The following is a 117,150-nucleotide window of genomic DNA, read 5'->3' as shown; positions in this document are numbered from 1 at the left end:
CCCACACACTTAGAAAATTATTTCTTCCTCTATTAATGAACAGGAATAAAGAAAATGAAAGGCTCTGCTACTACTGCTACTACTCAGAACACTGCAGTGGATGGACAGCCTCAGAGCAGCTCCCAAAACTTCATTTAATTTAAGCTACAGAGGCCTAAGCCATAGATGACTCCAAATAACTTGGAGTTTAGCTTTTAAAGAAGCTAAAACCAGGATATCCTGATTATTGAACACGTTGGGTGTCTCAGAGACCAAAGATTTGGGGCTGCTGCTGCACTGTCTGGATGGTTAATTGGGTTGACACAGATTATTTCCTCTAGATTGTTGAAATTAGAGATAGAAAGCAATGAAAAGTTCTGTCCATCAATACAAGCTGGGCACTCCTACAGGGCAAGGAGGCAAAGGCTGTGGTAAAACAGCTACAGAAAGGAATGGAGAAATGGGAAAAAACAAGAAAGAAATCCTGCAGCTGTGGCAAGTGAAATCCTGGAATGCTGAGAACAAATTGATGACACAAAATTGCATGGAAAAAAGTAAAGCCAAGCAAGGCAGCCAGAACAACACCCAGAAGAAATAAGGCAGAGAAATAAGCAGAAAGGGATGTGTGGCTGTAAGATGAAAAGGTGGAATTATTTTTTACCATCTCAAAAGTCTTAGGAAAGGAAAATAATGATCTCACCTAGGAAAGTGTGTTGGCTTGACTGGAAAGGCATCAGCTGAGCCCACTGCAGACTTTGCTTTTGTTGTTTATTGCACTGAGAGGTTTAAATTCAGCAGCAGAGATGGGATCCATAGAAATGTGGGTTCCTCACTTCCTCTGCCTGGCTTGTACAAGACTCAAATGCTCCATTTAAGCTTGGGAAGGAGCAAACACTGAAAGGAAATAGAACAATTATTGAGGGGAAGGTCTGAAAAAAGAACAAGAGGTGCTTGGCTGGATTAAGAGTCTGAAGGAGAGGCTAAAAGCTGCATTTCTGGCTAAGAAGAGGAAAGGATTGGCATTAGAAATGGCTCAGGTATCATCTGTCCCTGAGTGCTGGCTTTAGATGAGAGGAGCCATAAAAGAGCAGGATGTGTAACAGGTGGCAAAAATACAACATGCCTTTTTTTTTGGGCTCTGTCTGGAGGAAAATTCATTGATTTCAGGTGCTGGGGTGTGCTGCTGCTGACAGAGGCAGGTGAGGTGCAGCACTTTACCACCCCAGCTGCAGCTCTGAGGGGTCACCAGGCAATTTTTTCTTTCCCAGGGGTGTAAAAGCAGCAAGAATTAAGCACGACTGGGCCAGCAGCACACCACGAGAGGGCAGGGCATAGCTGGAAATTCAGCTGCAGCTGGAAATCCAGTGCCACAGCCAGAGGCAGCTCCTTGTCCTGCATCACAGGACATCTGCAGGGTGGAAAAAGGGGGAAAAGGAGGGACATGGCTGCTAGTATGTATCTGGTGGGCAAAAACCTCAAAGATTTCACCAGAACTGCAGCAAGTGATGGAGAGAAATTGGTTTTCATGCTATGGAACATAAACACACACATAACACAATATAACTCATAACTTATGCAAAACTTAGCTGGGAGAGTTAAACAGAAGGGCTGAAACACACTCAGCAGTGTCATTTACACACAGTATAGAATCATGGAATTGTTCATGTTGGAAAAAACCTTTCAGGTCATCAAATCCCCCCTCACAGCATTGATGCTCCTCACACAGAGCCAGTGGCATCATAATCCCACTTCTTTCTCCTGCATGAGCCAACCAGGCCTGGGGAACTTAAACTCACTCTGATCCACAGTGCTGAATGCAAACCCCTTCTCAAACTTCACTGCCATTTTGAAGGTGCCAAATAAAAATCCCAATTCCTTGCTGTGAGGGGCAAACATAAGCCCAGCTCCTCTGAGTTTATAATTTCAGTGGGATATTCAGTTATCCTTTATCAGGATTTGTCAGGAAAAGGACCCATGAACAGTTGGTCCCCACTGAAAATTCCTCCTGGGACAGTGGCACACTCAGCAGCCAGCTCAGTGTTCATGGAATCATTAACAGCATTTCCTCAGTGCTCTGGTTCCTCATGGTGATATTACCAAACCAAGCACTGCTGGAGCATTTTTTGCTTCAGTAGTACTATTAATCCATGAAAAAAAAGTTTCTTGGACTGAAAAAAAAAATTAAATAACACCTACCAAACTGGCAAATGTGAGTCAGTCCTTGGCACTGCTGTGTCATACAGCCTGGGTGAATCCTGGAACATTTATTCCCAGTCCAAAGCCAAATGAGCAGGAAATCTGGCCCATCCCAATGGTTAATATGTGCCTTCTAAAACTGGATTTAAAAAGACTTCACTTCTGCAGGTGGTGCTGCAGAGCAGTTCTTCCATTCTAACCATGCCTGAGCTTTTGTGCTGCTGCATTTGAGAACTGAATTTATACATTTTCATAGGGCTGCTCTCAATAGTTTCCCTTTCTTCTGTACAGAAGTGAATATTACCTAATGAACACCCCAGCAGGTACCTCTTGCTCTGGAATTACAGGCTGGGGGGCGAAGGAAGCACAGCAGGAGCTTTGAAACAGAACAATTCAGCAAGAAATCAAAGCCCTGAGCTTCTGAAGCCAGGAGGTTCAAAGCACTTGGACGAGCAGAAGTGAATGGTTGTGAGCATGATGAAACCTCAGGAGGCAGGAGCTGTAGGTGGCCAGCACTGCAGGAGGCAGGGTTTGCTGAAGTTAACAGCTGCCAGAGGCAGCAAATTGGGAATTTTAACACTTATAGTGAAGAATTTATGTGCTGGAGAGCTGAAGAACTCAGGGCAGAGAGGGGTGAAAGGCTCCAGGTTCAGCCCTGGTGAGGGTGAGCTGATTCATTTTAGAGAAACTGAGGCACGTGCCAGATTTGGTCCTTCAGCTGCAGAGAGGACCAGCTAACAAGAGATGTTTGCTTCAAAAATCTATTACTGCTCCAAGGACTACTTTTTTTTGAGATCCACATTTACTTCATTTCTCATGTCTTCTGTATTTTCTTTACTTCCAGGATTGCTGCATCAAGGATTTTCCCACAGACAACAATAAACCCAGCTCGTGGTTGTTGTCACCAAACCAGAAGGAAATTATGATCTTGCAGTTATGCCCTGCTGTCTTGGGATTCAGAAGGCCTTAGGGACCTTGTCATCCCCATATCCTCCTCAAACCTCAAGGAAGCCTCTAACAACAGCCCTGGGCTCACCTTGCCTTCCCCTCAAGGCTGGCAAACCTCAGGAGGCAAAACAGCCATGCTGGCTTGGCTTTACACCTAAACTGGGAGTAAAATAGCACCAGAAGTTCCTTGTCTCATGAGATACACCAGGAAAAAAAAACCCAAAAACAGAAGGTAACCTAGGTAATCCAACCTACCCACACACGGCTCCAGAAGAGAAGACTGAAGGTCAGTGGAGAGAATTTGGTCATGTTTGCAGCCAGGCATGGGGAGACATTCCTCTGCTGCAAGGAACCAGCCCAGTGGTTGCTTTCTGGTTGCTTTAAAAGGACAAGGCAAATGGGGATATGTGGAATGTAACTGATTGGAATAAGGAGATTGAACAATACCCTGAGATTGTTTTGGTACATGGAGCTGTTCACAAAGCTTTGTGAGGGTATCCAAAAACTGGTTGTCATGAAGTCCAAGAACCAAGAAAATACTGAATTTTTTTCTTATAAAAATATTTTCTATACTTTGAAATATGCACATTGTTAAGAATGCACATTGTTATTTAGCCCCATCCAGGCCTGGGTTTCCTAACATATTTATCCTGCTTTTCCCTGGAGCAACCAATTTCCACACACATGCTGCAGATTTTCTGCTTTGCCATTGAACCCATTTCCCAGAATAAGCTGGGCTGGTTCCTGGCTGTCCTTGAAGCATTTCCACACCAGCCCAGATTTAATGAGCAGATGCAACACAAAGGGCTCAGGTTTGCAGGTCAGGGAGATGCAAACACTTGCAGAATGCCAAAGTTTTTTCATGGAATGACAAAAAGTGGAAGGGACCTCAAAAACCACCAAGTTCCAATCCCCCACCATGATCAGGGCCACTGCCCATGTAACACATGGATTTTAAAACCCATCAGGAAGAATACTGAAGTATAAGATTTTTTTCCCCCTGAATTACAATCCCTCAAAGTTACTCCATGTTAAGGATAAGGAAAATGCACACATTGACATGCAAAGCCCTGACAATATTATTCCAGAAAAGCATCTGTAGGTGAGTCACAATAGGAAATGCAGATGCCCAAAATGTACATGCAGTGCTGTTCATTGCAGTTTAGAAATCATTTTACATGTTTAAAGTCAATTTGAATATGACTGTGAGGGGCAGCAGCAGCAATTCCCAGCATCTACAATTTTGTTTTTGTATTTTGTTGAATATATTTGGGAGAAGAATTGCCTTCCCTTGCTCCAGCATGAAAATGAAATGAAATGAAATTCACCCTTGCACAGCAGAGCAGAAGCCTGGGTGCCACAAGCCTCATGTTGGACAGGAGATGGTGCCACCACATTCTCATCAGCAGGGACATCCATCCCTCCTGCAGACACAGCCAGGTGTGCACTGCAGGGAATGTGGGACAGCTGGAGAGGGTGGGACAATGCCAAAGTCACCCGTGGAGAGCACAACACAAGTTCTCCAAAGCACTGGGCTTCCTCTGGGTGCTTTTTTTGGTGAAAAGACACTTTCTTTCTTCTCCACAAACCCTGCTTTGCAGGAGCAGCCAGTCCCAGCTGTTTTCTCCAGTGTTTGTTCCACCCAGGGCAGGTCACAGCTCAGCAGGTCCTGGGCAAACAGGAGTGCATCCAACACACCTGCTGGGAACCAGCTGCAGGCTGGGAAGGAGCTTGGCCACTGCTGGAGGAGCATTCCTCACACCAGGAATTTGCTCTGACCAGCAAATCCAAGCTCCAGGCGTGGGCTGCTGTCTTGGCTGTGTGAGTCAGAAGGGTAGAGTGGCCTAGTTCTAGTAAAAGAGGCACTTTGGGGTGAAATGTTCAATCTTCTCATCCCTGGAAGAAAATGTCTCATCAAAATTTTATACAGCCTTGGGATTTTGGTGTTTCATCAACAAGGCCTTTCCAGATGCATAAATAAGAAAAGACTGGAATATCACAAATTGCTGGTCCAGAGGAAAAATGAAAAGTAGATTAAAAAGGGAAAAAAAAAATTCAAGCATTTACTCAAAATTTATGAACATTTATATACACATTTGGGAGTTTATCCAACAGCAATACTGTGGCTCTTGCAGGAAATAAAAGTAACTGGGAATTTCCTACATCACTCCTTCTTTCTCCCTGGGGTATTTCACCTTTGAGCTGAGCTCCTGAATGTGTTTCTGGGATAAGTGGTGCAGGGTGTGGGGGATAGGTCACCTCAGATGGGGTTTTAGGGACCCTCCTAAATAGAGCATCCATTTATATGGCAACCTTGCATTTCATGGGGTGGGAGTTGATGACCCAAGTGGTCTTTTCTAATTTCTTATTTAATAAAATTAGTGAAAGAAATGTTTGCTGTTCTGGGGCTCTTTTTAATTGCCAGGATGAAGCTCTCATATAATTAAGAGAAGATTTTAATTGGCCATAAAAATGTAAAAAAAGGTTTGATCTCTTTGTACTCACCATACATCTCCCTAGTGAAAATAACATTTTCTCTTTACAAGAGCAATAGACAAAAATTACTGTTGATAGTGAGGTGTTTTCAGTCTATCTATACAGAAAGCCCAGTTTTGCAATGCCCCATCCTTAGAACTGTCCCAGGCCAGGTTGGAAGGGGTCCTGAGCACCTGGTCTAGTGGGTGGTTTGCCTGCCCATGGCAGGAGTTGGAACAACATGAGCTTTGCTGCCCACACAACCCAAGCCATTCTGTGATTCCATAAAAAAAAGTAATTTTCCAAAACTATAAACTTTTAAGAAAATTACAAGCTTTTAAGAAAAGAAAGATTTGGGCAGCTAAAGTACTCTAGGGTGCCTCAAACGCTGCATTTATTCCTGTGCATTATTTCCCATCCTTCCCAAATATCCTTGAAATTATTCAGAATCCTCTGTTTCTCATGGCCCTGCAGTGCTGCTTGTTGGGCTAACACAGGCTGGTAGAGAGGAATTAACAAGTGCAGGGTGGTTACCCCACCCCAGAAGACAAGAATAACCCAGGCTGCTCTTAATAGAGCCCTTGGGGTGGATTAGAGTGAAATGACCCTGAACAATCAGTGTTTGTAAATATACACATGGAGAGTTTTCAATAGAAAAATTGGGTTGCACAGGAAAACAGGCATGGAGCTGTTTGGGTTGTTGTTATCCATAGGAATATGACAATATAAAAGCATAAAAACATCACTTAAAAAAAAATGTAGAAGAAGGGAGGGAGGGGAACAGAAAGATCTCCCCACCTGTAAGCCTTGTGATGAGACTTGTTGCAATTTTGATGAGTGCTGGTCAAAGCCACAGTTGCAGTCTGGATCCGTGGGGTGGTGGGAGAAATCCCAAAAAAGCAGGAGGCAGAAAGCCCCAGCACCATTTACATCACTCAGGTTTAATGGGAATGCCCAGGTACCTCCCATGGGGCAGGGAGATTCAACTGGATGATGGAATGCTGTGGATCAGACACTTCAGGAGCCTTTGACACCTTCTGAGGTGATACAGCTGGTACCACATCAGGGTAGCTGAGTCAGCTGTGGCCCATCAGAGAGGGCAACATGTGTGGATTTACCACAGCTGAGGACAAAGAAGCAGTTCCTGCCTGCCAGGGTTCTCCTCTTTCCTGATCTCCATCACCAGCTCTGGTCTGACATGGGCTGAGCTCTGTATCATTCTACAGAGGATGGGATTCAGCCAAAGCATCCCTAGGACATTCATTCTGTACAGTACTAAAAAATGTCAGTTTTACTGAGCCCTCCTGCACAAGGTTCTTGGACCATGGTGTCTACAAGGCAAAAGATCTCTAAAAACCATTTGATCACATAAGAAATTCTGTATTTTCAGATAATTCCAGTTTAATTAAATGAAAAAAAATTGTATAAAACATGTGAACTGCTGCTAATGCCGTGTATTGAAAAATGCAAAGTCCAAACCCACGAAATATGAGATTAATTAAAATAAAACATTAGTGCTTTTTCTGAAACTTGCATTTCCCTGTTTCCTACTTCATTTTCATGTTTGCCTTCCCAGCCACATAGGCTAGAAATGAAGCTCTTTTTAAAAGAAAGTTGAGACTCTTACACATTAAATAAGTTCAGCTGAAGGAGCCCTAAAGAAAATATTCATTAGCAGGTGAGCTGTAATCAAACCTCCCATGGCTGGCACAGGCTGCTCTCTGGGCTGGCTCCTGGGAGTGCTGGGGGTCTCCTGGTGCCTGGCTGATCTCCAGCCCTCTGCCAGGTCAAGGCAAGTGAACAAACTTCTGGAAAGCCAAACCTCTGGAAGCCCAGGCAGTGAACAAACTCCATGGACTGGCCTCATTATTGCCTCCTTATTTACCCCATTATTGCTGTATGTGATTTGGTTACTCAGGTAGAGTTCCTCAAAGCCAAGCATTTGCATTCATCTGTCATCACAAGATTCTGCTCAGGCTTTGACCCTAAAGCCACACATTTCTGTGCTTTTACCACGACAAACACCATTTAAATAAAAAATGCCCTTTCTGTTCTAACACCTGAGACTCTCAGGAAATACCAAATCTATGCTGAGCTAAAGGAGGAGGAAGTGCCAACACTGGAAAATAGAGCAGGCCTTGAATCAATTAGCACCACATGGTTTTATTTAATGCATTTATTATGGTTTCTACTCAAAAGCCAGCCCTTGCCCAGTTACATAAAGCTATCATTTTCTGGATGGCAGGACTGGAACTGTCTTTATAAAATCTGATATTATTTTGGTTCATTATTCCAAGAAAAGTTACTCTTTACTTTGCTAAGCTCAAGGAAGCAGAAAGAGGCTGACACAGTTTGGAAGAAAACAGGCATGAATTTTGTAAAGCAGTGATGGTATGGGTGAAGGGAAATGTACAGAGAGACCCTGTCACAGTTCCAGGTGCCATCATGTTGAGTTGGACACTATTCATGGAGAAAATGGGACAAATACACAAATCAAGTTAATTTATTAATCCATTAATTACACAATCCATTAAACCCCAAACTTTAATTTTTATCACTGCTCCTTCCCAGTCCCTCATGGCAACCTCCTGGAGAGTGGTGGAGCTGGTGAGGGACGTGCTGAGAGTCTGGGAGGGAAATCCTGAGTTATCTACCTATCTACCAATTACAGTCTTAAACTCAGAGGAAAATTTTGTTACATATTAATTTTCTACAGATTTTTTTTAAAAGTGATATATAAAGCCAGTGAGCATCAGCCTTTGACAATTTTATCCAAATTTTGTAAGTTTTAAATATGCTTTTGATCCACTCTGAAAGTGGAATCATGTAAATCCTGAGTTATCTACCTTGGCATGGTGGAGCTGATATCAATGTACAGCCACAGATTTGTGTCAGCTGGAGATCCAGCCTTGGGGATGTTCCCATATCCTAAGAATATTATAGAGCTCATTGTGTTCCTGCCCTTCTCTTCCTATTTCTTCCAACTCTTCCTTAGTTTTCCCAACCTTTCTTGCCACTTCTCCTCCCCTTTAACACAAATTCCCATAATCAGTTATATCCTACTTGTTTTGGGCTTTGTACTGTAGATACAATCTCAGAATACACATTTCCATTTATTTTCTATCCAAAATGCCATATACTTCTCTAAATTTTGACTTATGTGGAGAATAAAAGGAATAAAGTCAGATGGTTAGAAATTTTGAAATTAGGTCTAAAAATTAAATGAAGAGTACACATATTAAAAAAAAAAAGGAAGAAATCAACATTTGAACACATCCTCCTGAAATCTCCTGTCTCCTTGCTCTGCTTCATGGTTGAACTGTCAAAACCCTCCACAAAATGATCTGTGGATCTACTCTCTTTGCAGAGCTGACATTTTACAGCTGGAAACAAGCACAGAGACAGGGGTTGTGTAGCTGTTGAATATAGGACCAGTTTCACTGATTCCCAAGGTGTTACCTGAGCAATATGTGACTTTTTGATATGGTTTCTTTAAGGAAAAAATGAAAATTCAAATTAAAATCTGAACTGAAATCTCTATTTTAATGAAAAACACTTTCAAGGCCTGACCTCATTCTGCCTCATTCCTGACAATGCTATAGACTGAGACCTTATAACTGAGAAATTGTTTATTTAAATCACCACAAAATCACAAATAACTGCAAATAAAGCACTTGAAGTTTCCAACTGTTCAGGATCAGAACCACCACCACAGCCTGAGTTTTGAGTCCATGGTTTCACTCCAAGATAGTTAAACAGAACATGAGTTAGTTAAACAGAACAGTGGGGTTTTGAGGATATTTTCTTTGGGAATTCCTGCAGTAGTTACTGTGGAATAGCACATAACATAATCACAACCTTCCAAGTGCTAATTGCTCTAAAAAGCAGGATAAAGATTATACTCCTGACATGCAGCCAACTTGGAAATTATCCTCTTATTAAAGCTCTAACCTGAGAAGAAAAAACCTGTGACTCAGGACTCATGAGAACATTAAAAAATACAGTAGGATCTTTTCTACTTTTTGTTCTCTCTTTCCTTCAGGGATAACAATAATAGCAAAAACAGCAACACAGGTTCTACCATTTTTAAAAGTGAGTATGTTTCCTTGGTTGTATCATAATGACTTTGCTTACATTGCCTGGACTCAACATGGCACCTTATAATGAGCTTTTTTATTAGTGTTTAAGGTTAATTACATTTTTTTTTTCCAACCAGAAAATTGGACTAATTTTACTTGTTTTTGATGAAAACCCAGATGAAATCTATGGCACCTACGTCACTGACTGCAGCACTGTAACACCACAGGATGCTGTGTCACACCATGGGCTGTTCTCCACAGACAGCAGCATCTTCTGCTGGGCACCTCAGAGACTGCAGGGGTCAAACTGAGGAAGGCTTTGGTTCCTTTTTTGGGGGAACCAACCAGGACCAGGATTCAAACATGTACAGATTGAGGAATGCCACTGAAACCTCTCTGCTGGGCTGAACTTCTTCATTTTTATTTACTTCACTTAAAGAACATATCTGGATGTGCTTTTTGTTCCTGGGATAACCTCTGCAAAGCCTAGACTGACTGCAAGCAACAAACCATATTTTATTAATGTACCATGGGTTATTACCAAGAAATGGTAGCAAATTCAGAAAAATCTGTTCTTATTTAAATAAAATAAACGAGCCGGGTTTGAGATTTGCAAAAGCTTTAAAATAATATTTCAGTCTCTGAATGTGCATTTTTTCATGCTGATAGATATGAGGAATAACCTTATGGAAGTTGCTGGAGAAAAATGAACATAGGGGAAGAACTAAGGAAAGTAATCTGAAGCAGAAACTACAGCCTCATGGCAAGGGAAAAAAGGAAGTGTCTGTTGTTTCCTGTAAGTGAAATTTATCTGTTATGCTGACATTTTGAGGCTGTAGTTGGAGGTCCTTTGAGAATAAATATTATTACAAAAAGAAAAAGAAATGGTAGGGTCCTGACAACACAAGTTGTCAGCAATTTGATTCATTGCCTCAAGTAATTCTTGCATGTAAACAGAAGCCCCCCAAACCCACTCCCACACACTGCTGAAAATGTTCTGTGTTTTGTTTTGTCAGCTGGATGAAAAGCCATGCCACAGTTTGTTTAAAGAAAAAGCTTTTTATTTCACAGAACATACTCCTCAGGAAGCCACCAGAGACCAGCCTGTCGAGCAGAAAGTACAACAAACAGATCCAGGGTAATCCTTACCCTGAGAATACCAGGGTAAGCAAAATACATTTTCTAACATAAAAAAATCTCTGCCTTCCTTGGACATATTGTGTGATGAAGCCACCATGGATTTACCTTCTAAAATATGAACTTTCATGAAAAGAAAGTTTAATTACTGTTTAATTACTGTTTATCCTCTTGAGTGTGTTCTGGGGGTGTTATTGATTCTCTGTGTTTTTGTATCCACACTAAGAGTGGTGGAATTCAGGGATATTCCCTCACAAGGAGAAGCATCGTGGTGCTCCTTGAAGACCCATGAGAAGGGACTTGTTCATCACAGCCAGCAGCTGATTGAAGACAAAACATGGGAGTTATGGAATAGTTTGGGATGGAAGAGACCTTAAAGCTCATCCAGTGTCTGCCATGGTGGGGACATCTTCCACTGCTCCAGGGTGCTCCAAGCCCTGTCCAACCTGGCCCTGGGCATTGCCAGGGATCCAGGGGCAGCCACAGCTGCTCTGGGCACCCTATTCCATTGAAAAACCTGTGCCATTAATGTACTGGTGACATTTTCCTGGTCAATTGTGAAATCTTTGCTTTTAAATGCTCCCCACACCACATATTTGTGTTCCCATCCTGGTTGGGATCGGCCAGACTCATTTCAGACTCATCTTTTACTGCTCAGTGGGGAGGGTAAAGAAAAATCAAAGCAGCCAGAAAGTTCCAGCTCCTCCAAGAGAACAGTAAATAGGACACCCCAACTTGAATTACCCTGTTGGATCCTGGGAACATTTTGAATACTTCTGGCTTGGTGTTGTCCCAAAAAAGTCGAAATTGTTCAGACACATTAATTGAAAAAAAATAGAGAACAATCCATTTCATTTCTAACTGGAGCAGATCAAAAAACACTCTCACATCTATTTTTCTTGTCCAAGTCCCAGACAACATCCCTCAACTTTGTGTTCTTGGTTTTGTGAGACTGAAATCAGACAAAGAGTGAAAAGCAGCCAAACATGGAATAAACATTTTTCAGGGAAGGCGACTTTGAGAGTCAATCCATGATTACTTCCTGAATTACAATCTTCTTAAACAAGAGGAAAATCTTGTTCCATAGTAATTTTCTACAAAATTTTTTTAAAAGTGATATATAAAGTCAGTGAACATCAGCCTTTGACAATTTTATTCAAATTTTGTAATTTTTAAATATGCTTTTGATCCACTCTGAAAGTGGAATCATGTGAATAATCTCTTATTCAATTAAAATATTATTTTTATTAAAAATGGGTGTTTCCATTTATGTTTTTTTCTCTCTTTTTGCAATTGGCTCAAAGCCTGTAAAGGCAACTCTGCTTGTGGGCTGCATGGGCTTTTTCCCAAGATAGAATTCTGCTACCTTATCATTCCAGTAAAGAACTTACATTAGAATATAAGGCACAGACAGGCAAAAAGAACTTGATTTTAATGTTTCTGAAGACAAAAAAGTAATTCAGATGACAAGTCATTCAGGCTAAAGAACAATGACCAGACTGAGAGGAAAAGTTTCTCCTCTGGGTAAAAGCCCAAGTTGGTGAGGATTTGCATTCAGCAGTTTCAAAGCACACTCATTTTGGTTGGGTTTTTTTTGCATAAAAGTCTGAAAGTTCTGCAGAGAGACTGAAGTCAGCATAGGGACTTTGGACAGGGGCCTGGAGTGACAGGGCACAGGGAATGGCTTCCCACTGGCAGAGGGAGGGTTAGATGGGATATGGGAAGAAATTCTTCCTTGGGAGGGTGGGTAGGCCCTGGCACAGGTGCCCAGGGCAGCTGTGGCTGCCCCTGGATCCCTGGCAGTGCCCAAGGCCAGGCTGGACAGGGCTTGGAGTAACCTGGAGCAGTGGAAGATGTCCCCGCCATGGCAGAGGTTGAAACTAAATGAGCTTTAAGGTCCCTTCCAACCCCAAACCCCTTTGTGATTATATAATTCTACATAATAATATAGATCATATAATTCTATATAATTCCCACCTTCCCACCACAAGTTTCAGCAAGATCCCAGCATTTCTCCCAAACCACATCAAAGCATCTTTCAACCCAACAATGTCAGCACACAGCAGAGCCCTCTCCTCCATCAGTGCCACTTCCACAAAGCTCCTGTGCTGGGACAAGCCATGGGACAACCTGCTTGCTTTTATTCTGCACTTTTGTGACACTCAGGGGGACAAAAATGAGCAAGCCAAAAGTCTGGGAATTCCTCTGAGTGCACATGGGGAAATCATCAGGTCTCAGATCAGCACCTCAATCCCTCGGCATGGGAGAGGCATTTCCTGGAATTCCATGACATTTCCTGGCATTTCCTGGAATTTCCTGGCATTCCATGGCATTTCTTGACATTTCCTGGCAGTTCTTGGCTTTTCATGGCACAGCTGGCTGATAGTGATGACCAGAGCAGCACAAGGTTGACAATGGATATGAAGAACTGTTCCCTGCACATTTCAAAACCTGTGCCACTTAGACAAAAATTGCTATTTTCTTTCACACTGACTGATTCCAGGTGTCCCTGGGGCCTGCTGGGTCCCCAAATTGGTGAGCTCATGATACTTTTAATAATCAGAATTTATTTCCATGTGGCTTGGCTGACAGACAGACTGACAGGATTTACCTTCAGGGCAGAAATTGCTCTGTAACTGTAACACAGCATGAGGGATTGATGTGCAGAGGTGCTGGTTCTGTCTGCAGGGGCAGCACTGCTCTGTCCCAGGGCAGGATGAGAGGTGGGCTGAGAATCTGAGCTAGACACAAACCCAGTGTTTCTATTTTTTTGGGGGTTTTTCCCCAGGAAGCAAGATCTCTCAGCTGGAGGGTTTTGCTGGAAGGTGACCAGCACAACGTATGGGGTTATTCAATTTATTTCTTTTGGGTTTTATATTTTGGGTGCTTTAAATCAACTGGACCAGATTTCTGCCCTGCACAGCCATGGTAGTGCAGCTGCCATGACATGGCTCAGCAGTGACAGCCACTTTGGGGGTCGTGCCAGCATCCTTTGGGGGTCTTCAAGCCACCAAAGACATCTGGGGGATCAGGGGAACCCTTAGCCTGGCCTCTGGGCCCCCATTTCAGACCTCACAAGAAGGGGGCTCAGGAACACCCATTGCAAGGTGTGAGGGACTGTTGGAACCCTGGATGCTGAGAATTTCAGACTTTCTGTGCTGGCAGGCACTGACCCCAAGAGAACACTGCATTGACCTGAGGCCGTGGAGAAGGCTTCCAGAATGGAATGACAGAACTGGGATTGTGGGTGTGGAGTTTGAATAGAAGTTAATAGAAGTTGAGTAGAAGTGCAATATCACATGGTGGAAAATTTAGAGTTTAAGGTTTTAGAATACAGTAATATATATAAAGTAAGATGGAGGCTTTAGGGTGGAGGTTGGTCCTTCTTCTTCTCCTTCTTCTTGACCTTCTTCTCCATGGGTTTGGGTGGTTTTGTGTCATTGGATAAAAAAGTCCCCATTGCAGGCATGGGTGGTTGGTTATTGGGTTAAAAGTAAAAAAAAATTAGCTGCCATTTGTTAATTGGACAGTTTATCCTTAAAAGGCCTCGTAGAGAGAGATGGGGCTCCATTTTTAGTTTGTTGGAGTGAAGTGCTGTAGAACTCAGGGTTTGTGAGACTGTGACATAGATAACAACTAACAAACATCTGAGTCCAAATAAGAAATACCATCTCACACATTTAATCCTGACCTTGGCAAAAAAGAAGTTAAGACTCCACAAGGGACACTGCTGTTTTCTCCATCCCTCCTGCCTTTGTACACAGCCCTGCCTGCTGGAAGCAGAAAATTTCCTTTCCAGTTTGCTCCTTCTAATTTCCACCATTTTCAGCATGAGGGTTTTAGTGTTAATTTAATTTTTACTTCAGCCTCTCTGTTTTCTTCTTATCCCTTGAACTCCCTAAGCTTTTCATCCTAGCAGGGCTGTTGGATGCTTTGTTTCTGCTGGTAAATCTAAATTATATTCCCTAACCCCATTTGTATGGAAGATTAGTAGCAAAGCATGCTGAGGAGAGGGGGTAAGTCAATCAATGAATTAACCTCCTGGTTGAATGCCACAACATGTAACAGGACAAATGCATCATGGTTTAGAAATGCAAATTTCAACAAGGGGGATTAGTGCAGTTTATAATGACCCAGAATGTTTGCCTTTAAAAAATGATGCCCCAGAAGGATTCAGCCTCTGGAGCTCCAGCAATGTGCCTGCCACATGAAAAATGTGCTCCCACTGAGGAGTGCAGACTCCAGGCTCAGTATTGATTGAAATTTATCAGCATGTTTCACAGGCAGCAGAGGGTTTATTTAGTGCAGATAACTGGCTGAAAACAATATTTAGTTGCTTCCCAGGGCTGAGCAGAGAGGTGTGTGGGCAAAATTGTGCATGGGGAAAAACCAAATCTTTCTTTCCAAGTCATAGAGAAGGGAGATCACTCCTGAGCCTGAAGGAGCAGCTCTGGCACAGGAGATGTGATTTGTGACATTGGGAATGTGGAATTGGGAAATCAGCCATGGGACAGCTGGAGTCTGGGAATCTCTGCAGTTCTGCATCTGGGGGAGAGGAGTTGCTGATACCTGGAGCACCTGGAGGAGCTTCTTGCTCCTTACTGAGGGAAAAGCATCCTGTTCCTGTCCTGGCACTCCTGAAAAAGGGACAGCTTAAGAGAATGATGAGTGAGGATCCAATACTTGCTGTAAATGTCCCCATTGCCCTGGATTGGCCAGCTGGGGCCAGGAACTCTTCCTGAGGACACACAATTCCTCGTTTTCCATCATGGATTGTCTCCTGGCATCCCCTTTGGCAGGCTCACACTTTTCCTTTAGCTGTGCTTAAACTGTCCCACAGGTCAATGAAACAAGAAATTAGGTTGAGGGAAAACCTCCAGCTTGCAGGAAAACTCCTCTGGATTTTACTATTCATTGACTGGCACAGACTTATTTCTATTTTAAAATGGAAATTTCGTCAGTTAAATATTTCTGCAATTCAGAAAACATAGACTAAACTAAATGGAAATAAAGCACTTTATTAGAAAAGCTGCACTCAAGTTCTGCTTTAGAATGTGTGTCCCTGTCTTATGTATGAGAAAAACTTCAACCATCTATGGATATATCAGAGGCAAAATGTGGCAGAAAATACAAGACTCATGGTTTAGATTTACACTGAGCTGCAGCATCTGGTGATTTAATCTAAATTAATCTTTTGGAAAAACAGAGCAGAAGGAACAATGACTTTTCTATATTTTCAAAATAATTTCATTAATCAATTAATAATACAATCAAGATTATCTCAGTAATTTAACAGCTATTTATTTCCAATACTTACAATACAGAAAATAAAAATCTGGCATCTTTCTAAAGTCATATTTTCTTGTAGCAAATGCATCTGTAGTTCATACAGACTAAAGGAGTAGACTAAACAGATTAAAAACACAGAATAAAAAGTTCAGCTTGTTATTTAACCACTTCATAATAAAGGTTCTTGCTGCTCATATGACATCACTGTTAAGTATAAAATGTGTTTTAAATTGGGACCTTTCTCCTCACCTGGGAAGTGCTACAGCATGAGGACACTGAACTGAACTCTGCAGAGACACCCAGGTTTTGTACTCCACTCTGTTTTGCAGATGGACCCTGAAGAAAGAATTTCTCACTTAAAGGGAGACTAATTATATGACCTTTGCTTTTTGAGGATCCATCTGGAGAATTTTAATCACTCCGACAGCATGAATGGTTCAAGTCAGCTCTACTTACAATCAATTACAGCACATAAGCAGTTTTATCATTTGCACAAGCCAGAAAAGAGGCACCTTGTTGGAAAAAATGCTGTTTACATTCATACTGTAATTCACTTCAGATTTATCTTTTCCCTGATTGCAGTCAGGAGGTCAGAATACCAGCTCTGATCAATTTATAGTAGCAGGGACAATGTTTGGACAAGCTGGGATTGAGAAGCAATGCAACACATCTTCTAGATCATGAAGAAAGGCTTCTATTGACTTTTGAAAAAAAACAAAAAAACAAAACCAACCAACATTTAGTGGGATATGAAGCAGTGTGCTCTTTTGGAAACTCCCAGAGATGCTTAGTAAAATCATCCTGGAACATCCTCAGAATTTCTGTGCCTTTGGACAGAGAAACACAGCCAGGTGGGAAAGGCAGAGAAGGAGATGGAATGCATGAAAGAGAGGCAGTGAGTGGAGAAAGTGAGTTGGGATTGCAATAGAAAAGGAATGAAAGGCATCAGTGCAAGTGTTCTGAAATGCTTGTGCTTCCTCAGCTCTGGGGAGGTTTTATATGTGCATTTCTCACAGTCATTAACTGCCATCAGGCTCTGGAGAAGAGCTCTGCATGTTTTTCCATGAACTTGACAGCTGAAGAGCCCAGTAAGATCACTTCTACCCTTTCAAAATGCAAATTAGATCAGAGATAACTTGATTATCTCTGCAACTTGCAAAGATGCTTTCAGTGCAAACAAGAGGCTCTCAATCTTCACTTTGTTAGGCAGAACAAATGTAAAGTTTCTCATTAGAAGGCATCTCTTCTAGGCTTTAAATTATGTATTGCTTTTTAAAAGTTCTGCTTCATTTCCTTTTCTTTGCAAAACTTACATTTTGCTATGGAACATCACATTTTACTGCCAATTCCCATTAAAGTTAGGGCATCAAACAACCACTGAAGACCCTGGCTGAAGAGTTTACAGGTTGTACCAGTGATTGTCACTGTTCTTGTCAATCATCTTTATCTTCTGACACCTCACATTTGATAATATCCAGCAGCCTTAGCCACATGGGCTGAGATTCACTGAATTTTAATGTTAAACTTATTAAAAGATATCGCTGCTGCTCAGCAAAGGGTTAGTGTGGGATTTCTGTGCCACTGCTCTGTCAGTAAAGTTGTTTCTTATTAAAACACTGCAAGTGAGGATGTGTAGAAGGCAAAGAGCCTTTAACAGCACCAGAAATGCAAAGAAGATGTGTATTTAGTTCTGGAGCAGTTCAGTAATTTTCCCTAAAATACTAACTCAGCCTCCTTGTATTTATAAAGATGAATAGATTTCACTGCTCATTATCAGAGAAGAAAATACTGACTCAGTACTGACTCACAGATAAGAAAACATTGCAAAAGGACAAATCAAATTGTTGGCATTGTTGGGGGTTTCAGACATAGAAACTCTTGCCTTGCTATTGCACTAATGATAAATATCAGTTTTAGGAAGCACAAGGCAGCTCTGTATCTCCAGACTGAATATTGCAATATGAAATTGAGCTCAGCTCAGAAATGAGAGTTATCTCACCTTTGGGGCATGGCAGATCCTTAAACCTGGGCTCATGTGGTGTCTTTGCTTCCCAGAGGAATCCAAGAGCAAGGGGAATGTATTTCATGACTCCTCTTGGACCACAGGTCATGAATCAAACCAATGGCTCATCCTTGAGATTTCAGTAGAAGATCTCATATATATGCATATTACCAGCTGGTTTTTGTCAGAGGTCCTTTGTTATGTTCTTTAATATTATCAGTTCAGCCACAGGAAAAAAATATTAGGAAAACATTTGGGAGATTTGATTTCAAGACTTGGTTTTTACCCCAGTAGCTGAAGCTGAACAAAACCATTTCCCTTAATTGCAAATTCACATCAAGAGATTTCATCACACTTTGAACAAACTGACCCAGAACCTGACAAAGAATCTCTATCTCTCCATGATTTCTCTGTTTTCTGCTGAGAACATGAGAGGCAGGACACAGATACCTACAGATGGTCCCTGAAAATTCATGTGGAGGTGTTCTAAAAGATTATTTCTTCACCTGGCTGCTTTCCCCTTTGCTGTAAGAACTTTCCATGGCACATTACAAAGCTTTTTCCAGCTCTGCTATGACATTGGTGACCTGTAGTGGCTGGGGAGCCTGAACATCTTGGCCCCTATGGAGTCTGTGGGGTGGAAGTCTCTGGGAATACCTGGTGCCAGGTACCTGCGTAAATATGGAGACACCAGCAGCAAAATTGTGGATACTGACAGCCTGGTCAGAGAGAGAAAAAGTCAAATAAACTTTCCCAGGAATTGTTCTGAGAGAAAGAATTAAAACAATCTTGCAGCTGGTGTTTTGAACAGTTGTTTTCTCATAAAATGTTTTACCAAAGGGTGTTTCTTTAATTAGCCAATCATGTGAGGTGTCTTGATTAAAGGAACAGTCAGGTCCACCTGTGTCAGGACAGTATATATATATATATATATATATATATATATATATATATATATATATAAAAGAGGGAATGGGCTACTAATAAAATTATTATTAGCCTCCTGAAGAGATCTGGAGTGTGTCACTCATTCATCCATTCCTGACTCAACAGTGACAAAAATTGGGTGGGATATTCCCTGGTACAGAGCACCAAACCTGTTCAGATTTCAGGAGATGAGCACTTCCCCTTCCTGAACCAGCAACTTTGATTTGATCAGCTTCTGCATTCAAACCTGAAACCAAAAATTCCTGTGATGGGTTTAGGGAAATCTATAGTAGGAATAAAAAATAGAAACACACTGCTGATGTGAAATGCATAATGGTTTTATTTCCAGAGACAGACTCTGCTATCAGATGACAACAGCCATGAGTGAAGCCAGGAGGTGGTTAAAAGCAGCATTTATGGGATAAACATCACCCAGGCCTTCTGCCCCTGCTGCTGATCATGTGGGAAACACGCTGGTAGGGCTGGGGGCCTTACAGAATTTTTAGTTCTCTATTTCTGTGTGGGGGAAAATTAGATATTTTTCTGTTGTGACAGCTGTAGAAAACGCTTAGATGTACTCTTTAATTTCCTCCATCGATCAGCTCAGATTGTTTTTAAATGGGGATCTTAGGGGAGCCATATGCTCAGAGACATTCTCAGTACATTGCTCAGTCAAACCCAACTGCACTTGCTCCTTAGCAGGCTAATTTTTCACTGTGATGCTGATTTCTGATGGAGCTCCCCAGCAGTTGGTGGCCTGTTCATTGTGCAAGGGCCACTTCAGTGAACTCCAAGCTCATCTGGCAGAAGAGCTCTTCCCACTCTCTTCTAATTGCTGCAGACCTCTCCGAGGATGCACACAGGTTTGTGAGCAGTGACAATGCACACAGGTTTTCTGCTGCTGAGCAGATCAAAGCAGAAGATTGTTGTGAGGTGCTGTATTCATTACCTGAAGGAGTCTTTCCTTTGTCACAAGACTCATAAACGAGGCTGGATCTGCCTTTTGCTCCCAGAGGGACAATGGGTCCTTCTCACCCCTCTGAGCACTCAGCAAAGTCTGTGAGCTCCCCCCCACCTTCCCCTTTATTCTGTAAGGTTTTCTCAGTGGGATTCAAGCTTTGCAGAATTCAGAATCTGAAGAAGATCCTGCCTCAGATCCCTTTGTGTGTGAAGGGATGCACCTTTTTTTTTTTTTTTCCAAAAGGAGCAGTTGGCTCTGAGAAGTTGCTGGCACTGAAATGCCCACAGCTGTCATGAGAGATAAATACTCACAAATGCCCTTTTTTCTTTTTTTTTTTCCCTGCCCAGCCTTTTATTGCTCATGAAGGAGGCCCTGGAAACAAAAGGAGGGTTAATTGAGCTAAAATGATTAAAATTAGATAAGGATGAAGTTTTTTACAGTGAAGGTGGTGAGGCTCTGGAACAGCTTCCTCATCCCTGGAAATGTTTGGGTTGGATGGGGCTCTGAACAGCCTAGTCTCGTGGAAGGAGAGTGAAAACAAGATAATCATTCAGGTTCCTTCCAGTGCAAACCACTCTGTGATTCCATGACCTGTTCACTTTCAGGGATGTGAAGTTGGACCCTGTTCCCTGGGCTTTTTTTCCATGAAAAGGAACAGGTTTCTGCATGAGGCTCAGCCCAGTACCTGGGGGCTAAAAGGTGGCATCACCTCCAAGGAAGAGGAGAAAGAATAGTTCTCAAGGCTGATGGAAATGCCAGCGCTGGGCATTGCATAAATATCACCTGCTGCTTTCTGGGTTTGTAAATCAAGACTGGATCCATTCTGAGTAAGAGATAAAATGTTATAAAGTGCTGTACCTGGAAGGAAAAAAGGCCAGAACTCTGCTTCTTTTGCTGTCTGCAGCCTGTAGTAACAGCCCCCAGCATGGGAGATATTTTATAGAACAACATCTGGTTACAGAGTGCAAACAAACCAACAATTTACACAGGGGCATGTGAAAAGGTTTGGCATATGGTATTTATTTATGAAATTCAAAGAGCTGCCTGTATTCAGTTTACATTCAAATATTCCCTATGTCCCACAAAGAGACCCCATGTGTAGGCTGAAATAATTTCACTGTATTCACTCATGATGCTGAGCTAAGTAACCTCTAATTGGCAGACTCAGATTATACAGACATGAATCACAATTTTCCCCATAGAATAGATGGATACAGCAATGTTTTCTACAATAAATATCAGCAACAAATTCAGAACTGAGAAAAAAAAATTTCACTCGATAAAATGTGAAAATTCTGTGGACAGCATTTGCATCAAAACAAATTTCTAGAATACCAACATAAAAAATGCAAGAATTAAAATCATATTGACCACCCAATCCTCAACTTTTAACATTTCTCACTGGGGAATAAGAAGCTGTACATTTGGAACGGATTGTTATGATAATCCATTTTGATCTACTACATAATACAGGCTAGAAGGAGTACTTTATTAGGGTATTTCTACAGCAAAATTCACTTTTAAAGACATTTCACTTCTCTATCACATCTGTCAGCAGCTGAGCTGTTCCAATAAAGTTTAGCCTTGCTGTTTAAATTCACAGCTCATTTCTGTTCTGCTTTTAATTTGTTTTATCAACTGGTTTCAGCTACTAGGGCTGACAATTCCATCATTTGCTGAGCCAAAAGAGCCCTCTGCTGTTGGAGACGTTCTTCCACCCAGGGGACTTCTAACCCACAGCCAAGAGTCCAGTTGTACAGTGCAGAAAAACAAGTTTTTAAGCTTTTGGAAGGCAGAATTTCTTATGCTGGCAACCTTCTCATAGCTGTGTTCTGAAACATTTCTAAAAGCTGCCAAGAGGTGTGTGGGCTGGCACTGCAAACACTGGCATTTCAGCCGTGGTGGGATTCAAAAATACTTTCTCCTCCATCCCCCTTCCTCAGACTTTTAAAATCTCAGATTTCACCTGGAACTTGTTGTTCTTCAAACCAATATTGAGAAAAATGGCTCAAGTTGAGATGTTGTGTTTGGTGAGAACCAGGCAGACACAAGGTGTGGATTTGACACTCAGAGAGAAGGTCAGTTCTGTGGTGTGTTGGCTCTGTTTTGGACTTTGTGTCACAGCATCGCCATTCAGAGCAGGAGAAGGCCACAAAGTTTTTAAAATGTACAATTTCAGTGCCTGCAAATCCCACCAAAGCTAGAACCAGTACAAAGGCTGAAGCTTTCTGATTGATTTTCACAGCTCTTATCAAAAATGTGAGAACGGACCTTTAACAACAGCTCTGCTACTGCAAAGTGGAAGCAATGTGCTGGTTGAAACTTCAGGTTTCTGTGATGCCTTGTGAAGGCTGCCCTAGAACAGAGGCTGGACAGAGCTAAAGAATGAAGCAGGGATTGATTCCAAGGATCTCCTCCATGGATGCACCTTGGGCAGCACCAGAGCCCAGCCAGGGCTGCACCCAAGACGACCCAAAATGGCCCCAAAATGCACGGCCGGGCACGGGGTCTCTCCCTGGGATCAGCTCTGCTCCATTTGCACCTTGCAGTTCATTGTCCCAGCCCAGCTTTAGCCCAGGCACTCCCACCCTGCTTGTTTTTCTCTCTCCAGCCCACGGGGTTTGTGCTCTTGGGCTGAGATTTGGCTCATTTGTCTTTGGTGCCCAGCTGGAGCAGGAATTGTTTTGTCTCCCTGCTCTGTGCACAGAGCTCACCATCCATCCCCTGATATGAAACCCAGACCCACACCCCAAAGCAGCACAGAATCTGAGAAATAGAAAAGTTAAAACCTGAGGCATCATCTCTTCTATGAACATTAGCTGTGAGGGTGTTTTCTGCTCTGGCTGCTGCTCCCCTCACCCTGATGGACCTGGATCCCCATGGGCTTTTCCTGGGGCTGCTGAATCCTGCAGAGCAATCCATGGGGAAGAAACAAGGATCCTTCCTGGCACAGGGAGTGTCCCTTGACTAGCACAGGCATTTAGGGGCACGTCAAGAAAGAAAAGGAAGGAGTGGACAGGGCAAGCTGGCTGCAGACACATCATTAAAGACAGACCTTGGAGAGTAAATTCACTTTGTGAAAGCCAGGACTGGGTCATCTATTCCAGCCAGAATTAAATGCTGATTTTGTCTGCACCACATTTACAGCAATTTTCAGCTGCATGTGCTCCAGTCTGGCAGGATCAGCTCAAACCAGCAGGCCCAGAGCACTCAGCTGTGGCAGCAGTGATGAGGCTCAGTGTGAGCCACCTTGGGCCTGGAGAAATGAGCAGGGATGGTCCTGCCAGCTGCTTTTTTAATTAATTATAATGAACATATCTGTGCAACCTCTTGTAAACGGATCCATGGAAATGGAGACATCTTCAAGACATCTTCAAGATGCTGAAAGTAAATAGGCTCCCCTGAGACAGAGGCTGACCTTGGCTCTGCCACTGCCACCAGGGGCACTGCAGAAATCTCTTTAGAGATCTCTAAAAATCTTTAAATTTTTAAAGAGATTTCTAAACCTCTAAGAAAAAATTCTATAAGGGGACTCTGCTTTGGAGGGCCTCCTGCACTAATTGATGCCCAGTTGATCTGAACCTGATCACCAGACCCCTCTCACCTTTTCCTGATGTTCACAGGAGATTCCAGAGTCATAATCTCTTGGCCCAAATCATCGCAGCATGTTGATTGCAGCCATGTAATTAATTTCACTAGTGCTCTGGACATTGTTACCAAATCCCAGTTTGATTCTCTAATTAGCCTGTTTTGTTAATTAATTAGGTTTTTATATCCATACTGTGAGGGTGCTTTCTCTAATAAACTTTTGTTTCGATTGGCCTGGCTGGTTGGATTTTGATGGAGAATATGGAGGCTACAGAGATTTAAAATTACTGCTACAGATTTCCTCTCCCATATTCTGAATTTTATGAAATACAGATTATTGATGCTCTGGGTGAGGGACAGTCCATAGCTTGAACTTGATTTGTTAACAGCCAATACAGAATTTATGTGGGCAGACACATCATAAGCAGCCCAGTCACCATAAAACATTATTAATTTTAAATTTTATTGCAATGGGTTATTATGTAGTGTATATTATAGTTTTTGTTTGGATTTTGAGACGGATTTTAGCTCCATATTTGAACACAGCTACTTTTTGGTGTCTGTACAATGATGCCCATGGATTTTAGGGAAAATCAGGATCAGTGAGGCAAACGCCCCTGGCAATCTCCCAATCACCCCTGCCCAGATGGTCAACCCACAACAACATAGAGAAGAAAGAAGAGTAATAAAAAGGAAATAGTAGATCACAAAATGAAGGAAATGATGGAAACCCAGAGGCCCTCAAAGCAAACAGGGAATCACTCTCCTGCAGCTCCTCTCCCAAGAAAATGGGCTCATTCACTGCCTGTCTGGGGGATACAGGAACATTTGTCTGGGCACCTAAAAATTCCATTTACAGCTTAAATTAACCCATCCTCCCTGGGCTTGTCACAGGATACATGCTGGGGGGATCTGGGGACTCAAACAGGTCTGGGCAGGAGGGATGGCTTTTAGAATTAATATCAATACAAACCAGAAGCAAGAAACTCCCTGAGAGAGCCTCCACCTGTCCCACCCTCCTCCTAATTTAGGGTCATTATTTATACTGAGCTCATTTGCATGTTATACTTAAAGGTCAGCTTGGCTGCTGCTGCTGTTTATTTGGTATTATGACCTGCATTTATTTCGAGATGAAACAGGAGCAATTTGAGCTAATCTGTTCTGACCACTATCATGCAAATAGCAGTGGTAATCATTAACTGCCCAGAGCCACACAGAGAGAAGAGTTAATTAATTGTAGGCACACACACGTATCAACCTTTTATTTAAAAAAGCTGCATGGTGACATCAGCCTTTGAGAATGTCAACAGACATTTTAAAAAGTTTCTGCTGTTTTTGTCCAAGAGCATTCAGCTCCCCAGAGCTTCTGGAAAGGGAGTTAAATATCCAATTATAACAATTTTTACCATCCAGATCATGAGCCTATTCTTCAGAATTAGCCTGAATTAATGAAAAGTGTGGAGAAAGGAGAAGTTACACATCATTACCAGCTGCGTGTTTTTCTGGACAAACCCAAATCCCCCACCTCAGTTTTAAACCCTCATTAGAAGCATTTGCAGAGGAGTTCAGGCTGCTCCACACCCACCAGCACAGCTCCTGCTGCATTTCTTCCTGGTGCTTCCTGGGCAATCCCTTTGACATCCCAAAGGACACAGGGGGTCATGGCCAGCACCACCAAAAAGCCAGTGCTGACATAGCCAGCTAAGAGAAGTCCACAAATCCTCTTGAGGGACCAGCCCTAAATTCAGGAAGTGTGGAGCTTTTTTGATCAGTAACTAATCTTCTACCTTTCTTTAAAAACATAGCCACCTATCACACCTGCAATATGCAGAAATTGATATTTAGAGTATAACTCACATTTTTGCACACCAGATTTCTCTATTAGGGAAACGTAATTTCAGTGAAAAGTATTAACAGTCTTTTTTTTGCCTCATTTTTATGGAAAGTAATTTTTATTTGAATCAACTACAAACATAACTGGCATTTTAGGTGTTCTTTTTTTTCCCTTTTGTTGCAAAGGAAAACAAGAATTATGATCTATCACCGTTTAACCAGGAAATTTGCAGAGATGAGACCTCAAAAGCTGCCTTAGCAGGAAGGAGACTCTTACAATCCCTTTTGTAAATGTGCTTGTAAAACTTATTGAGAGTTTACAGGTTGTAGGTTCTTCAAGAAATTACAAAACAGAGTGAGTGCAGGTGACACTATTGGAAAGATGGCAAGAATTTTCCTATCTTCTTCTCATTAGGATGATGGAGCACCATTTATAATCAACTTATTAATGATGACTCAATATAAATTTAAAAAACCCAACAAAACCACAATTACCTGTGTTCAGTATACAAATGCACATGAAAGAACAAGTGGATAATGCTGACAGGTCTCCTCAGCTGCATGAAAATGGAGAATAAATGGAGGAAGCGAGTTATAGAAAGTTTAAGCAACATGGGCAGAGTTCTGAGCAACACTCAGAGCTCTGCTATTCCTCAGGTTTCTGTGCTCGTGGTTGGACCTTGTGTTGTTGCAGTGCAAAGAAAGGAAAATATGCAAGGAGCTCTCCTGTGCCTGGGGGAAAGGGTGTAACTTATGGAAAAAGGAAAGTTTTCCTCTCTCTTGAGTCCTAAATCTGATGTTTAAAGAGTGCAGTATTGCTGCTTATCTGTTGAAAGATGAACTCCCATTTTTGGTTCTCCGGAACGAATAGTTTCTAATAGTTTCTAGAAGCACAACACTGTCCACTCTGAAGAGACCCTGATCACAACTGTGCCATTTTAAACCCTTCTTTGTAGCACAGATATTTATTTTCTGCGAAGGAACTGAAAGAGACTGACAGAGCAAGCAGAAATGTCTGTCTGTAAAGGCAGTGTTGCCTCAATAGATGGATGTTTGGGCTGATAATGAAACCTCCTGGGTTTGCAGAAAACCTCCTATTTTTGTAGAAAAGCAGCTATTGGAAAAGCTGGCACCGAGGACACCAACACTGTAACAAATGGTGTTGGTGTTCTCAAAACGATGGCTCAGGCATGGAGGCCCAAGCTACAAAACAACTGGGTTGTCTGGAAGGGAATGGAGACAGAAATCCAGGGAATCACTGATTGGGGTGGCCTGAAGGAAGCTCTTTGGGGCTGCTGGAGGCCCGAGCTGGCCGCAGGCCCCGGCACGGCGGGGCAGGGCCCGGCACCGCGCTGCCACCGTGAGGAGCGGCGCTCTGTAAACAGCGCCTCATTAGAGCTCTCTGAAAGGAAAATCCCTGGGAATCAGAGCTGGGAGAGACGTTTCAGAACTGGGAGAGATGTTTTAGAGCTGGGAGCGATGTTTCAGAGCTGGGAGAGATGTTTCAGAGCTGGGAGAGATGTTTTAGAGCTGGGAGAGATGTTTGCAGCCAGCAGATTTCATGTTCCCTGCAGGGCACGGGAGGGATGAGGTTGGGGCTGGGTTTGAAGCCTGGCTCGTGGTGCTGTCTCTTGATTCCTCTAGTTTTCACTCTTTATTTTTTTTTTATTCTGTGCTGCTTTGGTGTGTGGGTCTGGGTTTCATATCAGGGGATGGATGGTGAGCTCTCTGCACAGAGCAGGGGGACAAAATAATTCCTTCTCCAACTGGGGACCAAGGACAAATGATCCAAATCTCAGCCCAAGAGCACAAACCCTGTGGGCTGGAGAGAGAAAAACAAGAAGGGGACTTCATGGGCTAAAGCTGGGATGGGACAATGAACTGCAAGATGTAAATGGAGCAGAACTTAGAGAAAAATGTGAGATCTTGTGACCAAGCCCTCTTTGGCTTCCATCGTGGACCCATCTGGGCAGAGCCATGACTGTGACTCTGGTACTGCCAGGGTGTGGCCTATGAAGGCTCTTCAATAAATATCCCTTTATTCCCCTTAACTCCATCTAGCCTCTGTTCCAGCTGCTCAAGGCAGCACTCTGCTGTGGCTGAGGCAGGTGAGCGAAGGCCAGGCCATTCCTGCAGCAGGAAGGGCAGAAATGCTAAAAAGAATTGAAATACAGGAAGTTGAAATCTTAGAAATTGCAAGGATTTTTTTTTTCCCCCAGTTTAATGTTTTTCTGTGGGATTTGGCTGTCTGTCTGGAATTTACTGTGTCTTGCTTTGCCTTTTGCTACCCTTTGCTTGTTTTTTTGTTACCCTACCTTTTGCTTGTTTTAAACTTCAGGTATTTTCCAGGGTACTTTAAACATTGCCTTTCAAGTATTTTTTTTTTTCTTTTGTGGCAGTCTTAGACAAGTAGGCAGGAGGAATTTGCACATGATTGGGCAAAATAACAAGAAATAAATATTTTCCACTGCAATTACAAGGTTGGTCTCCTCCTGTAAATTATTTATGGAAAAATACACTTAATGCTATTACCCAGATTTTCCAAGATAAAGGAAGATGAAGCTAAGGTTGCTGCACTGTAATCCATTAGTCTGGTATGTGTGATGGATCACAGTCAGAAGCAAACCACGTAGAAAATAGCTGTAAGTGATCCTCCAGCTGGACTTTAGGAGCTTATTTTCCACTACCAAGGTGTGGAGGCTTCTGGTAGAGCAGAAGAAAACTTTCTAGGCACATAACATCCTTTCCTCCCTGCTGTGTCATTGGGAGGGAAGTTTCCTTCTCCCTTTGCACTTGGGGTAAATATATGTGATTTAAACCAAACGTGCCTCTGAAGCTCCATTCCAAGTGGTGATGTGCTGCCTACATGTCTGGAAGAGAAGGAAGAGATTTTGGCATTCACTCAGGAAGAGCTTTTGGCATTCTGCCCTCCTGCCCAGCCTGTCAGCCTTGGGAGGGCTGTGCAAATCACACACCAGAGATGTTGGTGCAGTACTTAAAGGAGGCTTATAAAAAAGAGAAAAAGTGACTTTTTACAAGGAAAGGCCAAAGGGGGAACAGTTTCAAACTGACAGAGGGAAGATTTAGATGAGATGTAAGGAAGGAATTGTTCCCTGTGAGGGTGGGCAGGCCCTGGCACAGGGTGCCCAGAGCAGCTGTGGCTGCCCCTGGATCCCTGGCAGTGCCCAAGGCCAGGTTGGACATTGGGGCTTGGAGCACCATGGGATAGTGGAAGGTGTCCCTGCCATGGCAGGGGATGGAATGAGATGATTTTTGAGGTCCCTTCCAACCCAAACCATTCCACAGAATCTATGATTCTTCTCTAGGGACTCAATGCCTAGGGCTGCTCATTGCTCTGAGTTCAGTTTTCTTTCATATCTCCAGTTCCCCTGTCCTAATTGAGTACCTTTGGCTCCCTTCCACATCCTCAAATTGTCATTTTTGCAAGACAATTCCTGTGCTTGGCTTGGTCTGCAGCTGTCTGTGTGTTGAGAAATCAGCTAGCTAAAGAAAACAGAAAATTGTTAAATTCACCAACATAGTTTTCCATCCCTGGGGTTATTAACTTGGCTGTGTTTTTACTATTCAGCCAATTTTCATAACATGTGAAGGGAATTTATTTGCCATCTTGATTTTTCCATTCAGTTCAAATGAAATCCATCAGGAATTGCAGCATCACTAGAGATGAGGGCACTGCAGATGGACAGACTTCTGGGGAAATGAGCAGACAGACAGCTTGGTGACAGGGCAACACAATGGGACAGGCATTTCCACAGAAACTACTAAATCAATTATCTTCCATGGGGCTTGAGGGAGAAAAAAAAGAAAAAATGATGCTTCTGTAACAGTTGGGATTTGCTGGAGGTGATCCAGATGTATAGGAAGGGTGTGGCATTTTTGTTAAGACCAGTTTTCAAGGGACTGTTCGCAAGTGACTTCTAAAATTTATAAAAGATTTTGGCCTCATGTGACTGTAATCTCATCTAAAATACATGAAAAGTACCCTTAAAACCTAAAGCTGTCACTGAGCATTAAATAACCAAAATTTGTGAGCCCATGATGGAGTACTCTGGAGGAAGGGGAGCCAAGTTTTCATTTTTCCTCATTTGCCAGCAGAGGCCTTTGGTAATGCTCCCTGCAAATGCCTCTTGTGAGGCTCCAGGTCTTGTGAGTTTCTGCTGGGATTTTGTCTGAAGTGAATAAAACACAGATGGAGAATGCATTTGAAAATGGTTATATTTAGAAAACACATCCTATTTATTACAGCTCCAAGCCACCTGTGAAACGAGATGGGGAAGATAATTATGGGATGGTGTTGGCCTGCACAAACACCAGGCCAACCTCAGGCTCAGCTCTGCAGATGTTTGTTCAGGATACAGAAGGACAGGGTTGACTGAAGAGGTGTTTAAAAGATGGTTCATTGCAAAATCAGTCTCATGGAAGGGTGAGACTGTAAGGTTGTTACATCCAAAGCCATCACATTAGAAGCCATACATTATCATTCCAGTTACTATGTCTTTTATAAATTTCTTATCCAATCAGCTACTTCCACAAAGCTCGATAGCATCTTCACAACCAATTGCTAATTGCTGTGTTTTACACACTTACCACAGTGTGTCTTTTTCCATCCAAGCATATAACTCTACAGAAACTTATTGTTGTATCCTCTACTTTTTATCTACTCTATAACAAGTTCTATTGTTAAGCTCTAAAATCTACTATCTTGCTTAACATATTTGTTCACTTATATGAGGACTATATCTAATTGCTTAAAGCATATTTCTGCTCAAACTACAAATCTTTATTCTTATTTTGTGTCTGTTTCACTATTCTATTCTAAAGCTTCAAGTCTACGATCTTAGGTCAAACCCTGTATCTGTCTCTATCTCTGAGCTCGTATGCTCAAGGCCTTGGGAGCTCTCAGTGCTTGCATTTCCCACAGATGTCCCATTCCCCAGGCTGCCAGCCTTGCAGGAGTTCTGCTGATCTCATTCCCAAACCACTGCAGATCTGAAATCTCCCATGATGTGGAGCCCTGAGCCTGTGGTCCCTCAGAAACAGAGAGGAACCATAAAGCAGGACACAACCCCAAGTGTGGGGGAGGTCTCCTTAGCAATGTTTGTGTAGAAATCTGGGAAAGTGGCACTGGGAGCCTCCTTGACTCCATCCTCCCAACCATGTGGAGGAGAACCTTGGCCCTTGCTCAGCCTCTGGGCTCAGCCTCTCCCCTGAAACACTATGCTGAATATCATGAAATATCAGTAAGAGGAGGCTCTTCCCAGGGTAAATGTGTAGGAACCATGGGAAGGAGAGAAAGAGAAGATCATAAGCAATAAAAACACATAACAGCATCTCTAAAATGCCAGGAAAACGCTGAAATTGCTTCCTGCCAGTTTTGTTATCAATTATGGCAATAAAATAAGGAATAAGAACCTCCCTTATCTAGGTGCTGATCAAAGGAACCTGCAGATCTTCTTCCTTTTAGTCACAAGTGGTTTCCTTCCAAAAATATTATCATTATTTCTGAGATAAAACCATTTAAGTCCTGATGGATGGTTCTGGAAATTACTCCCCACTCTGCTGACAAGCTTATCTGGCCTCAAGTGAGACCGAGGTGTTTTGCTTGGACTGAGTTTGCCATAACCAGTAGGAAGCAAACAAAACCATATCTGAATTGCACTATGGTGTGCATTTGGCTAAATTTCAGTACTTCTAATACCGAATTCAGTAACCTAAATGATAATGACACTCTTTAGGGTAACATTTTTGGACTCAATAGTATCCCTAGCTGGGCTGATCTCATTAATGAATGGGATATATAACCCCACTGTGAGAAATATACTCTGTCTTAGAGATCTTATAGTTTAAACATATAAAGAAGGTTTAGAAAGGGATATGCTGATATCACATAAATCTCTTTCAACCTAAGCTGTTCTATGATTTTTGGAAACAAAATTACTTTGGGTAAATTTTAAAATGCAAGGGAATTTTTATATCCTCCTTTTTTTGGCAAAATTAGTGTGAAGTCTTGTGTGGAAAAATATACTAGTGCTTTTTTAACAGTGAAAACTTATAATTTATGTTATGCCACCTATTAACAAGAATCTGCATAGCATCAAAACTTCACTGTGCCTTTAAATTCTATAATTTCACCTCTCAAATTGCCTTGTCCAGCATGCTGGCACAAGCCCTTTTTTAATGGCTACAAGTTAAGTTCAAACAAGTTTATTACACAGCTGTGAAATTATATTGGCATACCCAGTAATGTAAGTCTGACATGAATCTCTGTGTGACAAGTGAAAACCCATTTCATTGCTTCCTTTCACATTAATTCTTGCATTTTCACTGTTTTCATAAGTGAGTGAACTGTGGAAGGTACCTTCAGTATTCTGTCAAAAATATGTGATTATGAAGATAAAATTAGATCTTCAAATATTGTCTTTAAACATCACTAAATTAATCAGTCTGGGGTTGGAATTAAGCTATCCAGAGACATTGTTATCATATGAAAATGCTGCATTACATTAAATATTTCTTCACCCAAAGTAATCCTAGCCATGAATACTCCTTGTACCTGAAAGGAATAATTCCTGGCTCTTCTTTCTTTAAAACACAATCTTTAAATACAGAATTTTAAGGACTACTCTCTGATGATGCATTTGCCAGCCCCATCACATTGAGCATAACAAATATTTCTACACTTATCTGCCATCTTCACTTCCCACTGGACTTTCATCCATGACTTCTCAGGCTACACTTAGGCTGTAGATATTGAAGGAATCCCAGGAAAAAATGACCTTTCAGACAAACTCCACACTGCATTTCCCTGCTGCTGCCTGGGATGTGTTAAACATGCTGCTCACACTCCACATGGCACATGTGCAGCAATTTCAGTCCAGGAAATACCAGACTGAAATGTGAGAGTCGTTACTTTTTGGGATTCAGCTGTTGGCAGGTAGATGATGTCCATGGGGACTTGCTGGAAGTGGCTGTTTTCATCCAAGTGAACCAAAAAGGGACGTTCCAGACAGGCTGGGAGCACAGCAGGGGAATTTCATCCCATTTTCTCCAACTGTTCCATATAAGCACTGTCATCCACTCATCTCTGTTGTCTCAGTGCTGTCTCGGTTTTACAGTTGAAATAAAATTTACACATTCCACTTGCCCATTTTTGGACAATGCAGACAGCTCTAAACCATTGACCAGGGCAGAACTACAGGCATTCCAATGCTGATGAATCAACAAAATACTAATAGTATTAGAAAAAAATAAAATATTAGTTCTCCTTTTTGTAGTGTTAGCATTTTCTAATCCCAAGGCTGCCCCTCCAGTCCCTGTTCTAGTGATAATCCTGCTGGCTTTGGTCCAGCAGTGGCTGCCAAATGCCAGGGCAATGGGTTGTTAACACAAAACCTACAGATATTCTGGGGCATGAAGAAATAATAAAAAACCCAAAAATCTATTATTGTATTTGCAAAAAATGCCAGAAATTCCTTTTCTGGCTTTGTTTATGTCACTGGTTAACTTTGCCTTTCTTAAAATTCTGTTTTTTCTCATGTGTTCAGCACAGAAGGAAAAAGTAAAGAAAACTCTGGAAAAGTGTAGGTAGAGAATTTTCATTTCTCCAGCAGAATGGGGCTGATGCAGATGGATCTGATGTAAATATCCCCAAATAATGATGATGGTGGGTGCAGCCTCTGCTTGGCATTCACAGCATTTGTACCATGAACTGATCCATCACTTTGAGGTGCTCAAAACAGGAAAATCCCACAATTCCATTTCTGGCTTGGAAAAGGGTTCATATAGTGAAAATGATATCACAGCACAGGGAAGTATAAGAGAACAAGGAACTTTTGTTTCCATGGCAATCTGAGATCCTTCTCCAGACACAAGCACAGAGGCAATATGCTGAATGATTATCTGAAGGTCATGTTGTTCTTAGGAGAAAAAGTTAGGGAGAATGAACTGGGATAAATTCCCCAGCCAGGATGCACACTGCATTTCTAACCAGCTCAAATAAACAACTGCTGAAGGAAATAATTGCCTTCATTAATGGCATCAGTTTATTTGAAAATCTGTTTGCCCAAAGGGAACAGCAGCCTGCTCAGGAGGATATTTTGGACTATTATTTGATATGTTCAGAGACAAATGTTGAGATTCTGGGTATATTTGGCATCCTTCACCTGGTAAAATAATGATATTACCTTTAAAGTTAAATGTGTCTTAAAACTAAGCAAAATGCCTCCATGTAAGAGCTTGTTTATGTTTCCAGTCATTTTTTTCTGTGGGAAGAAGAACTTTTTTAAGGATATGCCTTATCAACAAGTGCAAGCAGGGCTTTAAATGCCAGGATACTCAGGGTGAGCAGAACCTCAGTACCTGTCTCTGTTACACGTGTAAGAAACAGGCATCAAAGAGCCACATAAATGTTCAGTGCAGTTTCCTTTGTATTTCCCAGTGTAATTTTTAGGTTTCCATTTCCCTCTGAGATGGTTTGACCTTGTTGACAGCAGGGGTAAATGCTTTATGCAGCAAAGAAAATGACTTTAGAAAGTGTAATTCTCTTCTCTTGCCCCATTTTGTGCTTCATGATTTACTACAGAGCTGAAGTACAAAGGAACAGAAACTTCACTGGTGTTCAGGAGGAAAGTTATTTTTAGAGTCATTTTGTTGCCAAAGCATATAGAAACCTTATGTGCTACCTCAGAAAGTTACCCTGGAATGGCAAGGAAAACAGAGATGCCTGGTTTTTTGTCTTTTTTTTTTTTTTTCCAGCCACGAAGCTTTGCTCCAACTAAAAACTGATTTTCCAAATGAGAAATTGCAGGAGTCACTGAGCTGTTTGAGTTAAACCTAAATGTGTGGTCACTGATTGTGGGGTATAAATACAAATCAAGATCCTCAGCAAGGACTGTGCTTACAGGTACAACTTTACTTTCTCCACAGTGAAAAGCATTCCTGAATCTTCACTTTCTAGAGTCATTTAGATTGGAAAAGATCTCAAAGATCATTAAGCCTATCCATTAAACTGCTAATCCCACACATGTCCCCAAATGCCACATCCACAAAGCTTTTAAATCATTCCAGGGACGGGGACTCCACCACTGCTCTGGGCAGCTCCAATGCTTGATCACCTTTTCCATGATGAAACCTGCCCTAATATCCACTCTAAACCTCCCCTGGCAGGGCCAAGGAAGAGCTGGGGGTGCCTCTTATTCCAGAGGTGTTGTTGAAATTAGCCGAGCTTAGAGAACAAACCATCATCTTCCAAATAAATCCTTCTTGGGAGCAGAGGGGGAAACCCTGCTCATTCCACAGCATGTTGTGTCTCACTGCAGCAGGACAAACATTTAAAGCAAAGTGTGGAATGACTTCTACACTCTCATTGTTTCAGGGAGGGAGGATGATGCTAGTTACAGTTGTTTGCTACAAAAATCTCAGTTTGCTTTATCTCCTTCCACATCAATGGCAGGTTTTTATAAGCTATTGTGATACTTCCCAGGCAAAAGAAAAGAAACAGCCCTTAGGCCCAAAACATCTGAGCCCTCAGTGATCTTAATACTTCTGGGCTACTCTTAGAAGAAAAACCTCCTTTCCTGTAAGTTGTTTCTAGGATGCAGACAGATAAAAATATTTTATGGTGAAGTAGATGAAACTTGTGCCTAGAGACAGAGTTTGTGTGGTCTCAGCTGGCTGAATTCATGCACATCCCAAAAAGAGAGGTGGGTGTGGAAGGGGAAGCAGTGAATCCATATCCACACCCACAGAAAGTATTAAAACCCTGAAAGAGAAATACAGGGGAGCTGGTTATTTGCACAGGTTGATACCCAGGAATAGGTATTGATGATGTAATCTTTCTGAAGGGTAATTAGAGACAGAGAGGAAAGAGGGAGTTATTTGTGGTGACTGCAGGAGGAGGAGCAGCAATGGGTTTAGTGCTGCCTCATGTCCTGCAAAGTTCTTCCCAGTGGAATGAAAAATTTCTCCAAATCACATTCCTCAGGTCTTTAATTAAAGTACACTCAACTTTGTATTTTGTGAAAATGCTTCTCGTTATCCTTGAAAATGTAAATCCTTGTCTCTCTGTCCATCTTTAAACACCACAGCAAGTTAAATCATGATCTGCAGCTAAAACTCCTTTAGTTACCAAACAGCCAACTCCTTATTGACGTCATGGAAAAGTTTATTTTTCTACTACTTCTTTAGGTATGTGAATATTCATAATGTTTTCAGAAGACTGGCTGTGCTGCAAATGGCAGCAAAATTAAACACATTTTCTGGAGCTTGTGCTCCACCCTCAGAAATTAGGACCAAGGAGGGAGAGAACTCTGGAATGGGAAAATGAAGTCAGAATATTTGTGAAATCACTAAGAGGGGATTTCCAGGATATTCTACCACACTGCTCCTACAGGCAGAGGTGACAAAGCCATCTATTACAGATAAAATGGCCTGAAAGTTTGATGGGAAACAGCTTTTCATCAAATAAAGTTTATTTATGTATATATACAAAACTCAGCAAAACAGTGAAAAAGAAAAGTATATTTTATTCCAGTTTGAAAAACCAAAAATTCCTATATTTAAAATAGAAAGGTGCATAGTTTTCAGATTTAAAGGAAAAAAAAGTAAAAGTTCAGTATAAAAGTACATCTGCATTTTTATAAAAGGCAGGACAACAGACACAACAGAATCACTACATTCCTTTTGGGATAGCAACTAAGAAAGCAAGGATGAATATTGCATATATGGGACAGGATCACCCACAGCCTGGAAACCAAATATATCAAAAGATACAGGTACCAAGACATGAAATGATGCTTATTATGGTATTAAAAGGATGAGAAACACACCAAAAATGTGAGCACAAAGCCAGAATGAAGACTGAGGTAACAGATGTAATGCTTTCTCCCAGCTGACGGGACCGTGGCAAGAAATACAATATACATGATGAAAATATAAGCTGGTATTTTCAACACAGGAGTAAGAATTCATATTCCGTGTGAGCCAACTGTTGCACATTTCCTTCAGCACTGAAGGTTATTTTAGAGGTATGAAAAAGATGAAAGATAAGATTTTGCTCTCAGACAAATTGATTTCATTAACGACACTGGCTTGCATGTGTGTAGCACAAAACATCCTGGTCTGCCGGGAAGATGTTTCAGGGGGAACAAATATCAGGATTATCCCAAAAAGAGCAAGAAAAAGGGCCACAGATGAATCATGCTCTTCCTGGTTTTCAGCTGGGCAGAACCCAGGAAGCTGCCAAGTACCCCAGGAGAAGCCTATTATAACTTGGCACATGATATGGGTTGAGCTCTATTAGTTATAAACATAGTTATTTAATATAGATATTAGTTATAGAAATAGCTGTATTAGTTATAGATAACTTGCTGGAAGTTGCTATAAAATAATAAGCTTATTATTTTAAGATTAAATAATAAGCTTATTATTTTCTTTGGAAAAGTGGACAGAAAACAGCACAGAACTTTTCCTGTGACTCTTTCCATATTTCTGCTCATTAATCCTGAATCAGATTTTTTTCCTTTCCAATTAGGAAGTGGAAAAATGCAACATATAAGTGTATCTGAAGCTATATGATTCAAAGTATATTATTTAAACAATAAACTAAGTTACTATAAACTAATATAACCGTATATACATAAACTATGCTAACTATATATATAATTATATATATATAAAGATATATATAAACTAAAATATAAAGATCTATGGACTAAGACATATAGTAATTTTGTTGTCATATGGATGTAAACTAATATAAAGAAGGGGGCTGAGATTGATGCTTGCTGGAGACAGATCCTACTTTGTAAAAGTTAAAAGGGGGGGGAAAAGCACCACTAAAAATGGAATAACTTTCGTGGAATGAGGACTATTTGCCACTGTCCCGCATCCCCCGCGTCCCCCTGCGTGCCCAGGGTGGCAGTGCCAGCAGATGACCCCTGCCAGGCTGGGGCTCTGCGTGCCCACCCCCATCTCTCGGGGGAGGGAAACGCTTTGGCCACGGGCTGGGAGGAGAAGGCTGCCTGCCAAGCTGCCTTTCCTTGGAATAAGCGCTCTCTTGGATGAGCGGCGCGCAGGAGGAGCGAGGAGTCCGGGCACGGAGCGGGAACTGCCGCGGAACTCGGGCTGGGACACAGCGGCACCGAGAGCGGCGGGGCTGGGCACAGAGCGACCAGCGGGCATCCCAGCTGCGGGGCGAGTGTCCGTGTGTCCGAGTGTCTGACTGTCCGAGTGCCCGTGTGTCCGAGTGTCTGACTGTCCGAGTGTCCGTGTGTCCGAGTGTCCGAGCGTGCGTGTGTCCGAGTGTCCGAGCGTGCGTGTGTCCGAGTGCCCGTGTGTCCGTGTGCCCGTGTGTCCGAGTGCCCGTGTGTCCGTGTGTCCGAGTGTCCGAGCGTGCGTGTGTCCGTGTGTCCGTGTGTCCGTGTGTCCGAGTGCCCGTGTGTCCGAGTGTCCGAGTGCCCGTGTGTCCGAGTGCCCGAGTGTCCGAGTGCCCGTGTGTCCGTGTGTCCGTGTGTCCGAGTGTCCGAGTGCCCGAGTGCCCGTGTGTCCGTGTGCCCGTGTGTCCGAGTGCCCGTGTGTCCGAGTGCCCGAGTGCCCGCGTGTCCGAGTGTCCGAGTGCCCGAGTGCCCGTGTGTCCGTGTGCCCGAGTGCCCGAGTGTCCGAGTGCCCGAGTGTCCGTGTGTCCGTGTGTCCGAGTGCCCGTGTGTCCGTGTGTCCGGCGGTGCCGCTCTGTCCCCTCCCCGCAGCCCCGGCCCGGCTGGGGCTCCATCCCCCGCCGCTCCCGGAGCGCTGTTCCAGCTGCCCAAACTCTCTCTGCCCTCTCTCCAAATAAAGTTCCGGGACTCCTGCGAGAGCCAGCGATGATCGCCCGCGGCCGCTCCGGACTCTGCCTCGCTCTCTGCACCTTTGGGCTGGCGCTGCTGGGGGATGTGTCCCGGGCTGTCCCCATGGACGATCAGGATTATTACCTGCAGGAAATTACCAACAGGGATCATTATTACTCCTTTCCATATCCCGGGGAAGAGTTCTTTCCTTTCACGGAGCAACCCGGAGAGGGAGGATCTATCCGTGCTGCAGAGACAGAGGAGCACCCAGAGTTTAAACCGAGCAGGAAGGAGTTAAAACAGAAGAAAAACAACAAAAAAGGAAAACCCATTCTTGAAACCCCACCAGGTAACTTTCCACCTTCTCCTCCAGAGTTTGGAGCCTGCTGAATTTCACGCAGTCACTTTTAGCACTAATGAATATCCAGTTAATGGCAGTCTTGGTAATAATAACAATAATTGAGGTTGTGGTGGTGATGATGACAGCACATTAAATTTTAATATCCCACAGAACAGAACTTTTACATACTTTGAAACAATCTCTACTTGAAAGGGAAAGAGTTAAAGAGTCGGAATGTGGTAATTCTGCTGTACTCTGGCTAGTCTGTGGACTTTTCCTTCTTAATTATTCTTAATTACACTTGGCAACTGGCTTGCTGTGAAAGCTGCTGTTCTATAAGCAAAAGAACAGAGACAGATCTCATAGTAAAAGGTGATTATAGATAGTGACATCTCACCTTATCCCTTGTCACTTTCATCTGAGACTTCTGAATTAATTTTACTTCTAAACCTGTGAATTTCTCTGAGATTTCACTTATAAGCCCTCCAGAGATATAAACAGAGATCTTCCTGGAAAAGACTAAGCCCTAACAAGCTCCATTTAATTATCATCCAGTTAAGTAAAGAAATTAAACAGCAACAAAAATGCCTTATAATGAAATGGCCACCCTTAATTCCATTTCCTAAAGTTTGCAGAAACTTGATCAGCTTTCACCACCCACTTGTTCCCATTAACACCTGATTGCATCACCCCAAAAGAGTAATCCCTTCCTGTGTCCCCTGACTGTCCGGTAGGAATTCTACTGGTTTGGGATACTTAGGGCTGAGTTTGGTCCATGAAGTTGAGAATTGTAAAATTTGGGGCCAAATCTCATTCCCCTACAGCTGAACTTCCCTTGACTTCAGGAGGAAACTTCATGTTAATGACTGGGGCATATGGCACAAAATCTGTGCTTTAGAGCCATCAGTACAGCAAAACAGAGGATCAGGGGTTGCAGGGTGGCTTTAACTTTGTCCAGTGATATCCAGCAGGTAACAAACAAAATATTTGAAATTTAATGTTAGCAGTAATAGAAATGAATTAGCATTTGTGCAGCAAAAATATGGGATTTTATACTAATGAATAGTGATAAGAAAATGTAATTTCTAACATCTGACATTTCTAGAACCATTTGTGGGGCAGGCAGTGTGGCTTGTCAGGGTAACTCCAGGCAGAAGTTAAGGGTGGTGGCAGATGCACCTTGTCTGGGGAGCAGAGGACATGAGACATCCATGTCCCTGTCCCTTCAGGGTCCAGCAGCTTCCCAAGGGGATAACACTGCCATCTCAAGTTCATTATCTCAGTATGGTCATTGCAGTCTTCATGAGATCATCTCAGAATGTTCTTGTTCCAATGTGTCCTTTGTTTGGTTTTTTTAATTAAGGAAAAAGGCTCTGATTTCCACCTCCACAGACTGAATCAGGTGGATTGGCAGGACCAGGGGGAACCATTTTCCAGTGCCAGAGGGCAGGGTTGGATGGGATAGTGGGAAGGAATTGTTCCTTGGGAGGGTGAGAGGCCCTGGCACAGGGTGCCCAGAGCAGCTGGGGCTGCCCCTGGATCCCTGGCACTGCCCAAAACCAGGTTGGACAGGACTTGGAGCAGCCTGGGACAGTGGAATGTACTGGATGATGTTTTAAGATCCTTTCCAACCCAAACCATTCCATAAATTCATGACCATGGGAAAGACTTGGATATTAAACTCTGTAATTAGGGTTTTGATTCCTCATTGTGGTGGAGACAATCGAGATGTCTCTCCTGTGGTGGGATGTTCTGTGGTTCATCTCTGCTTTTACCTTCCCTGTTGGCTTTTTCCCAATTTTCCCCCCACTTGGGGATTCACACTTGCTCCAAACATGACAGTGATGAGAAGAGAATCCAATCCATGAGGGCAAAGTTTATTTATCTTTACAGACTGGCATCTTCCTCATTCCCCACCTACTGGACTGAGCACAGGGGGAGAGGCTCGTGGTGCACCACCAAAAGCAGCTGGGAATGGTCCAATCCCTCCTTCTGCAGCAAGTTTGGGCTCTTTGGACAAAGCTGAGCTTCCAAATTTCACCAGCCATGTGCAATAAGAGGTTTCAAAGCCTCTGAGCTTTTAAAAAAACAGCCAAAGGTACAAGCAGCACGTGATCTCCTCCACCAAACTCCTTCTCCTTGATTCAGGACATGGGTGATTGATATCAACTCAGCAAATTGGACTTATTTTTATATTCAGTGGATTTCCCTGGGAGCAGCTGAACCATTTTAACTGCAAGAGGCATCACAATTCCTGAGGAGAATGGTCACCACTTGCTACAGATGGGAGTGAAAACAGGAGGGTTCCAGCAGGAGGTGTCAGGCAGTTTGAGCTGCAGTGTTAAAAGTCCTGGCTATGATATTTAAAATTTCTCTTTTCTCCTCACCCAGAGGCAGGAAAGGGCAAGGTCCTGCCAGGGCAGTGACTGTGATCTTTGGTGCCATGTCCCCATGTCACCAGGGATCAGCTTGGAATGAAGATCTGACAATCTGGCCCTCACAGAGATGCTGAAGTACTAACACATACCTACATTTACTCACACCTGGATGTTAAGAGGCCAGCTAGAAGTAATTATAGCAGCTGTCACAGAGATATCAATAATAATAACCAGAAATCTGGCTGAGTAGGAATGTGTCTTCTGATTATATGTACACAACTGTGTCCATGCATCTCTCCAGAGGTGGAATTAATTTATTGGACGCGTAGTAAATACCAAAATTTGGGGTTTGGGAGGCTCACTGGCAGCCAGGACATGTGGGATTAATTAGTTGTAACAAACAATAGCCTGGCTGGGAGCTGGGATAGGGAAGGAGGAGCAATGGGAATGTGTGATGTGCCCTTTGGCTGAGCAGCTGGTCCTGATCAACCCCAGCTTTGAATCAAAATGGAAATCAACTGGAGCAGCTCAAGGACATGGCACTAGACAGATGACACACACTCCATTCATTTCAGCTAATTACTGAAGGTGGCCAGAATATAGATATTTTCAGTCTGTGAAATATTAATGTAGAAAGAAATCCAATTGATGCCAGTGGGTTTGCAATTTTGGTTTAAAATATTGGAATTTTGGTTTAAGTTTTTTTAAAATTTGGTTTAAAACATTAGAATCAATATTTGCTAATAGTCAATTCAGGTAAGAGTTGAAAGTATCAATCTGCCTCTTTGCCCTTTAAATGCCTCATAAATTAAGAGGTACTAGGTCATCCTTGGAAGGCAAACAGTTGGATTGACAGGTTTTGTGTAAATAAACAGATTTCCATTTTCTAATTCTGTCCTTGTTTGTGTAGGCCTCTGTCCAAAGCCCATTCAAATCAGTGGAAAGAGTCTTGTTAACATCAATGTTTTTCTTTTATGAGGTTTTTAATAGAGTTTGGTATATGGTGCCTCATCTACCATCTGTGGGGCAGATCCCTTTAGAGTCTGGGGGTCTGACTACAGGCAAAAATTCACCATAAAGAGATTTATAGGGCTGAGGTGCCCAATAACCTCCTCAGTGTAGCCCAAATCTGCCACAGTGAGGTTTGTAATTATTTTGATTTGATCTACAAAACTTAAACTTGGAGATCTTGTGGAGCCATACCTCAATTCTGAATGTATTTAGAAGCTAAAGGAGTGATGTTTATTTGTATGGCAGTGCTCAGAGTGGGGCTTAGAGCACGTTTGTTCTGTATTTCACAGATCTCCCAGTGTTTGATCTCTGCACAACCCAACTTTTGTCTGTGTTTAGCTGAAATCAGGATTTCCTTTGTCTCATTTGGTGCTTTCCCCAGGCTTGATGAAACTCCTCAGATGCATCAGTGTTTACTTAATATTTGTTTATTTTTCTGCAATCTTGCCACCTGTTCAATAATGCAATTCTAAAGGGGTTTGGTTTGTTATTTCTTTTTAATTCCTGTAGTGCACAGGATGGGCCAGGTCTTTCCTGGGACATGTGTGTGAGGAGGAGTCAGCAAGGGAAGGCAAGGAGAGGATAAAATGGACAGTGAAGGCAAACATGGAAATAATCCAGCAGAGAGAATGTGAATTTATAAAAATAGACCAATATTACTTTAATTGAGATGTTTATCAAGATAATGAAAGCTTGGAGAGAGATCAGGGAGTGAATGAGAAGGGAAAGCTGAATGACAGGGATGTTATTCAGGAAAAGCTGGAGATATTTTGGTGTGAAATGGGGGCGAAGATCTGAGGAGTGTGTGAAGTTAAAAACATGACAGGTTTGGGGTGTTACTGGCATCTGTGTGGTGATTTTGTTCACTAGAAAGAAGAAATGACAGAGTGACACAGAAGGCATTGAACTGACAGCTGAAAGCACTTGAGACCTGGTCACCAAGATACAGCAGCACAGAATTCCTCATGTGCCAGGGAACCACCAGTGCTGCTCTTTTCCAGTCCTTTGGTGTCACCTCTCTTAAACCTTCCTTCCCTGAGCAGCCCAAAGTGGAGCTCTCCTGTGACCTAGAACACTGATTTTAATTTTAAAGCTTTTGTTTAAACATCTCACAATAGGAACTTCTAAGAATGGACTTCCTGGCCCTAGGTGGGTATCCCATGAATTTTAATATGACCTGTATTGCATCCTAATTGCCATATGTGACAAGCAATGTGGCTTTTAATGAGTTCTCTTTCATCTCCCAGCCTCTATTTTCTCCTCAGCACTTCTAAAATATGCAGAATAATGTAATGTTCACTATTCCATTTAAGAGCCCATCCTTTAAAGAATGTCACAACAAAAGAGGACAAGGGATGACTAAGAATGAATAATAAGCAATACCCTCAAAATTGGCCAAATCTTTTTGATTAGCATCTTTCCTTACCCATGGCTTCAATGAATAATGCAACATGAGAAAGAAAAAAAAAATGGGAATAAACACATTTGATTATGCCAGAGAAAACCACTTTCAAAGATAATTCTTCAGCAGCCTTCTCTGAATTCAACCTCATGTTTAAGGTGAGAAAAATGTCTTTTTAAAAACACATCTTTAAAAGGGGGGTGATTTCACTGAATAGATTTTAATATCTCAACCTGAGCCTAGAGCTGTTCCTGAAATGCCAGCAATTATGAGACACTCATTAGCTGAATTCAGTCTTGGGGTTTAATGTAATTATCTGTTCAGTGAGCAGGCTAGACAGGTCAATCCCATGGCTCACAACCAAATTTCACTTATTTCTTTTGGGTTTGGAATGAAGGTTTCTGTGAGCTTCAAATCTGTCAGAAAGATGAAGTGGTGGAAGTAGAAGCTGTGGTGCAGAAGAAGTAATTTCCTGAATTTTCTATATCTGAGCTGGGATTTTAAAGTCTTGCCCAATTCACTGTGTAAAAAACAAGCTACCAAAAGACTGGTGGTCAGAGTTGGGATTTAAGTGTCATATTCACACAGCTGTTGCTTGTGATTTTAGTCTTGTTTTGCAAAGGATGGTCCAGATTTGGTCTTCTTGTTGAACCTCTGGTGAGGTGATGTCTGGTGGGATTATTTGGTCTATGGAAATAGAAATCTGTGCCTTTAACACTGGGAGCTCCAGGAAACAAGTAAAGCTCTGATGTAGTCAAAACTACTTGCCTTTTAAAATGCACTTTTAAATTCAGTGCCTGGGGGATGAAATGAGGATGTTCAGAGGAAACTGGCCAGCCCAAAGACAGGTCTCCACCACTGCTGCTGTCTGATTATTTTCCTGATGCGGATTCCTGAGCCACAAATTCCTGTATTGTTCAGGGTCAAGCCTTGCTTCTCTGGAGCCTTCTTCTGGCTGTTTCAGCTTCAAAAGGTGTTTGGTGGGGTATTTGCATATCCAGTCAAGCAATGAGAAACACCTTCATCAAAGCATTAGTAAAACACACTGCAGAGTTAATTCATTGCTTCTGATGCAGCCACATTTGTAATTTCCTTGTGGCACAGCAAAAGGAGCATTTATGATTCCATTCCCCCGTGGATTTGACATCCCAGTGTGAGCAAGAACAGGCTATTCTGATGTCTGCTGTGTGCTGGAAGGGATGGAGCACTATCAGATTGGAGCAAGGCTTTTTATTCCTCATGCACGTGCCAGGCAGTGCTAAATCAACTTGACAGGTGTAAAGGGAAAACTGTTCCTCTTTTCTACCCTTAGCTAAAAATGGCAACGAAAAAAAGGTGGGAGAAACAAGAATAATGAAGAGATGCCAGATGGTGACTCAGGGAGTCAGAGTGCCTGTGAAGGCATCAGAGGGAGCCTGTGTGGGTCACTTAAGGCATCTTCAGAGCACTCTGGTTTAGCTGTTAATCCCTGCAGCCCTGCTCTAATTGAATTACAAAGGATGCTCTGGTGAGTGTGCTGATAGATATCTAAAGTCCTCTTTTGGACAAAAAATGCTTCCCTCCTGGTGGGGAACATCCATTTATTATGGCTTAAATGGAGACAAGGAAAGACAAGGGCTTCATTCCTTGTTTGCTCAGTGATTTACATCATTTTTGTGAACAAAAAAAAGGTTTTAAAGTGATTTTCTGATTCTGGAGGGGTGTTTAAAGGAGCTGTCTTATAAACGGGAATCAGCCCCGATACACTGTGAGGGATATTTTATAACAATACATTTCAAAGAATTACATGAGATAATACTACTTTGTCAGGGGTGGACAAACTCATTTTACCCTTGGCTTAGGAAGAGTGAATCACTTTCTGTTCTGACACATGAATCCCCCCAAACCTGCCCTGCCTGGGCTCTGTGGGGCTGCCTTGCTGGGATTTGACATTGCAGAAAAGTGAAAAAAAGCTGGCAAGCTTCAGAGGACCACAGTGACTTCCATGGCTGGAGCTGAGCTGATTTAGGAGTGAAAGTACCCAGATGTGGGATGAATCTTCTGTTTCTTTGTGGTTATTTATCTGTAACTGTACAGGTCTGTAAATAAGAGTAAATACTGGAGCTTTGCTCCTGCCTTCACACAAGCATTAGAAGGATGCTGTAATTGCAAAAGTGCTGCTGCATCTAACATGCCAAGCAAGGAACACAGTAAAGTTGTGTACATTAGTTAGACAAAGGTCACAGTTACATGTCTTTTTACTCTCTGCTACACAGTGTATCTGCTCTGTAGCTTCTAGCTACTGACATAGAAAATATGACTTTCAAAGTGGATAGTGGAAGTGATTAATGGAGGTTTTTTAATAGGGGGTTAATTACTGACAGATTTATTTTAGGGTTTACTTTTTTTTTAATGAATTGCCAGACGGACTTCTGCTGTGACTGTACATCAGCCTGGGGCTGCTGGTGAATTATTTAAGGTGTGTACCTGGCAAAACTCTTCTCCTACAATCAACGTGATTCCCAAAGACCACGTCCAACTGAGATCTTCCATGAAGTTGATAGTAAAGAATTATGTGTATATCTATGGTTAAAAACTTTAAAAATATGGGAATTTTGAAAGTTCTACAGTGGGACTCAGCTGGCTAAAGCACTAGAGTCCTCTGTTCATGTTGATTCTTTCTTTTGGACCTCGGCAGCTCATCCAGACAGTGGATGACCTGGTAGACCTTCCTAAATCTGATTTTCTTGCTTAGATTATGGAGCTTGAGAGCTTCCTGTAGATGATTTCTTCCTTACTCCCCCATGTATCACAAATTTAATGGATTTTTTGTTGCTTCCCCTCATTTTGGCTCTACAGGATCAATCCTTCTGGCTGGGACCTAGAAGAAATCCTGAGGGTGAAGCCCAAAATGTTCCTGCTTGTCTTCCAGGAGGTCTGCAGTCCCCACTGTCCCCAGATTTGCTTTTTAGCTGTTTTCTCATTTGAACTTTGGAAAGCAAAGCAGCCTCCCATTTCAAGGGGGTTGTGTTTGAGAGGGGGAGCACAGAGCCAGGCTGAGCCTCCCCTTCCTTCTCCACATCCAGGACTGAGGGGAAATGCCAAGCCCATCAACCATCCTGGCGTGCTGGGACAAGGTGTTGCTTGCAGTGGGAGCAAACTGAAACCCATCCCTCTTTCCCAGAAAACAGGGTATTTTTATGTTCTCCCCTTCACAGTGGTTTATGGTGACAGGTTTATGGCTCCTCACGACTTTCAGGGTGCTCCTAAAACATCTGTCAAAGGAAGGGAACAGTTCAGAGTATTTTGGAAGAGCTGATCTCAGACCTGGCTGTCAGCACTCCCTGCACCATGGGTACAACCACCCCTTAGGCCAGATTTGCCTCTTTTTCCCCTCCCCAAGATTATTTTTCATAGTGTAACGAATTTTCCTCATGTACAAGACAGAGGATGTCTGAAAAAGAGGGACCAAATCTCAACCTTCCCAGAAATGCTTCGCTGACTGATAACAGAAACTGCAATTTCAGCCAAACAGCCTTTCCTATGGATTGCCTCAAAGTAGAACTTTACCCCTTGACAATGTGATTTTTCTCCTATTTTTTTCCCCCTTAATTGCTTAGGTACTGAAAAACACTGTTAAAGGTTGGACTTGATGATCTTGGAGGTCTCTTCCAACCAGAATGATTCTGTGATTCTGAGTTACAGAAGGCATTTCAGAGCCAGTTAGAATTGTGTTTGTCATCACAGGCTGGATGGGCAGTACCCTATCCCAGAGGACAGACCCAGCTTTATCCCAGAGTGTGCAGACTGCACTGTCTTTAAATTCCAACTGAAAATTCCAATGAGCTCTGCCAAAAGTAAATCTGGCCTATACATGGTCTGTATAGATGGCTGCTGGGGAGGCTGGAATTTCCCATGGTAAATCTGGAGTGGATTTGGATTTGTTACAGCATGGGGCTGACCCAAGGACATGGGGATGTGTCCCAGCCTTCAGTGCATGTCCCTGGAGCAGGAGGCTTTCCCCAGGTCAGGCCAGAGCTCTTATGCTGCTGGGGAACAGAGGGATGAGGAGAGGAGTAGCCAGGCCCAGCACACACCCCAGCTAAAACAAAGAAAAAAGTGTCTGACAGCTCTCCTGGGGGATATTTTGTTCCTCAGGCTCCTCTGGATAATTCAGGATCCCAGCAGAGGACTGCAGTCCAGAACTCCTGCAGGCTCCCCAGATGAGTAGCTCAGACCTAGACCAGTTCCTTGGCCTTTCATTAGCAACATGGAAGTGCCAAAAAGGGACCCCAAAAACCTTGGTTCCACCTGGTAGTGGAAGAAAGGATTGGGGAATCACACACAGAATCAGAAATGTGAGTGGTCTCTGAGTGTTCTTCCAAAGACCTTTGGAAATGCTGACAAAGTGAGTCCAGGGGCTGCAGAAGCCAAGAGATGGATGAAAGGAGCCCCAAAGAAACTGGATAAATTCCAAACTTGCAGGAATGAGGGGTCTGAGGCTGGTAGCATTGGAATCCAAAATCCTCCAGACACATTGATTTGTTCCATACTCCACATATGTACTTGGCTTTTTTGGTGCTTGGATGCAAGTCAAATGGCAATCAGACATGTAGACCCCCTGCTGTCTTACAAGAGAAATAAAATGGGAAACTTTTAAAAATATGGTAAAAAAGTGCCAGTATGGAGTTAGTGCAGATAAAATGCCACAGAACTCTCTGAAAAAGTGGACAGAAAATAGCACAGAACTTTTCCTCTGCGACTCTTTCCATATTTCTGCTCATTAATCCTGAATCAGATTTTTTTCCTTTCCAATTAGGAAGTGGAAAAACGAGGAGTTTTATGCTCAGGGAAGCTTGCCTTGAAGCTTTCCCTATCCCATGGCTTTTCAAGTGCAGAATACCTGTACTTTACAAATACTTTTGGCTCCTGTGGATGGGAAGGAGGCTGGACTCTCCAAGGCAGCACTGGAGTTAATAAGTCCCAGATCATGACCTGAACTTTTCACATTAACACCTTGATGCTTTGCAGTGCAGATGAATCTCTTGGTGACAATGTGGGCATTTTTCTCCAGGGAAAGGATGTCAAACCTCACTGGGCAACTGATAAAAATTAGATTTTATCTGAATGCACTCCTGAGCATTCCTCCTTGGGTCCACAGTCTGGGAAATGCATTGCCTTCATATTTTAGGATTTGGATTTTTAGGCTTTTTCTTTTATTTTTGGATTTTTGGGCTTTCAGCTGGAGCAGGCAGAGATGAATGCAGTCAGTTTTGTACTCACTAATAACTCATATTCTAATTCATTTGGAGCTCCTGACACAGTTTGCTTTGAACCAGTGAGGTCTCCAATGTGCTATATGTGGAGCCTGTGATTCTGAGCCTTTGCTGGACCACGGCTGAATTGTTAAACAAAGCAGAAAAGATGTTTGGACAGAATGAATTTTGGGAACCGTAGGAAGCTGGAATAGGGAGAAAGGGAGCTCAGAACATTTGGGCTGGAGAGGTGCCCACCCTTGGAGATATTTGTCTGAACCTTGCTTGAACTGCTTTATCTCCTTTGCTCCTTAGCTTGGAGCTGGAGCTTCACACCAACTCCCCAGCTGCAGCTCCAAACCTTCCCTGCAATCCTCCCAGAGATCCCCAAAAGCAATGTCTTACTCAATTCAAGCATTTCTCTTTCTGCAGACAGGAAACTCAGAGCCTTGAGAAAATGCTGAGTGTTCAGAATTTAAAAGGTAATAACCAAGCTTTTAAATCCACAGATTCCTGGTGCTTGCTTGGGCTTGAGGCATTTTAAAACTTTATTTATTTCCATATGCTGACTTTTCCATGATTGGTTTGAAGGCAGGTAGAGAGGGGGAAGTTGAATAGGGAGACTGGTGTGTCCAAATGTCATCTTCACAATGGACACATGAAAGCTAAAAAGTCACCTGAGAGCTGAAATCCTTGGGAAGATGAGCAAAAACTCAGGGAATCACCTGCTGAAATGTGGGAAAGGGAGAGCTTGGCTGCACAGGGGGCTTTCTGAGCTCCTTAAGAGTCCTGCCTTCCTCTAAAATTACTTTGGGGAGGAACTGATTCCCTTTGCCAGTTGGGCTCTGTCCTTGGGTTTTCCACGTTCTCCAGTGGGATTCCTGTGCTGCCCTGGGGTTTGTGTCCCCTGAGTGAGCCCAAATGCCAATTACAGACCTCCTCTTCCCAAGGAAAGCCTCTCTCCTGCACCCCTACCATTCCATTCCTCTTTTTTATTATTTCTGGGGTTTGGTTTGGGGTGTGGTGGTTTTGGTTGTTGGTTTTGTTTGTTTTTTATTTTTAATAACTGAGGGTACTCACTCTTCAATCCAGGCCTGGATTTGATTTTCTCAGATCTCAGAGATTCAGATATTTTTGGAAATGTTGCTTCTTGATGCCTTGAACTCTTAAATCCTCTGCTCTCAGGGTACTTCTCAAGGGTGCAACAGCTTGGACATAGTGGGCTTTAAAGGAAACAAGAAAGCTCTGTTATAGGAGTTCCTAAATCTTTTGTTTTTCTGAACTTCTGGATATATCCAAAGAACCTCTGGTTATTTTCTATGTGCACCTGGCCGAGTTTTTATTCCTCCATTGAAGCAGTTTTCCACTGTTTGGGATTTAAATGTATAAGTAACTTCTAAGTATATTTTAGTGCTGTCTTAGAGTTGTGTATCAAAGAATATTCAAGAATTCAAAGAGTTCTGTGTATTCAAAGAACATGCAGTCTATCAAAGGAATAATCAGTTAAATAAAAAACAGTAATTAAGTGAAGAGCAGAAAACCCAACCAAACTTATATTTTTTGCTTTTTACTCTGCCCTAGAACTTACAAATTGATTCCTTTTTAAGGGTTGGGAAGGAGTACAAAGGTTGAGTTCAGGTTTATTGTAACCACACAATTTTCCTCTGGAAGTTGCTCTGAGAGAGCAACTTTTGCTCTGCCTGAGCAACAGCTTCAGGCACTATGAAAACTTCTATGCCTTATGAGAAGTGTTTGGGTCTATTAATTTCTCTTTTTATTTCCTATGAAATAATAACAACAGATGTGATGCTAGAAGAAAAAAAAAAACCTGTGCATAAATGTCTAAACTTGCTAGAGCAGCCACACCAGGTCTTCATAAAACTCAGACCTTACATTTTATAAAAGGTTTTAAAAGCAAGCTGGATTGGCTTGAGGTATTTCCTGTCACAGGCTCCTTATATAGGTGGAGTATTTATCCCAGATGTGCAGCCTGGCAGAGGGCTGGGCAGGGAGGGAGGGCAGGGGGACAGCCCTGAGGGACCCTGGGGCTGGGGCAGAGCCTCCCTGCGATGTCTGGAGGAGAAGGGGAGGCCATGCCAAAGGTGAGCCTTGGACTGGCAATCCCAGCCCATCTTTGAGGGTGTTGCTTGTGCATGGAGCTGTGTTTGCAGCCCTGTGTTCAAACTTTCATGTCAGCACTGAGCAACAGCACGTTGTTGGGAAATCAAAATCCAAAGCATGGAAGGATTCCATCCATCCAAAGGATGAGTTTTTCCCTAGGCAGCAGAGGAGGGCTGATGATCAGGTCAGAAGGATGATCCTCACCCAGGTCTCACTGCAGACACAGGCTGCTGCTAGTGTGCACTCTGTTGAGTGCACAAATACAATTTGAGTATTTTTAACTTTAATAATAAAAGTATGAAAGGTGACATCTCAGCTCTCAGCTGACTAATGAGTCTCGGCTGCCTAAAGCACAGCTCGTGCTGCTCTGGAGGTTCCTGGCTTGCATCAGGAGCTAAGTCAGACAGCTAAAGGGGTAAAAACCACCCTGGGAAACCCAAAACAAGAGCCAAGTGATTCTATCCACATCCATGATTTACTCCTGTTTGAGCTACATCATCGAAGGAAGTTCATGTGTGTGTTTCAGTGTCATTTTCAGCTCATTTTCTGCCTTGTTGAGAAGTGAAAAAATGTAGTATTGTCTGTGCTGGAGTTGAACTGGATTAAAATTTGAATAACATTAAGTGGAAGTGACTAGGAAGCTGCTAGTCCTTCTCAAGTGTAAATTTAGCACTTGGGAGTGGAGGTGACTGTAGCAGTGGAGATCAAATTTAATGGCTCGTCACTACTAATGAGAACTTTACAGTTTCTCAGGTTTTTCCTGCTCCATGTGTGTGGGGAGAGTGAGAAGGTGAAAGCTGGGTGATATCAGAGTAGTACCATTAATCCCAGTGGAATTAGGTGTTTCCAAAGAATTTCTGAAGCTGTTCTTGTGTGTTTCAGCCCCAGGTGAGCAATTCTGATTCCTAGAGTGGAGCATGTACAGCCCCTTTCCTGTGTCTTCCCACTTGTATAATTCCTTTGGGTCACCTCAATTCTTAGGGCTTTTTTTTTCCCCAAAAGCATGGCTGTGTTGCAAAATCCTCAAAGAACAGCCAGAATGCTCAGTAAATGTGTATTTCTAGGACCAGGAGTTATGGATGCTTTCCAGTTTATTTATGTTTAAGGAATTTCATGACTATGCTGTCCCTCTGTCCAGTGAATGTTCTATACCAACTATGGATATATTGCATATATTTACTGCTGCATAAAATTCCTGCTACAGCTCTCATGGAGGGAGAGGGGAAAAATTGCACCACAAGCCTGTTTTATACTCATACTTTTATATTTGCCCTATTTTTGGTAAATGCACTCAAACTGGATTGCTAATATGGTTAAACTTGAGCACTTGTAAGATGTCTCATTTATAGAGCCAGGGTTGTATCTTAAGATCAGAGTTATTTCTGTCTTGGTTTTAGACTTGTTAATAGTATTCCAAGTTTTAGTGTTTATTTTTGATGGCTGCAATTAATGCTCTGAGTGTAGAATCCTTGCTCTTGCAGTACACCTCAGTGACCTGGTATTTTTAGCTATTTCTGGCATGAAGATGTGTTTTTAATGGTCATTTTTGTCCTGTGCCCAGCCATTGTGCAAGTGGTCTGTCTCGGTTTTGTTCTCCCCCCTTTTTTTTGGCTAAGTCTGTTTGTTTGGCTCTGGAAAAAAAAGAATGGTTCTCATTTTTGATGGCTGTACTCAGTTTTGTGGCTTTAGCTGGAATCACAGAAACTCTTCACCCTGTGCTTCAGAAAAAAACATCAGAGAAGGCATTTTAAAATTAATAGCACAGAATTCAGCCTTTGTCAAAGCTCATAATAAAAAGTTTAAAGCTGATATGACATTTTTCAGGCTGGGCTCTTCTGATCACTAAAGAAAATATGTTTTCTTGAGAGTGATTAAATTAGATACTTTTTCTGTAGAGAGAGAGGAGATCTTTGCAGATATGGGTACAAATGGGAGGGCACTTTGTGCCACATCACAAATCCCATCCTGTGCCAGGCTGGTGGCAGTAGAAGGCAGCTCAGGGAAAGAATTTGATGTCTGGAGTTTAGATGAACCTCTTGAGTCTGAAGGCTTGGCCACAAAACTCCCAGGCACTCTGGAAACTCCTGCCTCCAGCTGTGCCAGCAATAATAGAAAGCTCTTCCTGCTAAATGTTTCATTGCATCTGCAGCCAGCCACAACCTGGGCTTGTGAGAGAGCAAAAATGTGAAAAGTTAATGAGAGAAAATGAAAAAGTGCATTTTCAGAATCTCATTTGGTTTCATGTCAGACCTGACCTAAACAACCCAGAGAATTCTTCCTTTATTCTTTATTTCTTTTTAAATCTTCTGGAGCAATCACAAGTGGAGCTTGCACTGCTGTGATAAACATTTCCTCCTGACAGGAGTCCCTGATGTTGAAGACCTCAATGCAGCATTTGGTGCTTGTCCTGGAAAAATATACAGCTTTAGTGCAACATTAGCCAATAATTAATGTAGTGTTAGGGTAGGAAATGTTGGCATCTCCTTAATTCTTTATTTGATCTTTGGCCTGGGACTGTAATTCAGAATTTTAACTTCTGTGCAGGGGATTTGTTGTAAGTGCACTTTGCTTGTTTGCTCTCACAGTGCTCTGGGAATGGGTTTTCCAGAAAAAGTAAATAAAAGAAAAAGGTCTTTGAGGAACTTCAAGCTGCCTCAAGATGCTGCTTCAGATGATCTGGGGTGTAGGGTGGCTGGTGGCCTGAATTCAGGCCTGAAAAGGAACTTGTTATTGTTGTTAGCAACACTTAGATATGAGCAGAGTCAGAAAAGCACTCAGACTGGAGCCCATGGACATTTTTCCAGGGAAAAGCTGGGCCACAGCAACTGTGGAGGGTGAGTCATGAACATCTGTGGGAATTTCACACTTCCATGATCACATCATCAAAACAGCAACATTTAGAGACCAAATTTGCACCCCTCCATGCCCTCATAAATAAATAGAAATTATTTATGTAATATATATAACAAATCATTTAGAAAATGGAAAACTTTATTCTGTCGAACTCAGCCCCTACAAAGGCTGTCCATCACAGGAATGTAATCAAAAGATATTTTCAGCAAGGTGAAGGTAAAAGCAGAAATTTGCTTTTCCTGTTATTTTACCTTGCAGGTGCATTGCAGTATTAAAGTGCTTTGCCTGCCTGTGACCTGAGCAGAACTTTAGCCACAGAAATTAGACTGCCTGAGCTCCCATTAAAAGTTTCTGCTTTTGGAAGATGAATTATCAACCACACTTTTCATAGGAAAACTTCTACATTTAGCTGCTAGGGCAGAATTTATGATATTGGCCTCATTAAGACATTTTTGTGCAAGACCATCAAGACCTAAGAACAGTATGAATGGTATAATGAACATTAAAGTCTTAATTCCCACAAAATACACACTTATTTTTGTGCTTAATCTGCCTGTATCTGTAGGTAAATTCACAGTTTTGCCTCCTAATTGCATGTTGAAGTGCTTTGTTTAAACAAGATTTAAATCCTGTATCTCCCCGGGGATAGGAGATTGTCAGACTGCACAGAGCTGATACTTCTCCATTTCCAGATCCCAGTATCTCTGCTCAGGAGGAGTTAGACCAGCACAGACTTGTAGGAATTGAGGAGGATTTCAGGTATGGCTTTTATGATCTGGGCTGAAGAGGAAACATGATGCTTCTCTCTGCCCTTCCATTTGAAAAGCTGAACATGTTCCAAAATTGATGGGGAATTCTCTTTAAGTAAAAGAATTGTTTGTCTGCTTTGCCTCTGAAAGAGGAGGACAGAATGATTTCCTAAATGCATCTTTATTAGATACCAGAGCCATAAAGGCAGTCTGGACTTTTCTTATTTAGACCAGAAGGAAATAAAATAAATGAGGAATTTAGGCAGCAGAGATGAGCACAAGTGTTTTCCTTGCCTGCTCATGCAGCTGTGTGATGCAGAACAGCTGAAATTGCAGCACAGCAGCTGTAATGGTCCTGCAGGAGTGAAGGAAACCATGCTGGCTCTGCAAAAGGTGGGTTTTGACCAGAGCTTCAATGGCAGATCCTGCAGCAACAGGACAAAGCCATCATGAGGATAAAACTGCTTTCAAATATCCCCCACACTGAGATTGCAAAGTGAGCCCCTGCTGGCTTGAGCAGGGAGCTCAGCTGCACATCCAGGTGTTGTTCCTGCTGTAGGCCAACCTGGAATAAGAGGTGAATTCCCATTTCAAGAGATGAGGTGGAGACTGAGCTGATTCCTGAGGGTTTCTCCTGCTGATTTTCAGGGCCAGGGATTTCCCCCAGTGCCCAGGTAGCAGAGCTGCCTTGGTGCCCTGCTGGGACTCCTGGGGGAAGAAGAATTGGCAATAAAGGACACTGGGATGTGGCCATTCAGCATTGCTGCAGGAAACCTCCCAAGAACACACTTCCACAGACAAATGCTATTAACTCTGAATCCAAGCCCTGTCTCTTTTTACTGGAATGAGTTCATTTGATCCAGACATCTTATTAATGCTCCTTTCTAAAGTGAACCCCTATCCATGGCTGCAAATCACACACAAAATCATGCTTGAATATGGGCTGGGAGGGAAAAAAATGTCACAACAGCCTCTTCCCTGCACCTTCAAGTTCAGGTTTGCTTTTTGTCCCTCTAAACCAGAAATGCTGTAGGTGCATTTATTTATTGCAGGATGTGTGTTTCTATGTCTCAAAGCCACAGTTGAGTTCCCTGTGTTTTATAATGATTAAATTTTCAGCTGGTTAATGAAACAACCAAATAATTGGGTCATTTCCAGCTGAATCCTTTATGCAATAGATTCCCACAATCTCTGGTCATTCCTGCTGTCCAATTTCTGTGGCTTCCCCAAGGTTTTGTTCAAACTGGCACAGAGAGTACAAAATCATTAAGACAGCCCTCCTGATTGGGTGGCAATTTTCATTGTTTTCTGAAATATTTCTTCAAGTTAAATAAAATGCATTAAAGCAATACTTTAAAAAGTAAAGTTTTTATGAATGCCATAAATCAGTTTCTTTTCCTGTATGTTTTTCAAAACTAGGCTGTCCTGGTTATCTCCAGTAGCTTTAAGAAGCAGGGGGCACACACCCCAACAAAATCATTTATCCAAAATTAAATTCTCAGTATGACTCAGATTTTTATTTCTTTTTCAGTAGTGATATGGCAACTTCAAGTGGATTTTGTTGTATTTTAATGGGTAAATTTGAGGTAATCAGAAGAGGCTATATTGAAAAATTTGTCTTCTGTACATTACAAATTGTTGTTTTGGGCTACATGCTCCTCTTTTCATCTCTTTACTGATGTTGAAATTCATATGAATATGGAAAAATTTCTATTCCTAAAGTGTTAATATTCAAACATTATGCCTATAAATAGAAAACATAATTTTATTTTAAATAAAAATCAAGTGTTTTCCCATGGGGAAAACTGCATGAATCCCAACATCTAAAATAAATAAATATCTAAAGGTCTTTTAATGCAAATCCTGCTGCTCTGCTCCCAGTTTGGGATGCCCACTGGAGAAAGAGGAACCAACAGTGGAAGAAAGTATTTTCATTTATTTTTCAGTCAAGTATTGAAGAAAAATATTCAGTTTTTTTCTTACTAAGATAAAAGAAAAAAAAAAGAGATTTGTTTAGTTAGTGGAGTTATAGCTTAGTCTAGAGAAAGGTGTTCTTCTATCAATTTATATGGATAACTGTAAAAAATACATTTATTGGATGTAATAAATGTACAGGGTACTGTTGAATTGATGGTAAAGATCTTTATGATTTCACCTGGAATATGGTAAGGCTTGAGCAGGTTGGGAAGGGAGAGTGTTGGGAACATTGCAGGGTTATTACCAGTTGCCTGTTCTGCCTGTTGTAGTCCCTGCCTGCTCACACAGCCCCATCTTGGTTTCATTAACAGCTCCTGCTAAATTGAGCATTTCCTAATCCTGGCCTGGTAATCTGATGTATCCACAGACAAAACAAGTAATTCATCCTAGAAAAATAAAGAGCAGTCAAGCCCCTTTCTCTGAGATCTGTATGAACATTTATTAGTAAGCTTCAGTTCCTCTAGAAACAGAGGTAAACACCAAAACACTCTGGGAATTTTTCAGCCTGGAAATATCCATCTTGGAGCCTAAATCCACAGGCAAACCAGGAATTCTGCTGCTTTATAGTGAATTAATAACATTTCACTCTGAATAAAACTAAACCCGCTTCTCATACCTCCCTGGGCAGGTGAATGTCACTGAACTGCTCTGCCAGGCAGCTGCCAGGCTCAAAAAATAAATAGTGCATTTCCTGCAGGTTGCATCAAAATGGGGTTTTGCACAGCCAAGGGCAGTGGTGGGGAGATGTGGATTCTTTGCTTCTTTTCCTGCCAAGGTCGGGATTAAATGTGTGAGAGGGTATTTCTTGTTGGGACTCAGGTGTTTGGTAGGTCTTATCTCTGTCAAAGTCTCACAAACCCTGAGCTCTGCAGCACTTCACTGATAAACTAAAAATGGAGCTGTGTGTCTCTCTCTACCAGGCCCTTTAAGGATAAACTGTCCAATTAAGAAATGACACCTAAATTATTTTTCTTTTTAACCCAATACCCAACCACCCATGCCTGCAATGGGGACTTTTTATCCAATGACACAAAACCACCCAAACCCATGGAGAAGGAGGTGGAGAAGAAGGAGCAGCCTCCACCCTAAAACCTCCATCTTGCTTTACATATATTACTATATTCTAAACCCTGAAACTCTGAGTTTCCCACCCTGTTATATCACACACTTCTATCCAAACTCCTCACCCACAATCCCAGTTCTTTCATTCCATTTTGGAAGCTTCTCCACAGCCTCAGGTCCTGGAGTGTTCTCTCTGGGTCAGTGCCTGGCAGCACAGAAAGTCTGGAATTCTCAGCAGCCAGGGCTCCAACAGATTGGGACTGTCCCTGTGCACCCCATGGAGCAGGGAAGTGACACCTGGGGCAGCTCCAGGAGCCTTTGCTGTGGTTTGGCAGCAGAGAACAGGATGTGAAACATGGAGACTTTTCACCTTTTATTTTATAACTCCCAGCAGCACCTGTAGATCTTCCCTTGGCTTTGGTAGGAGCAGCATAAACACTAATAAATGATATTTTATGAACTGAACATGCAAAGCCAGCTTGCTTTTATTTTTCAGCTCACCTTTATTTTCAGCTCAGACCTGGCACAGGTAGTTCTGGTAACTTCTGGGGAATTTGAGATTGTTCACAGAGGAATATACACCCAAGTGCCAAAGCATTCTCAGGATTGCATCATGAGGTTGGTTTCCAAACCTGTCTTGAGGACCAGACTTGTTAAAAAAGGCAGGCAGTTCCCAACAATGTAATTCACTCCCAGTAGAGATCTGTCAGAGCCTGAGACTTCTTCCACTTGGAGTATGATGAAAGATGCAACACTTTATAAGGAAATGAAATTAAAACAATCAGACAATCAACCCAAAATCCTCCCAGCTATTCCTTCCTCTGCCTTTCATTACACATCCTGTTTCTTCTCTGTTTTGGATAATTGAATTGAAAGCTCTTTGAAATGAGGAGCTGTCTGCATTTCAGCTCTTATGCAACCCTGAGATCACTGTTGGTACTTCAGAAAATAGATTCATTTTTACTTTATGTCTTTACTACTTCTGAAGGAGACATTTGGCCTTGGATTTGTGTGAGAACTTCCTCAGGATGACCAAAGAAACAGCAGCATCAATTGACAGCCTGTCACATTTTTCCTGAGGGATTTTAGTTTGTTGTGAACTGAGGAGGAATCTGGGAAATCTCTCACATTGCCTCTTTGTGCCTAATAATGCAAAACTGCACCTGAAAGTTAAATACAGGCTGAAAGTTAAATACAGCCAGGTGCATTCCCACTGCCCAGGGCAGAGTCCCCATCCCTGGAGGGCTTTAACAGAGGTGTGCATGTGGCACTTGGGGACAATAGTGGTGAACATTTCAGTGCTGAGGGAATGGTTGGACTTGGTGATTTTTGAGGGCTTTCCCAACATAAATGATTTTTGCATACTTTGATAACTGCATGACATTTTGGTGAGTGATTAAAAAGCCAAATATTTGTCTGATAATCACAGAACAGATTTTCCCCAACCTCTTTATCCTCCAAAGCCAGAGCTCCAAGCATTGCTTTGCTGAAGTAATGGCATTTGCTTTTCTGTCCTCAAGGATGTGCAGAATTTGGGGCTTAGAGAGATGGTCCTTGGGTCAAAATTGCTCTGTTTGTGTTTAATCACCACCTCTGCAGAGCTCAGCTCTCTCTGGGCTCCCAGACCTCTGGAACAGATGCTGTTGTGCAATGGGAGGAACTCTGAGTGAAGTTTCCAGAAGAGATTTTAATTAGAAACATAATTTCATACAGTAGCTTGGAATGAGTACAGGGAAGGGGAAAAAAAAAAAAGCCAAGCAAGAGATGAAAAAGAAAACACCAAAAAGAAAAATAAAAAGGGCGTTTTACTGGTGAAAAGCACTTGACAGGAAATGCTGTGCATATCTGTGAAAAACTGAAGCACAGAGCAAGCAGCAATAACTATCTGAGCCCCTGCAAAGGGTGTAAATCTGCATTGCCTCATTGATTTTCTGAGAGCTGCCATTCCTCATTGCAGCTCTGCTCCTCCATCCCAGCGAGGACCCAGCCAGCCTGGCACTGCCAAAATCCAGAAACTCTGCATACTTGTTTGTTTTGGGTCGTTTTGTTGGTTTGTTTGTTTCTTTTTTTTTTTTTTTTTTCTTCCTGTTTAATTAAAATTTAATCGATCTTTTGTTTTGTAGATTGCCCTCCACTTGGTCTGGAGACATTAAAAATTACTGACTTCCAGCTCCATGCCTCCACAGCCAAGCGCTACGGCCTCGGGGCCCACCGAGGGAGGCTCAATATTCAGGTAACAGCAATTCCTTTCCCGAGTGGGAGAATGGCTCCAGGTCCTGCTGCAGAGTCAAGAGAAGCACTGGACACTTATTGGTCCTGACTGCTTTGTCAGCTCATGTAATTCAAATGAAGGGGAAGCACTGGGGCTGTGGGAGGGAGGGAGTTTGATGGATAACCTTTGGGTTCCTGGGCTAGCTGGGGAAGTCTCCAGGTTTGGTGTGCAGATCCAGACTCTGAGCAAGCAAAGGTGGAGGCAGCTCCCTTCCCTGCTCCCTTCCCTGCTCCCTTCACAACCAGCCTGCGAGGAAGCTCTCATAGCAAGTTGCTTTTTCCTTTGTTGTCTGCCTGTGGTTAATGACAGTGGTTAATTGAAAGTGTGGTTTCAAGTGAAAGCCTTTCCCTAAGGCAGTTTTTTTCTCAGAAGCAGCGATTATACCATCCAAAAAATGCTTCACTTCAGAGCTCTCTAACATACAATCCTGTTTAGCATCTTTTGTTTCAGATTAAAAGTGTGTTTGGTGCTTTGCAGGACCAAATGCCACTGTCCCATTTCTCTTGTTTCTGTTTCCCACTTTATTATTAGGGCTGTTCTCTGAATTACAGCCTGTCCAGACTAAAAATGTCACTTTGCATGATAAAGCAGAACACTTAAAGTCATAAACAGGATATCAGCACTGAGACAACAACGAAAGATCTCTGAAGTTTATTTAATTTATCTTTCATTTTAGACCCCTCCATTTGTGTTTCTCCCCAGCTGAAGGGGTTTGATCCTTAGGCTGGGACTAGGAGGGATGAGCTCTAATCAGCAGTGCCACATTCCCTATGGTTCACTCTGGAAGAGGGATTGATTTTAACCAATCAATCTTTGCTTTTTCAACCAATTTTTAACCACCGTGCCTCTGCACAAAAATCTCTCTGAGGAAAATGCCTGCATAGCCCTCCTAATTTTTTTTTCAGTGCTTTTTTTAATGTATTAGAGTTGGTCAGAAAGCTGAGGAAACCACTTTGGAAAAGGCAGCTGGAAAAGGGGCAGCCAGCCCAGAGTGGGAATGGGCCCTTCCTCTCCTATCCAGGTCCATCCAGGCCCTTCCTGTCCAGTCCAGGTCCATGGGGTTGTGTGCAAGGTGAGCTCTCACCTGCAGCCTTCCCATTTATTGTCTTTAGAGAGCCCACTGAGGGAGTTTGCTTCTTTACTTGATATTTTCTGCCAGGAAAAAAACCCCTCATGATCACAACAATGGAATGCAGATGATATTCAGGGGGTTCTAGAGGAGTGCTTGGTTATTTTATTACAGTCTTGTTTATATAATGCCATAAAACCAAGGACTGTGATGCAAACCTCTGAGTTCTCTCTTGGTTCTGGCTACTTATTTCTCATGCTGCTGTTGAAGTTCAATTTATTGAAACACAAGACCACACTGGTTAAACCAGGAGTCCATCCAGTCCTGTCATCACCAGTAGTGTGTTAAAATAAATAGAGAGGCGATAAGTAAATATATTATATATATATAATAAATAGAGTGTTGGCAATGGTTGATGTTTCCTCTATTTATAATCTCCAAGAGAGAAGAGACTTCTCTCTCTCCAGAGAAGCCAAGGGCACAGTCTTTTACTGGGAAGCAAAGCAGAAGAAAAATGCCACTCAGCTCTTCCTGAAATTTCCCAAAGCTTGGATTAGACCAATTTTTTTTACCCCTACTGAAAATATAGATATAGCAATTCCCTAAACCCCCTCACCACATAGGGTTACCACCACTGTTAAAAAAATTGGGCTTGCCTTTATTTTTTATTTTTTTTTAACAGTTTTCTTTGGGCTTAGTTAAAAATGAATAGCACTAAAACTTTCCTAAACCTGGAACTGCAGGTCCCTGTCACTGGGGTTTCAGTGCATGAGGATTTCTGAATTTCACTCATATTTAGAGGGAATTTGCTGCAGGGGGCTGATGTGCCAGGTGGGTGATGAGGTCCCTGGTGGTTTCTCTTTGCTGCTCAGCACAGGAGGTTGCAGTGAGCTGGGAAAGGCAAAAGGCACTGGGCTTGAAGCTGCTGTGTTTTCCTGCTGTTCAGAGCTGTACTTGAAGGAAGTCACTTGGCCAGCTCAGAGACACTGCTGTGCCACTGGAATTCTGTGAGCATGTTATGCTGTGGGGATGGTGACAAGCAGTTTTATGGGCTGCTGCCCCTGTCCAGTGATCTGGATTTCACCACGGAGCTGTCACAATGTTCTTGGGACTGTGGTGCTCCCCCCCAGAATAATACAAAATCCTCTCTCTGCCCAACCTCATCATCTGATGCAAAGTCAGCTGAGAAGCTCAGGGCTCTCCCCAGGTAACTGGCACTGCCTCAGTTCTCTGAGAATTTGCAGAATAATTAAGTTTTCCCAAAGCTTGTCAGGGTTTGTTTTGGTTATTTCATTTTTCCTGTTTAGATTATCTGAAGCACATGAAATTAATCAGTTGGTTTGTGCTTTATTCCAGAGAAGGACAGGCTCAGAATTGGGTGAGATTTTGCAGGATCTGCTCCTCTTGTGCCCTTGAATTGTGTGGGCCCTGATTTTCCTCCCAGTCCTGCCTGAAAGTGGGGATCAGGGTGGGATTTCTCAAGGGCACGAGCCACATTAGTAGAGCCCCATATTTTGGAGATCTAGCTGCACTAGTGGCACAACCAGGAGTAATTTAACATCATCAAGAGAAATCATGGCATTAAATAATATTCATTGAGGCTTTCTGCCTTCGGGGATAAAATTCATTCATATTTAGTGTCACTTACATGATAATTGGGAGTGGTTGAAATGAGTATAATTTGTCAAATTATGTTTCTTTCCCTTCCTCATTTTCCTGGTTGGAGAAATCCAAACCCTGAAGATTACCCAGGGAAAGCAGTCCCATGTCTGCAAGCACAGGCATTTGTGTCTAAAGGAGACCTCCCTGTGCCTGAAGGGGCTCCAGGAGAGCTGGAGAGGGACTGGGGACAGGCATGGAGGGACAGGACACTGGGAATGGCTCCCACTGCCAGAGGGCAGGGATGGATGGGATGTTGGGAATTGTGAATTGTTCCCTGTGGAGCTGGGCAGGGACTGGAATGGATTTTCCAGAGAAGCTGTGGATAGCCCTGGATCCCTGGCAGTGCCCAAGGCCAGCCTGGACAGGGCTTGGAGCACCCTGGGATGGTGGAAGGTGTCCCTGCCATGGCAGGGGTGGCACTGGATGGCATTTAAGGTCCCTCCCAATCCCAACCCATTCCATGGTTCCATGATTGTCATTCCAGGTCTTTGTTTCCTTTGAAAAGCTGCATTATCAAATCACAAGGAATTATTGAAGATTTACTTGCAGCCTGTGTGTTTCAGTTCTTCCCTACTGGCAGTGGTTGCTATAAATACCTGTGATGAGTAATGCTCTTTTTTTTTTCCCCCTTCCAAACTTCCTTGACTATGGTAAAATAATTTTTTTGATCATCCTGCTGGGAATGGAAAAGAATTTAAGCAGAGGTGGTTTGATATTTGGTGTATTTTTACTCCTTCTCCAGCTGATTTGTGGCAGAAGACTGGAGTTTCTTTCTTTATTTGAATACATTTTGGTAGTATCATCTTTCTCCTCATTATAGAATAAGGCTTTTAGAACACTGATATTGTGAGCAAGTTTTTATTCTGCCTTGCACACGTCTAATTTGGAAGGGAAACACGAATTAAAATGCAAAGTCATATTATTTGTAAAGGAATTTATAACCTTCATATTATTTTCTGGATACCTAATAAGCAGCTCATTTGGTTTAGCTGAATTACATCTTTCAGCTTGCACACTTGGGAATAACTGATTTGTGAGTGACAGAAAAAAGTCTCTTTTCCTCTGTCCAAAAGGGTTTTTTTTTCCTCATAAGACACTGTATATTGAGAAATATTTTTGCATTTGGCTGCAAGTGAAACACAAACTTGGAGCTGTCTTGGAGTTATAGACTTGGAGTTATTCTTGAATATTCTGTGAAGGGAAAAAGATTTAGCCCTGGCTTCCAGTTTTCATCAGCTGCTTCAGTCTCCTGCTTATGAAGATAATTTAAGTACCCATGGCATAACTTGAATCTGCTTTTTCCAGTAATTCAATATGGATTTTTAAAATTCAAGTAAACACTTTACTGAGGAAAGATCTTGATCTGTTTTATTTGATAGAATACTTGCTGATAACTGTACCCATCTCTCAGGAATGATCATTTTCCCAAAGAAATTTAATAGGAATTCTAATTACTAAATACTTGATTGAGTCTGTAAGTTTTTATTTTATAGAAACAGATTTTGAAGTGGCCGTAGGGAAATAAAGCATCTTCAGAAAAAAAAATATAGGCTTGAAGCTTGAGAAAAGAAATTGTAGCATAAATTTCTTGAGTTTTTTTTCCTTCAGAAACATTTCTAAAAATAACTTCTCATTGATTAAACTCCTCTTTTTCACATAGCATGTTGTGCTGATTAGACACACACACCTGCTTCTTTTTACCCAGTAAAAACCTTTTTTTTTTTAGCTTCAGAGAAGCTGATATCAGAAAATAAGAGAGCAGGGAGAAGTATCAGCATGGGGTTTCATCTTCTTCCTCTTCTTCTTTCTCCTCTTCTTTTTATTTTAGTTTTTGTGGTATCTTTGCCCCTATTTAAGGCTATTTAAGCTGTGGATAACTAAAACTCCCCATATTTTATAAGCAATTTAAGCTGAAATTTATTTAAACCCAGCTGAAACCATGGATACTCAAGAATATAATTTAGGTGGGAGGGTTTTTTATTTTAAAAAGCACTTTTTCCATATATTTCCCTCTACTTTCCACCTCTCATGGCAATCTGGAGGAGAGGTTTATTCCCTGATGAGCATCACACCAAGGGAAATATCATCAGCTTAAAAAGGACCAGGGGCTGGGAGACAGGGGCACTTGTTCTGCAGGAGCTGCTGGAATTTCCAGTGTGAAGGGATTAGCAGGATGCTGGTTCAAGGTGCTCTGCAGATCTTAACACTTCCTGGCAAGGTCTTAAAGCCTCAGGCTACTTCAAATTCCATCTTACTTTAAAATGCATTGAAACCTTTCCTTGCCAAGGGTTATAACTCAGCTCAGTGACCATGTTTGTATTCTCATGTTTTCCCATTGTTCTGCTCTCCCTGAAGAATTTATCTCCCATTGTTAACAGGCTTTTTTCTCTTTGGTTTTTTTTTTTTTCCTTTGACTTTTATAGAAACTTCTCCTTAAAATATCACAGCGAATGCATTGAAGTAGGGGGCTTAATTTAATTTTGGTAGCTGTAGGAAAACAAGTAATTTTTAAGCTGCCTTATCTCAGACCTGAAAATGAGAAAATGAGAAGTTTTAGGAATTGAATCAGTGTCTTGTGTTTTGGAGCACTTCCCTCAGATGCCACACTGGGAAAAGGGATTAACCACAGCATCCTCTCTGAGGTAGAGCCACCCATTTGGGTAGAAAAAGTCTGTAAACCTCTTCATTTTCATTTGGGAAATATTTAATGATCTCCATTCCTGGCATTGCATGGATGGCAATGATAAATCCACATAAACCACAGATGAAATACCACAAAAATGCAAGTAGACTCAGAGGAGCACATGGCAAAGCTGCTGTGCTCTTTCTGGCAGTGTCCAGCTTGGTGCCAAACATTTCCTGGGCTTTAGAAGGAAAATAAATCTCTGAAAGCTTCAGATGCCATGTTTCATCAAATTCTAGTTCAGATTTATTTGGAAAACAGCTTACCCAAAATACCTTCAGCTTTCTTTGAAAGTGCTGGGAAGGCTGTTTGTGGTGGGTTTCCCAGCAGAAATTGGGATACACATTGGTGCTCAAGTTGGGGAGCAGCCAGACATTCCTGAATTTTTAACCTTTGCCACCCTGGCTATGAAAATTAATAATTCTGGTTCTGGTGGGAAGTGGTGCTGCTGTTTCCTTATGCCCTGCACTCTGCTTTGCTGCTTCCAGGGAAAATGAGGTTTTTCTAATCACTGACCATTATTTACATGGCTGGAGCTGGCTTTTTAGGACTTTCCAAACTCTGCAGACCATGTGGATAATTTGTTCTGGATAAAGGCTGTGCCTCTGGATCTGTGGCTCTATCAGGCCACAAGAACAGACTGAAGCTCTGTTTATCTTTTCTGACTGAAATTCAAACATTCTTAGTTTTCAAAGGGACTTCCCAGAATTTCCTGCCCTGCCTTGAGTAAGGAAATATTTTGGTGAGGGCCTCAAGGGTCTTGAAGTGAGTGGCATGAATGATGTGTTCCTTTCTTTTTTCCCATGAAAAACTTTCAGTTTCTTAGCTCTGATTTATGGTCAGCTTTGCCTTCTTTTCAGGCAGGTGTTAACGAAAATGATTTTTATGATGGTGCTTGGTGTGCAGGAAGAAATGACCCCTACCAGTGGATTGAAGTAGATGCTCGAAGGCTGACAAAATTCACTGGAGTCATCACCCAGGGAAGAAACTCCCTCTGGTCGTAAGTACAGCCTGACTTTTCTCCATGGGACTCTGAGCTCTCAGACCAAGGAATTCATGTCCTAAAGTGCTTTGGTTCTTCAAGAAAAAAATAAGAAACACATTGGAAATGCTGTGAGACATTAGGTCATTGAATGGGGCCACAGTCATTATTTATAAGGCAAAGTCACTATATATTTTTCTTACTAAAAATATAATAAATATAATATAATAGAAATATACATTTTATATATATAAAGGGCAAAGTCATTATATATAAAAATAAATATATAAAAAATAATATAATGTATATATTTACATATATATATAAGGCAAAGTCATTATATATAAAAAGAAATAGATATAAAATAATATAATGTATATGTGTGTGTGTATATATATATATATATATATATATATATATATATATATATATAAGGCAAAGTCATTATATAGGGCATAAAATAGAAGTTTAAGGGTAGCAAACTTCTCTAGTCATGATCTACATCATTTACACTCACCTTGTCATATTTGCTTGTGTTAAACTTCCACATTCTTTCCCAATATTTAACTTGATTAGCTCAGGTTATAGTTTAGGGGACCTTTTTAATTCAGTTTCAAATAACCATGCCTCAACCTGGGATGTCTTAATCCCTAGGTAATCACCAAGTAATTGCTGTCATTCCAAAACAATATGATTTTTATGTGAGCAGATATGAGCAGATAAACATTATAGTACCATATTTATTTATTTATTTATTTATTTATTTATAAATTATATATATTTGTAAATATTTTTATTTAAAATATTACTTAATTACATATCTGCATATAATTATGCAAATATATATATATTTATATTGTGTATATATAAAAATATACTATTTTTGAGGTTTCTAGCAACTGCTTGTGCTAGAGAATGTCTCATGGCACTGAGAAATAAGTGTTTTGCCCAGATTTGTCTGCATTTACTCCTCTATGACTGTTGTGGAGTATATAGGAGGGGAGGATTTGGGGATTTTTCCTGCTCTTTACAAAGTTTGTTTGGCTTTTTAATTTGTCACTGAGTCTCACAGATTTGTGTGAGCAGATGATTACACTTGTGCTGCTGGACCTTTTGCACAAGTGTGCAGGAGATGCACAACCACTCTGAGAGATCCATTCTGCCAGAACTTTCTCTTAGAAAATGAATGTGACATGTAATTGAAGGTAAACCAGAAAAAAATGCCACTGTATCTTAGAAAAATCTTATTTTCCTTTCAACAGTTGAATTTTCTGTGGGTTTTTTTTTTTGTTTTGTTTTGTTTAATTTCTCTTAACGTGCTTGTGGGAGTAGGTGCTTATTTGGCAATAAGGTTTCTATATTTATTCTGTGGTAGGTAGGTAATTACTGTAGCAAAGCCTTGCTCTTTTCTTTATTCATCCTCTTGACATTGCTGTTCCTCTCAACGCCAGAGCTGCACTGCTTCATCCTGTCATGCTTCTATTTTTAGTTCAGCACTGTTAGGAGTTTACAGCAGATTTGACACTCTATTTATGGCTGGAATTCACAGTCATCTTGGGGTTTTGGGGTTTTTTTTGAACCATAGAAACACCAAATCACAGAAAGGTTTGGGTTGGAACGGACCTTAAAGATCATTGAGGTCCAACTCCCCTGCCATGGGCTGGGAATTTTGGTTTTGCCTCTTTCCCCATAAAAAAATGGTGGGCAGAGCCCTGAGGGTGTGCAGGAAGAGCAGGATTGGTGCTGGCAGAGCAGGTTAGGCTCCTTCTGGATTACTGCTGAGATTTGAGGAGATCCAGGCTCATTTCTGCCTGCCAGGAGCAAAGATGGTTTCACCAGGACCAGCTGTGCTGTGGGGCAGGTTAAATCTCCTGAAAACACCTCCTGGAGGACTGAGCTGTGCCCCATGGAAGGAGCAGGGCAGTGGGGAGAAACAGTCCCAGAAAGGGACAGGAAAAGAGAGGAGTGGGACTTGTTTTGGAGTGGGCAGGTTCCCTTGTGCCTGTTTGGCTCAGAAATCAAAGGACACTCATCAGCTTCCTTCCCTGACCCTCAGCTGCTGACAGGGATGGGATCCAAAGGGATCGTTTGTGATGGGAAAGTTTGTACCAAAAGATGCCCTTCTGTTACCTGAGGCACCTTCCCAGCTTTATGAGGCTGTGTGACAAGAAGAGAGTGCTTTCATGACTGATGGAAACATATGCTGGGGAGTAATCTCATTGTAGGTATGAGAGCCAAAAAAACACCTCTCTGATCTGTGTTGTATTAGAAGTGAAAACCTGCCAAGCAGGGGAACCGAGGTAAGATTTTTATTTAGTCCAAAGCCTTGGAGACTTTCCCAGCTTTATATTTTAAAAATAAAAAATCAAGGCACTGAAGGAGAGCAGGCTTATGTTAGATATTAGGAAGAAATTCTTCCCTGTGAGGGTGGAGAGGCTCTGGCACAGGGTGGCCAGAGAAGCTGTGGCTGCCCCTGGATCCCTGGAGATCCAAGGGCAGGTTGGACACTGGGGCTTGGAGCACCTGGGACAGTGGGAGGTGTCCCTGCCATGGCTGGGCTGGAACAGGATGGGCTTTAAGGTCTCTTCCAACCTAAAGCATTCTGTGATTCCATGCACTGGGATAAAGAACCACTAAACCAACTCTCTTTACTGAACCAGAGTCTTTAACACAATGAAAAAGCTGTGCTTCACAGGAAGATGTGCCTAGATCAGATTTGTACCTGTCCTGGTCCCTGTTCTTTCCTGCTGCTGACCTAATGAGGACATTTAAAATGCCAGGGGAGGGCAGGCAAGGACACCCTGCTGAATCCTCTCTCCTGCATCTTTGCCCTTCACTGCAAAGCTGCAGCACTTGAGCTCCCAGCAGTCTGGCCTGTGCTCTCCTGTGTGAGATGCTGCAGCCAGAGCTCTTTTTCTGCTGCTGGACTCATCCTTTCCCTCCTTTGGGGCAGCTCTGGCCCCTGGAGCCTGGTTTTGCTCATGACCACTGTGATCAGACACGATCTGCTCACATGCAGCTTTGCTCACTGGGGTTTTTTTGGGCTTTCTGTGCAATGATGAACTGCAGGTTACACTGCAAAAAATGCAAAAAAGCACCAAAATGCTTGGGGGTTTCCATTGCCTGTGCACTGGAGGAGCTGCTTCTGCTCAGCCCTTCCTCTCCTGCTATTCCCTGTCTGTCCCTGGTGGGTTGTGGCTCCCCTTGTCCATGCCAGGAGACAGGAGAGCCTTGAGGAGGAAGAGGAGTTGCAGAAGCAGCTCTGGGAAACACAGATGACCTGATGGGAGAGAAGGAAACCGAGCCTGGTTCTAGTGAATACTTGGATTGTTTCATCATTTCCTTTTTGAGGAAAAGCACTTCTGAGACAAATTTTTTGCTTGGCTGTGAATTCTGTGAGTCAAATGTTTCTCCTCTCTTTTGTAAGCCTGAAACAAGCAAAAACAGGCTTTGAACAAAAAATCCTGGATTTGAGGAGTCCTTCCTTTTACCAGTCAATGCAAGCACGTGAGCTCAAGGGCTGCTGCTGTTCAGGCACCTCATCCTTCCTGGGAAACCTGAAATCATGGAAAAGTGTTCTTTGGCCACCATAAATGGGCAGATCTGCTTAGATCATCCAGAAGATGAATTCCACAGAAAAAGTGGGGCCCAGCTGTGAGAACCAGGACTTCTTTTTACACTGAAGATATCCAAAAATCAGGAGTGCCACAAGTGCTGGCTAATAGGACTAAAATCCAAAGCCTTGAAAGTGAGCAGGATATCTGTTGCTTTGGGGCAGAAATAATATATGTAATAATAATATGTGACTCTTAATAATAAGTAATTATTAAGTAATAATAATATATGTATAATAATAAATGTTATAATAATATATATAATTCTTCATATGGCTGCCAATACATCTTCCAGTTTTAGGAACCAAATATCTTTAAAGAACTCTTCAAGGCTGTAGAGTGGGACCCTGGAAGCATCACTGTGGAATTGTGCCAGGGATTTAAAGCAGTGGTGTTGTAGTTTAAAATATGCACTCTCTTGACAGAGGGAAAGAAACTATTCATCACTCTTAGCAGTTTGGCAGGAATTTGAAAAACAGAGTAAACTTTTTTCCCACAAACCAAACTCTCTTCTGATAATTCAGCATCATCTTTTGTATCAAGAGAAAACCCACATGTCAAAATAGAGTCAGTGTGTGCTGACAGTAATACAAAGCTTCAGGCTGTGTGAATGCAGAGGATGTTTTGGTTTTCAGGAGAGGATGTAATGTTGCAGTGAGTGAGATGTATTTTCTAAAAATTGACCTTTCAGTCATGGTAAATTGTGAGCTATCACCCCATGCCATGGAATGACAAAATGACAATAAGGAAAAGCATGGATGAAATGATCTGTGCAGAAAATTGGAGTTCTGCAGCAAAATTAGGGAAATTTTTAGAGAAAAATCAAAATAGACTTACTTTCAAGCATGTTTTCTTTAAGACCTTTCAGCTTCATAAAAATATTGAAGATTTGTTGCTTTTATGAAAGATATTTGTATTTAGGAAAAAAAATGTAGGGAGAACATCTTAATTTTTCAAGCCTGATTTGGGTAGAAGTTATTCCCTGTGTCTTCCAAAATTGCAATAGCTCTTGAAAGGTTTGAGGAGACACCAAATCAGTGGTGCTGCTGGCTGGAGGGAATGCCTTTCTTGTGTTGCCTGATTCTAAACTGACACCCCTCTAAGCTGGTCACTTATTTTCACTAGTGCTGAAGAAACATTTCAGCCAGAAGCTGGTGTAGACACCATGGCACACTCCCTGCTGTGGCACTCCTCTGCTTTCCCTGTGCTGCTCTGCAGGGACAGCAAACAAGAAATACCCAGCAGATTGGATTTTGTGTCTGATCATGCTTTTGCTGCAGACAAGATCCTTGTGATTGAACAGGGGAATGATTTTGCAATTTTTTTGGTAGTGCACCCTCGACCTCAGCCTTCCCTGTGTGCAGTGTGGCTCTTCATGATGCCCCAGCCTCTCTTTTGACAAACTGTCCTGAGGGAACTCTAGCTCTGTAACAAGCTGGGTGCCTTCCAGAGATGCAGCTGAGGATAAATTTAGGTCAGTGCAATTTGCCTGCTTGCTTCTAATTTTGGTGCTACAGCATTCTGCTCTTCAGTCACAAAATGAATGTGCTGCCCCACATTCCACCTCATTGCTGCACTCTCTGGCAGTTTCTCAGAAGCTCAGATTTGTTTTCTAGGCAGTGTCTGTGGCAAGGGGGTAACTTCCTTGCTTGCAAGGCAGTAAAAATCAGAGTCACAGAATCATTAAGGTTGGAAAATGCCTCCAAGATCATCAAGTCCAGCACTGCCAGGGTCTCTTCAGCTATTCCTGGTGCTAAGGTCATGGTCTCAGTAGTAACTCTGGCTTCCTGAAGAGGTAATCACATGAGCATCTTCAGTCTTCCAGCAATAGCAGAAGAAAGAGCAGTGATAATCCTTCCAGTGACACTGGGGTAGCATTGAGGGAAGTGGAGTGGACATTCACAGGTATTTTGAGCTGCTGCCACAATCTGAGAGAGCAGAATTTTGCACTGTACACCTGAAGGGTCAAAATTCAGCAGTGCAATGCTGCTTGTGAGAGCAGAGAAGAATAAACCCCAAACCCTGCCCTGCTCACAAGTACAACAGACGAAGCTGGCTCTGACTTTCAGAGCAGCTCCTCCTGTCCCCTGACAGAGGCTGTGAAAACACACCCTGGTGAAACTTCAACAAGTTCAGGGGAAATGTCTCGATGTTTTATCCAGATCATGGAACAAAACAAGCAGCTGCTGTGTGCAGACTTGAGTAATTCTGGTGCATTAAATCAGTGCAAACTGTTATTTGCCCTGACTGGGTGACAGGACTGCAGAGATGATTACAGCTTTCCCAAAGTCAGCCTCATGGGGTGAATTGTTCCAAATCCATAGAAATCATATCAAGTGTATTGATGTGAGTTACAAAACAACCTGAACTCATTGCAGGAAAAGCTCCCTTGAGATAATAATGTCAGCAGTTCCATGTTATACTAATGTTTATGATGGGTTTACCTAATGAGTTAGATTTTCTCTTGGCGTGGCTGGGTGAATCCTTCTCATGGGCTTTCATGAGCCAGCCTTTGGCAGCTGCACCTCCAGGGCTCTCCATCTCTTTGTTTAATTTCACTCCCTGTGCCCTGTTGATTTTCCAGCTCAGTTCTTGCCCCCTGCCCACATTTTGTCACAGCCTTGGTCACCCTGGTGAGCCCTCCCCAGAGCTGCCTTGGTGAGCAGCTGGGGTGATCCTGTGTGGCTGGGGTGCTGGCAGCACACCCAGGGACAGAGTGATGCTTTCACAAGTTTGTTTGACAGCAATGTCAGAGCTGATGCTGTTCTGTTGTGGCTCTGATTTGTCACGGGGATCCTCTGCCCAACCTCTGTCCCTCAGGGGCAGGGAGCAGGTCACTGCCACCCCAGGGCAGTGGTCACTGCACTCTCAGAGGGTGCTGAGGAGGGGACAGAAGCTGCCCTGCACAGTGGGGATGCTCAGAAGAGGGAGGAAAGCTTTGTAACCTCTGTGGAAGGGACTTGAAATGAAATGAGGCGAATCCTTTTGGAAAAGGAGACTTCCAGTGAATTTGGGCATCTGCTGCAGCTGATTACTCACCCTTACTCATCACTGCCTGGGTTTGTGTCTTTGGCACGTGCATGATGACTTGGAGCAGTGAGAATGTGGGGTGGGGGTCGTGTTGGGGTCATCAGGCTCCTTGTCCTCCCATTTTTGCCCTTCCCAAACCAGTGTCCCTTGCACTGAGTGGCACTTGGCCACCTTGCTTACACCCTGGTACACCAAGGGTGAGAGCCTTTAGCATTGCAGTGAATATTCTCTCAGCTGTGGACACAAATGGCAGTGTTTGTTTGCTGGTTACTCTCAGGGCTTTCCATTTTCCTGTATTTTAACATTCATGAAGTGATGCATTGCCTGGAAAGTCTGGATTTCTCTCCTCAAACACACGACTGATTTACAAAGGTGAGATAGGCACAAAAAAGAATGGAAAATTAAGAATGCCATAAAAAGAGGGTCAGAAGAAAAGGCAGCACAGCTTGGTTTCTTTCAGCAGATACAGAGGATCTGCTGCAGAAAGAATTTCAAACTCGTGCAGATCTCATTGCAAAGAGTGGCCAAAAATGAGGGGTTTTAAGACCAAAATGTTTGGGGCAGAGGATGTCTCTGACCCTGGCACCCACAGGCATTACTGGCTGAATGTACAGCAGCAAAAAGAAACCTCCACAGCTGGCACCAGATTTTCTGGAATGTCATAAAATTCATGTGAAAACCTGGCTGTAAGTTGCAGATGTTGGGTTGGAAAGGTATTTGCAACCCCAACTTCTGTTTATTGAGTAAAGCTTTGAAAAATCTGTGCTGAATTCAGTTCAAGCAAGTGAAATTCTGGCTCTGAGCTTTTCTTCATTGGGCCTCCAAAGAGATGGATTTCACAGCAGTACATTCATTTCAGTCAGCTAGAAACAATTTTAAAAATTAAACATTCAAAGATTTCAATTATTAAAAAAATACCCTTGCTGGCTAGTCCATCTTCATCTCCTAAATCATATTTATTTTAATTAGTTTGCAAAACTTGCTGGGCTACCTGTGGTTTGCCTGGGCACTTTTTGACTTGGCTGATTTGGAAGCTGTTTGGCAGTGGGTGATTTAAAATTTTATCAGCATAAATATTATTAGAGAATATTAATATTAATGGTTTTACATTTAATTGCATGAGAGTACAAATTGATTTTTTAAGTAGAAAGCCATTTAATTGCTAGCATGCTGATTCTGTTGCATGAGTATCATTTAGTATAAGGCTTGTCCAGCATTTTTTGGTATAGAGATTTTGCTACATCAAGTATTTTGGTGTGTCAGTTTATTTATTATTGCTGGGTACACATTTGGTTGCCTGAATGAGTCTGTTTTATATTAATTTTAGGGGTTCTATTGCAGATAAATCAGGTTGGCCTGACAGCAGAAGAAGAAAATGCTCAGTTGGAGCCAGGTCTGTTGTTCATGGGAGCTCTGATGGTGTCTGGTGGTCTCATTCCAAGAATGTCAGAGAATCACGGGATGGTTTGGGTTAGAGGGGGCATTAAAATTCATCCTGCTCCAATCCCCCTGCCACAGGCACCTCCCACTGTCCCAGGGTGCTCCAAGCCCCATCAGCCTGGCCTTGGACACTGCCAGGGATCCAGGGGCAGCCACAGCTGCTCTGGGAAATCCATTCTCACAGGCAACAATTCCCAATTCCCAATCTCCCATCCAGCCCTGCCCTCTGGCACTGGGAGCCATTCCCTGGGTCCTGTCCCTCCATCCCTTGTCCCCAGTCCCTCTCCAGCTCTCCTGGAGCCCCTTTAGCCCTGGAAGTTGCTCTAAGGTCCAGTCCAGAGCCTACTGCAGGCTGGACACCCCCAGTCCTCTCCTTTCCAGACTGGAAGGTGCTCCATCCCTCCAATCTTCCTTGTGGTCCATCTCTGCCACTCTGGGCTTGAGCTTCTGCTCACCAGCACCTCAAACCACCTGGGCTTTCCTCCGTGTGGAGAAGCACCCTCAGAGATGAGGATCAGAGTGGTAGGTTTATTTCACTTGGTGCTGGTCAGCTTTCCATGATTCAGAAGCTTGGCATTAAAATGTGACCTGCAGCAGGAGCTGCTCAAAGAGAATAAACCCAAACAATCCCAATTCCCAGCTGATCCACTGCCTGCTGGAGTCTGGGCAGGAAAAACCTGGCATCCCTCCACTGCTTCCCATTCTCCTGAGCTGGGATTCAGCCTTGGGTCCAACACACAGAGAGAAAAGTCAGGAAATTGTATCAGGGCAGGCACAGCTGGGAGATGTGTTGTTGTTCTGGTGCTGCCCATGATCTTTTTGCTCAGTAGCTGATGCCGTGGTTAGATAAGGAAAAGCTGATTTTTGGGACAGGAACCTGCCAAAGCTACAGGAGATCTGCTTTTAATTCTCTGCTTTGATTCAGGTTTACTCTCTCTGTCCCTGGGCAAGTTATTTAATCCCTCAGCTTTTCTTTTTTGGATGAAAATGGAGAAGCAGGACATTTCCATGCATCACAAAAGACTGAATTTGGAATTGAAGGTGTTCAAATAAGCTTTGTCTAAGGCCAGTGCATTACAGATGAAAATCAAGTAATTAGTAATAATTCAAAAATCCACCCTATTAAGTGAATTTGAATCATATTTTGATTTTTGCATTTACTGTGTCTGAAAGGAATTGATTAATATTGTCAGTGGATGCTGAGATTTTTCAGATAGGCTCTGTCTGAAGAGATAAGGCTGCTATAAATTTTAAAAGGGATTATTTAAAAGGGATGGACCTGCATCCAAAGGATCCCTCTCAAATCTGTACCTCATGATCTTTTTCCAGCATGGAGGAAGTTTGTGAGGCAGAAGTGGCACTTTGTGGCAGAGGGTGATCAGCTGGGGTAACCTCAAACACTCCTGGATTGTCACACAATGGATTCTGGATTGCCTTGCCCTGTGCCAGGAAAGAGCTCCATAATTAATGCCCTTTTTTGTGAATGCTGGCCTAGGACTTCCCCAGATCCTGTCTCCTCAGCTCTATAAACCCAGCAAAAATCTGTATTTTTCTCTTAGGAGTGCAGTGGTAGGTCCTGAGAGGTTTTATAGGGTGAAACCAGAAGAGCTTCTCTGAAACAACAGCAGGGACATCCTGAGTCTTGGAAAACATGACAGCTTTATTTCAGCCTTCCTTAGGCAGCTTTATTGTTCAGTGCTGATGGGCTCCAAGGAGATTGGATGTGACAGAAATCCCTGTCTGCAAATCCCAAAGGAGATGGATCTTGGTGTCACCAGGTGATCACACAGACAGAATTCCCCAATACTTCTCCTAGTGCAAGGCTTGGCTTTAGCTGCCCTGTTCCTCTGATGGATTGCCACAAAAAAGCTTTAGATTTCTGTGCCTACATGAATAAATGAGGTGTTTCTGGAACTCCTGGATCCTGGGAAATGCTGTTCTTGGAGCATCCAGCTGCTTCCTGGGGTCAGCAGCCCTCCTGTGCCACACACAGGTGGGAAAACTGCAGCTCTTGGGAGGGTTTAGTGAGTTCTTGTCTGGTCTGGAGCTGTAGAAGTGTCTGGGGTTTGATGACACTCAGTCAAATCCCTGAGCATTAGGCTTTGTGGCTTTTCTCCAGGTCCTCTGACCACAAGAACACACAGAGCTCCCCTTCCCCAGCATGGGGGATGTGGCTTTTAGGGAGAAGGTGCCATTTCCCAGGGGAGTCTGAAGTTACAGGAGCCTCCTTAAGATTATCAGAAGCTGTTTTTATTGTGGCACTGGGGGAAAAAGGGGGGAAGGATTTAAGCCCCTGGAGGCAGCTTTGCATGCAGTGAGAGAAGGATCTGATCTGCTGTGATGTTTTTATTCTGCTTTTTCCTCCCAGGCAGACACAATGGGCAATGTATGGTGTGTGCCTTCATACATTGCACTGATTTACCTCCTCCCTGACCCTCTGAGGTCCTTCTATTCCTGCCAGTGTCCAAGACTGGATGCAGTCCATTAGGATTTTAATTGCATTCTGCCCCTCCATAGCACGTTGCTGGTTGCCACTCAAGATGGAAAATGTGCAGGACTACTTGTATATGTTTTCCTTTGGGAGAAGTTTGAACTTTTGTAATGGTAGGGAGTGAGAAAATCAAAATATGTTAAATGAAAGTCCCAGCTGAGAAATGTTACTGTGACAGCAACATTTTCTCATGCCAGTAAAGCAAGCTTGTTCTTTTAAAACATTCTGTATGTGCCATGATTTTCTTACAAAAGTCTGCCCGTGGTTGTTGTGGTTTCATTTGACTTTAGTACCCTGTTTGAATTTCTTCTGCAAATGTTGAGCCATGAATATGGATGTGTTGTGTTTGCCTTCCTAACCTGATCTGTGCAGTTGAAGTGAAAAAAGTTCTGTAACACTTCAGAAGCAATGATGTTATTTGGTTTGTGGTGTTGCCTCTTTTGGTCCTTTAGCCTGATTTTGAGAGATGACCAAGAACAGTAAAAAGAAACAATTATGCAAAGCTCATGCAAAACCCCCCAAAAAATGTGCAAGGAAATAAAAAAACCAGCAAAAAAGACCAGTATAATTTTATGTGCATTGAATATGTACAGTGCCACCAGCACCCTCCTTCAAACCCAGGAGTTTTGCTCTCAAGCTTATCTTTTTCCAGTAATTCAGAAAAAACTATTTTCCTCTTTTTAGAGTTTTGCTGTTGGCTATTTTCTAAAATGGTTTGGGCTGGAAGGGATCTTGAAGCTCATCCCATTCCACCCCTGCCATGCCAGGGACACCTTCCACTGTCCCAGGCTGCTCCCAGCCCCCGTGTCCAACCTGGCCTTGGGCACTGCCAGAGGTCTGGGCACCCTGTGCCAGGGCCTCACCACCTTCACAGCCAAGAATTTCTTCCCAATATCTGATCCAAACCTGCTTTCTTTCATCACCCCTGTCCTGGCACTCCATGTCCTTGTCACAAGTCCCTCTCCTTCCCTCTTGTCAGCTCCTTTATTTGACAGAAGTAAATCAGCCTTTCTTCAACTTAAGAACACAGAGAAGCTGAGGGAAGAAAGTTCTTTGCAAAAGTCAGGAGAAACTTATCCAGCATGCTGAAGTCACTGTTTATTTTGTTGTGTGTCATTTATCATTTTACAGCCAAATTTTAGAGACGCCAGCACGGCACTTCTCAGCTCTGCAGTAAATCTCCTACCCCAGGAGCCCTTCCACTGAAAGGCAGACAATTAGGATTTCCAGAGTGCTGTTAACTTGTTACAGTTGTTTACCAAATACTAAAGTTGTGTGCATTACAAGTGATAGATGTACCCTTCTTTTCATTGCCATAACAAAAAGTTGTCTGCTTGGCAATAGTCAAGATTTTTCCATTTAATCTAACATGAATGGCAAAGTCTATTCACTGAAGGAGGCTGGTGAAAGAGTTGCAAAGGACTGGTTTAGTGTCTAAAACAGAGCTGGGTTTGTTCAGTTGGCTTTTTTGGTTTTTTTTTTTCAAAATCTTATTTTTTAACTTTTAGGGGCATTAGCATAGAATGCCCAGAAGTAATTTTCCAAATCCTACTAAATATTTACTTCATCTTTGTTTTCAGATGTGTAAGCAAACTCAGTTGTCTGTTTTGTACAAGGCTTGGTGAGCTGGGGCTGATGGTTTTACCCTTGTTCCATCCTTGTCCCTTTTTGGTCTTCATTAAAAGCCTGACTCTGTAGTGAGCACATAAAGGCTGGTTTGTCCCTAAACACAGGCACAGTGGGTTCAGTGTGGAGTGTGTGTTCATAGGTAGTTTGCTATTATTAGTTGATTTTAAAAGAAAAAAACCAAAACAAATCAAAGTTGTATTTGTACAGGAGCAGTACAAGGGGAAGTCCTTAGGTGTGTCTGTCCTTCCAGGCACTCCTGATCTCCAATTTTTTATGCTCTGCTGCTTCTCCAACACCTGCCCCAAAGTCCCCTTTTCTTCTCTCCAGTGCCAAGAGCTTTCCTAGCCCTGGTTTCACTCCCAGCCATGGGACTGTAGCTTAGCTGAGACCCTGTGCTGAAGAAGAGCAGCTCCAGAGCCCTGCTGGTTGCACATAAATATGGAATTTAATCATCCTGGACTGACTTCACAGTACAAATGTTCCTCCAAGCCACAACTCTCCTCCAAGTCCCTGCCCACTGAAACCAGGTGTTGGGGGAAAAAAGCAAATCACTGCTGCTCTTTCTGAGTAACAAAGGTGGGAGGAGAGTTGGGCATTGCCTTCTCCAGCCTTCTCCAGCCCTGTACACACATTTCCACAGGTGATGCCCAAGCACTGTGAACTCCACAGCTTTAATCCAGAATACAGGAAGCAGCATTTTACATTTGCTCATACTCTTCTTTAGCTGGATCCAGATGAGACATAACTGAAGTATTTGACTTTTTTAGATGACAGAGGATTTTGCTGTAAATCAGATGACATTAGAAAAATCAGCCTTTTGGGGATTGATCAGGATATTGTAGCAGTGCAGTAGTCCTGTGATCAATTGTCTCTCTGTCCCTGTCTCTTGCTAATAAATACAAGAATTACTGCAGGCACCAGTTATTCTTCTATTGAAAGAAATGGAAATTTTGCTGGTTGAAATTCACAGATGTTTCATCCTTGAGGATTTATTACTTTTTTCCCATCCTCTCTGATAATAAGAGCAGAACTAATAAATGTTCTGCAGCTGAAAAGATGATCTTTGAACACTGCATAAATCTGTTCTAGATAAGCCATTTATCCCAAACTCTGCATATAAAAGGAGAGGAGAGCAGCAAGTCTCTCACCCCCTGGAATCCCAGAATATTATCTCACCAGGATTTTGCTTCTATGTGCCAAGCTTTTTGAATAGTGTGTTGAATCCAGATTGGCATGACTGTGCCAAATGGGATTTCCACTGCTAGCAGCCTTATAAGCTTGATTATATTAAATAATATGCAGTCATTCTAAGTTCTGGAAAGTAACTTATTTATTCTCTTTTTCAAGGAGTAACTGGGTGACCTCTTACCGAGTGCTGGTGAGCAATGACAGCCACGCGTGGACTGCTGTCAGGAACGAATCTGGAGATGTGGTGAGTAGAACAAAACACATTTTTTGAGGAACAGCAGAGGTGGGAAAGCAGGGGCTGGCCACAGATTAGTCAGTGGCAGTATCTCTCATGGATTTTAAGAGCAAATCCCAAGGTACAGAGTCAGATTTGCCCAGGGGGAGTGGGGGGATTGCCATCCTCGAAGAGCAGTTCTGGCCCGAGCCACCATCAGCCTGGACCTGAAAGGTGATTTTACATTTTACATTTACATTCTCTTACCAAAACCACTCTGAGACAGTTTGAAGCACTGATGTTGCCCTTTCTTTCCCCCTGTTTGGCCTGGCCAGATTTTTGAAGGGAACAGAGAGAAGGAGATCCCAGTGCTGAACCTGCTGCCGGTGCCGCTGGTGGCGCGTTACATCCGCATCAACCCGCGCTCCTGGTTCCAGGAGGGCAGCATCTGCATGAGGCTGGAAATCCTGGGCTGCCCCTTGCCAGGTGAGAGCCTTTGGTAGTTCATGCTGGCATGGCTGCCATGGCGTGGCAAGACTCAAAAATTGCATTTCCTTTGGGTAGCTTTGCTTTTGGTATAATATTTGTCTTTAGTGAGTAGGGTTATGCAGAAAGAAATAGAAATGTCTGCCCAAGCCCACAGAGAGTGTCAGGATAACTTTGATATGCAAGCCATAGTATCTGTAAGTGCCTTTCTTAAAAAAACAAGATTGCTTGGGTGATCTAACAGTTTTCTAGGACAATTTGTATGTAAATTCTCATGATCCCTTTCTCTCCCCTAAAAGTGCATCTAAACAGGAAAAAAAGCAAAAATGTCAGTATTTGAAAAGGTGATTTTTATTGAGTGCAGCAGTTTTTTACCCTGGATTCTTACTGGCTTTCCACCCATCCAGGGCCAGATTCTGCCTGGCAGCGCTGGCTTTTGTTACCCTTCAGCTTCATGGGTCTGTGTCAGTGGGTAAAGCTGGGAACACATCCCCACTTTCAGCACTGTCCTGCTGAGTGCTCTTCCAGCTTTTCACAGATCTTGGATTCACATGGAAACAGCATCAGAGCATCCCCCTGGTAGTCATTTATTGAGTTAATTGCCCGCAGTGGCTGATTCAGTATATTCCTGAAAGAAAATACCAGAATCATTCATTGAGAAACACAATGGGAATGGGGTGTGTTCATTCAAAATGTAATTGGACTGAAGAACTAATAGGTTTTGATAAGTGCTGACCCATCTTTTTAGCTCAGAAAGAGCTGGCATTTCTTTCTCCTTGCTCATTTTGCGCATCGCACGCGAGGTGCCCGGGACAAAGCTGTTCCCCAGGTTCCAGAGGCCTTTCCACGCACGTTTTCTTTCTCTAGGATGGGACAGGTCTTTGCAGCTCCCTCTAAGTGGATTCCTTACCCTTTATTGGTGTCATTTTGCTCATTCCAAGTTAAATATCTGGATGGTTTGGCCGTGGGAGCAGTGACTTTGACAGTGCTGCTCTAACACTCTGTATTGACTGTGGGACTGGAAATCAAAGGCTCTTCTTCTCTGACAGGGTTTTTTTCCATCAAAATGACCAATTTTCCTAAATTCACCAAAATCAGGAGGTGGAGCTCTGTTAGTTCACACACTTCTAGCCTTCCCAAAACCTGGGGCATAGTGAAATACCCCAACAACTAAAGGAGGGTGGAAGGAAAGAAACCCATTTTTCACAACTCTGAATTTCTTTTCATGTCTTCTAGACTTGTGATTTTAGGGTTTATGCCTTCATTATTCCCTGAATATATTAAAACATTTGCATTCAGTCTGTGCTCTGTATCAGCTTTCCATCAAGCAGGCTCACAAGGGAGGGTAATAAAGGAAAAAGGAGAAAGGATAAAAGGAAAAGAAAAAACCTGAATAAGATTGATATTCTAGGTTAGCACTGTTGGAATGAGATGGAAATGGTTAAAGACAGCTAGAACCATTCCTGTGGGTAAGACTCTGTCCATAAATCCTGCTGCATGTGCTAGATTCACTAAAAATTGGATAAATCATGATAAAACATTATTTGGACAACTGGAACAGAGAAGTTACTGCTCATCTAAGCAGTATTATATAAGATAATTGCAATTTTTATCAGTGAAATGCTTATATCTTATCCATAACATACCTTGGTTTTGTATCTTAGGCTAGTGTGGACAAAAAACCTTTTCTAGATTGTTAAAGCAGCTTTAAAAAAAAAGAAAGAAAGAAAAAAGCTGTGTTGTCCAATTATGCCAGTGCTAACTTTGGGCAGAAAGAATTTGCTGTTTCACCAAGAGAAAGACATTTCTCCGTGGAGGAAAGATGTCAGAAAATCCTTCCTGTAACAAAAATCAGTGCTGCCATGTCTCAAAAAAGAGGGCAAAAAGAGGACAAAATCCAAAAACATGTAATTCCCTCTCCACTTCCCAAAAATGCTGGTGTTTGCATAGAGGGAGGCTGACACACACAGTCTTCTGCCTCAGAGGGATGGATGTGCTTTCCTTGCCTTCTCTTCCTCAAACCTAAGGAAGGTCAAAATGAAATTATATCTAATCAAAAGCACCCAGAGATTGGAGAGAGAAAATTAGTTGAGTTCTTCATGCATTTATTTATATTGTAGAGTATTCAAGGCAAGAGACAATTACTTTAACGGAATAAATTTGTGATGGAATTTAATTTTTAATAGTTCTTATATAGGAAACTATCACTGGTACCATGATCATGCTGTAAAAAAGAATTTTAACAGCTCTGTAATGGAGTACTGTGTTTTGCAGTGGTTTCAGTCTTATTTTTACTGCTTCTCTCTAAGTGCCAGGCTACCTGGTCAAGTCTAAAGTTCTGTTCATTTTTTGATAAAAATGTGACTTTTTACAAGTATCTTTCATTATAAATGTCCATGTCAACAGCAGCTCTAAATCCAGCATCTAATTTTGAGAATAAAAGGAGAAAAGAATCAGTTTATAGTTGAAAAATATTATTTCATTGCTGATTTCATGGGTGATGTTAATGCTCATGAGCAATGCTCATGAGGCTGCCATGAAATAGATCATGTGGAAAAAAACTTAGAATCACCTGATGTGGCTGCCAGTGGATTTATTTCAAGATTACACATGTGCTGTCTGTGAGATGTTCAATTTAGTGAAGACAAGTCAAATTCACTCAAATTACACGGAAATTAAAAAAAAAACCCACAGTCATTTGTGAAACAGCACACTGGGGTTTTTAAGGCAGTCTAAGGGATTTAAACCAGAATATTCTTTTTATTAAAAACTTCTCTGAATCCCTTGGATTGCCTTCATTATGCCTTGCATTTGGAGCAGAACTTCTGAGAAGCTGAAACCTGCTGGAAGCATCAGGGCCTCACTGGCTGAGGTGCTGTAGAGCTGTACTAGGAGAAAATGCCCTTTTTTCATCAACTGCCAAGCAGTTGGTTCTTTCTGGTACTTTTTCTGGGCAGTTTTCAGAGTCTTCATACTGCAAAGTTGTTGGGCATTAACCCACTTGGAGTTTTGGGGTCCCCAGCACAGGAAGGGATGCCTTGAGAAGGCTGACCTAGGACAGAGACTAAACACAGCTGAAAAATAAAGCAGGGATTGATTCCAAGGATCTCCTCCATGGATGCACCTTGGGCAGCACCAGAGCCCAGCCAGGGCTGCCCCCAAGATGACCCAAAATGGCCCCAAAATGCACGGCCGGGCACGGGGTCTCTCCCTGGGATCAGCTCTGCTCCATTTGCACCTTGCAGTTCATTGTCCCAGCCCAGCTTTAGCCCAGGCACTCCCACCCTGCTTGTTTTTCTCTCTCCAGCCCACGGGGTTTGTGCTCCTGGGCTGAGATTTGGCTCATTTGTCCTTGGTGCCCAGCTGGAGCAGGAATTGTTTTGTCTCCCTGCTCTGTGCACAGAGCTCACCATCCCATAATATGAACCCAAACCCACACACTAAAGCAGCACAGAATGTGACAGATAGAAAAGCCAAATCTGAGGCATCAGAAGGATGTGGAGCTGTTGGAGACCTCAGAGGTGATCACAGGGATGGAGCAGCTCTGCCATGAGGAAAAGCTGAGAGATCTGGGATTGTTCATCCTGGAGAGGAGAAGTCTTGGGGTGATGTAACTGTGGCCTTCCAGTGCCTGAGGGAAGCTACAAAAAAGATGGAGAGAGAGACTTTGGACAAAAGCCTGGTGTGACAGGACAAGGGAATGGCTTCCTACTGGCAGAGGGCAGGGATAGGTGGGATATTGGGAAGGAATCCTTCCCTGGGAGGGTGGGAGGCAGGATCCCTGGCAGTGCCCAAGGCCAGGCTGGACAGGGCTTGGAGCAGCCTGGGACAGTGGAAGGTGTCCCTGCCATGGCAGGGCTGGCACTGGTTGGGATTTAAGGTCCCTTCCAAACCAGGCCATTCTGAGCTCCTATGAATCTGTGATTTAACAGCTTTAGTCACTTGTCCATCTTTACCAGAGTAGAAGGATGAAGGGCACAAGGTGCCTCTCCCAGCAAACTTCATTACCTGTACTGGTGATGTACAGACAGATTAGTGGTAGAAAAAAGGTAATATATCCCTCTGTATAAATGTGAGTGCCACAGTTTTGCAGGATCTTTTCTCCATGGAAGAAAGAGAGACTTTCTCAGAATTTCTATGAATAAATCAGTATATTTCTCTTATAACTCTTCTGTGGTTTGAGTTTTTCAGTCTCTTATTCTCAGTTTTATTAAAAAAATTTTTTTTTGCCAAAGTGGACCCATCCAGCTGTGTGCAAGCTTTGTTTGCCTTTCTACATTTTAGCTTTTACTGTTCTGATCTGTATTCCTGCTGCAGCAGAAATCCAGCTATCCAAGCAGGCTGCAGCAGAGCCTGGCAAAGTATGAGTGTTAACTCCCCAGGGAACTGTCAAATTGAGCTCTGTTGTTGAGGAAGGGCCAGAGATACCATCATTTTCACTGCAGTTTTTTTAAGTTTCCACCAACTCTACAGCATTCACAGTCATTCCCATGATATTAGTGTTTGATGTATGGAAAAAGAGCCAGGCTTTGAAAGGCATGGGATTAAAGTATCAGGGCAAAAAAATCGGTTGCTGTATATTTTGGCTCGTGGGGATACAGAAAACTTTCAACATCCTGGCAGTTTTGTGACATTTATTTTTATATTTTTACAATGTGGAGGTAGTTTTTTCAATGATGAAGATGTTCTGTGGGGCATTGAACACATTGTCTCTTTTGAGAAGAAGTGGGGGTTTTCTTCATGGTTTCCATTTCTCATCAGTATATCACTGAGTAATTTCTACAAATTAACAGAGGTTTTGATGAGATGAGACTTTTTTGGACATTTTTCTTTCATATTTGTAGAGCAGCCTTCAACTGACCCTCCAGCATCTCTGCTGTAGATTAGGAAATGGAAGTGGAGGCAAGGATGGGTCATGATCTGTGAAGCTTTATAGGACTTGCATGTTTCATTTCATAAATAACTTAAATAGTGCAAAAAAACCCCAAAACTTTAGAATTTTAGGGGAATATTTAGTGGTTTTGATGCCAGAAATCTGAAACTTAGAAATCTTATGAACTATTTTGCACTGTTGTGAGTTTTCCATAATTTCAGTAAGGCTTCGTTGCTGTGGGATGGTAACTACATTTTTCCTACCAGAATTGTTCTTTTTCTCCCCCCTAAAAAAGTCACAGCTGACAGGTGATATTGTTTAAAACCATTTTTTCCCCTAGAGGCAATGTCTTTTTGTGTTGCAATAAGGATGACATTTAGACTTTTTCATATTTCGCTTTTCCCCCAATAATTTTAAACCAATGAAGATGATTTTGTGTGAAGGGAAACAATTTCTCATAGAAGCCTGACAGCCACTGGCTTGACAAATGATTACTCAGAATTCCAGACATCCCAGATGTGGCAAGTTAAGGAATGTGTCTGATGTTTTCCAAATAGACTTGTTTGTCTCTGAAAATAAATCATCATAGATTAGGCTAGAAGCACATCTATCAGGAACTTCAAAGCTGAGCCATAACAGTCTTGGCCTGTTTGTTTTGGGGTTTTTTTTCCAGGTAAAGGGCCTGGAATGCCAAGGAGACAAAAGATTCTTTTCTAACCACACATCCTCCTTTGATGCTTCAAAACTAACCAACTACAAATAATATCCATAAACAAGTGAATATGTGAATTTTTAGTAAGAAACACCTCTGACTTCCACAGGAACTCCTCTGGAAGATAATTAGGAATGCTTAATATGCCAAATGATTCATTTCCATGTTTTGCAATCAGTGCATGGACTTGGAAAATACTCATCAGAAAACTAAAATTCCTTGCAACAGTAAATTAATCAAGTGGACACAAAGCATTTACTGTGGCTTTTTCCTCTAATTTGATTTTTCTTCCACTCTTTTATCTTGCATCTGACTCATCATTTCCCAATGACTTTTTCCCTCCTCTGCAGCCTAAGGCTGCCCTTCTGCTTTTCTGAAGTTTGGATTTTTTGTGCAGAGGAGCTGTCAGGAAAGCTGGTGCCTCCTTGCTTTTGTTTGGATCTGTATCAATTGATTTGTCCAGTGATTAGAAATATTTCAAATTAATTGTTTCTCTGAATTTTGCTTTTGAAAACCTGTTTTAGATGCACACAGGATAATGGAATTCAGATTTCCACGTTCCTTACATGCATTGTGCCAAAGCACCTCTATATTTGAAATTCCTAAGCATGAGAAAACTCCTTTTCTTCTTTTCTCAGACCCAAACAATTATTACCACAGAAGAAATGAAATGACAACCACTGATAATCTGGACTTTAAGCATCACAACTACAAGGAGATGAGGCAGGTAGGCAAAGAGGATGGTGTGTGATGGAGGGTGGGTGGGTGCAGGCTTTTCAGCCCTGTGGAATCTGAATCCCACAAAAAGTAAAATATTATTTTCATTTTAAACTCTGTCTGCAATATGGTTTTAAAATATTTTCTCTGTTTTAATCTATTAAAAGAAGCAGTCCAATAAAGTCCCAAAGTCTTAATTTGTACATAAATGAACCTGAAAGAGTTGACACTAAGTGACAGAGGAACTATTTTCATTTAATGTGCCACTCTTTTCCTTCCATATGTATTTGAGTGGTGAATGAAACAGTGATTTCTCCTTCTAGATTCGACTCTGATTTAGCCATCAGTTTGCTCATCTATTTCTGTGGGTTTGAATAATCAGAATAAACTCTAGAGTCCAATTCCATACTCACAGTTGTGAAAATCAGCAGAAATTCACCAGAAACACCAGGAAAAAAACCCTCTTCTAGTATAATTTTAAACCTACCAGCGTTGTTAATCTTGTTCCTTTAATTTCAAACAAGTTCTTGGCTTTGTTATTGTTTTTAATCTCGCTTCACATCACCACAGACACAAGTGTGGGTTGTCCTGAAGAAATATTTCTGCCCACTTTCCCTTCAAATATAAAGATAATATGTTTGGACTTGATGTGTGTGAATCACTTGCTCTGTGCTGGATTTTCAGTGTATTTATACTGCATGAATCACCACGGGGTTTTATTGAGCAATTGTGTACTGAGTCACACGTTTATTTTGGTAGAGATTTCATGGCCTATATTTCTTAGCACAAAGATTAGACGAGTAGGAACTCAATTGGCATAATTACTGTCAAGAACAATAAAATAAAATGTATTTGTGTTGTCATTGCAGGAAGACAGGTTGGTCAGGTTGGAAATATCTTGGGGAAAAAACCACAGCTTTAAACCAGAATGTTTTTGCACTCTTCACACAAAAGGAAAATCTGTGACTGTGGCTGAGAATTGTCAACTGTGTGCTCTCCCAATTTCTGTTTTCTTCTGTGTCAAAATAATTAATTTTTTTAGAGCTCGTTGGATTTTAATTGCTGATGGTCAGAATATTATGGGCTGCATTGCAGCAGGTCTTATATACCCAAAACTATTCTCAAAACTTCAGTGCAAAATGGAATAATAACTGCCAGAGTCAACTTCTTATTAAAGCAAACAAACAGCCAACAACAACAATCAAAACCATCCCCAACCCCCCAAATATGCATTATTGTCACTTTTCATGGCTACTTCACCACCAACCTTCCTAGAAAAATGCTGGGTTTTGATTTATTATCAACACTGAAGGAGGAGGAGATGGGGTTCCCTGGGCCACATTTTAGAAGCATCACATTACATTGCAATAAGTCAAGTATTTGTGAGAGGGAGGGATTTTCTCAGGGTCTGGTTATTTTAATAGAACTCTCTGGTTAGGAAGATGAAATTTGCAGCTCTAGTTTTCTCCTTGTAAAAGAGCATTCAATATTCTTCTTCCAGTCAATGTTTTGTGTGCAGGATTGTTTCACAGCCCAAAATATTTCTCATTTGTTCATTTCTGTGCATGTATTTGTACATATTCAAGTGATACAGGAAGCTGTTACATGTGTGATGTGGGTATTTGAGTACAACCTTGTCTTTGAGACAACAAACCCAGATCATAGGTGAAATATTGTGCCATTTGCAGGAAATGAGAATGAGGAGATCAAATATGAAAGATGTTGATTTTCAGCATTGTATTTCCATTAACTCCACTGCATTACATGTTACCAAAAGAGTCTCAGTAAATGTTACTGCAAAGGCCCTAATGCAGGAAAATTTCTTTGACTCAGAAAATAATCACATGTTTGCACTTAAAGAGATGATGGGGAGTTTGCTGAGGCCAATACAAATATTTCCACTGAATGTAACAGACTTTGAACTTGGTTCTGGGCATTTTTCTCACTATTAATGAGCATTTCCTTATACCTTCACCCACTGTTCTAAATGGATGTTCCTGGTGTCCTGTGAGCACTGGAGAGCCAGGAAACTTCTGCACGTGGAAGTTTCAGAGTCAGGGGTTTCAGAGGAGCCCTGAGACACAGGCTCACATTGCCCATTTCCCTCCTGCATGGAGGCAGGGAACCATCAGCCAGCTCAGTTTGCTTCAATTTGAAGAAAGTGTGAGGAGAGGAATTAGTAAACACAGGTCTGAGTCAGTAACATTATTTCTACAGCAGGGTTTAACCTTTAGCTAAAATAGAACTGCTTTTAATGCAATATCTCTGCTTGCTGGCAGAGTGGAAAGCTTCATATTTCTATTGAAATGTGGCAACCTGCAAAATAAATGCATTTCTGTGCACTGACACCCTGGGTCACCTCAAGTCCCTCATCTACAGCACCTCACAGAGTGTGGTTGTTTTAATTACTCTCCATTATTTTAATTACTCTCCATGGAACAATATTTTTTAAATGACATGGCAGAGCTATAAATTCACAAACTAAACATAAAGTTTTTACAAATAAGAGGTAATCAGAGAAGCAAATGAAGAGTTTGTGCCACATCCAATTTAGAATGAACCAATTCCTGGTGGATCTATTTTGATGCTGCATTGTCTAAGTATATTCTTTTTTTTTCTCTTTTTTTTTTTTTTGTTGGCAGCTGATGAAAACTGTGAATAAAATGTGCCCAAACATCACAAGAATTTACAATATTGGAAAAAGCAACCAAGGACTGAAGCTGTATGCAGTAGAGATTTCTGACAACCCAGGAGAACACGAAGTTGGTTAGGATTTTAATCTTAACTAAATCTGTTGAAGGGGTGTTGGGATTTGGCTTTTTTCCCCCTCCTCTTCCTCCATATCTGCACTAATTATCACTAATGGAGTTATATTTATGGCAGCAAAGATTTCAAATGTATGTGGGAGGAACCTCAGTGCTGAATTTCTAAATTGGGAAGGGGAGGGTGAGCACAAATAGAGGACATTTTGAATGTGGGATCAAATTCTTTAATGATCATTCTCCACAGTAATAAAATAAAAGTGAACTTTAATACTGGGGGATGGATTTTAGTTATAGGATTGATGTAGCTATGGATAGAAATTTACCTTAATGCATTGCAAGCAGGGGCAGGTCAAATCTCCAAATAATTTTTTACTCATGAGGTCTGAGGTTCAATTTCCTACCATGATATAATTATTCAGCATAGAAACAAATTTAGTCTTTGGTCCTTCTCACAGTGATAGTGCTTGGGACAGCTGTTGGAAAAAAGGAATTTTGTGCTTTGCTGTGTCCATGAATAATATCCTTAGACTGGTTATTAGGAAAATTCTCTTCTAGCAAAGGATTTTTCATGTGACTTTTAGACCTTCTAAACTGTTAAAATCTACCTCTAACAAGCTGAAGTTGTGAGTATAATTAAAGATCTGTTTAATCAAATATGGGTTTTAGAGGTTTTACTCAATGGCTTTAGATATCACTAATACATAAGCCAGTTCTAAAACAGCAACAAAAAGCAATTTATTTCTCCAAAGTGACATCTTCACCTCTCATCTGTGCAGCTGAGACATTTCTCCTCACTCCTTAAGTGAAATGCTGCTGATTGACATCGAAGCTGTTTGATAGAGATTTGATTTGCTGCTCTGACTACAACTCTGCTCTGTGTTTTTTTTCCACAGGGGAGCCAGAATTCCACTACATTGCAGGAGCTCATGGGAATGAAGTGCTTGGACGAGAGCTAATCCTTCTGCTCATGCAGTTCATGTGCCAGGAATACCTGGCTGGGAACCCGCGCATTGTGCACCTCATCCAGGACACCAGAATCCACCTGCTGCCCTCAGTGAACCCTGATGGATATGACAAGGCCTATAAAGCGGTAATTAGGATTTTGAACACATCAAGGAGTTCTTTTCTTTCCAGCAGATGGATCAAAAATGCTCCTCTTGTCTTTGTTTTCTTCAAAGATCACGTTTTGCGAGCGATCGAAATTTAAAAACGAAAAGATGGGCACATCAAAGTAAACACAAACCATCCTGGGAAAAAGCTGAAAGAAAGAGTATTTGATGTGATGTTGGCTAACAGAAAAATGTACATGAAAGGAGGGTTACAAAGACTGCCAGAGCAAACCATCCTGAGGTGTACAGAGCCATGGGAACACCATTATGGAAAATGGAAAATCCATGCAATCTGTTTCTCACGAGAAACCAAGCTCAGCACGTGAAAATTTGCATTCCTCCTCAGCAGAAATTTAATAATGTGCCTTTAAGGAGAGCACGATGTGTTGGGCATCGTAATAATTCAGTCTGGATGAAGACAGACACCAGGAAAAATTGTAGGGGCTGGTCAAATGCACTGGAAAATCTTCCAGAGCAGTCTGCAGAAGACTGGAACAGGAAAGTCAAAATCATAGTCATTTGTGGAAATGTCTGCTGTCTACATTGAGAGATATATTTTGGCCAACCTCAAGTAAATTTTCATGGGTTTTCCATCACCTCATTCAAGATTTCATACAATTTTTTTTAAAAAAATCAACGATTTAATTCAGTTAATTAAATAATTAATCTTCCATTTCTCTGTATAGAATAACCTCTGGCACATTCCCAAACATTCTGCAGGGGCTCGCAGGTTTCTGGATTCTAAATGAACATTAATTTTTAATTTTCTTTTTCTTTTCTATTTTTTTTTTTAATCTAAGGGTTCAGAACTGGGGGGCTGGTCTCTAGGACGATGGACTCAGGACGGCATTGACATCAACAATAACTTCCCTGACCTAAACTCTCTGCTCTGGGAGTCAGAAGATCAGAAGAAGAGTAAAAGAAAAGTTCCAAACCATCACATCCCGATCCCTGACTGGTACCTGTCCGAAAATGCCACTGTGAGTAAGGCCAGGAGCGGGGACACAAAGGCTGGGATGTGCTGAGAGAGAGAGATTTACATTTCTCAAAAAATGAATAACCTGGGAGTGAAGTTCCACACCTGATCTAAGTCAATAATTCCCTTTATGTCAGTGGAAATAAAAATGCACCCCAAAAGCACTGTTTTCCCCCAGGATTTAGGGGCAGGTCTTGAGGAATAAACTGTTTCCTAGAGGATTTTCTTTTCCATCAGCTATTTCAAGAACCTGAAGGGCTCCAAACCCAAGTTTTAGGCAGCAAGGTAGACAAGGAGAAGCACAGCATGAGCTCAGCCATGTGGATCAGGTTTCTCCCAAGTTTTGTGGCATAGATGAGCTCTTTGAAATCTCATTCTCAGATTTGTCCTGAGATTTTCTTATTAGCTCTTACTTGAAATGCATTCTTACCTTGAATCATCAGGCATAGGCAAACCCAGTGCTGTGGCTTATGTTAAAGTTGTTGATTGGATTGTAGTGCCAGAAATTTAACTTATTTTGGCCTGACCTTTGAATTAGAATGGCAGCTATTAATAGCAGCTTTACTGTGGCAGTTTTTAGTACTTTAGAATCACACAATCATGGAATAGTTACAGTTTAAAGGGACCTCTGGAGACAATCCAAGGCAGGGTCACCTGGAGCAGGTGACACAGGAACACATCCAGGTGGGTTTGGAATGCTTCCAGAGAGGGAGACTCCATGACCTCCCTGTGCAGCTGTTCCAGTGCTCTGCCACCCTCGTGGAAAAGTTCATCCTCATCTAGAGGTGAAAATTCCTGTGTTTTAATTTATGGCCATTATTTCTATATTTCCAATCCCTTATTTTGGAAACAAAGAGGGGGACCAGTGTCACCGTCTGACACCTCTGTCAGTTCCTGCTCTCAGCCTCACTGGACATAGATGTTCCCGTTCCATAAATTACTGATGCGAAGGTTCTGTTCGCTCTTGAGGGATGTCTGTGACCTCCCAAGGATGGCTGACAAGCACCCTAATTTAAAGAAGGCCTTCTCCTTGCCCACACCCCTTCTGATGGCCCCTCACTCTCAGGCACTCCTGATCCTGCTCCCCCTTTGAAGCAGCATGATCAGATTTCCACGCTGAACCAGACCTGCCGTCACTTCCTCTCCCAGGTGGCCGTGGAGACGCGGGCAATCATCGCCTGGATGGAAAAAATCCCTTTTGTGCTGGGTGGCAACTTGCAGGGGGGAGAGCTGGTGGTGGCCTATCCCTACGACATGGTGAGGTCCATGTGGAAAACCCAGGACTACACGCCCACCCCCGACGACCACGTGTTCCGCTGGCTGGCCTACTCGTACGCCTCCACGCACCGCCTGATGACGGATGCCAGGAGGAGAGCCTGCCACACCGAGGACTTCCAGAAGGAGGATGGCACTGTCAACGGAGCCTCGTGGCACACCGTGGCTGGAAGTAAGTGGTAGAAGCTCCAATTAGTGTTCCCTTGCTAATTAAGGTAAAGCCAGCGCTGCCTGGTGTGCCTTGGGGCAGCGGTGGTGGTAAAATGTGTGTTCTAGGAGGAATACTTCCAGGTGTCATTGCTGTCATTAATACCCAGTGACTGCTTCTTTTGCAGCCAAGTTCTCCAAAAATGCACATGCAGAGTATTAGCTTTAAGAGCTCTGTGCACTCATGACAGTTTGTCAGGAAGAAACCATCCCAGTCCAAAGCCCCACACAAGGTGACAAGAAGAAAACTGCTGCCAAGCACCACAGCCAGTGTCAGAGCTGAAGCAAGGGCTTCAGGGAGAGATTCCAGTGGCTCTCAGATAAGGAAATTCTGATTTCAGCCTCCTGCTGGCTGAACTCAGCCTCAGATCAGCCCTCACTACATTCACTGGGAGCTGCAATTAAATGCCATAAAAAGCTACTGTTGGTCTGCTACCATCCTATTTCTAAAACACCTGGATGTCCTTACACTTAAATTTTGCATGGGCTCCCCAGGCACTCTAGCTGCCAGGATAAATCACAGCCTGCATCAATCTCCACACACCCAAGCCTGTCACCCTGTTAAGGAGCACAGAGGGGAAGCCACAGCCTGTGGTGTGGCCAAAACCTTGATTTCCAGGAAAGCCCAATTAGAAGCCCATTTCTAGCAGCATTAGGAACATTTGCCTTTGCTCAAAATCCTCATGTTTTTCCAAGTGCATCAGTCAAGCAACATACTCCCTGAAATTAGGAAATGAGACTGGCATCTGGCACCAGTGGGCTGAGAACAGGAACAGCACTGATGGCAAACAGATGCAGGCCAGTGTCTCTGAAACCCAGGTTTAGCTGAACCTGGCTCGTGTTTGGAACTTGCAGGTACTTCCACTGCACAAACATTTTGGGATTTTGGATGTGGCTTTTAGGGCTTTTATGTTGGCCCATGTGGAGTTAGTGCTGGCCAGTCTTTAAAGGCAACTGGTGAGAATTAGCTTTTCAAGTATTTTTTCAGGAGGTTAAAAAGTGTTGGGTGTGTTTGGGGGGAAACCTTGAACTCTGAGGTCTGACAGTCCATTCCCGTGCATTTCTGCAGATTCTGAAACATTCTCTGAGAGCTGACTTGACCACTTAATTATCTAATTTATGAATTTAATTTTCCTAAGTGCTACAAGAAACATCATTATGAATCAATCCAGAAAAGATGACATTGGCCTTGTCACTAACAGCTGTCACACTGAGTTCCATTAAGTAAAGATGGGCAATATAGATGCTGAATATTACCCTGATTTCTTAAGACCAATTACATTTTGGATTTGTTTCATCTGATTTGCTTTATTTCTTGATGATGTTTTAATTATGATTTATGTCCTGCTCTTATGGTAAGACCTCTAAAAAAGTGCTTGCAGAAGCTCTCCCACCCATCCTCTTGTGTGAGTGGCATCTCCTCATTGTACCACACCTTGAAACTGCCCCTCTCCTCATCCTTCTGCTTCCTTGCAGTGGTCCTGCACAGAAACTTCTCACTGCTTATGCCATGGGAAAGTTTAGATGGCATTAGATTAATTTCATTTAGAAAATATTCAATATTTATTTAAATGTTAAATAAATCTTTAATATTTATTTCATTTAGAAATATTAGATTTCATTTCAGTCCCTAGAGAAGCATGTGCACCACAGATACCCAGCACCTCCTCATGCCTTTAAAACCCAGCCATGATATTTCCTTCATATTATTTAGACTGCAGTGAATGCAAGCTCTTTAGCAATTTTACATATAAAGTTTCTGCACTGGATGAACTGCACAGAGGCAAAAAGGGATTGATATAATTTTATTTCCTGTGTTTTTGAGGCTGGATTTGCATGTTCAGGCACTAGGAAAGAGTCACTCTTGGCAACACAAAGCCATTTTCTTAAATACATGTATTAAAACTGAGCAATTAGTGTGTATGGCAAAACATTTCACAGCAGATTAATCAGGATGTTATACAGTATGTGAGGGGAAAATAATTGTGGCTGTTTCTCAAGTGGAGGGGATGCACATTTATGTAGAGTAGCATATGCCACTGGCTGATGTTTAGGTTTTCCCCATCAACAAAAGTGAAAAGTTTAACATCTGTATTATATAATCCTCCTGCTCTGCTTCCAGAAGGCACTGAGGGCTCATTAAATACTTGACTACTGCTCTGTGCTAATTGGACAGGAACAGGGATTTTGGTTTAACTCTTCTTGGTCAGAAGCACTCGGTGAATGCAACTCCAGCTAATCTTTGCTATTTAAAACATAACAATTAATGATCATTAACAAACATATTTTAAAATATCTTCTTATTAGAAGTGCAGGTTGAACAAGAAATGAAGCTCACAGAATTTCTTCCTCTAGGGTTCATGTTCTGTATCTCGTTATCTGTGTGAGAGTGGAGAACTAATAAGGAGGAAAAATAATGGTGAGAAACAGGAGAGAAACCTGGAGAATGGAAATGTTGGAGCTCTGTATATAAAGACAGCCCTCCTTAGTGCTCCAGCCCTTTGCAAAGGTTACAGTGGGCTCTGCAATGCAGAATTAAACTGCAGCTCCTCAGAGACTGGAGGCACTGGGCTTCCTGGGCTGTGATTAGGACATATTTCTGATGGAAATCCCTATTGCAGAGCAGCAGTGCAGATCCCAGTCTTCTGCAGCACCATGACAGGGAGAAAAGAGACCCTTTCATTTCTTACCAACTACAGACACCACGTCTAACATAAAATAACTGTAACTTGATTTTGCTGGCTTTTCTATCTGTTAGATTACTCAGGGAGGAAAACAGACTGAGGAACTATTTCCCCAACTGCTCTGATAAATCACTTTTACATAACAGCCCCTGTGAGCACACAGCTCTGTGTCCTGGCAATTCGGGGTTCTATCAAATGGGAATTCTGTGAATTGGGTGAACAGCTGCCCCTCCCTGCCACCCTACACAGACAATTCCATTTCTACCCAGGGCACTCATAAGGGAGAGCTGCTCTGTAGGCAATGTCCAAGATTAGGATTGCTTAGTGCTTTCTTAAAAAAGCACAAATTTTTCTTGTAGAGAGAGACCTTTCTCCAGGCTGTGTCCCCATTTCTCCATCAACAGAATCCCAGAAGGGTTTGGGTTGGAAGGGACCTTAAAGCCCATGAAGTTCTACCCCTGCTTGGAGCAACTTTTCACTCTCCCAGATTGCTCCAAGCCCTGCTGTCTTGGTTTGAAAAGCCAGGTGTCTGCTAAGGAAGGCAGGAGCCTCCCATGAAATAGAAAATGCAAACCCCCTCCCTCTGAATTATTGTAAGTTTGAAATTAAAGGGTTCTCAGGCAAAGATATGGGAATAGAAATAACAGTTCTTTATTAGGGAAGAAAATAAAAATAAAATTTAAAATGCAGTAATACAAAACAACCTGCCAGAGTCAGAACATGCCCTGACCCCCTGTGTGTCAGGGTGGTGGCACAGTCCCATCCCAGGGGGGCTCAGGGTGGTGGCACAGTCCCATCCCAGGGGGGCTCAGGGTGGTGGCACAGTCCCATCCCAGGGGGGCTCAGGGCGGTGGCACAGTCCCATCCCAGGGGGGCTCAGCCCTCCTGCAGTGCCAGCTGTGGTTCTGCTGGAGCAGGGATCCTGCACAAGGGGGGAGTTTTCCTCTGGAGCTCCAGGGCTGCTGGAGATGGGCCTGCTCTCCCTCTGGGAATGCAGGGCAGGAGAAAGCTGCTCCTCTGGGAATGCAGTGGGCAAAGGCTGCTGTGCTGTTCCCAGCACCTCAGATTGGATCCAGGTAGGAATGCTTGGCTCCTCCCCTGGGCGGAGCATCTCCCCATGGGATGGTGGAATTTGATCAGCCATGCAGGGACACTCAGTGGCCATGGACAGCAGAGATCTCCTGGAGGGAGGATGGGCTGTGGGAGAGATAAAGAAAACTGCCCAGTGAACAGAGAGAACTGCCCCACCTCTGACAGATGGCAATAGAATACACACCCCCAGCCACAGCTTGCAACCCAGGACACCTGCCCAACCTGGCCTTGAGCACTCTGGTGCTTTGTCACAGAATATTTGGCATTTCTAAAACCCTTTTTCCCTTCCAAATCTGCGGGCTAAGCCAGCTGTATGAATACCCATCTTGTGTATACAGAAGTTACATGAATTTGCATAAAACTCAGATCTGATCAATAGATTAAAAAGGCCATGAAATTGTTCCCTTTTCCCCCCAATATTGGCAGGCATCAATGACTTCAGCTACCTGCACACAAACTGCTTTGAGCTCTCCATCTATGTTGGCTGTGACAAATATCCCCACGAGAGCGAGCTGCCAGAGGAGTGGGAAAACAACCGCGAGTCCCTGATTGTTTTTATGGAACAGGTATTCACCTGGCATTTCTTGTTTGGATTGAGATGTTTATTAGTTCTATTTGTATTAGTTTTTGTATTTAAATATTTATTTATAGGATTTAAATTACATTAACCATATATAATAGTATTAATAATTATATGTTGTAAGGATATATAATAATATAATATCATATCATATCATATCATATCATATCATATCATATCATATCATATCATATCATATCATATATTAATGATATATAATGTTATATTATAATTTATAGTGTTATGTTATCATATTAATATATTTTTATATTTATTTATATTAGTTTTATAAGTTGTGAGTTTTATAGTATTTTATTAATCAATAAAAAATGCAGTTGTATTTTTTATAAGGTTTTTTAGGGATAAATTGTCTAATTAAGGAATGATACTGAAATTATTTTTGTTTTCAACTTGATTTATTACTTGTGTTTTGTATTGTGCACTTTTTTATTTAATTATATAATACTACTTAAATTTATGAAGAAGAAGGATTAGTTTCTATTTTAAAACTTTTATTTTATTTTATATATATTGTTTTATTCTAAAACTTTAAACTTTAAGTTTTGTATTATGTGGTATTATACACTTTTATTTAAACTACACACTTATAATTTTAGTTTTATTATTTAATTTTGGAAGTTTTTTATGGTTTTAGGTTAAATGTATTGGTTTTTGGGGGTCAGTGCCTGATAGTACAGAAAATCTAAAATTCTTAGCTACTAGGGTTCCAACACCAACTGTTTTTATTGCATGACTAATTTTGTGGTTATTGGTATTTTTGATAGACACAGCACTTCAGCCAGGCTGGTTTGACTTCAGGGAATAAAGTAATGAAGCTTCTGAAAGTGTGATCTGGGTCCTGAGCTTGCCAGAAAGGGCTGCTGAAAAAAGAGCCCAATATTGTGTCTGTTGCTTCATCTGTTCTTCTAATCTGTATCTTGAATTTGATGCCTCAGGAATCCTAACAAAATTCACAAACTGATTCACAAGTTAATGCCTGAAGGGCTGCTACAGGGTTAATGATGATGTTCCACAATGTTGTGAGACACAAAGAAGGAATATAAACATATAATTCACTTATGGAATGAAAGATTCACTGTAAGTTCCTAGGAATATTACTGTTCATTGCTGTGCAATATTTACTTGTTTTTTTTATTCTCTTCCCAGGTCCATCGTGGCATCAAAGGCATTGTGAAAGATGTGCATGGGAAGGGGATCCCAAATGCTGTTATTTCAGTGGAAGGAGTTAACCATGACATTCGCACAGGTGAAAAAAAAAAACAAATAAAAATACAAAACATCAGTGCACAAGAACAGATCTGTGGTTTAAAAACAAATCCCCTGAACCATGTTCCTAAGAACCACCCCCACATGTGTTTTGAATGCTAATTTTATGGGGTTTTATCTCTTTCCTGGTGTTCTGTGCTCTTCATTTGCTGCCACTTCCATGTGCTTTGCCACTGAGGTACAGAGTGAGGCAGATTTGGACACAAAAACTGATTTCAGGCCATGGAATATCATAGAGCTTTGTGACTTCCAAATCTTTAATGTTTGCCACAAGAGGTGATCTGAGCCAATAATGAATCTTGGAATATCTAACTTAGTTTATGATTAATTTCAGTGCTACTGTGTCTCCATTGTGACAGAAAACATTGAATGACAGTTACTTAATTAGGCAATAATGATTCTGCCTTAAATATTTCAAAATGGGACCACTGGGAAATGACAGTGGGAATTAAAGTAATCAGCTGTTTTTTTCTGTCTTGGAAGCCTTGGCAGTGCTGAAAGTCTGCCATAAAGTGGGGGTTGTGTTACTCTGTTAACAAAATTAATGTACTGCTCTGAGTTAATGCAATATGTGATTAATCTCCAGCTCTCTGTACTCTGGATTGTCATATGAAAAAAAAAAAAATAAAAGTGCAATGAATGTGCAAGATCCCAAAATCCACCTTGTAACACTCAGGGAATCTTGCAGCTATTTACATCTTGACTCATTGCTGAGCCTCTATGGCTCAAGGCCATCTGTTAGTAAAAATAAAAGTACTTATTTCATTCCCTTTAATTTTTCTTTTTAATGAGACATTTAAGCTCACACTCTGGAATCACGTGGAGATGGGAACATAAAAGTTCTATCTTGTTTCATATTATCCAGATAACAATACACGTCTCATTAGTCCCTGAAACTAGAGGATTTATGCTGGAGCCAAAAAGCTAAAATGACATGTATAACTCCAGAGAAAGAAGGCAAATTGTCAGCAGTCTTCTTTCATTTGTACCTTTTAAAATGAAAAATGTGCCCATTTAAACCTCTGAGTCGCCTTGATGTAAAAATAGGCCAAGCAGGAGAAGAATTATGGCCAGGATCTCTATTCACAAAAGTTTTGTTTCAAGTGAGCAGAGCTCTGCTCTTTCACTGCTGCATTAACGTGGTCAGCTGCCCTGTAGAGCCAGACTGAAGCTGCCTGTGAAAGCCCTGTAACAACATTTAAAAGCTTGAGAAAATTCCTTTGCTTCTTCCTGTGGACTGAAATGAAAGCAGATGGGTTTGGCTTTCTCCTGGCTACAATATCCCTGGTGGAAGGAGAGGGATGCTGACATTCAGCTAACACCATTATGGGCTAATTGAAGGCATTGATTCCAGGAGCAAGAGCTTTGTGGGGAATTATTCCGTTTTCCCTCGATGCAGATGTAACTGTTGATTAAGTCTGAGTGATTCCACGTTGTTACAGTCAGATTTGGCTGGACTCTGTGAGAAAACCTCTGCAAAAAGAGTTCAGTTGGGTGGGCAAATGCACCTTTCCCCCTCCATGGTGCCAAGGCAGTTGTGGGGGTTGCTTTCTGTAGTTTGGGAAATGACAAAGCAAATATTGATGGAGAAATGTGAAGTTTCTTCCTGGTGAAACACTTCTGTGTCACAGCCAGACTTCAAAGACAGATGCTACTGTGTGCTTTCTGAACTAAGGTGTAATTAATTTAATTTCACAATGTCCAGAAAAATATTTATGAATATTTTGGTAAGTTTGCAGTGATTTCATAAAGTATACTTAATGTACCAAAACCCAAGGATTTTGAAGTAGCATTTAGTAATATTTAATATATTAAACATATTTCTATATTAAATATTTATCTAATTAGTCCAAGCTAAGCATTATTCTGGTACAACTCTCCAGCCTCCCTCCTGGCTGCCTGGTCCATACAGAAAAGTTGAGTTTAAGTTGTTGCATGCTTTGGGTTTGCAGCACTATGGCCAGGGTTCCTGGAGAGTCTTTTGTTGGTAAAAAAGCATTAGAAAGATTTTTATCATGTATTTAAATCAGTGCAGTTCAGCACATTTAAATGTAAAAATTGCTTTTGCACTTTTACAATTGCTTAATTGTAACTAAGCTCTGTCCTGTCAGGCTCAAAGGACATTTCTCTTAATTGTAGAATTTGTGGAGTGGTCTGACATATTAAATTCACAGCAATGCTATCTTTGTCCTGTAATGCATTGTTATTTTATCTGAGCAGACATGGAAATCCTTTTCCAGCCCCAGTAGGTGGGTATGGATGCAGTCTGCCTCCAGCCTGCTCCCACTGGAACCTATTATTTCAGCAAACCTATTATTTACTAAATTTATCTGTGTTTTTAATTGTGTTTCTTTTTGCCATCTGTTCTGATTTTTTTTTTGTTTTTTACTGGATTAATCTGATTTTCAGAAAACCCCAACCTTTTAGCCTGGTATTAAATTCTGGGCACTGACAGCTGACAGAAATACTCCTGTCTGCTTGTTCCTAAATGGAAAAGAGGGGAAAATGCATCCTGCTGAAGGTTTAATACCCAGCTTTGCAGTGAATTCCCAGTGGGGTGTGAGTGTGTAGGTTTATTCCTGGCCCTGTGTGGGGTTGTGATGAACTGACTGCTAAATGTGTCAGGAAAATGTGGGTCAGGTTTGCAGTCCTGGGGCTAAAGCCAGGCTGGGAGCAGGGATGTGATCACAGCCACCCATGGGGGATTCAGAGCCCTCTGCCTGCCCTGGGGTACTGCCAGAGCATTTACAGCTAAAAATGAGCCCTTGGGGATAAATTGGAGGAATTTGGGCAGATTTGTGGTTTGACCTTTTGTTCAGCTTCCAACAGTCCCAGTGGTGAGGGAGAGCTGAATAAAGAGCCTCTCTCAGAGCCTTTCCTAAAAATGCCCAAGTCATGAGGAAAAGAAAATGTGGACCTTATTATCACCCCAAATGTGGTCAGATTGACTTAAAAACCCCCTGCTCATATTGGGATGTAAGAATGGACCTGATCAGGGACAATTCTGGCCCACTCAGAGGCTGCACTAACAGGGTAGATTCAATATTGCCATTTGTTAACACTTGCTGTTTGCAAACAGATTTTTTATTTTACCAAACCCTAAATTAAAACACTGTTTCTTTAAACAGAGGCTGACCAGCCTGATCCTTTCCCAAACAAAATATTTTTATGCAAATTATCTTCAGTTTTTGCTCCACTCTGCACTGCCAGTGAGCCCAGGCTGGTGTTAGTAAGGCTGTCAGGTCTCATCAGTGCTAAAAAACCCCAACCCTCCTCATGCAGGAGATGTTCCATTTCTATTTTTACATGGAATTGCACATTTGAATATGTGCTTTCATTTACAGGGAGTTTCTCCAGGACAGAGTGCAAAACTAATTTTAGCTAATAGTTTTTCCCCTTTTTCAATTCACAGCTAAGAATAGTTGGTGCTTAAAATCATATTTAAAAGAAGCCTAAAACGATTCTGATGCACATATGGGTACATGAAATGGGGATATCCAAGATCATTCGTGGGGAAAAAGAAGAAACCAACAACTCCTGATTCAATGAGGTGTTAAAATACATTTTTATGAGTAGGTTAGTTGATTGCAGGAGCTTGGTTTGTGCATTTACATTTAACCAGGTGGTTAAACGTCCTGGTGAATTTACTTTCTAGGAAAATCAGTGTAATAAACTCCAATATAAGGCTTAATATATAAATATTCCCTTATTTACTTATATTAAGCCTTACTCCAATATAAAGCTTAATGTAAGTAAATAAGGGAATATTTACTTTCACCTCAGAGTTGATATTATGTATTCTCACACTTTTCCTAACAAACAGCCCCAAAATCTGTGTCCTGGCAGTCTGATCAGGCTTGTGTGATGTGGATATTTCACTGGGGCTCCTCTGGATCCTTCAGTTAGGACTGGTTTGGGAAAGGCCTTTTCTACCCCATGGGAATCACCAGATTTTTCCTCAGGCCTTTCCACTGCCAAAAGCCTACAGCTGGTTTGGAGCCTTTTTGCATCATTTGGACAATGTGGTTGAGGTGTGTTTTTCTCTAGGGCTGGCAGGATGAGGAGGGGTATTTGTGGTGGGGGCAGCCCCTTGGACACCCTCCTGGTGTGAGGATGGAGGGTTCTACCTGTGGTGTCATTTACCCAAGGACTTCTCCTGGGGATCCTTGTGGAAAAGGAAATTCCTTCAAAATCAACTTATCCCGTGTGATTCTGTGTCCTCATCTAATGGACTCAGATTGTCCCAGGAAAGGTTTGGATGCAAATTTCTTCATGGAAAGGGTTTTAAAGAACTGGAGCAGGCTGCCCAGGGATGTGGTGGAATCCCCATCTTTGGAAGTGTTCAGAAATTCCGTGGCCGTGGCACGTGAGGACATGGCTTAGTGGTCAACGTGCTGGTGATGGTTGTGGTTGTACTTGAGGGTCTTAGAGATGTTTCCCAACCTCAGCAATTCTGTGACTTTAGAAACACCACTTTCCTCAAGGAGAAAGGACCAAAACCCTGAAAACCATCATTTTCTCCCCCCACCAGGAGCTGACGGGGATTACTGGCGTCTCCTCAACCCGGGCGAGTACGTGGTGGGCGTCAAGGCCGAGGGCTACACGGCTGCCACCAAGACCTGTGAGGTGGGCTACGACATGGGGGCCACCCAGTGCGACTTCACCATCTCCAAGACCAACCTGGCGAGGATCAAGGAGATCATGAGGAAGTTTGGGAAGCAGCCCCTGAGCCTGTCGGCGCGCCGGCTGCGGCAGCGGGCGCGGCGGTGGCAGCGGCGGTAGAGCTCGGCGCCAGCTCTGCTTCTCTCAGCCTGGCTGTAGTCGTAGTGAGAGTTACATAGCCCATCTCTTCATGCCTTTTTCTCTGCACGAGGCCTTTCTGTTTGTGGAGCTGGATGGATCCTCGGGGGGTTCTCATTTTTGGTGGGAAAAGAATTGGAAATGAAGTTCAAGTCGAACCGAAAGGAGCCCCCGGTTGAGGGGAGGGACAGGGGGAATGGAGGAAGGTGATTTGAGTTGAGCTGGAATGAAATGTTTTGCTTGTTGGGTTGTTTAATCCTTTGTCAATCTGTTTTCTTTAAAAATTGAAGAGAAAGGATAAAAAACAACAGCAGCAAAAAAAGAGATACTTACAAACGAGAAGTGTTCTCAATGAAAAATTGAAAAAAGTATCTAAAGTATGAAATTGGTATACTTTTGCAACTCAAAAAAGTTTTGACACTCTTTATGTTTTATTCTCATATGGGAGGAAAAGCTGAGAGGCGACAACTTCTGTTTAATGTGATTAAAACTTGTGTCAAAATTTCTCTCTTTCTCTGAAAGTTCCCCTTTTGATAAGCACTATATTTCAGGAAAAAAAGCCTGCAGCGAATAACCCACCTTTGCTTTCCTGCTTGGGTTGTTTAGATTTAAGGATGCTTTGTGCTGCCAGAGTTAAATTCCAGAGTGTTTTCTCCTCTGGCTTTTCAAGGCTGCAATTTTACTCCATGAACTAAACCTGACAAAAAGGTTTTGGGATCAGGACCACTGTGGTGTGGCACTTCTTCCCTGATGTGGGAGAAGGACCTAAAAAAAGCTTTTCCTGAGGATACAGCCACTTGTGTCATGTAGGAGAGGAGAGGCTTAGTCCCAAATCCTCTGATACCATCTTTTTTCTTAATTTTTGGCCTGACTTGAGGTGCCTTTTATGCTCCTGCACATCTCATGCCACTGTCTTCTGTGACAGGCAAGGGGCTCTGGGCTCCTCTGCTGGCCTGCTCCTCTTGCTGCTGCTTTTCTGGCCTTATGCCTCTTTGGGAGCAGAGGTTGTGCTTTATTGTTGGCTTCTGAGTAGTAAAATTGTACAGCAGGACAGGATTGAGGTTCAGGAAAGATGCAGAGCACATCTAGGAAAGAATCAACACTGGACAAAGTGCCAGCTGACCAAAATATGACTTTGCTCCATCAGCTTCAATGTTATGACCTAAATTATACCTAAAAAACAGAGTCAGCTGCATGATTTTAGCCAGTCTGTGGCTAAACAAACATCTCTTAACATGCTTGGTAGCAGACTGCAGCCTGCTCTTCCAAATACTGTTTTAAACATTTTGATTGCTATTTACAGTTTTTGCCAGTTTGGTAGGATTCTTGGAAAAGACGTTCAGCAAAATATCGGTGAAACTGAGGAAAAAATAAAGCAGAGTAGAAAAGTTACTGTAAAAATACCATGTGCCATCTGCATTAATTATTTTTTTATTGTCAAGGAATGGAGGAAACGCATAAAAGGTAAAAGACTGCAGAATGAAAAACATAATTTAGAGCCCATGCATAGTAAATAATTGTATTCCTAAATTTCTTAGGCAATTTCAGCCCTTCCTTGTTCTGCAGATACCATTAAATAACAGCAAAGGCTCCAATAAAACAGAAGAGTGCACTTTTAATTCTCTGTGACTGAAATTATGGAACGCCTCCAAGTCTGTATCATTTCAATTAAGTAACAGAAGTAAACAACTCATCCAATCATTCCATCATGGGGAATTATATTTTACTAATTTCACCCTCTTTGCACCCTTACAGCATCCTGTATGCCATATATTTCTGTATAGCAAACATAACTGCAGTTGTCAAGAAGAGATATTATTTTTTTCTTGAGAGGTGGGAAGGGATTAATGATGTCTTTGTGCAGGTAACAAAGTGAAATAATTTTGGAATATGGAGTAATGACAGCAGACAATTTGTTTGCAGTTAAATTTGATGTGTTCACTGGCATATGTAGATTTGATGACCATCATGATAGATCAAGAGCACACAAGATTTTTTGGGTTATGAATGGAGTTTTTTGGGTGGATTCTCTCTGGAGTCCCGCAAAGGCAACTTTGTGGGTGGTTGGAATGCACTGGCAGAAGTGGAACAAAATAGCCAAATTTAAATGGGATTAAAGGTGGAAACCACTGCTTTAGTCCTGGCAGGTGAGGTCTTTCTACCCTGAGATAATGGTGTGAGAGTTCAACTTTACAAACCTTGAGGTTCCTGTGCTTTGTTCTCAGAACTGAGGTTCCTCCTGTGAGAAATGATTTTTCATTTGATAAGAAGGAATGGATTTGATGGGGAATCCTTGGACATCTGTTGGCTAAGACTGGATGGACTCTGATTGCTGAAGGCCTCAGGTGCTGGGGACAGTGGCTTTGGTGTTCTTTCCTGGCTGTCACTAGTGCTTACACGAGTTTGGGCACAGCAGAACTGGGACTAATGCAGGTGACCTTACTCCATTTTAGTCCAGGCATTCCTAAATAAATGGCCTAATAGCTGTCAAGTGGATTTGTCTGTGCAATTATTTTCTGATTGTCCAGCCCTGGAAAGCACTGAGGCTCCAAGGGGTTTTACCAGGAATATCAGATGTGTGAATATCTCGTGCTCTTTATGCCTGCCCTGGATGGAATGATGGCAAGCTGATGTGTGCCCTATTTACTGCTGTAGTTATGCACTTGAGAATTAAAATGTTCCTTTCCTTTGAAATACACAGCACCATTACTTTACCTTCAGACACATCCAAACCACAAACCAGTAAATCTGGATACCAATATTTTCTATTTAGCCTCCTTTTCTACCTCTTTCGAACAGGTAATTTTTTTCTAAAAGCTGTGCTTTAAATCTCTTTTCCTTTTAGTGTTGTAGGAAAACAGACAGCCCTGCAGAGATGCCAAGAAATAAAACTTGAGGGTGGATTCAGCCCTTTTGTAATTACAGATCCATTTGAACAGCCTATAGCAGTTCTCTTATGTGGGAACTTTGCTAGATCTTGATCATCCCTGATATGAAAGAGAAAAATACATTCCCATCCAAGTGGTAAGAAATTCAGCTGCACAACCTCACCCACACAGGAAAGGTTAAACAAATGAAAGGTTAAAACAGGAGATACTCCATTCTGCTTGATAATGCCAGCCATCAGTCATCTGCTCCCATGCAGAGCCCTGACAATCACAAAACACAGTGGGAGCTGCCTGGCTTCTCTTAACTATCCCTGTCAGCTTATCCAGCTGCTCATCTTTATTGGTTTCATTATCATCTGGGTTTTTCTCATCCAGCCTGATCACTACAAGTGCAGTAACCTCTCAAAGACAGCTCTCAGTACCTGCAAATCCCAGAGTGGTTTGGGTTGGGAGCATCTCAAAATCCATCTCATCCCACCCCTGCCATGGGCAGGGACACCTTCCACCATCCCAGGTTGCTCCAAGCCCTGTCCAGCCTGGCCTTGGACACTGCCAGGGATGGGTGAGTCAGGTTGGGAATCTGCAGAAATGATATCTGCTTACACATGTTGGTAGGAATGTTGTGCCATTTGGTCATCTCCAATCCAAGTTTAAGTTACTGGCAGCAGAGGAGTTTTAGTAATATCTGAGTATGGCTTTTACCAGGAGGTTGAGCTTTGTAAAACACTGATGAAAATGAATGTGAACGAAACCATTGTCTGTGCTAGTTAGGAAATACATTTTTTCATGGGATGTTTTAAGCTGTCACATATTTTCAGCTTCTGTCACCATCCACTTTCCCTTTTCTTTTCCATGTATAGTTGTGGGTTTTTTCCTCTAACTTCAGCTCGTTATTCTCACAGATTTTGGGACATCTCCCCAAAGTGGATTTCAGCAGTGAGTGACAGAGACCCAGCCAGATTTCCTTGTCTCTTTTGTCACAGTGTGCCAGGTGCTTGACCTTTCTGAGAAACACCAAAACAGAGACAAACTTGAAACAGAACACAAGTGGATTCACACCAATGCCTTCCACTCATTAACCTTTAAAAACTGCCATGACAAACCTTTGCTGTGGCTCTGAAAAAGCCCAAGTTTGGAGCTTTTTTTACCTTTTATTTTGTCACCAGGCTCTGAGTGAATTTAGGCAGCAGCCCTAAGCCTGAGGGGGAAGTGTAAAAGCAGAAATAATTTGTATGACTTGTGGTGGCATCACCTCCTGCTGCAGGACAGCCAGCTCTGTGCACACCTTCCAGCCCTCCAGCCAGAGCCCAGGGAAGCTCTGCTGCTTCACACTCCCTGAGGACACAACTTTTCAAAGCCCTTTTCCTCTCCTACTGCAGCAGCTGCACACCTGGAGAAAAAATCAGTGGTTTTTACCCTTGATTTCTTGGGCACTTTTGTGACCACTTTTGGCTGTGCTGCTTTGTGTTATCAGAGAGACAAACAGGATTTTTGGCTCTTTCCAGTCCTTAATAAACAGCTGTGAATCCTCCTGGCTTCAGGTGATTGACTTCTAGAAGCTTTAGTGTTTTCTTCTGCTATCTCCTTATTATTCCAAGTTTAAATCATATCTATACACTTCATCTGAAGTATTTACTGGTCTTTAATTGCTTTTTGAAAGTCATTAAATTTCAGGTGACATTTTTGTATTTCACTGTGATGTTGTACGATTTTTTTAGCAGAAAAATTTGCATTCAATGAAGACATAACAGTGAATGCAATCTTGTCACTAAATAACCATTCTCTGCCATCTTCCAGTGGTAAAATCAACATTTTGCAGCATCCATGGTCACTTTATAGCTGGGTGAGGTTTACAAATCCACCAAGTCCACACTGAAATTTGCAGAACAATTTGTTGATCACTTTTGTTGCTTCTCTATCCTCTTGACAAGGGACTCAGTTTGATTTTGATGGAGATTACAGTTTCCATTAAAATTTTAAACACTGCTCACGTGCTTGAGTTTAATTATCATCTCAGTTTTTCTCATCAGGCAGATAAAGGATATTTTGATACATTTCACAAATCTCAGAGGGGCTGTATTGACTCAACAATTTTTGGTGGAACCTTTCAACTTAATAGGTAAATGGGTGCTTTCATCAGTAAAAAATGACAATAATTAGATTTTTGACAGCTTGTAAAAAAGCTCCAGGCAGTGAACACAAAGGTACTTTACAGGTGCACGTTTTTAATACTTAATCTGCCTTTTCAGGAGTTTGAGTGCCTTTGTTCACCTGCTGGGTGGCACACTCAGAGGTGTTAAATCCACCTTCCCCTGGCTGCTGTTGGTGATTTCCAGGCTGGATTAACCAATATCCCACAGTTTTCTGCTCTTTACAAACTGAGCTTCAGACCAGACCCCCTTTCAAGCACTTGCCTCTCCCAGGGAAGGTCCCTGGAGCATGACTGGGGTCCCAGCAGAGAACACTTGGATTTTCATGCCACAGCAGCACTTTTGAAAGTGATTTTTTTCCACCAAAACACTACAAAAGAGCATTGCTGTGTATTCTGAAATACTGCTGGTGTTTAGAGAGAACAGTAACAATTCCCACCTATTATTACACTAAGTAATCTCAACCACCTGATATTTTAATTATTCTAGTCATTGACTCTCTCCCTTCATTTGCAGCAGCTGCTTTCTAAAATGCAATACATCACTTCTGTCAACTGCCCAATCATTCTTATTAGCTCTGCTGTCCCAAAAGCAACAAAAAAGAGCATTCAGAGTAAACTGTCATTTATAGATTAAATATTCATCCAGCCTTACTGTCAGCAAGTAAAAAGATGAGAAATGGAATTACTTTTTGTGGTTTAGATGTGACAGAAATTCACTGCCTGGGTTAATAAGGAGCAATGGCAGCATAACCTCACTTAAGCAGACCAGGGGAGAGTTAAATCTGAGATCTGTTTCTTGCCACAAAGACCTGGATCTGGTTCCATGGCCTCAGTGTAAAAAGTGGTAACATCACATTGCTATTTTTTACAGTTTTGTGAGCCCTGGAACTCTCAGGTGAATGGAATCATTGATTTGGGTTTGGCTCAGCTCAGGGATCATCTCCTGACTCCAAGGTTGTCCTCACGAGCAGAACAGGTGAATTTACAGAATACTTGGGAGAGGAATGGGAACTGGAGGAAAAAACTGACTCTGTTTCTATGATCTACCCTGTATCTGCCTTATTTTTCTATATTTGGCTAATGAAGGGCAGCTGGAGCCACTGTAATGAACATAATGACTTCTGGGAACATCCAAGACAATCAATCAACAGCTCCACCAGAGAGACATAGGCTGTTAAATCTCCTTATTCAGTTTAATTCTAAAGGGCTTTGCTACTGCTGGCTGCTATATGGTCCTTTTAAAATACTAAAACAATTTCCTTGAGTGTTAGAACTTTGAGAGTAGTTCTTCAGAGGTATTTATCTGCTTTTACTCACACACTTCCTGTGACTTTTGCCCTAAAAAGGTCATCAAGGGCCAGCTTGGTGACTGAGTCACTGTAAATTTGGGTACTGAAGGTCCTGCCCACCTCAGTCAATGCACCCTCAGCCCTGTGTGCAGACATACCTGGTTTGGAGAAAATCCAGCATTTTAAAATCTATTTCTCACTAATGAAAGTGCCCATAGAAATTAATTGCTGATTTCCATCTCAGCTTCAGGAGTAATGTATCATTCTCAAAGCAGTAAGAGTCTCCAGAGGGTACTTTTCAGATTATCCCAGTCTTTAGATGTATTATTAAGACCTTGACTGCTGCATGATTGATTTAATATAAATATAAATCAATAGAGCTTCTCTAGAACTCATCCCTGTCATCTGCAGGGAACTTGGTAGATTTTTGGGAAGTGAGACCAGAAAAAGTGGGAGATTGGGGTGGGAGAAACAGAATTTCTATTACAGAGGGAAAACTCAAAAGGTGGAAAAGGAGATTCCAGTTGAAATATTCTAGTCCCATATTTTTCCTGAATGAATTTCATTTCTTCTGAATTTTCATATAGTCCATGTTCCTGAAGCAGCCCCTGAGGTGAACAGAAAAGGATAAGTGGTGGCATTTCAAGATTGCCAGTCCAAGCCAGAGAGTTCAGAAGCAGATGGTGGCAAATTATATTTCAGCAACTGCTGATAACGAGTTATCATCAAACAGAAAATTACTCTGAAATTTGGGATCTGGCAGGAAGCTGAGTGGGTTTTTTTTCACACCAAAGCTGATAAAAGCCCAGGGTGAGAAATGGGATGGTCAGAGCAGCATTCCTTCAAGGAGTTTGGGATTTGACAATCAGCTGTTGATTGAAATGTTGAGGATGTTGAAATCACCCATTTCCAATTTAAAATAACATTCATGCCTGTTATTAGAACGAAAAATATAAACTCTGGAGGGGGAGGAAGGAGCAAATCAGGGTGTTAAAAATGAAGTAGAAATGAATCTCTGTGACCTACAGCAGCAGTGGGGTGTGTGTTTGTGTGGGCACACAAGAAATGAGAGGACAGGCAGCCCTCAGGGGGCATCAGCACTGCAGAGCTGCCAATTGCTCCACATTAGAAACCCCAAATTGTACCAATGCAGCCTTAATATAGAACAGTCAGAGCAGAGAGTAGGAGTCCCCAGTGTTTATCTGCTTCCCTGATTGCATCTCCTTCAACTTCAGTGAGCCTAAGAGCTCAGGATGTAAAAGAGTGGTTATACCATCCCTCCCACCATGCAAAAAAGAAAAGAAGGAAAAAGAAAACAAATAAAACAGAAACCCCACCCTGCTGATAAAACCCCAGAATCTCCTGTGACTTGTGTGTATGAAAACGTTACCTTGAAATATTTGAGAATTTGGCCACAGTTTCTGCCAGGTTGTAAAGAGACTTTAGAGAGGAAACAACAGATTCTCATCTGCTGAAACCATACAAAGGCTGCTGATATCAAGATGAAACTGCCCAGCCCCTTTGGCACAGCATTTGATAGACTTCCTTATCAGCATCCCAAAGCTTGCCAAGAGTCACTCCTTATCTGATTCCCACTGGGAAAGTAGGAGGAATTCTACATCAAAGTTCATGACCCCTCCACTCCTGGATGTTCATAAAAGGTCCAGCACATTGTGGGTGCTGCTGGAAACAAACCACTAATACAAAAGTAATTTGAGCTATCTTAAATTTATAGAGCCTTTCCTGGAATAGAGTTGTTCAGGCTGGAAAAGCCCTCTGAGGTCTCTGAGCCCAACCATTCCTCCTGCCATCCCCGTGTCCCCGTGTCCCCAAGTACCACATCTACAGAGCTTTGAATCCCTCCAGGCATGGGGGCTCCACCACTGCCCTGGGCAGCTGTGCCAGGGCTGCACAAACCTTTCCATGAAGAAATTTGTCCCAAAATCCACCCTGTCCCTCCCCTGGCCCAGCCTGAGGCCGTTCCCTCTGCTCCTGTCCCTGTTCCCTGGAGCACAGCCTGACCCCCCTGGCTGTCCCCTCCTGGCAGGAGCTGTGCAGAGCCACAAGGGCCCCCTGAGCCTCCTCTGCTCCAGGCTGAGCCCCTTCCCAGCTCCCTCAGGAATTCTCCAGACCCTTCTCCAGCTCCATTCCCTTCCCTGGACAAGCTCCAGCCCCTCCATGTCCTTCTAGCAGTGAAGGACCCAGAACTGAACAAGGATTTGAGAACCCTCAGCAACCCCAGCACAGGAGACAGGCACTGCCTGAGGCCACAGCAGGGACAATAATATATTTTTTAATTGCTTAATACCTCAGTGCTCTGTCGACAGAGCCACTGGTTGGCACTGGGGCTGTTTGTGTTGCTGCTGCTCTGTGCACCCCTGAATGAATGCTGATTAACCTCAGAACCTCCTGAAGATCAGGCACTGCCACCAGCCAAGGTGCTCCCTACAAAGTGCCCCTTGGCATTCCAGCCACCATTTGTCACATCAGCTCTCTGTAAGCAGCAGTGGTGTCCCCCTAGCCCAAAATATCTGAAATATCTTGGATAACTTCAGTGACTCAGCAGCTCTCTAACCCCTCAAACAGGCAGGGGGTAATTTGTGAGCAAACAGACCTAAATCTGATCAGCTGTTCACAACAAATAATTTGAACATCTCTGTGTGTGCAGTCAACGCAGATCATCTAAATGTGAAAATGATGGCAAGTATGGAATCACTCTAATAGGAAGATGAAGAGCTGTGGGCTCCTGGGGAAAGCAGTGCAGCAGTGTGTGCACCTGCACCCATTAAAAGGAGCAAAATATAGGGAATAATGAGCTGTAACTTGCCAGCCCATCTGACTGAAGAGCTGGTGGGAGCTGGGGTGGACAGGGAAAAGAGGGAATACACTGTAAGACAGCCTGGGATGGTGGAATGAAGCTCACATGGGGCCACACTGGGTATTTGCCTCCTTCCTAAAAGTGATGGAGGTTTTGGAACACACATGGAATTTGGGTTATGGGGGAAGAAAAAGTAAAATTAGAAAGGCACAAATAGTGATGCCTTGTGAAGGCTGCCCTGGAACAGGGGCTGGACAGAGCTAAAGAATGAAGCAGGGATTGATTCCAAGGATCTCCTCCATGGATGCACCTTGGGCAGCACCAGAGCCCAGCCAGGGCTGCACCCAAGATGACCCAAAATGGCCCCAAAATGCACGGCCGGGCACGGGGTCTGTCCCTGGGATCAGCTCTGCTCCATTTGCACCTTGCAGTTCATTGTCCCAGCCCAGCTTTAGCCCAGGCACTCCCACCCTGCTTGTTTTTCTCTCTCCAGCCCACGGGGTTTGTGCTCCTGGGCTGAGATTTGGATCATTTGTCCTTGGTGCCCAGCTGGAGCAGGAATTGTTTTGTCTCCCTGCTCTGTGCACAGAGCTCACCATCCCATAATATGAAGCCCAGCCCCACACACTAAAGCAGCACAGAATGTGAAACATAGAAAAGCCAAACCTGAGGCATCAGTAGTACCTGTGTCACCTAATCAACTCCATCTACTCTGCCCAAGAACATGTCTCAGTCCCTGGAAGGAGTCTGTGAACACTGGCCAAAAAATAGAGGAGAAAACAATCCAAAGTAACTACAAGTTCTGCTGAGATGATCTCACTGCCCATGTATATTCATTGTTTGCTGCTAGGCAGAAACAGTCTTTCAGTCCTCTTGACGTGGAAGAAGTGGAGATGATAATTACAAAACACTAATATCTTCTATGAAATTAATTGATCAATTTTTAACAGATAATAGATTTTATTGCCTTTGTAGTATTCCTTTGGAGGAATGTGATTGTAAAGGCCATACATATTTATAGGTGCTAGAAATATAGAAGTATATAAATATGAAAAAATGCATAGATATCTATTCCTTTCCTCTTCTTTCTTTTGCATTGCAAAAAAGGGACAAATTCTGAGAAAAAATATCTGTCACAAACCCACCCAGGCTGCAATTGCTGTGTTAGGGCTACCCAGGTCACAGGAGAAGATGATGTTTTATGTGATTGCCAGTGACAAATATCAACACTAATGTGAGTTTATTGACAAGCACAATGGTAGGGATGGCCAGGAAAGAGAAGTGGGGGCCCTGCAGTACACAGGAATGAGAAAGGGATTTCTCATCTAGTAAAGGATCCTGGTATGTCCCTCCTGTGTTGGATGTATGGCCTTGAATTATCAGGCAGAACTTCTTTCCATGGAACATCTACCTGCTGCCAAACACACCATTATTTAGGGAATGGTGTGAGTTCATCACCATTTACATTTTTCTTTAGATTCAGATACCATCTGCTGCTCTGTTTTCTTTTGCCTAATGTCACAGTCATAAGCATGTAATTACCATACTCCTACTCATTTTTTTTTTTCATGTTCTTATTCATTTCAAGCTTAATTTCAGTCAGTTTTTGTCCTTAGCTTTCTTAAACCCTGCAATTATTAGGAGACAGTTAATGGGATCAACAGCAATGTTTCATGCTGCAAGGATAAATTTTGAAATGGATTAAATGAGGACAGATGACAAAGCACTGAAAGCAATCTTTAGATGAGAAAAAATGGAAGGAAAAAGTAGCCTTCTACAAACTAACAAATGATGATTTTTTTTAAAAACTCTAAATCTCAGGGGTTTTTCTCACAGTGATAAAACAAGAATTTGCAACCCTGAGGAAGTGCAGGCCTTTGTAAATATTAATGGAGGAAGGTGCAACCCTGGCTCTACTCTTCTGCCCAAGTTCAGAAAAAAGCTCAGCATGGATCAGTTCTGACCCTCAGAGTCCTGCCAGGTTTGCTGTTTGTCTCTGGGTTATTCTGTAGCTTCAGGGGGTTGTAGAAGGGAGGGAGGGGGACATTGCACACAGGCAGCTGGTGACAGGAGAAGGGCAATGTCACCCTCCCAGGGAACAGTTCCTAATTCCCAGTATCCCATCCAGCCCTGCCCTCTGGCAGTGGGAGCCATTCCCTGTGTCCTGTCCCTCCATGCCTTGTCCCCAGTCCCTCTCCAGCTCTCCTGGAGCCCCTTCAGGCCCTGCAAGGGGCTCTGAGCTCTCCCTGGAGCTGCTCCTCTCCAGGTGAGCACCCCCAGCTCTCCCATATCAAAGGTGCTTTGCCCAAAATGGATATTTCTGTGATGTTTGCACAGCATATTCCAGCACACCCACTGGAAACCAGTCTGTGCAACCCCACAAAGAGATGTAAGACCAGTGTAGGTCAGCTGCTTGTCACCAAGTGTCCCAGAGGCCACTGAGTGGCTCCCCCACCTTTTCCTTTCAGAGGTCTCTTGGGTCCCTGGTGCTGTGCTGGGATTTGCTGTGCTGCTGCAATGCCAGGGACCAGAGTGGCTCAGGGACACACCTGAGCTCTTTATTTTGTGTTGGGACTCCTGGCTGGGCCCCTCTTCTGCTGCTAAGTACAAAGGATTCAGATAAATCTTGGCATTGTTGGAGGTGCTGGAATGTGCCCAGTGTCTTGCTGGCACTGCAGCTGCTTTCCTCCCAAAGCCAGGCCAGCAGAAGTTGGCATGAGGCTTTTAACTTGGTTCTAGCATGGTGCTGGGAAAAGAAAAAAAGTTACATAATGATGTGGATGGTAAGTCCTTTGAAACTGCACTTCCTTGCATTTTCCTGGGTAATTATTCTGTCTCTGCTAAATCTCCAGGCAAAGCTTTCCAGGAATTAATATTCCTTTGTACTGTGAAAGACAATATTTAGGTCCTTCCTAAGGGATGGGGAAAAAAAAGTTGTAATGGAGACCAGAGGAAAATAAAACCTCCCACAGATTCAGAGAGGGAACAGCATCCCAGAATCTCTCACCTGGTGTTGGCAGCTTTCCCCTGCCTGTTTGTTGGAGCCTGGAGCCCAGGATGGAGCTGTGATCCTGGGAAATGCCTTTCCCCCGTGTGAGAACACCACTGTTGTGCTGAGGTTTGCAGAGCCAGCTTCTCCTTTCAGAGATATCAGTGAAATCCTTGGATTTGGAGCCTGATTTGTGCCTTGCTCTCAGTACAAACTAAAAGTGGCTGCAGGCTGAATGTGAATAAATGATTTACCTCAGCCAGCCCTGCCAGCCTTTGTGAGAGCAGGGTGTTCATCTGTGGAGACTCCTGTTAGTTTGTGCCTGGCTGGGAGGTGGGGCATGCCCAGGGAAAGGTGGGGAAAATAGTTATTTAAAATAATGGGGGGAACTGGGAATAAAAGACACAGCACAAAGTAATGATGTTGGTTAAATCAGAAATTATTTGATGCCTGACAATTTTCAGCTCTTCTGGGATCTCTTCTGCTTTTCTGTGGTGGAGATTTAACACCTGGGTGGGAAGCAAAAGAGCCCTTAAGAGGCCTAATCTGTGCACTGGAGTGGAATTTAATCTTCAGCTCAAATCTCTGCCTGGAGATCACAGGGAGAAGAGTGGAAATGTTGCTGATTCCAGGGAGTGGAAGGTGTCTGCTCATGGCAGGGGGTGTGGAACAGATAACCTTTAAGGTCCACCCCAATCCAAACCATTCTGTGATTCTATGTTGTTAATAAAATTCATTATAAATTATTAAGGTATTAATGATGAATCCCTTTAAATCAGAAAAATCCATCTGGGGACCAAGAATTTGGACTTTACACAGAAAATTAAAGACTCTGCCCTCTGAGGACCAGAATTTTGCCCTGTGCAAGGTGCAAACCCCTTGGGTGGTGTTGAGGAAGTCTTCAACATTTCTGTGGAACTCTGAATGGGGGAGGGTGTTCAGGGAGCAGGAGAAGGAAGCCTCTCAACCTTGGTTTCACACCAACCCTGAGACCTGCCCAAGATGTCAGGGAAGAACTCAACTCAAGCAGAATCACGTGTACCAAGGCTAAACACATATCCAAACTAGACATAAGCATTGTGAATTCAGATTCTCCAGTTCTTCCACTTGTGTTGCTCATATTGGAATGAAGTAATATTCCATTGCAAAGGTCTTTGTAGCTGTTTTCCAAAAAAAAAAAAAAAATGGGAGGGACTGACCAGGTCATAGCATTGCAATGACACCACAGGCTTGACTTTTGGAACAATGAAGTGAAACAGGCTTTTTAAAACATTAATTTTATATGAAAAAATAGCTCATGCCAAGTCATTTGTCATAATCACATTTCATTAACAGTAAAGTTAACAAAATCACAATATACAGATTTAGTATGTATTTATTTATATATGTCACTTTGTATTGACTCTATGTAATAAAAATATATTACAACATTTGATATGTACCCACAAAGCACAAGCCATGGTAAACAGAACAGACGGCACAAGCCCCATTATTCAAAATCTGAACTCAGGAATAATAATTATTTCCTTGTATTCCTTTAAACTGTGGACACAGAGGATTTTACATGTTTGCCTTTGTGTTAATAGATTTGTTTCTCTGGAATATCTCTTAGGAGACTCTCAGAGTTTAGCTTACCTGGGACCCTAAAATCCCTGTTAACTCATGGCACTCTTAAGTGTGTTGTCATTCCAAAGAGGTCTGTGCATCCCTTTATCCATGCAACTTAGAAAGATTTCATTTATATTCCCATTTTCCCCCTTAATAAATAGACCCTGCAATTACACCCCATTGCTA

General features: G+C 42.3%; 1 protein-coding gene across 1 annotated transcript; it reads left to right on the top strand.

Moving 5' to 3' along the window:
* Positions 1-37,462: 37,462 nt before the first annotated feature.
* On the top strand, positions 37,463-105,711 carry CPXM2 (carboxypeptidase X, M14 family member 2). Its single transcript, XM_059852178.1, has 13 exons — positions 37,463-38,605; positions 59,507-59,616; positions 65,930-66,069; positions 79,603-79,687; positions 79,993-80,143; positions 86,367-86,455; positions 89,088-89,211; positions 90,104-90,300; positions 91,120-91,299; positions 92,445-92,742; positions 96,980-97,119; positions 98,301-98,400; positions 102,952-105,711. The coding sequence occupies exons 1-13, from the start codon at positions 37,495-37,497 to the stop codon at positions 103,200-103,202; spliced, it is 2,976 nt and encodes a 991-aa protein (XP_059708161.1). The 5' UTR covers positions 37,463-37,494; the 3' UTR covers positions 103,203-105,711.
* Positions 105,712-117,150: the final 11,439 nt, after the last annotated feature.

This window comes from Haemorhous mexicanus, chromosome 7 (assembly GCF_027477595.1).
Source record: "Haemorhous mexicanus isolate bHaeMex1 chromosome 7, bHaeMex1.pri, whole genome shotgun sequence".
NCBI classification, from domain to species: Eukaryota; Metazoa; Chordata; class Aves; order Passeriformes; family Fringillidae; genus Haemorhous; species Haemorhous mexicanus.
The sequence above is the reverse complement of the archived record's forward strand: the minus strand, read 5'-3'. Positions and strand labels throughout refer to the sequence as shown.

Excerpts from the sequence above, each read along its gene's own strand:
- CPXM2 (XM_059852178.1), top strand. The coding sequence starts at position 37,495 with ATGAGCGGCGCGCAGGAGGAGCGAGGAGTCCGGGCACGGAGCGGGAAC. Across the intron at positions 89,212-90,103 it reads CCCAGGAGAACACGAAGTTG|GGGAGCCAGAATTCCACTAC; the intron begins GTTAGGATTTTA and ends TTTTTTCCACAG. Across the intron at positions 91,300-92,444 it reads ACCTGTCCGAAAATGCCACT|GTGGCCGTGGAGACGCGGGC; the intron begins GTGAGTAAGGCC and ends TTCCTCTCCCAG.